At 44.0% G+C, this 118,444-nt stretch overlaps 2 protein-coding genes across 2 annotated transcripts; both read left to right on the top strand.

Annotated features, from left to right (window-relative positions):
• The first annotated feature begins 4,932 nt into the window (after window positions 1–4,932).
• On the top strand, window positions 4,933–81,327 carry LOC142652819 (solute carrier family 2, facilitated glucose transporter member 11-like). The gene is made up of 13 exons (XM_075828528.1): window positions 4,933–5,047; window positions 5,487–5,674; window positions 23,708–23,806; window positions 29,036–29,196; window positions 30,396–30,520; window positions 30,602–30,731; window positions 30,960–31,108; window positions 39,093–39,280; window positions 66,650–66,760; window positions 68,202–68,303; window positions 71,828–71,903; window positions 73,813–73,940; window positions 81,057–81,327. The coding sequence occupies exons 1-13, from the start codon at window positions 4,933–4,935 to the stop codon at window positions 81,252–81,254; spliced, it is 1,770 nt and encodes a 589-aa protein (XP_075684643.1). The 3' UTR covers window positions 81,255–81,327.
• Window positions 81,328–102,624: 21,297 nt separating this feature from the next.
• LOC142657061 (macrophage migration inhibitory factor-like) lies at window positions 102,625–114,438 on the top strand. The gene is made up of 3 exons (XM_075832113.1): window positions 102,625–102,859; window positions 107,810–107,982; window positions 114,258–114,438. The coding sequence occupies exons 1-3, from the start codon at window positions 102,752–102,754 to the stop codon at window positions 114,322–114,324; spliced, it is 348 nt and encodes a 115-aa protein (XP_075688228.1). The 5' UTR covers window positions 102,625–102,751; the 3' UTR covers window positions 114,325–114,438.
• The last annotated feature ends 4,006 nt before the right edge of the window (window positions 114,439–118,444 follow it).

The following is a 118,444-nucleotide window of genomic DNA, read 5'->3' as shown; positions in this document are numbered from 1 at the left end:
GGCAGTGATCTCCTGTCTTGGTTAGTGGTATCCCAAGCGGCATCCAGGATGATGTTAAAGTCTCTGCACATAATAATTTTACATTTAGCAATCTTATGGATCCTACGCATGGTTTTATTCAAAAAACTAATTTGTGAGGTATTCAGAGCATATAAATTAGCTATAGTAACAGGACAGTTATTGAGGAGTTCCATCAAGACATGAAATCTCCCTATTACATCAGATACACAATCCTGTAGTTGAAAAGAAACAGAATCTCTCAGCGCTATCAAGACTCTGGCTCTCTTTTTAACAGCGTTAGCCATATGGATAATATGGAATTTACGGATGGTAACTTTTGGGCAATTGGAATGAGAGAAATGGGTCTCCTGTAAGCAAGTATTAGAGAACATTGCATCTCTCCACACAGAAGCTCTTTTGAATGGGGAATTGAAGCCCTTTACATTCAAGGAGGTTATTTTGAGCGCCATAACATAGAGAACATAAAAGCTTTGTCACACCTAAGAACCTGTGGAAAATACAAATTACATAAGTATATAGGAGGAGAAAGGAAAGAATTGGGGGGGGGGATAAATAACACTAAACACATGGCAAGAAATACAATGCAGCAACTAGAGCAAGCAAAGTGACTCCACCAAACAGTATGGTGAACAAAATGGGGGAAATGGGATTGAAGTAAGCGAGGTCGGGGGATCCATCGAGAGTCCCCATTGGGTAAGCAAAGCAGTTCCTTCCTCCAGGTTCCCTATTGCATGCGTAACTCCATTTTTATGAATGAGTATCTTCGCAGGAAATTCCCATTTATAAGCGATGTTACTTTTCCTCAATATGAGAGTGAGAGGTGTATATTTCTTCCTCACCTGTATTGTCGCTTGAGATAGGTCAGCATATAAATGGCTCTTTTTATATGGCGGAGGGAGGGTTTGCAAACCCCATGACCTAGACATGAGAGTGTCCTCTATTTGAAAAAAATGCATTCTTGCAATCACATCTCTAGGGACCTCAGGAGATAGGAACTTCGGTTTGGGGAGCCTATGTGCTCTATCAATAATGAGATCAGTAGGTAGAGACGATGGTATCAGTTCCTTAATCAGGCCTTGCAAGAAAGCAATAAGTTCAGACGTTTGAACAGATTCAGGGATGCCTCAAAATTTGACGTTATTTTGCCTATTGCGATCCTCCAAATCAGCCAACTTAGATCTGAGAAAATGCATCTCCTCATCCATCACATTCACCACATCATTGTGAGCTCGTTAATTCGCCCATTTTGTTTTCAACATGATCAACCCTCTCACCTAGGTCATCTATGGCAGCCTACATTTTACCAGAATAGCATGACAAGTCATGTTGGAAAGAGCTTCTAAGTGCCAGGATCATAGTTTTAATTAAGAGTTCTGAAGCATTCTGTTCTGTAGACAGAATATCTGCAATAGGGTCTTTTTGAGAGGATAACGGCAAGATTTCCTCTACCTGGCTATGGGACTCCTACGCAAGCCGGGGTTGTTCTTATGCAGGGCTCGCTGCAGGGGAAGCCGCACATGGCAGTGCGGGAGCTGACTCCGCCATGTTGGTGTCAATAGGAAAAAGTTCTGTCGCGGATCCCCACCGCGCCCTCGATGGGCTATGTACAGTAGATTCTGTATCAGGACTCACCCATTCCAGATGAGCAAGGCACTGTAACGCCGGCATCACTTCCGGAGGAGGAGGCGAGAGAGGAGTCGTCAAAAGATGATGCATCTGCACCAGATTGAAAGCCTCTTGAAGAGAAGAAGTCCGTAAGTCGCGAGGGGCCCGACTTCAAACACTTCTTGCGGGTCATCATGCTTATCTCCTTAGAAGAGAAAGTGAGTAGGTAAGATCGTGTAAATCATTGCTAACGTAGTCGCTGAGAGGTCTCAAAGCGGAGCTCTAGCAAATGCGACCGCGCCACCCGGCATTCAGGCCACGCCCCCCCACTCTTAATTATATATTAAAATATGTATAGTAAAACAAAGACAAATATTACCACCATACAGTGACAGATACCAGTTCTAAACAGGCGCTCTGCAGACCATATAGATTATTAAAATACAGTTACATCAAGTTATTCACGGGTGACGTCTTCTCAGATTGGAGTGATTCGCTTTCCCTTTTCTTCTTTATCCGACCCAGAACGCCACGACAACTTCTTCCAGCCACGACCTGTCTCTGCAGAATTTGCAACCATTCGCCTTTCCAGCACCCTTCCCACCTTTTCCCCACCTTCTACAAAAACTTGCCATTTATAGTGCCACAGATGGAAATAATGCCCCCTCTTGGTGCTCCCCATTGTAGTATCTGCCTTTTGTGCTCCATACAGTAATAGTGCCCACAGCACAGTAGTAGTGCCCTCTTTAGTCCCCACACAGTAATAGTGCTCCTATTATTGACCACACAGTAATAGTGTTCCCCAAACAGTAATAGAGCCCACTATAGGCGCCGCACAGTAATGTTTAGTGCCTCACACAGTAATAGTGCCCCATTAAACTCCCTACATAGGAATGCCTTCCCATGTGTTCCCACACAGTAACAATGTCCTCCTTTTTGCCCCATACAGAAGTTAGGTCCCCTTTGTGCCCCCTATAGTAGTTAGGTCCCCATTTGCATTCCCATATAGTAATTAGGTTCCTTTTGTGCCCCAATAAAGAAATTAGGTCCCCTTTCTGTCCCTATATAGAAGTTAGCCCCCCTTTGTGCCCCTTTGGCCCCCTGTATAATAGGTCCCTTTTTGAGCCCCCATATAGTAGTTAGGACCCTTTGGGCCCCCATAGAGTAGATAGGACCCTTTGGGTCCCCATGTTGTTTAGGTCACCTGTGTTGTCCCTATATAGTAGTTAGGTTCCCCTTTGGGCCCCCATATAATAGTTAGGATCCCTTTCTTTCTCCATGTTAATTAGGCCCCTTTGGTGCCCCATATAGTAGTTAGGTCCCCTTTGTGCCCTCCATATAGTAGTTAGCTTCCCATTTGCGCCCAAAAAAAAAAAAAACTCACCTAACCCCTATTCCCAAGACATGGGTCCATCTGTGTTGAAGTGTCTACTATGCCACGTGTCTGTCTGGACTGCTATACAGGTACTCTACTTCTAAAGACTTACATTGACTGTGTTTTGGCGAGCTGCCACTCCGCTACGGCGGAGCAGCCTTGTGGGTCCACATATCCCCAGAATCGTGACAGTACGCTCAGGCCATGGATCCCGCTGGTCAACCCAAGACGGCGGTCCAGGTGAAGCAAATGGACATGCGTGACTTCCGGGCATGCCAGGATCAGCTCCTACAGGCAGTAAATTCGATAATCACCCGTTTGGATCATCCTACTGCATCTTCTCTGGCTGCTTCCGCTGTACCACTAGCTGTTACCCTTCCTGCCTGCCCTGGGTCTACAATTTCGCTGCCTCTACCGCCTCGCTACAACGGGGATCCTAGGGCCTGTAGAGGCTTCATCAATCAATGTACGATCCATTTTAGGTTATGTGCCCCTCTTTTCCCCTCTGATGAGGCCAGGGTAGCATTTATTATTTCTCTACTCGCTGACAAAGCCCTGGCATGGGCAAACACCATTTTGGAAAGAGAAGGCCCAGAAATCTCTGATCTACCACTGTTTCTAGAGACTTTCCGTACAGTATTCGAGGAACCGGGTCGAACATCCTCTGCAGATGCCTCACAGCTGACCCTCAAACAAGGGGGATCAACTGTAGGGGAGTACGCCATCTCCTTCTGTACACTGATGGCGGAGCTGGCTTGGAATATTGAGGCCTTAGTGGCGACTTTTTGGCAGGGTCTTGCTTCTCATATTAAGGATGATCTGGCAGCTTGAGAACTTCCTGCTACCTTGGATGCCTTAATACTTCTGGCAACCCGGATCGATATGCAGATCCAAGAGCGCACTCTGGAAGTCCATCGGGAGAGGAGATTTTGTCGACTGGCACCAAAATTTCAAAGGCTGCTACTACCCTGTCCTACTGCACCTCCGGAGGAGCCTATGCAGGTGGATAGACTCTGATTGTCCGACCAGGAACGGCAACGCAGATGATCTAATGGATTGTGTCTGTACTGTGGCCACAAGGGACATTTCGTGCGCTAATGCCCTCAAAAGCCGGGAAACTCAAGCACCTAGGTTTGACTGGAGAGACAATCATAGGTGAATCTCCCTCTACCACTAAATTCTCTCCCAAACGGTCTATTCTGGTGTCAATTATCATCAGTGAAGGATCGCACAGTGTGTCTGCTTACTTGGATTCCAGAGCGGCTGCAAAGTTTATCCAGCAGGACCTAGTAGACCGTCTTTGTCTTCACTTGGCCACTGTCCCTATGGAGAAGCCTCTGGCAGTCGCTTCAGTTGATGGACAGCCCCTGCCAGACCCTATTCTGTCCATTACTAAGCCACTGAGACTACAGATAGGAGGTCTTAATTCGGAGCCAATTGCCTTCTACATCTTAACTAAAGCTGTTAACCTTGTCCTGCTAGAATTTCCATGGCTCCGCCAGCATGCCCCAGTCCTTGATTGGAATTTCGGAGTGCTCCTCCAGTGGGGATCCCGATGTCTGCACCACTGCCAGCCTCAGGTTCGTCCCGTCCTTTCTCCACTACCTCAGTCACTCTCAGTATTGCCTCCACCGTATGATGTATTCAGCATGAAGGAGGCAGAAGTTCCTTCTCCTCATCATCCATATGACTGCCCTATAGTATTGCTCCCTGGAGCCTCACTTCCTCGTGGAGAGGTCTACCTGCTATCCTTGCCTGAAACCCAGGCCATGTCGGAGTATGTCAAGGAGAACCTGTTGAGAGGTTTCATGAGGAAGTCTTCTTCCCCAGCCGGAGCCGGATTCTTCTTCGTGGAGAAAAACGATGGGTCACTACGACCGTGCATTGATTACCGTGGGTTAAACCAAGTCACGGTAAAAAACAAGTACCCCATGGCGCTTATCTCCGAGCTCTTCCACAGGATTCCTGGAGCCAAGGTTCTTACAAAGCTGGATCTACGCAGGGCCTATAACCTGATTTGTATACGCAAGGGTGAATATGCAAATGGTAAACCGCATTCAATACCCGAGACGGTCACTACGAGTAACTTGTCATGCCCTTTGGACTGTGTAACACTCCAGTAGTATTCCAAGAATTCGTAAACGACATCTTCCGTGATCTTCTGTATGTCTGTGTGGTGGTGTATCTGGACGACATCTTAATTTATTCACCCGATCTGACGACGAATCGGAAGCATGTACGTCAAGTCTTGTTGCGGCTAAGGGGGAATAAATTATACGCGAAACTGGAAAAATGCGTATTTGAAAAGATATCATTGCCCTTCCTGGGCCATATTGTCTCCAATCGTGGACATCAAATGGATCCGGAAGAGGTGAAGTCCATCTCGGAGTGGCCACGTCCTCAGGGTCTCCGAGCTATACAAAGATTTCTTGGATTTGCTTATTTTTACCGTCAGTTCATCTCAAATTTCTCGCTCCCATCTCAGCTCTTACCAAAAAGAGAGTGAACACTGAGGCAGGACCCCTGAGGCAGAGTCAGCATTCTCCAACTTCAAGAGCGCATTCACGTCTGCCTCTGTTCTTCATCATCCTGATGTTATGCCACAGTTTTCGGTGGAGGTTGACGCCTCTTCCATTGGTGCTGGAGCACTCCTGTTCAAAAAGATTTCTAAGGGTAAGGCAGTATCTTGAGGACTCTTCTCCAAACTCTTCTCTCCTGCTGAGCGCAACTACTCCATTGGGGATCAAGAATTGCTCGCTGTCAAGATGCTCACCCCATCATTATCTACACCGATCACAAAAATCGTACATATCTGCAGTCTGCACAGAAACTGAACCCTCGTCAGGCTAGATGGTCACTGTTCTTCGCCAGATTTTGATTTCTTCTCCACTTTCATCCGGCAGGAAAAAAACATGAATGCTGATGCGCTGTCTCTGTCATTTGAAACTGATGACTCAGAAAAGTAATCTCAACATATTATTGATCCTTCTAGGATTATTGCTGTAAATCCTCTGCAGATCAAGCACATTCCTCCTGGAAAGATTTTTGTCCATCCTGCTGACAGAAAAATAATTATCCGCTCTCCCGTCATTATTGCTGGCCCTCCCTACCTATGACTTTGTTTCCTCCTGTGTTAATTGTGCCCTAAACAAGTTTGGTCTGCTCCAACCTCTACCAGTGCCTGTTGCTCCCTGGCAACACATTGCCATGGACTTTATAACTGACCTTCCCCGTTCTGCTGTATGTACTACGATCTGGGTAGTAGTGGATCGTTTCTCTAAAATTGCACATTTTATTCCTTTAACCCCTTAAGGACACGGCCAATTTTGGCCTTGAGGACAGAGCAATTTTTTTTACATTTCCCTCTTTGCATCCCGACGCTCATAACTCTTTTATTTTTTGTACGACGTAGTTGTATGAGACTTTGTTTTTTGCGGGACGAGTTGTACTTTATGTACGTACCATTTTTTGGTACAAATACATTATCGTTTAATTTCTATACATTTTTAATTAGATTAAAATGCAGAAAAAAAGCAGTTGTGCAGCAGTTTTAATATTTATTTTTTTACACCATACACCGATCATCATAAATAATGTTCTACATTTGTTGTACAGGTTGTTACGGTCGTGGCGATACCAAATATGTCTATATTATTTCATGTTTTGGGACTTATATTTTAAAAAGTTTATTTATTATAAAAAATTTGTGTTTCTGTGTATTTTATTTACTTTTTATTTATTTATTTACCATTATTTTTTTTTACATTCATTTAACTTTTTTTTTTAATCCCATAAAGGGATTTATCATTTTGATTTTGTAACTGCAATGTACTGGCATAGATCTATATGCCAGTACGTTAGCCTGTTACTGATTGTACACAGGCAGTTGTTAGGGCATACCTCAGTATGCCCTAACAACAGAAAATATGTTCAGACAGCCCTGGGGTCCTTCACTGGACCCTGGGCTGTCTGGCCATATGAGTTATGGGCTTTGATCGCGTCAGTTATTTTCTGTGCCGCGATCAATGTGCAGGGGGGCTCTTTGAACGCCGCGATCAGCTTTCATCGCGGCGTTCAAAGGGTTAACAGCGGAGAGAAGCTGTTTCTCTCCTCTCCGCTGTCAGAGCGGGGCCGTGGCTGTGTATTACAGTCGTTGCCCCGCTCTCGATCGCACACACAGAGACGGCAGAGACTGCTGTCACACAGGACGAGTATGCTCGTCCTAATGTGCGAAGTGCTCGCCGCTCAGGACGAGCATACTCGTCCTGTGTCGACAACCAGTTAATGGGCCGTCCCTCAGCTCCTCGTCTGGCAGATTTGTTCATCCAACACATCATTTGTCTACATGGACTACCTCTTCATATTGTTTCCATCCAGGGTGTACAGTTCACGTCTAAATTCTGGAAAGCCCTGTGTAATCTTTTGGATGTGAAGCTGGACTTATCGTCTGCCTATCACCCGTAGTCTAAAAGTCAAGTGGAAAGGATCAACCAAATACTAGAGAATTATCTCCATCATTATATCTCTGTCCAACATGACAATTGGGTACAGCTTCTGCCTTGGGCGGAATTCTCTTACAATACCAATACTAGTGAGTCTACTGCTGTCTCTCCGTTCTATATTGTCTACAGTCAGCACCCACGAGTTCCTCTCCCAGTAACAACTATGCCTCAAGTGCCTGCAGCCAATTCTTCATTTGGGATTTTTTTTCACATCTGGCAGAAATCCAAGTCTGTGATTCTTCAGGCAGTGTATCGCATGAAAACATATGTGGATAAGAAGAGAAGGGTTCCTCCTCGGTTTCTCCCCGGAGTCAATGTCTGGAGCTCTTCTAGGAACATTCGTCTGAAGATCACTTCCCACAAATTCGCTCCTAGTTTCCTCGGCTCCTTCGAGGTGTTACAACAAATAAACCCTGTGTCCTATAAACTTAGACTGCTTCCTACTCTCAAAATCCCCAACTCTTTCCATGTGTCCCTCTTAAGGCCTGTGGTCCTGAACCGCTACAGCAAATCTCCTGGTTCTACAATTGCTCCTGGCGGTTCTTCTGACGTTTTCGAGGTGAAGGAAATACTGGACTGCAAAAGGGTAGGAGGAAAGATGTTTTATCTGGTAGACTGGAAAGGGTTTGGTCCTGAGGAGAGGTCTTGGGAGCCAGAAGAAAACATCAATGCCCCAGCATTCATCAAGAAGTTGCTTCTACGCTCTGGACCTAAGAAGAGGAGGCGTAAGGGGGGTACTGTTGTGGCCACGGTCGCTGACCGCCGGCAAGTTCTACTCACTGGCAGGCACGACCACAGATCACTGAGAGCTGTACTGTTCCTCTGTCTCCACTAGGGTGAGCGCACATGTGAAATGGCACTAGGCCAGCATGCGCACATGTGAAATGTTCCCTACCCAATCTCTTTTCACCCTGGACTATAAAAGGGGCTCTGCCCTTCCTCTCTTTGCCTGAGCGTTGTTGTGTTTACACATGTCAGTTAGCAAATGGATCCTCAATTGTATCCTGTTCCCAGTGTTTCCGTATCATGTTTCCTGCATCCCGTATCCAGTAATTGTGTTTGTTCCTGATTGAAGTCTAGTGTTGAAGTCGAGTTCATCCTCTGTGCCAAGTATCATCTGCCACGCCAAGCATCTTCTGTCATGCCAAGTGTCATCTGCTACGCCAAGCGTCTTCTGTCACGCGAAGTGTCATCTGCCACGCCAAGTGTCATCTGTGTCGAAGTGTCTATTGCGCCATGTGTTAGTCTGGACTGCAATACAGGTACTCTACTTCTAAAGACTTACATTGACTGTGTTTCGGCCAGCTGCTACTGAGCGGCCTAGTGGGTCCACATACCCCCAGAGTCGTGACACTTGCGATACTCTGGCCAGGGACTCCGGCAATGTAGCTCCTGTCAAGAGCTTCCCCAGGCACAGCGCTTCAAGTAGGGTTATTCCTGGAAAATGTGGGCGAGGTATCCCTATACAGTGTATACGTTGCTACCTGCTGTCTGAGGCGGAATGGAAAAAAACACAACGTGAATCAGACCTTACTAGGAAGCTGTTGCAGCATCTGTGCCTCTCTCTGCCTCTCTTTTAAGGCCCTTTTACACCGGCCGATAATTACACGGATATATGGATGGGGACGAGCAGTCGTAACTCTGATCGCTCGTCCCCATATATTATTATCATGTCGGCAGCGCCTCTCCCTGTTTACACAGGAAGATGTGCTGCCGACAACGATAATATTTTACTTTTTTAAAACGATACGGCCAGCAGATGATCGAGCGTTTGCTATGCATGCTCGTCTGCCTGATAATCGCCCAGTGTAAGGCCTCATGCACACGACCGTAGTGTTTTTCTGTTCCGCAAATTCCAGGACCGTGTTCCGTGAAATGTCATCCGTAGTTCATCCGTATGTAATCCGCAGTTCATCCGTATGTAATCCGCAAAATGCGGATGAAAAAAAAAAAGCCTAGGTAAAACAGGATGACGACAGAACTCATTCCCGGTCATCGCCTAGCAACATTTCCGCAAATCCGCAAACTGCGGATGACACACGGAGGTGTATCCGCAATTTCCATGGGCCCATTGACTTTTATTGGCATGTCCGCATCGAATTTGCGGCCCGTAATAAGGCATGTCCTGAGTTTCTGCGGCACGGATTTGCGGACATGCGGAGACCCGTGAAAACACGGATAGTGTGTATGGGCCCATAGAAATGAATGGGTCCGCAATTCTCCCGTGGATTTGCGGGGGAATTACGGACGCAAAAACACGGTCGTGTGCATGGGGCCTAAAATGCCCTTTACTTTACTCCTGCTCGCACCTCCCCGTTCATAGACTTTTATGGGAAGTCTTAACCTGATTTTTAAGTGAGTGAGGAGACAGAAAAAGCAGTCAATTCTAAGTGAGTGAACAGTTAGGAGAAAAGGGGGTGAGGGGGAAAAGATCCTGATAAGTAGAGAAAGACACATTTTTTCTCTAATAATTTATATTAGAAAGTTTCTTATATTCACTTGTACTATTGATTTAGGCAAAGTTTGTTGAAAAGGTAGTGACCATTTAAGTTGCCCTCCCACTTTATTTTATAAAAAATTGGCACAATGACTCAGATCTTTTTCTATCATGGATATTAAAACAGTAGCTTTCATGTAAACGAAATATGAAGATTTCTGACAGTGCTTCTTTAAAGGGAACCTGTCACGTTGAAAATGCATCTGTCTGATCTGCATTTTGTGATCTAGATTTTGTGGGAAAAAATTCAGTAGAACTTGTAACTTATTGATCTAAACCTCTAATCATTCTTGGCTTTGGAGTCCAATGGTCAGTCCTAAATAGTGAATGGCAGCCTTTCCTGTATAAGTGTGAATACAGAGATAGCTGAAAATAATCAAGTAGCCAGGGGCGTAACTAGGAAAGACTGGGCCCCATAGCAAACCTGGGTGTCACACAAACCCCCCTTGTAGATAGTGCCTTTTTTACAGCCCCCCCCTGTAGATAACTCCATACAGCCCCCCCCTGTAGAGGTACGCCAAACAGCCCCCTTTGTAGATATCTACAGAGGGGGCTGTATGGCGTTATCTACAGGGGGGGCTGTATGGCGTTATCTACAAAGGGGTCTGTATGGCGTTTTATCTACAGGGGGGGGCTGGATGGCGTTCTCTACAGGGGGAGGGGTCTATATGGCGTTATCTACAGGGGGGTCTGTATGGCGTTATCTACAGGGGGACCGTTATCTACAGGGGGACTCTGTATGGCATTATCTACAGGGGGGTCTGTATGCCGTTATCTACAAGGGGGGCTGTATGGCGTTCTCTACAGAGGGGGCTGTATGGCGTTCTCTACAGAGGGGGCTGTATGGCGTTCCCTACAGGGGGTGCTGTATGGCGTTCCCTACAGGGGGGGCTGTATGGCGTTCTCTACAGAGGGGGCTGTATGGCGTTCTCTACAGAGGGGGCTGTATGGCGTTATCTACAGGGGGGGCTGTATGGCATTATCTACAGGGGGGTCTGTATGGCGTTACCTACAGGGGGGCTGTATGACGTTACCTACAGGGGGGCTGCATAGCGTTCTCTACAGGGGGGGGCTGTATGCAGCCCCCCTGTAGGTAACGCCATACAGACCCCCCTGTAGATAACGCCATACAGCCCCCTCTGTAGAGAACGCCATACAGCCCCCCCTGTAGGGAACGCCATACAGCCCTCCCTGTAGGGAACGCCATACAGACCCCCCCTGTAGATAATGCCATACAGCCCCCCTGTAGATAACGCCATACAGCCCCCTCTGTAGAGAACTCCATACAGCCCCCTCTGTAGAGAATGCCATACAGCACCCCCTGTAGGGAACTCCATACAGCCCCCTCTGTAGAGAACGCCATACAGCCCCCTCTGTAGAGAACGCCATACAGCCCCCTCTGTAGAGAACGCCATACAGCCCCCTCTGTAGAGAACGCCATACAGCCCCCCTTGTAGATAACAGCATACAGACCCCCCTGTAGATAATGCCATACAGAGTCCCCCTGTAGATAACGCCATACAGACATGGCGTTCTCTACAGAGGGGGCTGTATGGCGTTCTCTACAGATGAGGCTGTATGGCGTTCTCTACAGAGGGGGCTGTATGGCGTTCTCTACAGAGGGGGCTGTATGGCGTTCCCTACAGGGGGTGCTGTATGGCGTTCCCTACAGGGGGGGCTGTATGGCGTTCTCTACAGAGGGGGCTGTATGGCGTTATCTACAGGGGGGGCTGTATGGCATTATCTACAGGGGGGTCTGTATGGCGTTCCCTACAGGGAGGGCTGTATTGCGTTCCCTACAGGGGGGGCTGTATGGCGTTCTCTACAGAGGGGGCTGTATGGTGTTATCTACAGGGGTGTCTGTATGGCGTTCTCTACAGAGGGGCCTCTATGGCGTTATCTACAGGGGGGGGTCTGTATGGCGTTACCTACAAGGGGGCTGCATACAGCCCCCCCCTGTAGAGAACGCCATGCAGGCCCCCCTGTAGGTAACGTCATACAGCCCCCCCCCTGTAGGTAACGCCATACAGCCCCCCCTGTAAGGAACGCCATACAGCCCCCCCTGTAAGGAACGCTATACAGCCCCCCCTGTAGGGAACGCCATACAGCGTCCCCCCTCCCAAAAAAATGTGACCTACAGTGTGTCCTACTAAAAGACATGTATCCCCTCTCCACAGGACAGGGGATACATGTGTGATCGCTGGCAGCGATAGGGAGAACGGGGGACCGAAAGTCCCCCGCAGTTCTCCATGACTAACCTCTGACTTCCGGCGTCTGCAAAATGAAAAGGAGCTCAATAAAAATGAAAGGAGCGCTGGACACGCATGCGCACAAGTGCGACCGGCGCTCCATTCATTTCTAAGAAGCTGCCGACACAAACCCCGGAAGTCCGAGGTTTGTGATGGAGAACTTCAGGGGACTTTCAGTCCCCCGTTCTCCCTATCGCTGCCAGCGATCACACGTGTATCCCCTATCCTGTGGATTTCCTGTGGAGAGGAGATACATGTCTTATGTTTAATGGCAGAGCGGGGAGATACCTCCCTGCTCTGCCGTAGTGTTCAGTGGCGTCGCGCTGTAGTAGCCATAGCGGTTGCTAGCGGAGCCTCCGGCCATGGTGGGGGCCCGTGCCGGCGGGCGACACGGGCCCCCTCATGCCGCGGGCCCCGTAGCAGCCGCTACGGCGGTAGTTACACCACTGCAAGTAGCCCAGGAGCCCAGAATGAGCAGAGATTTAGATAAATAAATGGCAAGAATGATTATTGGTTTAGATCAATAAGTTACAAGTTCTACAGAATCTTTTCAGACAAAATGTATATTAATCTACTGAGCTTCCCCTACTCTATAACCTACTGCAGGCAGATCAGATAGCATTTTGAACATGATAGGTTCCCCTTAAAGAGGCTCTGTCACCAGATTCTCAAACCCCTATCTCCTATTGCATGTGATCGGCGCTGCAATGTAGATAACAGTAAAGTTTTTGGTTTTTTTTAAACTTTCATTTTTGGCCACGTTATGAGCTATTTTATATATATGCAAATGAGGTTTGAAATGGACAACTGGGCGTTTTTATTTCGTTATGTCCAACTGGGCGTGTATTGTGTTTTTAACTGGGCGTGTTTATGTGTATGATGCTGACCAATCAGTGACCAGTCAGCATCATACTCTCCTCAACATTCATTTACAAGCAGCACAGCGTTCTTACTAGAACGATGTGCAGCCACATACACAAGTGTCCTGATAATGAATACACATGAAATCCAGCCTGGACGTCATGTGTACTCAGAATCCTGACACTTCTGAATCTTTTCTGTGAGATTTCCAGCAAGCCACTCGTAATCTCTTGCTGGAAATCTCAGAGAAAAGAGTCAGAAGTGTCAGGATTCTCAATACACATGACGTCCAGGCTGGATGGTCATGTGTATTCCAGGGGCGGACATACCGCATGTGCAGCCGGTGCAGCTGCACAAGGGCCCCGCGTGGGAAGGGGGCCCGTTCCTCTGCTGGCCGACTCAGTTCTCAGCTGCGCGATGCTGAGGACTGAGACAGAGGCCCGTGGACCACTGGCGTAGCTATAGGGGTCGCAGCGGTCGCAATTGCGACCGGGCCCCGAAGCCAGGGGGGCCCACGGCCCCCCGCACCACATCAATAAAAAGTTACTATAGTAACTCGGGCCGCGGGCCCCTGTTACTATAGTAACATACTTTACTTACCTTCCTGGTTCCGGATCGCAGCGGAGGTCCTGACGTCAGGCGCTGTGCGCAGCACATGACGTCACAGCGCTATGCGCCGCGCACAGCATCGAGACGACAGAACTCCCGCCGCGGCCGAAGAGGAAGGTAAGATAGCCCTGACTGGCGGGGTCCGACTCCTGGGACCCGCCAATCAGCTGTTTTGAAGGGGCCGCAGCACTCGTACGAGAGCTGCTCCCCTTCATTCCTGTCACTTCATTCCGGTCACACTGTGAATCGGTTTCGGCGATTCACAGTGTGAGCGAGTAGTGAAATGAAGGGGAAGCAGCTCTCGTACGAGTGCTGCGGCCCCTTCAAAACAGCTGATTTGCGGGTCCCGGGCGACACATCAGCTATTGATGGCCTATCCTGAGGATAGGCCATCAATGTTTAGGGACTGCACAACCCCTAAGCCTACGATGTAGCAGGCTTAGGGGGCCCATGAGACAGGATCACAGATTGTGTGATGCTGTCTGCTGGGCCCTGTATCTAAGCCAATCACATGGTAGGCTTAGATACATGGCCCATGCGTGATCCTGTCTGCTGGGCCCTGTATCTAAGCCTACCACACTGTAGGTTTAGATACAGGGCCCCAGCACACAGTAATCTTATACTGTATAAGATTACTGTCTGCTGGACCCTGTATCTAAGCCTACCTTGTGGTAGGCTTAGATACAGGGTCCCACAGACAGTATCACACATGGGCCCTGTATCTAAGCCTTAGGGTATGTGCACAGACACTAATTACGTCCGTAAGTGACGGATGTATTTCGGCCGCAAGTACCGGACCGAACACACTGCAGGGAGCCGGGCTCCTAGCGTCGTACTTATGTACGACGCTAGGAGTCCCTGCCTCGCTGTGGGACAACTGTCCTGTACTGTAATCATGTTTTCAGTACCGGACAGTTGTCCGGCAGCGAGGCAGGGACTCCTAGCGTCGTACATAACTATGATGCTAGGAGCCCGGCTCCCTGCAGTGTGTTCGGTCCGGTACTTGCGGCCGAAATACGTCCGTCAATTCCGGACGTAATTAGTGTGTGTGCACATACCCTAACACATGTGTTACTAATCATTTTTTGTGTGTTTTCTTACAGGTTCGGTCGTTGGACTACGGCGGATTCCAGGACTACTTCGATGACAGCTTTTTTTTTTATTAATAAAATGGTTAATGAGGGTTGTGTTTTTTTTTTTTATTTCAATAAAATATTTTTTCTATGTCTTTGTGGTTTTTTTTAAACTATATTACTACCGCCTTAGTAATGGCCGCCGGCTGATTGACAGCATCCATTGCTAAGGCAGGGCTTAGTGTTAGCCGGTGCAGAGGCTAACACTAACCCCCTTTATTACCCCGGTACCCACCGCCACCAGGGGTGCTGGGAAGAGCCGGGTACGATCCAGTACCTGACCATCTGTAGTGATGGTCGGCCACTGGGGTGGCCGCAGGCTGGTATTATCAGGAGGGGAAAGGCCAGATACAGTGGCCCTTCCTACCCTGGTGATGCTAGGCTGCTGCTGCTTTATTGTATCTGGCTGGTTATGAAAATGGGGGGGACGCCACGTCATTTAAAAAATAATTGGAAAGAACGATGTCGGGTCCCCCCCAATTTTCATAACCAGCCAGATACAACACAGCAGCAGCAGGCAGCATTAAAGGGTGGGAAGGGCCACTGTTTTTGGCCTTCCCCAGCCTAATACTACCAGCCTGCGGCCACCCCGGTGCCTGCCCGTCACTACAGCTGGTCGGGTACTGGTTTGTACCCGGCTCTTCCCAGTACCCCTGGTGGCGGTGGGTACCGGGGTAATAATGGGGGTTAGTGTAGACTCTGCACCGGCTAACATTAAGCCTCGCCTTAGTAATGGAGGTTGTCAATCAGCCAGCGGCCATTACTAAGGCGGTGATAATAAAGTTTAAAAAGATACAAGCACATAGAAATTTTTTTTATTGAAATAAAAACACAACCCTCATTAACCATTTTATTGAGAATAAAAAAAACGCCGTCATTGAAGTCCTCGTATCCGAAGTCCAACAACCGAACCTGTAAAAAAAACACAAACACACAAAAATAATCAGTAACACATAAAGAAGCAAAATTATTATTCTTACCTTTCCTGGGTCCAGCGCTGGAGCCGCAATGTCAGCGAGCTGGGCCCTGTATCTAATCCTATCATGTGTGATACAGTCTGCTGAGCTGTGTATCTAATCCAATCATGTATGATACTGTGCTGGGCCCTATATCTAATCCGATCATGTGTGATACTGTCTGCTGAGCCACTGTATCTAATCCTATCATGTGTGATACTGTCTGCTGAGCCACTGTATCTAATCCTATAATGTGTGGTACTGTCTGCTGAGCCACTGTATCTAATCCTATCATGTGTGATACTGTCTGCTGAGCCACTGTATCTAATCCTATCATGTGTGGTACTGTCTGCTGAGCCACTGTATCTAATCCTATCATGTGTGGTACTGTCTGCTGAGCCACTGTATCTAATCCTATCATGTGTGATACTGTCTGCTGGGCCACTGTATCTAATCCTATCATGTGTGATACTGTCTGCTGAGCTGTGTATCTAATCCTATCATGTGTGATACTGCCTTCTGAGCCACTGTATCTAATCCTATCATGTGTGATACTGTCTGCTCAGCCACTGTATCTAATCCTATCCATAGTTTATAGGGTCGTAGTGCTATAGATATGCTATGCTGTCTCCTATACACACACTTTTTTTTGGGGCGGACACATATGTATTGGGGCTATTTCCCGGACATTTTAAGCCCTGAGGGTATGTTCACACGGCAGCGTCTGTTACGGCTGAAATTACTGTGCTGTTTTCAGGAGAAAACAGCACCGTAATTTCAGCCGTAATGGCATGTGCAGGCGTCTTTTGCTGCGTCCACTACGGAAGTAATTGAAGCTGGTTTTCCATGGAGTCCATGGAAAACGGCTCCATTTACATCTGAAGAAGTGACAGGCAGTTTTTTACGCGCCGCCTTTCGACAGCGGCGCGTAAAAAAAAATGACCATCGGCACAGAACATCGTAAGACCCATTCAAATGAATGGGCAGATGTTTTCCGACGCTTTTGAGCCGCATTTTCGGATGTAATTCAATGCTAAAACGCCCAAATTACGTCCGTAAATAGTGTGTGTGTGAACCCAGCCTTAGTGACGCCCCGGCTGCTAGTGCTGCATTGTTGGGTCACTTAGGAGACCCAGCGATGCAGCTGAAAGCGGACCGTCGGCCATGAGAAGTTTGCGGGGTGGGGGGGGGGGGGGCCCTGGCACATTATCTGCACAGGGGCCTTTTGCAGTCTGTGTCCGCCACTGGTGTATTCATTATCAGGACACTTGATTAACGTTAATCTAGTGTCCTGATAATGAATACACATGATCATCCAGCCTGGGCGTCATGTGTATTGAGAATCCTGACACTTCTGACTCGCAAGAGAAACAAAATCTCGTTTAGCTCCGTAATCTCGCGAGATTTCGTTTCTCTTGCTGCAATCTCAGAGAAAAGATTCAGAAGTGTCAGGATTCTGAATACACATGTCGTCCAGTCTGGATTTCATGTGTATTCATTATCAGGATACTTGTGTATGTGGCTGCACATCGTTCTAGTAAGAACGCTGTGCTGCTTCTAAATGAATGGAGATGAGTGTATGATGCTGACTGGTCACTGATTGGTCAGCATCATACACATAAACACGCCAAGTTAAAAACACAATACACGCCCAGTTAAAAACACAATACACAGCCAGTTGGACATACGAAATAAAAACGCCCAGTTGTCCATTTCAAAGCTCATTTGCATATATATAAAATAGCTCATAACTTGGTCAAAAATGAACGTTTAAAAAATAAAAAAAACGTTACTGTTATCTACATTGCAGCGCCAATCACATGCAATAGGAGATAGGGGTTTGAGAATCTGGTGACAGAGCCTCTTTAAGTTTACATAAATTAAAAATTGCAGCACATGCAAGTCATGTCACACAAACTGAAAAATGACAAATCACGTCTGTCTCTGAAATATCTAATCCAACGTTCACTATAACCCTGTATATGTAAACATTTAACTTTATTCCTGTTCTGGAGCTGTATCTTATATTAAAACCATCAGTGCTCAGAGACAAGACAGAGAGTTCCTGCAATCCTTCCAAAATGTCATCTTCGCTGAATGAACTGGCAAGTATTGATCTCTAATAGTGGGCAGCAAAGCAGACACAAAATGTGACTTAAGGGGAATTCGTCACATTGAATATGCAGTCGGATGTGTAGGAAGCATGTTATAGAGCAGGATAATCTGAGGAGATTGATATATAGTTTTGTGCCAAAAGATTTAGGATAACATACATACAAATGCAGGGAAGACTGTCAATCAATAGTTGAGACCGCCCACTGGAGTCATTAGCCCACAGTGAGCAGAGATTTAAATCAATAAAATAAAAGGTTTTTCTAATCTTTTGGAACAAAAATTTATATTAAAGGGGTTTTAAAGTAAAAAAAATTTGATGGTTCATCCTCAGTATCGGCCATCAATATCTGATCGGTGGGTTCCAACTCTCGGCACCATTGATCAGCTGTTTCGCAGGGGCTGCAGCACTCTTGTGAGTGCTGCTTCCCCTCATTCCTGTCACTGCTCCTTACTGTGAGACACTGACATGGTAGAAGGCTGTAATACCTCTTGCACACGACCGAATTCGGGCCGGGAAAAACGGTCTGCGTGTCGGCCGCATTTCCCAGCCCGACCACGGTAAAGGTGAATGGGACTCCTGCCAAGAGTCAGACCAGCACCGATCACATATTGATGGCATATCCTGAGGATAGGTCATTCATTTTCTCTCACTGTAAAACCCCTTTAATCTGCTCCACTGTTCCTGCTCTATAACGCGCTGCTAATCGATCAGACAGCAAGTTCAATGTGACAGGTTCCCTTTAATAATGTAGAGACTTGAATTATACTATAGATATTGTCTTTTTTTAGTTACATGATTTACTCATCCTAATTTACAAGGGATCTATGATGTTTTTAAGATGGTCAGCACTAAAATTTACATTAAATAAACATTTGGTCACTGATACCAGATCACGTTAAACACTCTAAGGCTATGTTCACACGGGGTATTTTGCCGAGTTTTTTGACGCGGAAACCGCGTCGCAAAACTCGGCAGAAACGGCCCGAGAACGCCTCCCATTGATTTCAATGGGAGGCGTCTGCGTCTTTTTCCCGCGAGCAGTAAAACTGCCTCGCGGGAAAAAGAAGCGACATGCCCTATCTTCGGGCGCTTCCGCCTCCGACCTCCCATTGACTTCAATGGGAGGCAGGAGAAAGCGTATTTCTCGCTGTTTTATGCCCGCGGCGCTCAATGGCCGCGGGCGAAAAACGGCGCGATAATTGCCGCGAAAATCGGCGTGCAGGGAGAGGAATATCTGCCTCAAAGTTCCAAACGGAATTTTGAGGCAGATATTCCTCCCCCAAAATACTCCGTGTGAACATAGCCTTAAGGCAAAGATTGAATCAAGCTTATCTTTGCACATTGATTGACTGCCAGGAGGAGCTAAGAGTGAGAGGGGGGGAAGAACCCTCTGGGTAACATACAGATCAGCGCCATGTGTGATGTCATGGCTGATAATGGAAACTATCAAATAACTTTTTCATGTAAAAGAAATTTAAAGCAAGAAAATTCTGGAGCACAGTCAGATAGGTTTTGGTTGGAGGTGCGCTGTAATTTTTAAAGGGATTGCCGGTTTCAGCAAAATATTTTTTGTATAATTAAGAGTTGAAACATTTTCCAATATACTTTCTGTATTAATTCTTCACGGTTTTCAAGATCTCTGCTTGTTGTTATTCAGTAGGAACATTTATTGTTTATTGTATTATATTGCATGTCACTTCTTGGGACGTTGAAAACAGCTCCAAAAACGGCCGTAAAATACGCGGCGAAAATCGCGAGTGGCTTAAAAAAAGTCTGAAAATCAGGAGCTGTTTTCCCTTGAAAACAGCTAAGTATTTTCAGAAGTTTTTGCGTTTTTGTGTGCACAAACCCTTACAGTTATAGTATGTGTATCAAAGCTGTATCCTCTAAGGGTATGTTCACACGGCAGCGTCCGATACGGCTGAAATTACAGAGCTGTTTTCAGGAGAAAACAGCTCCTGAATTTCAGACGTAATTGCTCGTACTCGCGTTTTTCGCGGCGGCAATTACGGACGTAATTGGAGCTGTTTTTCAATGGTGCCAATGAAAAACGGCTCCATTTACGTCTCATGACCGTCGGCACAGTACATCGTAAAACCCATTCAAATGAATGGGCAGATGTTTGCCGACTCTTTGGAGCCGTATTTTCGGACGTAATACGAGGCTAAAATGCCCGAATTACGTCCGTAAATAGGGCGTGTGAACCCAGACTAATGCTCTCAGCACTTGTGTGTCCATCACATGACCATGGACAGAACTTTATCCACTGGAAGTAAACAATAAATGTTCCTACTAAATAACAAAAAAAAGGGACTCTACCTGTTTAAATCCAAATGACTGCACCTTTTTTGGGTGTATATTATGTAGTTATGTTATACTTACACTGCATTCCAAATTATTATGCAATGTTATTTTTCGCTGATTTTCCTAAATAGTCGATGCAAATGACAGTCAGTATAATCTTCAAGCCATCAACCGTTGGAGTATAATGCAAATTTTATTGAACAAATCTCCTAATGATAACAGATTTTTTTTTAGAAGTAAAAAACTCAAAATGCACTGTTTCAAATTATTATGCACAACAGGGATCAAAACATTTTAAAGGTTGTAAAGAGAACTAAAATGGTAATTTGTTGAATTTGCAGTATCAGGAGGTCATATTTACAGAAATCCAAAGCTCTTTCAATCAAAAAAAACTTAACAAGCGAAGTTACCTTTTAAGATAGGACCCCTTCTTTGATATCACCTTCACAATTCTTTCAGCCATTGAATTTGTGAGTATTTGGACAGTTTCTTCTTGAATATCTTTGCTGGATGTCAGAATAGCCTCCGAGAGCTTCTGTTTTGATGTGAACTGCCTCCCACCCTCATAGATATTTTGCTTGAGGATGCTCCAAAGGTTCTCAATAGGGTTGAGGTCAGGGGAACATGGGGGCCACACCATGTGTTTCTCTCCTTTTATGCCCATAGCAGCCAATTACACAGAGGTATTCTTTGCAGCATGAGATGGTGCATTGTCATGCATGAAGATAATTTTGCTACGGAAGGCACGGTTCTTCTTTTTGTACCACGGAAGAAAGTGGTCAGTCATAAACTCTACGTACTTTGCAGAGGTCATTTTCACACCGTCAGGGACCCTAAAGGAGCCTACCAGCTCTCTCCCCATGATTCCAGCCCAAAACATAACTCCGCCACCTCCTTGCTGACGTCGCAGCCTTGTTGGGACATGGTGGCCATTCACCAACCATCCACTACTGCATCCATCAGGACAATCCAGGGTTGCACGGCACTCATCAGTAAACAACACAGTTTGAAAATTAGTCTTCATGTATTTCTGAGCCCACTGCAACCATTTCTGCTTGTGAGCATTGTTTAGGGGTGTCCGAATAATAGCTTTATGCACACTTGCAAACCTCTGGAGGATCCTACAGCTTGAGGTTCGCGGGACTCCAGAGGCACCAGCGGCTTCAAATACCTGTTTGCTGCTTTGCAATGGCATTTTAGCAGCTGTTCTCCTAATCCTATTAATTTGTCTGGCAGAAACCTTCCTCATTATGCCTTTATCTGAACGAACCCGTCTGTGCTCTGAATCAGCCACAAATCTTTTCACAGTACCATGATCACGCTTACGTTTTCTTGAAATATCCAATGTTTTCATACCTTGTCCAAGGTATTGCCCTATTTCACGCTTTTCGGCAGCAGAGAGATCCTTTTTCTTTCCCATATTGCTTGAAACCTGTGGCCTGCTTAATAATGTGGAACGTCCTTCTTAAGTAGTTTTCCTTTGATTGGGCACACCTGGCAAACTAATTATCACAGGTGTCTGAGATTGATTACAATGATCCAAAGAGCCCTAAGGCTGGGTTCACACAACCTATTTTCAGACGTAAACGAGGCGTATTATGCCTCGTTTTATGTCTGAAAATACGGCTACAATACGTCGGCAAACATCTGCCCATTCATTTGAATGGGTTTGCCGACGTACTGTGCCGACGACCAGTAATTTACACGTCGTCGTTTGACAGCTGTCGAACGACGACGCGTAAATTGACTGCCTCGGCAAAGAAGTGCAGGACATTTCTTTGCAACGTAATTTGAGCCGTTCTTCATTGAAGTCAATGAAGAGCAGCTCAAGATTACGGGCGTCAAAGACTCCTCGCATAATACGAGGAGGAGCTTTTACGTCTGAAACGACGCAGCTGTTTTCTCCTGAAAACAGTCTGTCTTTTCAGACATAAAAGGAAGCTAGCCTGTGCACATACCCTTAGACACAATACCATCCATGAGTTTAATTGAAAAACTAATAATTAAATGTTTATGACACTTAAATCCAATGTGCATACACGGTGTATGTACATATATGATATTGTATAAGTAAATGGGTATTTAACCCTTTCATGCCGCAGCCCTTTTTCAGATTTTCATTTTCGTTTTTCCCTCCCCACCTTCCAAAGGCCATAACGCCTTTATTTTTCCGTCGATATAGTACTATGAGGGCTTTATTTTTGCGGGACAAGTTGTAGTTTTTCGTAGCACCATTTATTTTGCCGTATAATGTTCTAGGAAACGGGAAAAAAATTATTTGTGGGGTAGAAAATGAAAAAAACAGAGATTCCGCCATGGTTTTTTGCGCGCCATTTTTACGGAATTCACTGTACAATTAAAACAACATATTTATTTTATTCTATGGGTCAATACGATTACGCCGATACCAAATATGTGTAGGTTTTTCTATATTTTACTACTTTTACAAGTAAAAACCTAAGTGTAAAAAAGAAAATGTATTTTGTTTCGCCAAATTCCGAGAGCCGTAACGTCTTTATTTTTCCATCGATTAAGTGGTATAAGGGCTTATTTTTTGCGGGATAAGCTGTAGTTTCTAATAATAATATCATTTTGGTTTAAATGTGACGGTTTGATCACTTTTTATTTCATTTTTTGTGGGAGATTAGGTGAACAAAAAATAGAGATTCTGGCGTTTACAATTTATTTTTTTACGGCGTTCACCGTGTGGGTTAAATAATGATATATTGTGATAGTTCAGACTTTTACGGACGCGGCGATACCAATTATGTTTATTTATTTAATTTTTTACTATGCTCTAGTGGGAAAATGGGAAAAGGGGGTTTTTTGAACTTTTAATACTTTTTTTTTTTTTACACAAAAAAAACAACTTTATTTAACTCATTTTTACATTTTTTATTAGTCCCCCTAGGGGACTTCAACCAGCGATCGTTAGATTTCTTGCACGATATACTGCAATACTAATGTATTGCAGTATATCGTGATTCTGACAGTCTCCTATGAAGCCCTGCCGGAGGCAGAGCTTCATAGGAGTACCAAGATGGCGGACCTGGGGGACTTCGTCAGACCCCCAGGCAGCCGTGTGAAACAACGGCTCCCCCCGATCTCACCACGGGGGGGCCATTGAGACGTTACAGGGGGTCGCCCCCCTGTTTTTAGTAATTTAAATGCCGCGATCTCTATTGAACGCGGCATTTAACGGGTTAAACAAGCGGGATCGTGCTAAAGCGCGATCCCGCTCGTAACCCGGAAGTGTCGGCTGTAACACACAGCCGACATACTCGCTCTATGGAGCGGACTCAGCCCATGAGCCCGCTCCATATTCCCCCACCCGGCGTGCGCCGTATATATACGGCGGATGTCGGGAAGGGGTTAATTATGTATGTTTGGGCCTTATTCCTTTTCTCCACATTAACACTGTTTGTTAAATATATCATATAGCACTAAATCATAATATGGTGTTAAATTGTGTTTTTCAGGTACAATATCGCGGACTATTCATGCTAATATTTGTACTGGGAATTGGAGGAACATTTCAATATGGATTTCAAATATCAATCATGAACTCGCCTTCTCAGGTCAGAACATAACTGTGCTTTATCACTGATCAGAACTTTTTGAATCGCAGGGGTGATTCTAGCCATTCTGCTGCCTGAGGTGAACAGTGAAATAGCGACCCAACTCCTGACCCCACTCCAACCATAGGGGAGAATCCAAGGGCCGACAAAGAAAAGACATATATAAACTTTAAGCTCTGTTCAAAATTTTTGTGATGGCATTCCATTTAAAGAGGCTCTGTCACCACATTATAAGTGCCCTATATTGTACATGATGTGATCGGCGCTGTAATGCAGATTACAGCAGTGTTTTTTATTTAGAAAAACTATCATTTTTGACGGAGTTATGACCTATATTAGCTTTATGCTAATGAGTTTCTCAATGGACAACTGGGCGTGTTTTACTATATGGCCAAGTGGGCGTTGTACAGAGGAATGTATGACGCTGACCAATCAGTGACCAATCAGCGTCATACACTTCTCTCCATTCATTTACACAGCACATAGCGATATAGCTATATCGCTATGTGCTGCCACATAAACACACTATAACGTTACTGCAGTGTCCTGACAATGAATATACATTACCTCCAGCCAGGACCGGATGTGTATTCAGACTCCTGTCACTTCTCTGCACTTCTCTGTGATTTACAGCACAGCAGGCGTAGTCTCGCGGGATTACGCTTTAAGCTGTCATTTACAGCGAGATCTCGCTGTGCTGTGCTGTAAATCACAGAGAAGTGCAGAGAAGTGGTCAGGATTCTGAATACACATTCCGTCCTGGCTGGAGGTAATGTATATTCATTGTCAGGACACTGCAGTAATGTTAGTGTTTGTGTATGTGGCTGCACATAGCGATATAGCTGTGCAGTATAAATGAATTGAGCGAAGTGTATGACGCTGATTGGTCACTGATTGGTCAGCGTCATACACTTCTCTCCACAACGCCCACTTGGTCAAAAAGTAAAACACGCCCAGTTGTCCATTGAGAAACTCATTAGCATAAAGCTAATATAGGTCACAACTCCGTCAAAAATGATTGTTTTTCTAAATAAAAAAGTACAGTAAATATTTTTCAAATGTCACAAAAATCTTGCAGCGGATCTGGTCTCAGATTTTACCCATTGCAATGGAAAAGATGAACTCCACTGCCAAGTGTTTGCCAATAACAAAGGGGCAGATGTTCTTTTGCTCACACATATATAGACAATCTGAGACAGGTATACATGAACTCATCTACATTCAGGCTCAAAAATTTTCTCATACCATGCACACAAATTTCCAACATATATATGTAAAGGATTTGCCTGACACAGCTTCTGTGTCAACGCCCGTGTTTAATCAGCCTGCATCTGTGCCTAGGTCTGCTAGAGTGACTTGTTCTGCTACCACTCAGGCTGGTAGGCTGAGGAGTGGGAGAACCTATCACAGCCTGGCCATACGGTCCTAGCTCCCACCCTTGGTCTACTTATACCTTCATTTGCTGCTTGTCCTTTGCCTGTGATTCTCTGAGTGGCGGGTCTCTTGCTTCCTGGCTCTGCTGTTCCTGCTTTTCCTGTTTACCTCTGCTTCATATTGACCCTGGCTTTACTGACTACTCTCCTGCTCTGCGTTTGGCACCACGTACACTCCTGGTTTGACTCGGCTCGTTCACTACTCTTGTTGCTCACGGTGTTGCCGTGGACAAGTGCCCAATTTCCCTTAGCTTCTGTGTACCCTTGTCTGTTTGTCTGTCATGCAATTATTGAGCGTAGGGACCATCGCCCAGTTGTACGCCGTCGCCTAGGACGGGCCGTGCAAGTAGTCAGGGACTGGGTGGCGGGTAGATTAGGGCTCACCTGTCTGTCTCCCTTCCCCGTCATTACAATATACATGTATAAACAGGCAAACACAGTGTGAAACATCATTCTAATCCTCCACAGCAGACAAAAAAAAGATCACTTGGGTGCAGGACTTTCCTCAGTCTTGCCCTGTGACTGCAATGTCACTCAAGCCCTTGTACAGAATGGAAAGTAACCATCCTCTAGAAGATTTTAAAGCAATTCTGCCATCATAAACAGCAGAAAAATTGCTAGTTTGCACTCTTACCTCAGTGATGACAACATCTCTAACAGTATGACGTCCTCCTGCCTCCAGTGACTGCACACGTAAATTTTTTATATATATATATATATATATATATATACACAGTATATATAGAGAGAGAGAGAGAGAGAGTTTTCTATACCCAGCGTGACATGCTCCCCTCTATCTATACCTTTGGCCTATAACAGCTCATAAAATCCTGTGTCATTTTTAATACCACTTTTACACTGATCAAATTTACCACTCTATTCCTGATTTTACCTCTCTGCTATTCAGAGTTCCAGAGTGTATATCAGATATCTCCTTGCTCTTCTCCTCTCGCTTCCTAGAACTCGACATAGACAAAACCGAGTTCATCATTTTTCTCCCATCTCACTCAACCCCCTTACCAGAATTATCAAACACAATTAATGGCTCCACATTTTTCCCAGTCTGACAAGTCCGCTGCCTTGGGATAACCTATGATTCCGACCTGTTTTTCGGACCACATATTCAAACCCTTATCACCTCCTGCTGTCTCCACCTCCAAAACATTTCTCAACGCTCTTTCCTCAAACTCAAGTCAACAAAAATGTTTTTACACACCCTCATCATATCCCACCTAGACTACTGCAACATACTCCTCTGCAGTCTCCCCTCTAACACTCTTCCAATCCTTCCTCAATTCTAGCCATTGCCTAGTGAATTCATTTTTAAAAAACTGACAATTACATACAAGGCAGTCCGCAACCTGTCCCCTCCATATGTCTCTGCTCTAATCTTCTGCCCTGACCTTCTGTCGCCTCTCCCTTGTAGATTGCAAGTTCTCATGGGCAGAACCCTCTCCTGTATCAGTCTGACACTCTGTAAGCTCATGCATATTTTCTTGTAAATGTTATTGTTTATTCATGTTATGTATGTAAACCCCTCTGTATCCCACATACATCACTCTGCAAGTTACAGGCGCTTTAATATAAATAATAATAATACAGCCACAAAACATTTTTAATAGGGTATACAATCTGTGGTGTATAGCAATGTTTAAATGGTCACTCACTAACTATTCAGCAAACTTTGCATAAATCCATAGTACAAGCGACCATAATAAACTTTGTAATATGTCTTATTAGAGGAAAAACACCTCTGTGTCCACTTATCAGGCTCCTTTGCTTCCCCCTCCCTTACTCAAAGATCAAGTTACAGCTGCCCATAGAAGTTTTTGGAGAGGTTAGGGAGGGATCAGGTGCAGAGTGAGGGAGAGGCAGAGAGACACACAGAGACACGCTGCAACTTCTTATAATTGTTATATCTCACCCCAGTGTAGGATTATCAGCTACACTGCTAAGTACTTCTGTATGATGTCCTCCATGCTGCTACTGCTTCTAAAGGTGTGCTACAAAGAGATGTTGGACAGCGATCAGCTTTAGGAAGAGCCAGGAGTTCATGCAGTGGCGTTCTGACTGGGGTCTGTGACGGCCAGGGAGTGGACCAGTCCAGTCACCTGACCTGTCACCTGACCTCACGTCAGTGACATGAGGTCAGATGACTCAGGTCAGGTGACTGGACTGGTCCACTACCGGGCTGTCACCGACCCTACTCAGAAGGAACTCTGCCGCTGCCTGCGCCGCATGACCTCCTCGGCTCCTCCGGTAAGTCACGTCAGGCAGAGAGGAGTATGGTAGCGTTAGGCTATCGCTCGCCGCTCTGTTTACAGTGTGGCGCTAAGTACAAGGGGGGAGTGTGGTGATATTTAAAAGGGGAGGAATGTGGCGCTATTTACAAGGGGGGTGTGTGGCGCTATTTACAAGGGGCAGTGGGTTGTGTGTGGCACTATCTACAAGGGGAGAAGTGTGCCGCTATTTACAAGGCGTGGAGTGTGCTGCTATCTACAAGGGGAGAAGCAGGCTGTGTGTGGCACTATCTACAAGAGGGGCTGTGTGGCGCTATTTACAAGGGGGGCTGTGTGTGGCGCTATCTACAAGGGGGGCTGTGTAATACTATTTACAAGGGGGGACTGTGTGGCGCTGTTTACAAGGGGCGACATGTGGCGCTGTTTACAAAGGGGGGCAGTGTGACGCTATTTACAGGGGGAAGTGGGGCGCTATTTACAAAGGCAAGCAGTGTGGCGCTATTTACAAGGGGGGCTGTGTGGCACTGTATACAAGGGGGACTGTGTGGCACTATCTACAAGGGGAGCTGTGTGGAGATATCTACAAGGGTGCTGTGTGTTGTGGTATCTACAACAGGGGGCTGTGTGTGGCGCTATCTACAACAGGGGGATGTGTGGCGCTATCTACAATAGAGAGGCTGTGTGTGGCACTATCTACAAAGGGGGATATGTGTGGCACTATCTACAAGAGAGGGGATGTGTGTGGCATTATCTGCAAGAGAGGGGCTGTGTGTGGCACTATCTACAAGGGGGGGGGTGTAGCGCTATCTACAACCGTTGGCTGTGTGGCGTTAACTACAAGGGGGGCTCTGTGTGCCGCTATCTACATGGGGCTGTGTGTGGCCTCTAAATAGACTTTCTTTTAATTTATTTTTATGTTAATTACATTATAGAACTATATCGCTTGTAAAATGTAGAAATGCTTTTATGCTCAAGTTACATTAAAAAAATTGTGAAATTACACCTCATTGATTGGTAGAGAAAGCAAACATGGCGAGGGGGAAGGAGATGCCGGGAAATAAGGTGGGGGGTGCCAATCTGAATCTTTGCCCCGGGTGCAGGAGAACCTAACTATGCCTCTGCCATACGTCCGAATCCTGTGCCCACTTCTAGGGTGTGCCACATGTGTGAGACAAACTTTTATTTTGCTGGACATAAAACATTGCTTGCAGCATTTTCTGGAGCATTTTTTGGAGCACGGACAATCTAGTGAACGACAGCGGCAGTCGATGTGTGAAAACTGCCTGAAGCTAGGCACTCAATAATGTTTTCAGAACATTTCACTGGCTGTCCTACCTTGACATATGCTTGGTCGCAAAGTCAGTCACTCTGGGTCCTGAGTGGGTTTTCTGGGGCAGTTACATGTCACAGAAAGTGATAAAGGGCATTTTTTGGACACCAGTAAAATGACCAGTGTCTGGGATTACTATCCACAAAGAACATGTATATAAGCAAACTGTAAGTAAGCAAACTGAAGGCATGTAAATTGTTAAGACTATCCAGTAATTCTCTTCTAGTTTGTAAAGAGGTTTATCAATGACACATGGATACATCGCTACTATCTACCCATTGCTGACAACAACCTAAGATTACTTTGGTCTTTTATTGTATCAAGTTACTGCATTGGAGGGCTGCTGGGTTCTCTGGGATCTGGATATTTATCTTCTAAATATGGGAAGTAAGTATTCAGCTCTTAATATATTTACAGTAATAACATATTGAAAAGTTTTTAAATTTTCTAATATATTTCATGTTTCAATTCTGCACTGTTGTAAAGACCTGTTCTTTCAGTGAATAGGAAAATTCTTGTTCACATTCAGTGGCTAAAAACCTGTGCAGACTTAAAGGGAATGTGTCGCTAGAAATATATACATATATTTTTTTCAGTTGGACAATTAGTATTTAAGTGATTACACATTGTTTTAATTTTTACAATTTTTTCACAAATCAGGAAATATTATAAATTAGATTCTAATTTATACAATTTCCATGTGCTGGCCACTGGAGGGAGCAGTTCACAAAATTGCAGCATGGTCACTGTGGTAAAGCAACCTCATTGATTTATGCTGCAAATTTGGGGTGGACACACTCTCCTCTAGTGTCCTCACACTATCCCCCCTCCCTTCTTCTGGCTAGTGCCAGGAGAAGGAGGGGTTTGAAGGTCTACAAACCTCCTACACTGTGTGCCGCCATTTTCTGAGCGACTGCACAGTGCTAGGAGGATTAGATACATGGCTCAGCAGACAGTATCACACGAACATACACGAACATAATGCACATATCATACACGAACATAAATTACCTGCTCCTGCCGCCACCTCCGCTGGTCTACGCTCCTCTTCCTTGCGCCTTCGCTTCGTTGAACATATGGCCGGAAACCGCGGCCGGAAGTCGTCATCTTACTATCTGGCAGCAGCTTCCGGTCCACATGAAAATGGCGCCGGATTTCGCTCCACGAACGAGCTTCGTTTTGATCTGTGCGGGAGCGGCGCATGCGCCGTTTCCACACAGAGGGCGCACGCTTCTGAGAAAGAAACGACTCCCGTTCGCATTCTCTATGGTGTTGTATGTGTCGTATAGCATCTCTGTATGTGTCGTTAATCGACACATACAGAGATGAACAAAAAAATGGCAGCCACCATAGAGAAGTAAAAGTAAGAACAAAGTAAAAAGTAGAACATGAGAACAAAAATAAATAAAATTTATGTTAATATCATATTAAAAGCAATATAATAATAAAAAAGAAAAATCATGACACCTTCCCCTTAATTCTTCTCATAGCTGATGGTTTAATGATCTGTATATAGACAAACTGGGCTTAAACATCAAAAAGACGCTTTACTAAGACAAATTTATCCATACAATCACTTATTACAGGAAAAGATGCCAGCTGTGCAGTGATTTAATCCCCATAGCCGCAGCGTTATTGATGGGTCTCAGTGCCACTGCCAAGTCTTTTGAGATGATTCTGATCGCCCGCATTCTGTATGGCATTAATGCAGGTATGACCTTTTCACTGGTCACTCTGATGTGTAAAAATATACCTAGATAGGTCTGCATTATGACTGCTGTGTTTCCGTCAGGATTTGGACTCAACATCCACTCTCAGTATGCAGGAGAGATTGCAGACAAGAAACTGCGTGGATTTACCAACACCAGTGTCGCCATATTTGTGACAATTGGCAAATTAACTGGGCAAATTTTAGGACTCCGGTGAGTATTCAACTGACCATTTTTAAACTTATTGATAGTTTACAAATTAATGTGCAGTTTACAAATCAATGTACAATATTATTATACCATATTACATATAACATATTAATGTATATTGTTGCTACAAACTTAGATGATTATTGCTAATATCAGTTTTTTTTGCACCCTTAATTAAAAAATGTCTACATAATACATGGTCTGCCCTGTTTATGTTTTGTCCTTATTCAGGGAGATTCTAGGGATTGAATCTCAGTGGCCTCTTCTCTTAGCTTTTAGTGGGTTCTGGGCACTAGCTCAGCTGGTCACTTTGCCATTCTTTCCAGAGTCCCCACCGTACCTACTCATGGAAAAAGAAGACACAAATGGCTGTATACAAGGTAAGCATAAAGCTGCTGTCATTTCAGATGATAAGATTTTCACGTGATTTGAGTTATGCAACTATTTGTTTATCCCCAAAAAGTTGTGCTGTGTGACAGTGATTGATTGCACAGAAGCTGTAGTGAAGTACAATTGTTGTGTAACTCCATGCTGTTACATTTCTCACCAGAGAAATAAATCCTCTAAGTCGCAATCGGTTTAGCGCTGGCTAGACTGGGGTACGGAGTCTTGAGGTCCTCTTACACAGCCCGTCCTGGGCTGTGTAAATGAGCTCCGATCAACGAGACAGCTCGTTGATTGGTGCTTGTTTGCTCGTTTCACAAGGAGCTAGTATAGGGACGAGCGCTCGTTACTCCAATCGCTCGTCCCCATACATTATTATCATGTCGGCAGCACGTCTAACTGTTTGCACAGGGAGATGTGCTGCCGACAATGATAATAGTTTACTTTTTTAACACGATACGATCAGCAGATGAATCGTTGATTACACCGCTGATCGTTGTTTACTTTACACACGCCAATTATCGTCAGTGAGCAATCTATGAACGATCATTGCCCGATAATTGGCCCCTGTAAAAGGGCCTATAGGAAGTCTTTATCCTTAACCTCCGCCAGGAGGTATGGACTTTCCCAGTTGGATTCCCAGGTCATGGTTCCAAGAATAATCACTGTTTGGCGGTTGTTGTGCTGTAGCAAAGAACTTGTCAGGAAGGTAAAACCAGTATCGTCAACGTAATAGAAAGAGTTAATACAATATACAAGAACAAGTAGCAAATCAAGGATGTACCTTAATCTGCAAGCAAGGCATAGCAGATTGATTTCCCTTTAAATAAGCTGCTATGCCTGACATAATCAGCGGCTGCCGGTTGCCTCAGGAACCCGACACTGCCATAAAGTAGAGTCGTGGCCAGATTCAGCATAGTTTAAAGAGGCTCTGTCACCAGTTTAATACTTCCCTATCTCCTACCTAATCTAATAAACGCTTTGATATAGATAACCACTGTTTTTTTTTTAAATGTTTATTAGTGACAAAGTTCTGATAAGTTTTACATTTATGCAAAATTTTTGTAAAAGCCCAACTGGGCGCTATATTTAGTCTCACCAAGTGGGCATTGTAAAGAAACGTGTATGACGCTGACCAATCAGCGTCATACAATTCTCTTCATTTATGCCCAGCTTTATTCACAGCACAGCGTGATCTCGTGAGATCACGTTGTGTTGTCACTTACTCCCACAGTTCCTTCACCTGAGCGACGGGAGAATGACCAGACATCGCCTCCAGGAACTGCGGGAGTAAGTGACGTCACAGCATGATCTCACAAGATCACGCTGTGCAGTGAGTAAAGCTGGGCATGAATGAAGAGAAGTGTATGACGCTGATTGGTCAGCGTCATACACTTTTCTTTACAACGCCCACTTGGTAAAAATAAAAAAAAACGCCTAGTTGGGCTTTTACTAAATTTTTGCATAAATGTAAAAATTATCAGAACTTTGTCACTAATAAACGTTTTTTTTAAAAACAAACAGTAGTTATCTACATCAAAGCATTTATTAGATTACGTAGGAGATAGGGAAGTATTGAACTGGTTACAGAGCCTCTTTAAGAATGGATCAGAGGAGGAGGCGTCCGGTTGCCTAGCCGGGACTCGTTGCTCGAGCTAGGTGAGTTGAGCAACACATACTAGCCTATGAGTCACAGCAGTCATTATCCTCTAAGCATAATTTTACTCCAAAAATTGTTTTCAAACATCATAGTTGTTATAGACTTGACTCACACAGCATTGTGTCAAGGACATAGCATAAAAGTGGAAAACTCACTGATCACTTTCTAATAAGAAATAAAGCTTAATTTAAATTTCATAATAAATTAGTGCATCATATCATTGGAAAGAATCCATTATTCTGCAATATTAAGTTATACAGTATGTAATAACTACTGACACTTTTAATTCTATGGAATAATCTGTACCTATTGTACTCTAAGGGTATGTTCACACGGCCTATTTACGGACGTAATTCGGGCGTTTTTGCCCCGAATTACGTCTGAAAATAGCGCCTCAATAGCGCTGACAAACATCTGCCCATTGAAAGCAATGGGCAGACGTTTGTCTGTTCACACGAGGCGTATATTTACGCGCCGCTGTCAAATGACGGCGCGTAAATAGACGCCCGCGTAGAAGAAGTGACCTGTCACTTCTTTGGCCGTAATTGGAGCCGCTTTTCATTGACTCCAATGAATAGCAGCGCTAATTACGGCCGTAATTGACGCGGCGTTCAAGCGCCTGCACATGCCGGTACGGCTGAAATTACGGGGATGTTTTCAGGCTGAAACATCCCCGTAATTTCAGCCGTTACGGACCCCCGCCGTGTGAACATACCCTTACTTTCCTTATCATCCTTGACAGCACAACACAAATGGGTTTTAGTCCCCTAGGCACAATTAAGCAGAGACAGGTTAATTAGCAATAAATAATTAAACAATGAAGGACTTCCCCTATGGGTATGTATTGGTAACCGGGCCCCAGCGTATTTTTTCTTTCTCTCTAGGTCGGTTCGGAGACAGTTCCCTATCCTACCCAAGGAAAAATATTTAATCCGGGCTGTATACAGAGTTGGGTCTCTGTCTCTCAGCCTTGCAGGTGTACCAAGATGGAGGACGTTCCTTGGTACACGGCGACGGGACACCTTACCTCACCCGAGATAACGGCAGCAGGAAAAGCATGGTTTCCTGCTTGAGCATCCACGTCGCCGAGGTCCGAGATGAGTTTCCAGACCGGTCGCCTGCGCTCTTCCGTTATCCGGAAGTGCTGCTCGGCGTTACAGAGGCATGGATGGGGGCGAAGTGATGTAATCCCTGACCGGATATGACGCGCGGACGCAGCGGGCAAAAGATGTCGGCGTCTTTCGAAATTTTGGCACGCTCTGCCTCTGGTCAGCTTGCTAAGGTTAGTATGGCTGTCTATTTGATGGGTCCTCATGTGTCTCTATGCTGTCAGCTATGCACATTTTCTACCATATGTTTGTCTCTCTCTGTTCCTATCTAGATGTCTGCCTCTAGTAGAGAAGGTAGGAAAAGGGACCCATAAATCAAGGCACAGACTGTGCAGGAAATGCCATCAGCCCCTTCCTGTTGACGTTGAGTCAGATCTGTGTGTATTGTGCTCCACCCCAGTTAATTCCTCTCCTAGGGAGGATTCTAGGGGATTTATGCAGTGGTTCAAGCAACAGTTATCTGTTGCTTTTGAGGAAGCCAAATCATCACACCATGCTAAAAAGGCCAGGCACTCTTCCTCTCAACCTCCTCAATACCAAGAGGATTCTTCCTCAGCAGGGGGTTCAGATTCAGAGGTGGTCTCTGATGCTCCAGATTCTGACGAACCTGAGGAATATTATATGCTAAATAGGGATAAGCTGCATGATCTTCTAAGAGCAGTGAAGGATACATTGGAGATGGAGAAAGAGGTTGAACACAAACCTAAAAAGGACAGACTTTTTTATTTTCCTATTTCCAAGGGGAAAAGTTTTCCCAGTCACCCTGTCCTAACGGAATGGATGAAACGAGATTGGGATAAGCTGGAAAGGAAGGCAGAACTGGGCTCATGGTTCAGAAACCCTTAAAGGCTGGATGAATCCGGCTCAAAGTAGTGGGATAATGTACCGAAGGTAGATATACCAGTAGTGAAATCGGCAAAGAAAGCTGTCCTTCCATCTGATGAATCAGCATTACTGAAAGACCCCATAGCTCGTGCAAAGCCTCCTTGTCTTCATTGTCAGTGACTAGAGAACGCCGGGTCTGGTTGAGCCATTTATCGAGGGATCTAGAGGAAGGAGTCCCAAGGGCGGAAATTCTCCAGTCCCTCCCAGTAATGAAGGCAGCCTCGGAGTTCCTGTGTGACTCCCAATTGGATAACATAAAGTATGCATCTAGAGCCCTGTCCCTTTGGAATGAAGTCAGAAGAGCTCATTGGCTTAAATTCTGGTCGGGAGATAATCTCTCCAAAAATAATTTTTGTAGTCTCCCCTTCTAGCCCGAGTCCTTATTCGGTCCCCAACTTACGGATATCTTGGAATCCTTAGGGGAAGGCAAAGGGGCCAGGTTTCCTGAACCTAAGATAAAGGATACCCGGCGGTACTTTCGGGATCAGAAAAGAAGATCCCCAAATTTCAAAAGAAGGTTTCCAGACCGTCAGCGCACGTTTGTAACAAAACGGGAAAACCCTTCCTCCTTTCGGAAGAAAAACCCAAATCAAAAACTCAATGATTTATGATGCCAAGCCAATCTTACAAGTAGGGGCAAGGTTTCAGATGTTCTCCTCTCGGTGGTCGGTGACATCATCCGACGAGTGGGTGACGACAACCATCAAGAGAGGATACTCGTTGGAGTTCAAAAAGTTCCCCCCAGACCACTTTATCCTCAATGTGCATTACAATCCGATAGTCCATTAGCTTCTACAGGTTTTTCTGCAGAAGATGTTCCAGTCTTAGAGAGGGGGCAAGGAGTCTACTCCAGAGTGTTCCTGGTGCCCAAATCAGACGGCAGTTGGAGACTGGCTATAGACCTGACGTCCCTCAATCAATATCTGTGGAGGAGAACTTTCAAGATGGAGATCATCCGGTCGGTGATGAACCTTCTGGAGAAGAATGATGTTCTTGCAACGATCGACCTTACGAACGCATACTTGCATGTCCCTATTCTGTTCGCTCACAAAAAATTCCTTCGACTAGCAGTCCAGACACAGGGTGGAATAAAGCACTTCAAATTCACCTGCCTGCCCTTCGGGATTTTGTCAGCACCCTGTGTGTTCACAAAAATTGTAGTGGTCCTAACTGCAGCACTGAGGCTGAGAGGAATGTGTGGAGCCTTACTTGGACGACTGGCTAATAAAAACGGTATCAAAATCTCTACTCCAAGAACATCTCCACACTACACTGGAATTTCTTCACTTTCATGGGTTCCTGGTGAACTTCAGAAAGTCACAGCTCTCGCCATCACAGAATCTGAAATTTTTAGGGTTCATGATGAATTCTCGATCAATGACAGTCAAGTTGTCTCCAGATAGGATTACTACATTACGGGGTTCAATAGAACACCTTATTCACCATCCAAAGATATCCGTTCGAGGGGCTATGAAACAATGAAAGTCCTTGGTCTTATGACCTCATCCATAGATGCGGTCCCCTCGGCCAAAGCCCATATGAGATCATTGCAGCTTGACATCCTCAGATCCTGGGACATGACTTTCAGAAATCTGGCCGCTCTCTTCAAAGTCTCCAACTTTACTCTTCAAGGCCTCAGCTGGTGGTTATTCCCAACCACTCTCCAGTCCGGCAAGTCTCTCGTACCCCCACCGCAGAAAATCCTCACAACGGATGCCTCCTAATGGGGTTGGGGTGCCCATGTATATCATCTATGGGTTCAGAACAGATGGAGTCAGAAGGAAGTGTTACTATCCTCCAACATGAGGGAACTCAGAGCAGTGAGATTGTCGCTAATATTTTTTCAAACTCATATAAAAAATCTCCAGATCCTGGACCTGTCGGACAACCTAGCAACTGTTTTTCATATAAACAAGCAAGGAGGATCGAGGAGTGTCTCAATGTCGGCCGAATGCAGACTACTTATGAGTTGGGCGGAACAACATTCTTTGGGAATTTCAGCAGTTCACATCAAGGGCTCGATGAACCACACTGCAGATTTCCTCAACCGCAACACCCTCCATCTGGGAGAGTGGAGTCTCAACCCTCAGGTCTTCAGCAATTTGACTGCCACATGGGGAATGCCAGACTTGGATGCGATGGCATCGGAGAACAACAAAGTCCTCAGCTTCTGTTCTCTGTACCACACGCGCCATGCGGTAGCATTGGATGGCCTGTCTGTCAGCTGGAGAGAAAAATTAGTTTATGTTTTTCCTCCCCTTCCCTTAATACTCAGAGTATTGAGAGAAGTTGGGGACAAAGGAGCAGAGGCCATTGCAATTTTGCCATTTTGGTCCTGCAGGGCCTGGTTCTCCCTAGCGTGGTCTCTCTTGCAAGGCAGGTTCCTGGAACTACCAGTGTCACCGGACCTCCTGTCCTAGAAAGGGGTGTATCACCCGAACCCTCGCAGTCTACATCTCATGGCCCGGAGACCGACCGGGAGAATCTGACGGAATTGGGGCTCTCGTCTGAAGTTATTGACACCCTACTGTCTGCCAGACGCCCCTCAACTCTCAAAGTATATATATATATATATATATATATATATATATGTGCATGTATATATAATAGGGTTTGGGACCTTTTCATCTCCTGGTGCTCGAGGAATTCAGCAAACCCGGTCTCTTTGAACACGATCCTTCAATTTCTTCAGGAGGGCTTCAATAAAAGGTTGAAGTTGAATACCCTTAAGGTACAGTTTACGGCAATCAATGCACAACTGAAAAACCGTTTCTCTAACCAACAGTTGGTGAAGACCTTCTTCAAGGCTTTAAGAAACCTTAGCCCAGTCTCTCAAGTAACCTTTCCTTCCTGGGATCTTTCAGTGGTTGTGTTGGCTCTGACAAAGCCGCCGTTTGAACCAATACAAGAATCGTCCATCAGATTTCTCTCCTTCAAGGCCTTCTTCCTGGTGGCAATCACGTCTGCCAGGCGCATAAGCGAACTTCAGGCCCTCTCCTTCAAAGAACCCTATTTGAGAGATCTTGGAGATTGTCTTCTACTACGTACCATGCCTGGGTTCTTGCCTAAAGTTCCCCCTTTCAATAATATCAATCAATAAATATTGTTGCCAGTCCTTTTCCCTCATCCCCAAGGTGAAGACCAGGAGAATTGGCATACACTGGATGTGAGAAGAGCCATTCTCATCTATATTCACAGGACAAAAGCTTTTAGTCAAGCAGAAAATCTGTTCCTTCAGCATGCCGGTTCTAATAAGGGTCAAAGAGCAAGTAAGGACACCCTGCCTCCCTCGCAGAACTTATCTATTGCTTCATCAAAATACGCTGGGGCCCGGTTACCGGTACAAACTTATAGGGTAAGTCCTTAATTGTTTAATTATTTAATGCTTATTGTTACTTAAAGAGGCTCTGTCACCAGATTTTGCAACCCCTATCTGCTATTGCAGCAGATAGGCGCTGCAATGTAGATTACAGTAACGTTTTTATTTTTTTAAAACGAGCATTTTTGGCCAAGTTATGACCATTTTTGTAGTTATGCAAATGAGGCTTGCAAAAGTCCAAGTGGGTGTGTTTAAAAGTAAAAGTCCAAGTGGGCGTGTATTATGTGCGTACATCGGGGCGTTTTTAATACTTTCACTAGCTGGGCGCTCTGAAGAGAAGTAACATCCTCTTCTCTTCAGAACGCCCAGCTTCTGACAGTGCAGATCTGTGACGTCACTCACAGGTCCTGCATCGTGACGGCCACATCGGCACCAGAGGCTACAGTTGATTCTGCAGCAGCATCAGCGTTTGCAGGTAAGATCGACTTACCTGCAAACGCTGATGCTGCTGCAGAATCAACTGTAGCCTCTGGTGCCGATGTGGCCGTCACGATGCAGGACCTGAGAGTGACGTCACAGATCTGCACTGTCAGAAGCTGGGCGTTCTGAAGAGAAGAGGATGTTACTTCTCTTCAGAGCGCCCAGCTAGTGAAAGTATTAAAAACGCCCCGATGTACGCACATAATACACGCCCACTTGGACTTTTACTTTTAAACACACCCACTTGGACTTTTGCAAGCCTCATTTGCATAACTACAAAAATGGTCATAACTTGGCCAAAAATGCTCGTTTTTTAAAAATAAAAACGTTACTGTAATCTACATTGCAGCGCCTATCTGCTGCAATAGCAGATAGGGGTTGCAAAATCTGGTGACAGAGCCTCTTTAAGCTGTCTCTGCTTAATTGTACCTAAGGGACTAAAACCCATTTGTGTTGTGCTGCCTACGGACTCCAAGAAATAAAAATTTCGGTGAGTAAATTTTCGTTATTATGTTTCTTCTACCCAGCACTCAAACAGCTATGGGGAGATCGAGACCACCAGAAAGAAATTGATGAAATGCTACAGGAACAAGCCTCTCGGAAAAGTGGTCGCAGTCTGACCGTCCTGGAATTACTGAGAGAACCTTCACTACGCTGGCAACTGTATACACTTGTTGTCTTGACCATAGCTCTACAACTTTGTGGGATAAATGCGGTAAGAGCCTGCTCCTTTCCCACATTATAAGGTCATCCATGGTATATTTGAGTATACGTTTATAAATACATAAATGTGCTCTTGAATTCTGTGACAGAATTCCTGTAAAACCTATGTAAATAGCTTAAGAGGACCTTCCCTCTAGAAGACCATTTTTCTTACTGAAATTTTAAGTGGTCGAAGAGATTTCACTGTGATTTTAAAGAATTCCAAAGGGATTTCAGTGCTCTATAGAAGCTTTCATTCTTGATATCAAAGGCAATCTGAGATAACAGACTTCATCAGTACAAGCATCTGGTTGCATACAATGAAACAGAGGAAGTAGTCGAAATGTATCTAGCATGAGCTTTGTGAATTAAAGGAACACAGTGCAGAGCCTGAGGGGGTGTTCATTGAATCCTTATGTCATGCACCACCCCTTCAGGCCCAGCACTAGGTATAACATACTGTTTTGCCTGGAGTATTCCTTTAATAAAGTTTAGTTTAGTACTTCTTCATTTCTTTATTTTCTTTCCAATAAAAACACATGGACTGCAAGACCAAAACACAAACTTCGGCATGACAGCCATTTCACGTCATATCATGCTTCATCCTGCTGCTTCACGGGATGTGTATCATATGTGTACTTATAGCAATCACATGACCGCAGCAAAGTTTCACATATGATGCTAACTAAAATAACGCGCATAACATTATTGCAGAATAGCAACATTATAAGCAGAACATTTAAAAACATAAAATAAATAAATACTGGTATGATTAAGGCTTTAGTCAGATGAATGTGTGTGAAATCCAGGTGCCTATCTAGGGGGGGCTGGCGGGGCATGCGCCACAGGCGCAACTGAGAGAGATGGTATGGGGGGCGCAGGGCCGGGCGCAGGTACAATTAATTACTCCTCCTGGAGCGGAATCCCCCTTGACGTCACTATCCATATATGGACAGTAACATTAGGGGCTCCACCTCCAGGAGAGGAATCACACCTCTCATCCATCCCGGGCAGCCGGTGGTGTATCCAGCAGTCAACTGTATCTGCGTCCTGAGGACGCAACATAGTAGACATAGTAGTCAACTTAGTGCTGAAGCAAGGAACAGCAAGCTCCCTGTTTCAGTATTAGTTCAGAACGGAGGAGCAGAGGGAGCTCCTCCGCTCGCCGAGGATTCCTCGGGCACAGCGCTACTGCGCTGTGCCCAGGGAATTCCTTAACGTCACTGTCCATATACGGACAGTGGCGTCAGTGGCTCCTCTGAAGCGGAATCCCAGTTGCCGACGCTATGGCAGGGGATTCCACTCCAGGACAGTAACGTCAGGGGCTACTCCTGGAGCGGAATCCCCTGCCATAGCATCGGGAATGGGCATTCCGCTTCAGAGGAGCCACTGACGTTACTGTCCATATATGGACAGTGACGTCACTGTCCTTATATGAACAGTAGCATCTAGGAGCGGTTTCCCTGGCCTATACTCTGGCTGGGGATTCCGCTCCTAGAGGGAGTCCCAATGGCGCTATCTACAGGGGGGAGGGGGTAGCGCTATCTACAGGGACGGTGGTGCTATCTTCAAGGGGGTGTGGCACTATCTATATGGGACACTGGCGCTATCTACATGGGTACTGTGGGCACTATCTACATGGGCAATGAGGAACTATCTTTGTGGGCACTGGCACTAGTGGCATCTAAGGAGGCATTATACTGTAAGGGGCAGTTATGGTGGCATTTTACTGTATGGGGGCATCTAAGGCGGCATCATACTGTATGGAGGCAGCTATGGGGGCATTATACTGTATGGGGTAGCTATAGGGGCATTCCACTGTATGGGGCAGCTATAGGGCACTATATTTTATGGGGCGGCTATGGGGGCGTTAAGCTGTATGGGGAAGCTTTGGGGGCATTATACTGTATGGGGCAGCTATGGGGGCATTATACAGTATGGGGAAGCTATAGGGGCATTATGCTGTATGGGGCAGCTATAGAGGCATTATGCTGTATGGGAGAAGCTATAGGGGCATTATGCTGTATGGGGAATTTGATTGGGTATTATACTGCATGGGGGCATCTGTGTGAGCATTATACTGCTTGGGGGCATCTGTGTGGGCATTTTACTGTATGGGGGCATCTATGTGGACATTATACTGTATGGGGGCATCTGTGTGGGCTTTATACTGTATGGGTGCATCTATGGGGGCATTATACTCTATGGTGGCAGCTATGGGGTCATTATACTCTATGGTGGCAGCTATGGGGTCATTATACTGTATGGTGGCAGCTAGAGGGCATTATACTGTATAAGGGCAGCTAGAGGGCATTATACTGTGTTGCTATGCGTGCCACATCGGTTGTCCCTGTTTGGGATACTTGTAAGTTGGGAGGTATGGATGTATCCCTGGCCAAAGCGTTGCCGATGCTCTTCCCGGGGATTCCGCTCCTGGAGAAGCCCCCGACGTCACTATCTGTATATGGACAGTGACATCAGATGCTCCTCTAGGGAGACCCAATGGCGCTATGTACAGGGAGGAAGGGTGTAGTGTTATCTACAGGAGGGTGTGTGTGGCACTATCTACAGGGGGCTGTGTGGCACTATCTACAAAAGGAGGTGTGTGGCACTAACTACAGGGGGGCAGTGTGGCACTATCTACATGGGGAGTGGCACTATCTACAAGAGGAGGCTGTTCATTATGTCACCATATAGTCTCATTATAGAGTCTGTTTTAGTCAGATTTCTTTTCATTTATTGTTATGTTAACTCCCTTATATAACTATATTGCTTGTAAAATGTACAAATGGTTTATGCTCGAGTTACATAAAAGAAAAGGTGAAAAAAAATTACATCTCATTGATTGGTAGAGAAAGCAAACATGGTCGAGGGGGAAGGAGATGTCTGGAAAGAGGTTGGGGGGGGCGACAAACTGAATCTTTTCCTCGGGTAATGGAGAACCTAGCTACACCTCTGGTGAAATCGGCTGTGAAAAACGTCAGTTTTTCATAGACAAATTTGCACCCGTCAGGACCCGTTTAAAGGATCCCTCATAGACTTGAGTCTATTGAGGGATCCGTGAAAACGGCCAAAAATAGGACATGTCCTATTTTTTCACAGGCCCTTCACACGGTCCGTTAAAACAACGGCAGTGTGAACAGCCCCAGAGAAATACATGCAGCCGTCACAAAAACAGCCGTCACACAGATGATTTAAACGTTCATCTGAATAAGCCCTTAAAAGTCAAGTATACATATTGTTATGTTAAAATAGTGCTCCAATCATAACGATCATATAACCCCATCGGGCCCAAAAAATCGAGCCGGGCAATCAACATAGTTTCTTTTTTCAGCAATGATTCGTGTCTATTGTGACTTACTTTTACCATTAATAATCCAGCAAAACTCATACAAGTAGCATCACCTCCGTGACATTCTCTTATATGTTTGGTTAATCGTGGGGAACCATTGCCTGTAGTTATCGATCTACAATGTTCACTAAATCAACCTAATTGTCTTACCAATATAAAAAAAAGTGACAAGGATACTTAATACAATAAACTACATCATGTGATGAAAGTTCTAACTTCAAAAATGACCCACCCCAATCTAATACATTTATCGCTTACAATAAATTTACAAAAGGAACAGTTACCACCTTTCTGATTACCAAGGGAAGGAGAATAGTCAAACCAAGTACCTTGAGTGGAGACAAATTTACAGTACTTACCACTAATTGAACTCTTAAGGCCCTTTTACACTGGCTGATAATCGGCCAGTGCAGTGAGCGCCGATCAACGAGACATCGTTGTTCAGCGCTCATTTGCTCCTGTCAAACGGAGCTATGGATGTGGACGAGCGATCGTTACTCCAATCGCTCGTCCCCATACGTTATTATCATGTCGACAGCACGCCCCCCATGTTTCCCCATGGAGATGTGCTGCCGATGACGATAATATTTAACTTTTTTAAACGATACGACCAGAAGATGATCTAGAATTTGCTTGTTCATCTGCTGATTGCTGCGCAGTTTACACAGGGCAATTATCGGCAACGAGCGTTCTATGAACACTCATCTGCCCGATAATCGCCCAGTGTAAAATGCCCTTTAGATTGTGTGATCTTTTGAATGAAACAATGGGTGGATTTTTTTGCTTTTTCATGTAGGTCACTATTGCTTTCTATGATATGCCAGTAACGATGGATAGTACATCTGATAGTCCAATGTCTGATACTATGTCTAAATTACAACGCAAATTTCCTAGTCTGTCTAGGTTTACTTCTTGTTAGGAAACGTCCGTCTCTTTAAGATTGTCATGACTATTAGCCTAGCTTCTGGGTGGCTCTGGTTTGAGTTGCAGAGCCAATCTCATTTCTCTGTCTTCTTCCTTTCAGATTCTAGGGTGGAGTATTTATGTCTGGTCAGTTCTTTCATTGTTGCTTGTGAATTTCTTTGTGTATGCAAGTTTCTGATCAAGCTCCTGGCTACACCCTGTATCAACTGACTATTTTGAATATTGGAACTGGACCTCGACTTTGTCTTTAGATTAACCCTTTTGCTCACTGATTAAGACATTCTTCTCTCGGCTGGTTTTGACCTCTGCAACTCCTGGTATTCTTCTGCTTTGGACTTAAAGTCTCTCCTAGTTGTGTACTCTGTTTGCTGTTTACCCTCTGTCTGTCTGGTTTCCGTTCTGGTATTGCCTGAATTGCATTTCATGTCCAAGACTGTATTCTGTTAATGCAACCTGGGTTCTATGCAGCCAAATCCAACCTGCCTTGCGGTGGGCTCTGGTGAAGACCATACAGTAGCCTTAGACTCTGCTGATAAGAGTAGTGACAGACTTGAGGCAACGGATTACCTGCATGCTTTATCCAGACAGTCTCCAGCTGCATTTAGTGAATTGCTTACAGAGCAATTCCATAAATTGCACTCTGGGGAATTGCTCAACTAGTGATTCCGTTACATATTCACAAGCCCTTTAAAAAAATTAACTTTCCACTATGGAACCCATGAATGGCCTAGTGGAACAGAGGCACAGTCTGACTCAGCTGGCACAAGATCTGGCCAAATGGATTCAACACCATGAGACTGCGCAGCTCCAAGCAGTCGTTCCAGCTGCTACTCCGGTTGAACTAAAAATGAACTTACCGGATTGTTTTTCTGGTGATCGTAAGTCTTTTATTAATTTTCGGGAGAGATGAAATTTGTATTTTTGGCTAAGACATTTTTCCTTTGGAACTGAGCAGAAGCGAGTTGGTTTCATCATTTCCCTTTTGCAGGGAGATCCTCAAACCTGGGCCTTTTCGTTAAGACCTGATGCCCCATAACTTTATTCTGTTGAGACCTTCTTTGCTGCGCTAGGTTTAATATATGGTGAACCAGATATCACTGCAGTAGTTGAGGCCAATCTATTATATTTCCAGCAGGGATGGCGTCCTGTCGAAGATTACTGTTCGGAATTTAGACAGTGGTCCGTCTCTTCACAGTGCAATGATGCAGCGCTCAGATGTCAATTCCGCCGAGGCCTTTCTGAAACCTTGAAAGATCTCTTAATAAATTACACTCCGTCCTCGACTTTAGAGGATACCATGACTCTTGTTGTGCGTCTTGACCAACTTCTACGAGAGCGCAAATAAGAAATCTCAGCAATGGTCTCTCCCCTTCCCTGCGCTGAAATCCCTTCATCTGATGCACAGAAGCCCACGTAGTTGGGCTCCACGATATCTTCTCAAGAATGGAGACTTTTCCGGAAACAAAGAGGGCTTGTAGCGTCCATAGCCGCGGGCCGTAGGGTTCACTCACCTCCCGACGCCCGCAGCCATGGATCCGTGAGCGCTGGTCCCCGTCTCCCTCCTAGTAGACGCCAGCGCTCACTTCCGCTCCGTTCGGCTGTGTCCCGTAGGGTGCGCGCGCACGCTCGCGCTTGGCCTTAAAGGGCCAGCGCACGCAAATAGAAAATCATCATCATCATCAACTGCCACGATTTCCTGGTCTATAAGAAGGCCCCTGGCCTTCTAATCCTTGCCTGAGCGTTGTTAGTTTTCTCAGTCTGTCTTGCAAATGGTCCCTTAGTGTTTCCCGTTCCAATTGTTACCCGTGCCTTGTTACCCGTTCCTGTTTCCCATGCTGTGCCTTAGTATCGAGTCGTGCCACGTCCTGTGTCATCTGCCACGTACGGAGGAATCCGCCACGTCCTGTGTCATCTGCCACGTCCGGAGGAATCCGCCACGTCCTGTGTCTTCTGCCACGTCCGGAGGAATCCGCCACATCCTGTTTCTTCTGCCACGCCCGGAGGAGTCCGCCACGTCTGGCGCAACTTGCGGCTCCTGTGTCATCCGCCACGTTTGGCGCCATCTGCTGCACCCATCTCATCTGTGCCAGAGCTGCAGCCACCATCTGGTCTATTCAGGTACCCTTGTGCGGGACATTGTATTTCTGGGGTGTCCTGTTGTTTGGCCAGCTGCCTCCCCGCTGCGGCGGTACGGCCTAGTGGGTGCACTAACCCGCCTCGTGACAGGGCTGTTCTTCTTTTGCGGGGATGCCATCTGGGCCGTAAGGTTTTTCCAACATTTTCTCAAAAAATCCTTTTGCCTGTTAATGTATTGTTTAATAATGTTTGTATTTCTGGTCAGGCTTTTGTAGATTGTGGTTTTACGGCTAATTTTTGGCATTTTCAGGTAGCTAAAAGATTGGCTAGTCCCCTCGTTCAACTGCGTAGCCCTGTCAAAGTGTCTGCTATACATAATACCCCTCTCTCTTAGGGGTCGGTCAAGTTCTCTACTCTGCCTGTTACTTTGGAAGTGGGTACCTTACATACTGAACTAATCTCGTTCTTTATCCTAGAAAATTTGCCTTCTGAGGTAATATTGGGTATTCCATGGTTGCAGACATATAATCCCGTTATTCATTGGGTAAAAGCAGATTTGATTAAGTGGAATCCTAAATGTTATGAAACTTGCATGTCTCTGTCTACTATTAATGTATCTTGTAACGCAACACCGTTGCCTGAGTGCATTCAAGATTTTGAGGATCTTTTTTTCTGAAATTGGTTGTGAATCTCTCCCTTCTCATGGACCGTATGACTGTCCCATTGTACTTCTCCCTAATGCTAAGCTTCCTAAGGGACAGATTTTCTAATCTTTCTGCTCCGGAAAGACAAGCCATGAAAGATTATTTTAAAGACAGTCTCCGTAAGGGTCATATTCATCTATCTACTTCTCCGGTGGGTGCAGGGTTTTTCTTTGTTGAAAAGAAAGATGGCAGTTTAAGACCCTGTATCAACTACTGTGAATTAAATAAGATTACCGTTAAGAATCAATATCCTCTTCCACTCATCCCAGACCTGTTTAATCAGATCTCAGTGGCCAGGTGGTTCTCTAAACTAGATTTATGTGGGGCCTACAATTTGGTTCATATCTGCAAAGGGGATGAGTGGAAGACAGCATTTAATACTCCAGATGGTCATTATGAGTATTTGGACATGCGTTTTTGTTGTTGTGTATCTGGACGATATTTTTGTGTTTTCTTCCGATTGGCCCTTTCATGTTCAACATTTAAGATCCGTCCTTCAAGTACTGAGGGAAAATTACGTGAAATTTGAAAAGTGTCTTTTTGGAGTTCAGGAAGTTAATTTCTTGGGGTATGTTCTGTCTCCTCATGATTTTCTTATGGACTCCGCTAAGGTTCAGGCAAGTATTGATTGGGTTCAACCCACTTTACTAAAAGCTCTGCAGAGGTTCTTGGGTTTTGCTAATTATTACCGAAAATGTATTAAGTATTTTTACTCCATTGCCAAACCTTTGACGGAATTTACGAAAAAAGGTTCTGACCTTGTAAATTGGAAACCTAGTGCGGTTTCCGCCTTTGAAAGACGGACAGTGTTTTATGGAAGCACCTGTACTTATTCAACCTGACCTTTCTAGCCCCTTTTTTGTTGAGGTTGATGCCTCAGAAACAGGTGTGGGGATGTGTTGTCTCAAAGATCTTCTGCATTAACAAATTTTTTGTCCCTGTGCTTTTTTTTTCTCGCAAATTTTCTGCCTCTGAGAAGAATTATGATATAGGTAATCATGAGCTTCTTGCTATTAAGTGGGCGTTTGAAGAGTGGCGCCACTTTCTAGAGGGAGCTAGACATCAAATTACTGTACTGACTGACCATAAAAACCTGACTTTCTTAGAATCAGCCAAAAGACTCAAACCCAGACAGGCTAGGTGTAACGTCTATGGACGCGGACTGTCGTCCTGACTCACCCTCTGACGGCCGCGGTCATGGACGAGTGAGTGCCCTGTGGCATCTCCCTCCTGGGAGATGCCGGCACTCACTTCCTGGTCCGGACACTGTCTCCCGCAGGGCGCACGCGCCCTTGCGTGCCACGGCCTTAAAGGGCCAGTACGCGCACAGTTGCAGAATACTGCAATTAGCCCAGAATGCTTTTGGATTATAAAAGGGGCTCTGCCCTCTCGATCCTTGCTTGAGCATTGTTGTGTTACCTTAAGTTTGTCCTTGCAAATGGTCTCCTAGTGTTTTCAAGTTCCCAGTGATACCCGTTCCTGCTGCCTGTACCCTGTATCCCGTGCTACCGTGCCTTCAAGAGTTGGAGTCATGTTGTGCCCTCCACTGCATCTATTGTGTCACACCCTGCCGGGTGTCTGTCTACTGTCGGAGCTTCATCTTAGCCTGAATCCACCGCTACTGTCTACATTGACTCAGGTACCCTTTCTGAACTATAGACATTGCATTATACCTGTTTGGCCTGCTGCTATCCCGCAAAGCTGTACGGCTTAGTTTCTGTTCCTCACAGGTCCTCCACATTCATCCTGATCCTAATTTATCTATGGGGATAGTGGTTTCTGCAATATCGTCTGATCTTTTGACCTCTGCAACTCATGGTATTCTTCTGCTTTGGACTTACAGTCTCTCCTGGTTGTGTACTCTGTTTGCCCTCTGTCTGTGTGGTTTCCGTTCTGGTATTGCCTGCATTGCACCTCCTGTCCAACATTGTATTCTGTTATTGCAACATGGGTTGCATGCAGCCAAATCCAACCTGCCTTACGGTGGGCCCTGGTGAAGACCATAGAGTAGCCTTAGACTCTGCTGATCAGAGTAGTAACAGACTTTAGGTAGCGGGTTACCTGCACGCTTTAGCCAGACAGTCTCCAGCTGCCTTTGGTGAATCGCTTAAAGAGCAATTCTATAATTTGCACTCTGGGGTATTGCTCAACTAGTGATTCCTTTACAGCCCCCTTTAGCTGCCACCATACAGTATAATATCTCCCTTAGTGCCACCATACAGTATAATACCCCCTTAGCTGCATCCATACAATATAATTCCCCTTAGCTGCCCCATACAGTATACTGCCGCCTTAGATGTCCCCATATAGTACAATGCCTCGTTATGCTGCCCCTTGTGCTAGTGCCCACATAGATAGTGCCACAGTACCCATGTAGATGGTGTCAGACCCCCTTAAAGATAGCACCACCTCCCTGTAAATAGCGCCATTGGGACAGTGACGTCAGGAGCTCCCTCCAGGAGTGGAATCCCCAGCCAAAGCGTTGGCAGCGCTCTGGCTGGGGATTCCGCTTTAGGAGTAGTTCATGACGTCACTGTCCATATCTGGATAGTGATGCCAGGGTCTTCTCCAGAAGCAAAATTCCTGGCCAGAGTGTCGGCAATGCTCTTTTGCCGGGGATTCAGGAGGAGACCCTGACGTCACTGTCCATATATAGATAGTGTAATGGCAGGGGGTAGGGAGACGGACAAGTGAGCCCTAATCTACCCGCCACTCTGTCCCTGCCTACTTGCAACGACCCGCCCTAGGCGACGGGGTACAACTGGGCGGCGGTCCCTGCGCTCAGTAAGTGCACGACAAACACGACAAACATACAAAGGAACACAAGCAAGGAAAAGGGGCCGTTGCCCACGGCAACACCGTGAGCAACCAGAGTGGTGAACGAGCCGAGTCAAGCCAGGAGTGTGCGAGGTACAAAACGAAAAGCAGAAGAGTAGTCGGTAAGCCAGGGTCTGTATGGAGCAGGATCAAAAATAGCAGGAGCTGTAGCTGGGCCAGGAAACCACAAGGAAAGAATCACAAGCACCGAGGGACAGGAAGTGCAGGCTTAAATAGACCGAGGGCGGGAGCTAGCTGAGTCTGGCCAGGTTACGATAGGCTCTCCCACTCCTAAGCCTGCCAGCCTGAATGGTGGAAGCAGGAGTCAGTCTCAGGGATGTATTCTCAGGTGCTGACTGATTAGTTCTGGGAGTTAACCCCGAAGCTGTGCCTGGCAGATCCTTTTGCAGATAGTGATGACATTGGCTTCTCCAGGAGCGGAATCGCCGGCCAGAGAATCGGCTACACTGTGCCCAGGGATTCCGCTACTGTTGGAGACCGTGATGTCACTGTCCATATATGCCCACATCTCCTGGACAGGGGCTCCCTCTAGGAGCGGAATCCCCTGCCAGAGCATTGGCAATGCTTTGTCTAGGAAATCCGCTCCTGAAGGAGCCACAGATGTCAGTGTCCATACATGGACAGTGACGATAAGCGCTTTGCAGGACTCAGCTCTTATAGTAGCGCTGTGCTCGGGGAGTCCTCAACGACTGGAGGAGATCCCTCTGATCTGCATTAGGAGTGGCTCGGCGCAGACAGGCGCGAATACGTCACTGAGTCGCGCCTGTCTGTGTGCTTTACACAATGAATGCTGAAGCAGGGAGCTGATGGTTCCTGAGGATGCAGATACAGTTCACACCGGGACATTCCACTGGGTGCCCGGGACAGCAGGACACCGCCTGGAATCTGGGACTGTCACGCTGAACACGGGACAATTGGGAGGTATGTCCACCAGAATATGCTGGCGCAGAGCTACTGTTGAGCTATTATTGTTTCCAAGCATTGCATTGCACATATTACTAGATCAGCTCACCGATAAGCACCTGACAGAATAAAATATAGTTTTTGGTATAACTGATGTACATCAGTTTTTTGTATACCATGATCCCCCCGTGTCTATGAACTGGGCTAAGTACTCTATGCATGTCTGTATCAGAAAAGTGGACGAGCTAACGAAGCACTATACACATCATACATGTCCTTTAGAAGCAAATGCTCAAAGTAGGACTAACTTCATGTAATTATATGCAATGATATGCAACGCATCCAATATGTATAATTCACTGAGGTAGATGAGTGGGACAGGTTAATGATGAACTTTCAACTAAAGGCCATTTTGTAAAGAATATGCAAAGAATATGCTGGTGCTGGACTACCATTGTCTCAAAGTATTGCAGTATATACACTGCCGTTCAAAAGTTTGGGGTCACCCAGACAATTTTGTGTTTTCCATGAAAACTCACACTTATATTTATCAAATGAGTTGCAAAATTACTAGAAAATATAGTCAAGACATTGACAAGGTTAGAAATAATGATTTTTATTTCAAATAATAATTTTCTCCTTCAAACTTTGCTTTCGTCAAAGAATGCTCCATTTGCAGCAATTACAGCATTGCAGACCTTTGGCATTCTAGTTGTTAATTTGCTGAGGTAATCGGGAGAAATTTCACCCCATGCTTCCAGAAGCCCCTCCCACAAGTTGGATTGGCTTGATGGGCACTTCTTGCGTACCATACAGTCAAGCTGCTCCAACAACAGCTCTATGGGGTTGAGATCTGGTGACTGCGCTGGCCACTCCATTACAGATAGATTACCAGCTGCCTGCTTCTTCCCTAAATAGTTCTTGCATAATTTGGAGGTGTGCTTTGGGTCATTGTCCTGTTGTAGGATGAAATTGGCTCCAATCAAGCGCCGTCCACAGGGTATGGCATGGCGTTGCAAAATGGAGTGATAGCCTTCCTTATTCAAAATCCCTTTTACCTTGTACAAATCTCCCACTTTACCAGCACCAAAGCAACCCCAGACTATCACATTACCTCCACCATGCTTGACAGATGGCGTCAGGCACTCTTCCAGCATCTTTTCAGTTGTTCTGCGTCTCACAAATGTTCTTCTGTGTGATCCAAACACCTCAAACTTCGATTCGTTTGTCCATAACACTTTTTTCCAATCTTCCTCTGTCCAATGTCTGTGTGCTTTTGCCCATATTAATCTTTTCCTTTTATTAGCCAGTCTCAGATATGGCTTTTTCTTTGCCACTCTGCCCTGAAGGCCAGCATCCCGGAGTCGCCTCTTCACTGTAGACATTGACACTGGCGTTTTGCGGGTACTATTTAATGAAGCTGCCAGTTGAGGACGTGTGAGGCGTCTATTTCTCAAACTAGAGACTCTAATGTACTTCTCTTTCTACTGTGGTTAGAGCCTGTTTGTGCTGTCCTCTGAAGGGAGTAGTACACACCGTTGTAGGAAATCTTCAGTTTCTTGGCAATTTCTCGCATGGAATAGCCTTCATTTCTAAGAACAAGAATAGACTGTCGAGTTTCACATGAAAGCTCTCTTTTTCTAGCCATTTTGAGAGTTTAATTGAAGCCACAAATGTAATGCTCCAGATTCACAACTAGCTCAAAGGAAGGTCAGTTTTATAGCTCCTCTAAACAGCAAAACTGTTTACAGCGGTGCTAACATAATTGCACAATGGTTTTCAAGTGTTTTCTAATCAATTATTAGCCTTCTAACACAGTTAGCAAACACAATGTACCATTAGAACACTGGAGTGATGGTTGCTGGAAATGGGCCTCTATACACCTATGTAGATATTGCATTAAAAACCAGACGTTTGCAGCTGGAATTGTCATTTAGCACATTAACAATGTATAGCGTGTATTTCTGATTAATTTAATGTTATCTTCATTGAAAAAAACTGTGCTTTTCTTTCAAAAATAAGGACATTTCTAAGTGACCCTAAACTTTTGAACGGTAGTGTACTACTAGGCCAGCTCATCGACAAGCATTTGACAGAGTGACAGAGTGAAATATAGCCTGTGGAGTAATCGAGGCACACCAGTTCCTGGCACACTATGATCTCCTGTGCTTATGAATTGGGCTAAGTATTCTATGCACATATGTGGTAAAAACAATGGACAGACTAATGAAGCATTATATCATGTATATATTTGGCAAGAACGTGGTGCCTAAGGCACAGTTAGCTCCGCCCACAGCCCGACCTGCAAGAAGCCTGTGAGGAAGGAGATGTGAGTGCTCAGTCCGTCTGTTGTTTGTGCCTCTATTTGTCTGTGTGTCTCTGTGTTTGTGTGTGTATAAGTTACAGTATGTGTGTCTTGTTTGTGTGTATTTGTGTGTCTAAGTGCCTATATATTTATCAGTACAGTGGTGTAGCTATAGGGGTCGCAGCGGTCACAGTTGCACCTGTGCCCCCGTTGCCACACAGCGCTGACCGCGCTTCCAAATATATTTGCGTCCTTAGAGCCTTGCTCCAGCATTTACTGTGCCGCTAGCGGCTCGGCGCAGGCAAGCATTATGTAGTGACGTCATCGCGCCTGTCTGTGCCGAGTCACTCACAGCACAGACCAGAGGAGAAGGATTCTCCACCAATCGTGGGAACGGGGATAGGTAAGTAATTATATTATTATTTTTCTATTAGGTACATACATATGGGGGCATTATACTGGGTATGGGAGGGGGGCTCATATGGTAGCTGCTGAGGGGGCATTATACTATATGGGGGGGCATTATACTGTATAGGACAGCTATGTGGGCATTATACTGTATGGGGCAGCTATAGGGGGCATTATACTGTATGGGGGCATTATACTGTATGTGGCAGCTATGGAGGGCATTATACTGTGTGGGGGCATTATACTGTATGGGACAGCTATGGGGGCTTAATACTGTATGGGGGCATTATACTGTATGTGGCAGCTATGGAGGGCATTATACTGTATGGGGGGCATTATACCGTATGGGACAGCTATGGGGCATTATACTGTATGGGACAGCTATGGGGGCATTATACTGTATGGGGGCATTATACTGTATGGGACAGCTGTGGGGGGCTTTATACTGTATGGGGGCATTATACGGTATGTGGCAGCTATGGGGGTAATTATACTTTGTAGGGCATTATACTGTATAGGACAGCTATGGGGGCATTATACTGTATGTGGGTGTTATACTGTATGTGGCAGCTATGTGGGACATTGTACTGTATGGGACATTATAGTGTATGGGGCAGCTATTGGGGGCATTATACTGTATTGGCAGCTATAGGGGGTATTATAATGTATGGGGGCATTATACTGTATGTGGCAGCTATGAAAGGCATTATACTGTATGGGGGCATTATACTGTAAGGGACAGCTATGGTGGCATTATACTGTATGGGACATCTATGGGGGCCATTATACTGTATGGGACAGCTATGGGGCATTATAAGGTATGGGACAGATATGGGACAGATATGGGGGCATTATACTGTATGGGACAGCTATGGGGGGCTTTATACTGTATGGGGACATTATACTGTATGTGACAGCTATTGGGGGAATTATACTGTATGGGGCATTATAATATATGGGACAGCTATGGAGGGCATTATACTGTGTGGGGCATTATACTGTATGGGACAGCTATGGTGGGCATTATACTGTGTGGGGCATTATACTGTATGGGACAGCTATGGGGGCATTATACTGTATGGGGGTGTTATACTGTATGTGGCAGCTATGGTGGCATTATACTGTATGGGACACTATTGTGTATGGGGCAGCTATGGGGGGTATTATACTGTATGGGGCATTATATTGTATGTGGCAGCTACGGGGGGCATTATACTGTATGGGGCATTATATTGTATGGAGTGCATTATACTGTATGGGGGCATTATACTGTATGGGGCAGCTATGGGTGGGAATATACTGTGGGGGCAGGGGTTTAGTTCTGTTGGGAAGGGGTAGGGGGCCCAAGCTGATTTCTTGCATCCGAGCCCATGAGCCTTTCGCTACACCCCTGTATCTGTATGTGTATATATTTCTGTGTGTGCATCTACTACATTATACTGTATGGGGCAGCTATAGGGGGCATTATACTGTATGGGGGCATTATACTGTATGTGGCAGCTATGGAGGGCATTATACTGTATGGGACAGCTATGGGGGCATTATACTGTATGGGACAGCTATAGGGGGCATTATACTGTATGGGGGGCATTATACTGTATGGGACAGCTACAGGGAGCTTTATACTGTATGGGGGCATTATACTGTATGTGGCAGCTATGGAGGGCATTATACTGTATGGGGGGCATTATACAGTATGGGACAGCTATGGGGCGTTATACTGTATGGGACAGCTATGGGGGCATTATACTGTATGGGGGGCATTATAATGTATGGGACAGCTATGGGGGGCTTTATACTGTATGGGGGCATTATACGGTATGTGGCAGCTATGGGGGGAATTATACTGTGTGGGGAATTATACTGTATGGGACAGCTATGGGGGCATTATACTGTATGGGACAGCTATGGGGGGCATTATACTGTATGGGGGGCATTATACTGTATGGCACAGCTACGGAGGGCATTATACTGTATGGGGGGCATTATACTGTATGGGACAGCTATGGGGCGTTATACTGTATGGGACAGCTATGGGGGGCATTATACTGAATGAGGGCATTATAATGAATGGGACAGCTATGGGGGGCTTTATACTGTATGGGGGCATTATACGGTATGTGGCAGCTATGGGGGGAATTATACTGTGTGGGGAATTATACTGTATGGGACAGCTATGGGGGCATTATACGGTATGGCGGTGTTATACTGTATGTGGCAGCTATGGGGGGCATTGTACTGTATGGGAAATTATAGTGTATGGGGCAGCTATTGGGGGCATTATACTGTATTGGGCAGCCATAAGGGGTATTATACTGTATGGGGGCATTATACTGTATGTGGCAGCTATGGAAGGCATTATACTGTATGGGGGCATTATACTGTATGGGACAGCTATGGGGGCATTATACTGTATGGGACAGCTATGGGGTCTTTATACTGTATGGGACATTATACTGTATGTGGCAGCTATGGAGGGCATTATATCGTATGGGGGCATTATACTGTATGGGACAGCTATGGGGCATTATACTGTATGGGACAGCTATGGGGGGCATTATACTATATGGGACAGCTATGGGGGGCTTTATACTGTATGGGGACATTATACTGTATGTGGCAGCTATTGGGGGAATTATACTGTGTGGGGCATTATACTATATGGGACAGCTATGGTGAGCATTATACTGTGTGGGGCATTATACTGTATGGGACAGCTATGGTGTGCATTATACTGTGTGTGGGGCATTATACTGTATGGGACAGCTATGGGGGGCATTATACTGTATGGGGGTGTTATACCGTACGTGGCAGCTATGGGGGGCATTATACTGTATGGGACACTATTGTGTATGGGTCAGCTATGGTGGGGTATTATACTGTATGGGGGCATTATACTGTATGGGGCAGCTATGGGGGCATTATACTGTATGGTACATTATAGTGTATGGCGCAGCAATTGGGCATTATATTGTATGTGGCAGCTACGGGGGGTATTATACTGTATGGGGGCATTATATTGTATGGAGTGCATTATACTGTATGGGGGCATTATACTGTATGGGGCAGCCATGGGTGGCAATATACTATGTGGGCAGGGGTCTAGTTCTGTTGGGAAGGGGTAGAGGGCCCAAGCTGATTTCTTGCATCAGGGCCCATGAGCATTTCGCTACACCCCTGTATCTGTATGTGTATATATTTCTGTGTGTGCATCTACTACATTATCTGTACTCAGAGTTATCACTGTGTGCTATCTGTGGTGTTACATAGGACTGCAGGTAACATCTACATTATTTGTACTCAGAGAGTTATCACGGTGTTATCTGTGGTGTTACATAGGACTGCAGGTAACAGCTACTACATTATCTGTACTCAGAGAGTTATCACTGTGTTATCTGTGGTGTTACATAGAACTGCAGGTAACATAACTACATTATCTGTACTCAGTGTTATGTGGTGTTACATAGGACTGCATGTAACATCTACTACATTATCTGTACTCAGAGAGTTATCACTGTGTGTGTTATCTGTGGTGTTACATAGGACTGCAGGGGACATCTACTACATTATCTGTGCATGCAATTCCATTATCTCCAAAAAATAACAAGACACAATACTTTTACATAAGAGAATTGCAGGTATAATTATCCAATAATATACATTGATTATCAGAATTGTCCCTTAGCTGCTACGTGTGATCACGCTCACTTATAAAAGGAACAATGATGGTAATCATCATATATATATATATATATATATATATGTATATATGTATATATATATATATATGTATATATATATATATATATATATATATATGTATTTGGCTCAGAGAATAAAAAGAGCAAATATGAGTGCAGAGGAACGCCAGGAACAACGAGAAACCAATTCTCAAAACAAGGCGTTAAGAAGGCAAAACCCTGAAGTAAGACAAGCCTGTAATGAACAACGTCGTTCTCAAAGAGCACAATTATAAATACTTATCATTCCTTTTGCTAGCAAACCCGTGTAACGAGTTTTCTATACTAGTTTTATTATATTTGCCTTCTATATGTAAATGCTCGAAGTTGGACTTACTCTATGCAATGATATGCAATAAACCCAATGTGTATAACTCATTGGGGGAGATCAGTGGAGCAGGTTATTGATGAGCTTTCAACTAACTGCTACTCTGCAAAGAATATGCTGGCATTGAGCTACCGTGGAGTTTTTACTGTCTCCAAGTATTGTAATATACTAGTCCTTCTCAATGAATTAGAATATCATCAAAAAGTTAATTTATTTCAGTAATTCAATTCAAAAAGTGAAACTCATATATTATATAGATTCATTACACACAGAGTGATCTATTTCCAGCATTTTTTTCTTTTAATGTTGATAATTATGGCTAACACTTAATGAAAACCCGAAATTTAGGGTCTTCGAAAATTAGAATATTATATAAGCCCAATTTCAAAAATGATGTTTAATACCAAAATGATGGCCTACTGAAAAGTATGTACAGTATATGCACTCAATACTTGGTCGAGGCTCCTTTTGCATGAATTACTGCATCAATGCGGCGTGGCATGGAGGCGATCAGCCTGTGGCACTGCTGAGGTGTTATGGAAGCCCAGGTTGCTTTGATAGCAACCTTCAGCTCGTCTGCATTGTTGGGTCTGGTGTCTCTCATCTTCCTCTTGACAATACCCCATAGATTCTCTATGGGGTTTAGGTCAGGCGAGTTTGCTGGCCAATCAAGTGCAGTGATACTGTGGTTATTAAACCAGGTATTGGTACTTTTGGCAGTGTGGGCAGGTGCCAGGTCCTACTGGAAAATGAATTCAGCATCTCCATAAAGCTTGTCAGCAGAGGGAAGCATAAAGTGCTCTAAAATTTCCTGCCAGACGGCTGCGCTGACTCTGGACTTGATATAACACAGTGGACCAACACCAGCAGATGACATGGCTCCCCAAACCATCACTCACTGTGGAAACTTCACACTGGACCAAAGCAACTTGGATTGACGCCTCTCCACTCTTCCTCCAGACTCTGGGACTTGGTTTCCCAAAGAAATGCTAAATTTACTTTCATCTGAAAACAGGACTTTGGACCATTGAGCAGCAGACCAGTCCTTTTAAAGGCTTAGGAAACCTTTGCAGGTGTTTTGTGTTTATTCGCTGATCAGAGTGTGACACCATGAGACTACAATCTTGAACTTTTACCCAATATTCAGTTTTCCTGGGAGACAAAATTTTGGGTTTTCATTAACTGTTAGCCATAATCACCAACATTAAAAGAAAAAAAATGCTGGAAATAGATCACTCTGTGTGTAATGAATCTATATAATATATGAGTTTCACTTTTTTAATTGAATTACCGAAATAAATTAACTTTTTGATGACATTCTAATTAAATGAGAAGGACTAGTATATTACTAGCCCAGTTCAATAATGAGCTTCTGATAGAGTAAAAAAAGATGTACAGAGTTCATACATAACACTTATGCCTATGTCTAAATGCACATATCTTCATAAAATGACCAAAATTGTAATGAAAAAAAAAAATCTGGTTTTAAGCAGCAAGTTTAAAAAAACATAAAAAACTACAGGGACTGCACACCTTAAAAAGCAAATCTGCGATAATCGTGGAAAAAAACACTAATCGACCACAAACATGTGAACACAGCCTAACCCTAAACAATCATCACAATTACCTAAACTTTATCGAATGCGTTAGCTAATACTGTTTGTTTTTCTTTATAGTGGAACTGGTTGGAAAAGATCGTTTATGGCGACTGTCAGTGGAAGAAAATTTATTTTCTGACTGATGGAGATATTTTCAAAAACAGCCAGTAAAACGATTGGATTTCAGAGGCTGTGTTATTTTGAGATCAGCCTCGTATTTTTCAGCCTGAACTTATGCCGGGTGAACATAGCCTAAAGCTGTCCATACTCTTTAGATAACTTTCGGCTGATAGCTATTCCTCCCGAGTCCTCCATTGTTTTCAATAGGGAGAAGGAAGAAAACAGCTGACAGACTCCTCTGACAGCGACATATTTACTAACGAAAAAAGCATCGGACATGTTGAAATTCAACGTGCTCGATCCTTCTCTTCCCTGACATCTGCTGTTAGGGTGGAGTGGGGACGCCACCATACATATTCGATGGTGGCCGATCCCATCGAAATTGGCAGGTTTGGCTGACATACATCTAATGTGTATGGCCTGCCTAAGGGGTTAATCAGAAAGTGTTGATAGCAGTTTTCTTTACCTGCGTCTACAGTCATACAGTACTATTTCAACAACCATTCAGTTCAACAACCGCCAATCTTCCAGATAACTCCTCATAGTTTGCTACAACCTAAATTAATTAGGAAAAAACAATTGCTTTTAAAATATGCTTCAATATGGTGGCAAATCTGCAATTTTTTTAAACTAGAATAACTACCAACTGCATATTACAATAACAGTTTTATACAGTCCTTATATATACTGATATATATCTATATATTTATAGTTAAAGAGGCTCTGTCACCACATTATAAGTGCCCTATCTCCTACATAATGTGATACAGTAGTGATCAAGGTAACAGACATTTTTCTGGACTTCTGTTCAGTAATGCTATTGTGAAAAACTATAGACCGTGTCAGCCCAACTTAAAGAGGCTCTGTCACCACATTATAAGTGGCCTATCTTGTACATAATGCGATCTGCGCTGTAATGTAGAGTACAGCAGTGTTTTTTATTTAGAAAAACGATCATTTTTGACGGAGTTATGGCCTATTTTAGCTTTATGCTAATGAGTTTCTTAATTACCAACTGGGCGTGTTTTACTTTTTGACCAAGTGGGAGATGTGGAGAGAAGTGTATGAGGCTGACCAATCAGTGACCAATCAGCGTCATACACTTCTCTCCATTCATTTACACGGCACATAGTGATCTTATTAGATCCATATGTGCAGCCACATACACACACACTAACGTTACTGCAGTGTCCTGACAGTGAATATACATTCCCTCCAGCCAGGACGTCATGTCTATTGACAATCCTGACACTTCGCTAACATTTGTGTGTCATTTACAACCGTCCACATCGAGATCACGCTGGGCTGTCATTTACAGCGTAATCTCGCGAGACTACGCCTGCTGTGCTGTAAAACAACCACAGACGTTAGCGACGTGTCAGGATTCTGAATAGACGTCCTGGCTGGAGGTAATGTATATTCACTGTCAGGACACTTGAATAACGTTAGTGTATGTGTGTATGTGGCTGCACATAGTGATCGAATAAGATCACTATATGCCGTGTAAATGAATGGAGAGAAGTTTATGACACTGATTGGTCACTGATTGGTCAGCGTCATACACTTCTCCCCACAACGTCCAGTTGGTAAAAATTAAAACACGCCCAGTTGGTCATTAAGAAACTCATTAGCATAAATCGAAAATAGGTCGTAACTCCGTCAAACATGATCGTTTTTCTAAATAAAAACCACTGCTGTTATCTAAATTACAGCACCGATCACATTATCTAGAAGATAGGCCACATATAATCTGGTGACAGAGCCTCTTTAACAGGTTCCCGACCGCTGGCCGTAAATATACGGCCAGCGGTCAGGGTCTCTAAAGTCCGGCGTATAGTATATATACGGCCGCACTTCAGAGACTGTGCACGCGCGATCGCGTGCACACAGCTCTATGCCCTGGCTGTTGCTAACAGCCATGGGCACTGGGCAGAATGTCAGGGGTCAATCTTTTGGCCCCTGAACATGTGATCGCTGTGACAACCAATCACAGCGATCACATGCATTTCTGCATAGAAAACAGTGTGCACGCGATCGCGTGCACACAGCCCTGTGCCCTCGCTGTTACCAACAGCTCTGGGCACTGGGCAGAGTATCAGGGACCAATCTGATGGTCCCTGAACATGTGGTCGCTGTGACAACCAATCACAGCGATCACATGCATTCCTGCTTATAAAACAGTGTGCACGCGATCGCGTGCACACAGCCCTGTGCCCACGCTGTTACCAACAGCTCTGGGCACTGGGCAGAGTATCAGGGACCAATCTGATGGTCCCTGAACATGTGGTCGCTGTGAAAACCTATCACAGCGACCACATTTGTTTTATTTTGACTTTTCTGGCAGTAAATCTCCTGCCTCTTTTCTTCTCCTCAAACATTGTTTCAGTTTGAGGAGAAGAAGAGACTCGGGAGAATTGCTGCCAGAAGAATACAGTTACAGTTACAAAAAAATACAGTTACACTCTAAAACATTCTCTGTATAGATAGATTTCTATCTATCTATACAATCTATCTATCCATCTATCTTTTTTTCTATCTATCTACCTTTCTTTCTTTTATTCTATTAGAATAGGCAGGTAGGGAGTATATAATTATATATATATCCACATATATATAATATATATAGCAATAGCGGTTTATTTTTTTGTTAGCGGTAGTGTAGATATATATAGCAGTTAGTTTGTGTGTTTTATAAAAAAAAAAAAAAAATTGGTTTAGTTAGTGTTAGTGTTAGTTACGTTATGGCGAGGAAGTTGTTTAGCGCCGAGGAGGCATACGCCATGCTGTGGTCTGAGTCGGAGACCGCATCAGAGATGGCGTCCGAGATGGAACCTGTTTTAGGTAGTGACGATGACAGCGTCACTTCAGGTTCATCTTCAGGGGACGTTGTCCCTGATGCAGTCGAAACTGCAGAACATGAAAGCGCAGGGCCAAGTAGCGCTGTAGCACGGGACAGCCTGGTCCCTCCAGTCCAGACTCTTGTATGGGCACCTGCCCCATCTTTTGGGCCTAGAATCCACGGATTTACGGCCACTCCTGGCATAACCGTGGACAATACAAATTTTGTCCAAATGGATTACTTCCATTTATTTATAACGGACGACATCCTAAATCAGATTGTCCACGAAACAAATTTATATGCCACGCAATATATAAGGCAGAAACCTTCATCCACCCATGCCAGAGATTGGACGCCCACCAATTTGCAGGAATTAAAAAAAATTTTGGGGCTCACCCTAAATATGGGTATTGTCAAAAAGCCCTCCATTAGGTCTTACTGGTCAACAAGACCCGCCCAAGCCACCCCAGTATATTCTGCAGTAATGCCCAGGTCTCGTTATGAGACAATGAGGTTCCTCCACTTCAATGACAACGCACAGGCCCCCCCAAGTACCGATGCAAACCGGGATCGGTTGTTCAAAATAAGACCGCTAATAAATTCCCTGAATAATTTATTTCTGCAACTCTACACCCCTGAGCAGAATGTAAGTGTGGACGAATCCCTCCTCAACTTTCATGGCAGACTTAGCTTTCGCCAATATCTACCTTCCAAAAGGGCAAGATATGGCGTTAAGCTCTACAAATTGTGTGAAAGCGGGTCAGGATATACCACCGCCTTCAGAATTTATGAAGGGCGGGACCGCACAATAAATGTTCCTGGATGCCCCCCTGATCTTTCCACCAGCAGTAAGATTGTGTGGGAGATAATGCAGCCTCTGCTTCACAAAGGGTACCACCTGTACTGTGATAATTTTTATTCCAGTGTGCCCCTGTTTAGGCATTTGCATGCTGCAAGGACTGGGGCATGTGGTACCATGCGCAAAAACAGAATTGGTTTTCCACAGCAATTAGTGGGGAAGCGCATGGTAAAGGGGGACTCCTGTGCTTATGCATCTGAAGAATTGCTGGCGGTCAAGTTCAGGGATCGCAAAGATGTGTATGTGCTAAGCACGATTCATACCACAGGAACAGTGGCAGTGAGGGAAAGGGGGGCAACATCAGACAAGCACAAACCAGTGAGCGTGTCCGAATATAACAAGTACATGGGGGGGGTGGATTTAAGCGACCAGGTTTTACAGCCCTATTTAGTAAAACGCAAAACTAAAACCTGGTACAAAAAGGTGGCCATTTATTTGTTACAGGTGGCCATCCACAATTCATTTGTGCTGTATAAAAAAAAACAGAGGCAGAGACACATACCTGGATTTCCAGGAAAAAATTATTGAAGGCCTCATTTTTGATGTTCAGGACACCCGAGAATGCCCCCAGTCTGAGGATGTCACGCGACTGACTGAAAGACACTTCATCAGTCGGATTCCCCCAACAGCAACCAGAAGCAACCCCCAGAAAAAGTGCCGCGTCTGCAGAAAAGACGGGCACCGCAAAGATTCCCGATATTTCTGTCCCTCATGTCCCTCACAACCAGGCCTGTGCATTGAGCCATGTTTTAAAAAATACCACACTGTTCTGCATTATTAGATTTTAGTTAATTTGTTGAAAATATATTTGCCCTACATTACGTTTTTATTTTTCCCATGATTTTACTCCAAGGGTGAGGGAGGGAATGGGTGGGTGGGGGGTGGATGTCATGTTTGCATATTCTCTAAAGTTCATCTGCTAGAGAGCTCCATTTGCATAAACCTGCAATTTCTTATTTTAGAAAACCCCAAAAAATAAATTCCCATTATACCCCTAGATGAATATTTTGGGATTTCTGCTTCAAGAGCAGATATTTTGGAAGTGTTATAGAAACTCTGCTAAGTTTTGTAAAATCAGCTTTGAAAAAAAGCGATATGTGAAATAATCTTCTTCTATCCTCCGCCCTCCTACATCTCTATGTGATAAATAAGGCCACATATTTAGTATCCCCGTGCACGGGAGAAGTGGCAGAATGTGAACGGAGATTAATTTTGACCGTGGTCTATGCTGTGTGTGAAAAATGCTGGTATAAACTGACGCATTTGCTAAAAAATTGCTAATTTTATTTTGATCCATCTTATTCAAGAAACTTTCAGAAGAAAACTGGACTGTCTAAAAATATGATAAACCCCTTGAAGAAAACCTTGTGGGGTCTACTTGTGTGAATGAAGTCATTTATGGGGTGTTTCTAATCTTTCAGCAGCATTACACCCCCCAGAAAACAGTATGCGGCTATAAAATCAAGTGCAGAATTCCTGGACCGAAAAGGCCAAAAAGCCTCTTTTTATGCCAAGCCCTGGCACATGCCCATGAATAAAGCACACATATTTGGTATCCCCATGCACGGGCGAAGAGGAAGAATGTGAAATGCGATGAATTTTGTCCGTGGTCCATTTTGTGTGTGAAAAAGCTAGCATAAACTGACGCATTTGTTAAAAAAAAAAGGTAATTTTATTTTGTTCCATCTTATTCAAGAAACTTTGAGAAGAAAACTGGACTGTCTAAAAAATGATAAACCCCTTGAAGGAAACCTTGTGGGGTCTACTTGTGTGAATGAAGTAATTTATGGGGTGTTTCTAATGTTTCAGCAGCATTAGGCCCCCCAGAAAACAGTACGCTGCTATAAAATCAAATGCAGAATTCCTGGACCAAAAAGCCTCCTTTTATGCCAAGCCCTGGCACATGCCCGCACAGTGAATAAGGCACACATATTTGGTATCCCCATGCACGGGAGAAGTGGAAGAACGTGAAAGGAGATGAATTTTGGCCGTGGTCTATACCGTGTGTGAAAAATACTAGCCTAAACTGACGCATTTGCTAAAAAAGTGCTGATTTTATTTTGGTCCATCTTATTCAAGAAACTTTCAGAAGAAAACTGGACTTGCTAAAAATATGATAAACCCCTTGAAGGAAACCTTGTGGGGTCTACTTGTGTGAATGAAGTCATTTATGGGGTGTTTCTAATGTTTCAGCAGCATTAGGCCCCCCAGAAAACAGTATGTGGCTCTAAAATCAAATGCAAAATTCCTGGACCGAAAAGGCCAAAAAGCCTCCTTTTATGCCAAGCCCTGGCACATGCCCGCACAGCGAATAAGGCACACATATTTGGTATCCCCATGCACGGGAGAAGTGGAAGAACGTGAAAGGAGATGAATTTTGGCCGTGGTCTATACCGTGTGTGAAAAATACTAGCCTAAACTGACGCATTTGCTAAAAAAGTGCTGATTTTATTTTGGTCCATCTTATTCAAGAAACTTTCAGAAGAAAACTGGACTTGCTAAAAATATGATAAACCCCTTGAAGGAAACCTTGTGGGGTCTACTTGTGTGAATGAAGTCATTTATGGGGTGTTTCTAATGTTTCAGCAGCATTAGGACCCCCAGAAAACAGTATGCGGCTCTAAAATCAAATGCAAAATTCCTGGACCGAAAAGGCCAAAAAGCCTCCTTTTATGCCAAGCCCTGGCACATGCCCGCACAGTGAATAAGGCACACATATTTGGTATCCCCATGCACGGGAGAAGTGGAAGAATGTGAAAGGAGATTAATTTTGGCCGTGGTCCATACCGTGTGTGAAAAATGCTAGCATAAACTGGCGCAATTGCTAAATTCTTGCATTTTTTTCAAATTTTGCCCACTTTAGAGAAAAAAATAAAAATGATATATACTGACAAATGCCACTAAAACAAAGCCCTATCTGTCCTTTAAAAAGAGTGTAAAATTCAAAGATGAACTTTATTCACCTGCTGAGTTATAGTCATCTAAAGAAGCGCATAGCAAAATTGTGAAATTTGCTCTGGTCATTTAGCTGTAAAACAGCCTAGTCCTTAACCGGTTAACTTTACTGTTAGGCTTCCTTCACACTGTTTTTTTTCTGGCGTGTTTAACTGCATGAAAAAACTTATGTAAAAACGCTGTTTGTTTACATGTAACATGCTTTTTTTTAATGACGTTTTTACATGCCTTTTTCTGGCTTTTTCATTTAGTGTAATTTTATAAATGTGTTTTTTTCTGGCGTTTTTGAAGTATAGAGTAAACTATGGGTAAAATGCAAGAAAAAACGCCACTAACCATCACAAAACAAAAATCAAAAAATGCCCTGTGTGAATCCAGACGTAAACACTTATACAGACGTTGCCAAGTTTATCTTGACTCTAATAACTTGCTGCAGCGCGATATCACACAACAAAAGCCATTGAAAAGTCACTGAAAGACTCAAGTTAAAATTTATGGACACTGTGTATTTTATCCGTTAAGAGTCAAGATAAAATGGCTACGTCTGTACATAAATTTAAGTATAAAAATATGACCTCTTCCACAATAAGGGTATGTGCACACGTAGTGTTTTCAGCCGTTTTTCGGGCCGTAAACGTCCCGAAAAACGGCTGAAAAATCGGAAGCAGAACAGCTACAAACATCTGCCCATTGATTTCAATGGGAAATACGGTGTTCTGTTCCGACGGAGCGTTTTTTTACGCCTCGTTTTCCAAAAACGGAATGTAAAAAGACGACTGCAAAAAAGAAGTGCATGTCTTCTTGGGACGTTTTTGGAGCCCTTTTTCATTGACTCTAGAAAAACAGCTCCAAAAACGGGCGTAAGAAACGCTGCGAAAAAACGTCTGAAAAACAGCTCCGTATTTTCAGATGTTTTTGTTTTTGTGTGTTCACATACCCTAATTCTTATCTCATTACCTGAGTTTTTATTTCTCTTCCTCTGATTCAGAAACATCAGTACTCAACTTTCCTTCTGAAAAATATATTTTTTTCTACTTTCCCCCTTATTATTATTGTTATAATAAAATAAATAAAAAGTCCATATTTTTCTATAGATAGACCACTCTTTTTTTAGGGGTTTTTGTTTTTTTGGCCTCAATTAAAATTTGATCTAAAACTCTTCAAATAAAGAGGTCATGTTTGCTGGCACAGTTATTTAGTATGCCTGTGGCTCCTGTTGGTCACCCTACATCGTGTCTCCTCACTATACTTCAAAAACTCAGCCAATACCAATGTGGACGCAATTTTGGTGCATCATGGCACATTTACAGATGGGTTAAATTTATAATGTTCCATGCGCCACATTAATTCATGTTATTTCCTATGACAATTTTTCCAATATCTGGAGCAAATTACAAGAAGAATAATAAACCTGCTCCAATTATTTTTTTTAGGTTTATTTCTATTCTGCTGAAGTTTTTAAAGCTGCCGGGTTTCCAGACAAACAAATCCCGTACTTAACAGTTGGTATTGGAGTTTCTGAGTCCACCTCAGTGATCCTGTGTGTAAGTCACCACAAGTCTCTTTCCTGCATTTCTGTAGCAGATAAGTAGAACTTCTAGGAAAATTGCTGATACTGTCTTGACACATAAAGGTATGTCACTGTGTGTAACAAGACTATAGTAGCCATAATACTTTACTAAGCTTAGTTACTTTTTTCTTTTCAGTTGTATGTTAAATACTTCTGTCCTATAAATATTAACTTAATAAAGCCCCAAGCCAAGGAAGACAGTGAACTGTACATGTCGTTTATGAAGATCATTCTACTGCGACATTACAGCACATAAATGATGCTGTGGATTCTGCAGGGAGGGCAGGCACACAGAATTTGATTGCCTTCACCTACTACCTGAATATTGCCTGCATGTAAATGGAGTTATTCAGTGACAAAGGCAGAACTTGAATATGCTGGGCCCTGTGGTGCAGTTTTTTGCCCGGAATGTCTGCTGCGGAAAACTGCGCCATTGCCAGCCTCCTAGGATGACGTTTCCCAGGAGTCCGGCCCTCTGAAATCATCTAGGCCGGCCTCTTGGGATGACTTTTCATCCCATGTGACCGCCGCTACAGTCTGTGATTGGCTGCAGAGGTCACATGGGATGAAACGTCATCCCAGGAGGCCGGCCTGAAGGAAGAAACACAGACTTCTGCGTAAGTATAAGATTAATTTTTTTCTGAGTTGCGTTTTTTGTGTGCAGAATCACTGCGATTCCGCTGCAATAAACACAACGGCTATTTCTTGTGGGTTTTACCTCCCCATTGAATTCAACGGGGAAAACCCCCAACAAATAAACGGCGTTTACGCAAATATAATTGACATGCTGCAGAGTAAAACTCTGCACCGCATGTCAAATACAAAGTGTTTTTTCAGCTCACTATATACGCAGCATGTGGATGAGATTTGTTCTATTGTGTCCACTTTACTTCTACTATTTTCTGCTACGGATTTTCCGCAATTAATTCCATTGCGGAAAATCCACAGCATTTACGCAACGTGTTAACTGACCCTAAAGACGTTTTCAATTTTATTTTATTTCCATTTAATTGCAGTCTGCAGGGTGTTTTGTAATGCGCGTGATAGACACCCCCCCCCCCCCCCCTCCGCCGGTCCTTAGAAAAACTGTCTTGCATGAAAGTGTTTCTTGGTGCAAAAAAGTTGGGGACCGCTGATCTAGCAGAAAGGTCTTTAGGCCCCCTCAGGCACTGGGTGCAACTGCAACCACTGCATAACCTACAATTATATGTACCATGTTAGTAATATATGTATAATCAGGAATTGATATATGAATGCAGCACAAAAGCTTAACAAAAAAAGTTGAGGATCGCAAATCTAAACCATAGTTTGGGTATTACTCCTTGGGAACTCATCTGTTCATCTATGCAATTAAAATACTGTTTTTATTTCTCATTAGTGCAATTGATAATTTTTTTGCATACATTCTTTCTTAGAGTCTAGTCATTGATCTTTTTGGCAGAAGACTTATTTTGCTGGCCGGGTATGCATTCATGATTCTATCCTTGGGGCTTCTGACTCTGACAATTTCACTTCAGGTAACTGTCATTACTGCTCCCACAAAATCACTCAAATCTTTCAAAATAATATCCCTAGGGTGCACTCATACGTGGAGTATGTGCCTTGTATTTCCGCAATGTATGCCTATAGGAAAAATATACCGCAACTCAGATTTCTCTTGTTCTTGTGTTGCAGAATATTTTTCCCATAGGCATGTGTGAATGCACTCTAAGGGCTTGTCCACACGTAACGGAATTGCTGCGTATTTTCCGCCTGGAATTGCAGGCAGAAAGTGCAGTGGAATACACCAGCAGTGAAGTGACTGTGATTTAACATATGTCATCAACACGCTGCAGAAAATTCAGTGCAGAAATTCACCTGTGGTACGTATTTTTAGTTCCGCAGCATGTCGATTAGGCCCTATTCACACAACAGGGATTCTTGGCCGTATGGCGGACGTTTTTGAACGCAGTAGGAACAATGGATCCCAAATGGGGTAATTCACACGGCCGATTTTCTGAGGGCTGGTAAACTAGGTTGTCAAATAATGGGGCATGCCCTATTTTGTGCTGTTCTCCCTGCTCCCATAGCAGTCTATGGGGCCGTGTAAAGCACGGCTGCCACTTGGATGTGATCTGAGGGACGCCCGTGCTTTCTAAGGCTGGGTTCACACGAAGATGTTACGTCCGTAATGTACGGAACGTATTTCGGCCGGAAGACCCGGACCGAACACGGTGCAGGGAGCCGGGCTCCTAGCATCATAGTGATGTACGACGCTAGGAGTCCCTGCCTCGCTGCAGGACAACTGTCCCGTACTGTAATCATGATTACAGTACGGGACAGTAGTTCCACGCAGAGGCAGGGACTCCTAGCGTCGTACATCACTATGATGCTAGGAGCCCGGCTCCCTGCACTGTGTTCGGTCCGGGTCTTCCGGCCGAAATACGTTCCGTACATTACGGACGTAACATGGTCGTGTGAACCCAGCTTAAGGCTGGGTTCACACGTGGCGGAATTTCACTTGAATTCCGCTGCGGACACTCCGCAGCGTTAATCCGCAGCGGAGCCGTTTCTGCATTGACTTCCACTTCTATTTAGAAGTGTTCGTTTAGACGTTGAGTAAAATTCCGCTGCGGAGCATAGGCTGCGGAGCGGAATTTGGTGTCCGCAGCATGCTCTGTCTGTTGCGGAGCAGTGGCGGACTGGTTGCGGACTCATGGCGGAATTTCTCCATTGACTTCAATGGAGATTCTAAATTCCGCAATGAAGTCCGCAGCTGTCATGCACATGTTATGTGTGCTGCGGATGCGTCTTGCTTTTTTAACATGACATTTCTTCATTCTGGCTGGACCTATGTATTTCTAGGTCTACAGCCAGACTGAGGAAGTCAATGGGGCTCCCGGAATTACGGGAGCGTTGCTAGGAGACATCAGTAAATAGTCACTGTCCAGGGTGCTGAAAGAGTTAAGCGATCGGCAGTAACTGTTTCTGGACCCTGGACAGTGACTACCGATCCCAATATACAGCAACCTGTAAAAAAATAGAAGTTCCTACTTACCGAGAACTCCCTGCTTCTGTCTCCAGTCCGGCTTCCCAGGATGACGTTTCAGTCTAAGTGACGGCTGCAGCCAATCACAGGCTGCAGCGGTCACATGGACTGCCGCGTCATCCAGGGAGGTAGGGCTGGATGCCGAAAGAGGGACGCGTCACCAAGACAACGGCCGGTAAGTATGAAATGCGTTTACTTTCACTAGGGAAAGTGCTGTCCCTTCTCTCTATCCTGCACTGATAGAGAGAAGGGAAGCACTTTTTCCGCAGTCCGCAGCAGCTAGTCCGCATCAATTTACTGCACATTTTGGGCAGATCCGCAGCCGTAATCCGCAACCCGGATTAGGTGTGGCATTGATGCGGACAGCTGCGGAGGAAATCCGCCACGTCTGGCCGTGCCCTAACGCTCGCTCACTTCTCCTCCTCGGTCTTGTGCATGAGGCGTTACTGCTGCAGAAAGTGGAGTGATTTCCTGCATTTTTCAGATGTACTGCGTATATTGCTGGGGAAACGGGGAATTTGTTACAAGGGTGGAAATTACATTACAGGAAGAAGAAATATATCACCATATCATAACCCTTGAAAAAAACGCAACAAAAAAACATAGCAAAAATCCACACTATTTTCCGCAGTAAAAAACGCATGAAATGGTGTGCATTTTCCACAGCGGATTATCTGCTAGTTGATGCATAAATGCATCGGAAAAAAAATTCTGCGGCAAATCCGTTACGTGTGGACAAGCCTTAAGGGTCAGTTCACACATTGCGTAAATACTGCGGACTTCCACAACGGAATTCATTACGGAAAATCCGCAGCAAATACAGTAGCAGCAATATGGATCAGATAAAACAAATCTCATCCACACGCTGCGTAAAACGCTCAGAAATTGACTTGCGGTGTGGAAATGTATTCTGCATTATGTAAATTGTATTTGCGTAAACGCTGCTTATTTGTTGCAGGTTTCCCCCATTGAATTCAAAAGGGAGGTAAATCCCGCAACAAATAGCAGTTGTTGCGGGATTTATAACGCAACTGCTAAAAAAAACTAAATCTTATACTTACCCATGAGTCTTCCTCCAAGCCGGCCTCCTTGGATGACGTTTCATCCCATGTGACCGCTGCAGCAAATCACAGTCAGTAGCGGCGGTCAAATGGGATGAAACATCATCCCAGGAGGCCGGCCTGGATGACTTAATAGGGCTATTGACTATTGACCGTGGCATTTAAGGGGTTAAATGGCCGAAAACCGAGTTATCTGCTATCTCGGCCATTGCAGCGGGAGCCCAGCTGTCAGTTACAGATGGCATTTCAGAATGATGTACATGTACGGCAATCTGTAGCAACTAGCCTCCGCAGACTACGTACATTTACGTCATTCTGTGTAAGGCCGGATTCAGACGAACGTGAGCATTTTGCGCCCGCACAAAACGCATGCGTTTTGCGCGCGTGGCAGCAGCGTGACAGCTCCGTGTGTCCTGTCCATATGGATGCGCAGCTGCGTGCTTTTCGCGCAGCCGCCATCTTTATGACACTCCGTTTGGATGTTTGTAAACAGAAAAGCATGTGGTGCTTTTCTGTTTACATTCATTCTAATGGGGTTCCGTGGGGTGCGCGTGATTTCAATGGGTGCGTGATGCGCGAAAAACGCCTAAATATAGAACATGTCGTGAGTTTTACGCAGCGGACTCACGCTGCGCAAAACTCACGGACTGTCTGCACTGCCCCATAGACTTGTATAGGTCCGTGCGAGCCGCGTGAAAACCACGTGGGCTGCACGGACGCAAATCATGTTCGTCTGAATCCGGCCTAAAGGGGATAAAATAGCTGGGAAAAGGACCACATAATAAAAATTACAAGTGATTTAAATAGTCACATCGAGTACTACAAACATTTGCATGTTTATATTATGACAGTATAGATTTTAGCATAAACTTGTAGTAGTCAAATTAGAGATTATGAGGTATGTAATAAAATAATTGTCACATGTTAATACACCATTTTTTTTAATGCTCAGGACTCTTTCTCCTGGATGCCGTACTGCAGTGTAGTCATTCTCTTTATTTATACGCTATCGTTTGGTACAGGAGCAGGTGAGTGATCACTTATTGTCTTTTATAGGCTTCATTCAGACGACCAGGTTGAGTTTGCCAAGTGAATGCCGTATATTTTATACCAAAAATTTTATTGAATCCCATCATAGGAAAGGAAAGTTTTTGCATGGACTGTTCATACATCCATGTAACTAAATGCCTTACTCTTAAATAGGGACTGCACTTTGATTATATTATTCATTTATGCAAAATTTGTTCAAGTATAAGAAACTTTGTAATATATTTTATTAGTGAAAAATGCCTTTTCCCCCACTTATCAACCGTGCTGCTGCACCTTCTATATATGTGATAGACAGAAACAGGTGAGTAGGATTCTGCTCTTCTATGTGTGCAGTGTATAGAAGACAACATGATAGCTGTAAGGCTGGGTTCACACGACCTATTTTCAGACGTAAACGAAGCGTATTATGCCTCGTTTTACGTCTGAAAATAGGGCTACAATACGTCGGCAAACATCTGCCCATTCATTTGAATGGGTTTGCCAACGTACTGTGCAGACGACCTGTCATTTACGCGTCGTCGTTTGACAGCTGTCAAACGACGACGCGTAAAATGACTGCCTCGGCAAAGAAGTGCAGGACACTTCTTTGCAACGTAATTTGAGCCGTTCTTAATTGAAGTCAATGAAGAGCAGCTCAAGATTTACGAGCGTCAAAGACGCCTCGCATAATGCGAGGAGGAGCTTTTAAGTCTGAAACGAGGCAGCTGTTTTCTCCTGAAAACAGTCTGTCTTTTCAGACGTAAAAGGTAGCTAGCCTGTGCACATACCCTTATGGTAATGCTAGGCTGCTGCTGCTGTGTTGTATCTGGCTGGTTATGAAAAATGGGGGGGACCCCACGTCATTTAAAAAAAAAAAAATTATTGGAAAGAACTATGTGGGGTTCCCCCATTTTTATAACCAGCCAGATACAACATAGCAGCAGCAGGCTAGCATTACCAGGGTGGGAAGGGCCACATTTTTTGGCCTTTCCCAGCCTAATAATACCAGCCTGCGGCCGTGCCAGTGCCCAACCATCATTACAGATGGTCGGGTACTGGATCGTACCCGGCTCTTCCCGGTACCCCTGGTGGCGGTGGGTACCTGGGTAATACTAGGGGTTAGTGTTAGCCTCTTCATGTCTAACATTAAGTCTCGCCTTACTAATGGATGATATTGAAATAAAAACCCCACACACAATCCTCCTTAACCATTTTATTGAGAATACAAAAAAAGACGTTATCGAAGTAGTCCTCGAATTCGACATAGTCTAACAACCGAATCTGTAAAAAAACACAAACACACAAAATGTCAGCGAGCTGAGCCCTATATCTAATTCTATCATGTGTGATACTCTTCTTCTGAGCCACTGTATCTAATCCTATAATGTGTGATACTGTCTTCTGAGCCTTATATCTAATCCTATCATGGCTGATACTGTCTGCTGAGCCACTGTATCTAATCCTATCCATAGCTATAGGGTCATAGTGCTATAGATATGCTGTCTCCTATATACACATATACATACACGAGCACACATTTTTTGGGGGGGGGATATATGTATTGGGGCTATTTCCCCTGATGTTTTAAGACCTTAGTGACGCCCCTGGCTGCTAGTGCTGCATCGTTGGGTCACTTAGGAGACCCAGCGAGGCAGCTGAAAGCTGCGGGCCGTCGGCCATGAGAAGTTTAGGGAGGGGAGCTCAAGAAGAATATTTGCATCAGGGCCCATGATCCTTTAGCTACGCACCTCATACCAGTGTGTGGTGTGTGGTGTGGTGTGTCGGAAGCTACTTTTCTATACTTAATTTGGACAGCCGGTCTATTTCTATTGATATTCAACTCCGTAAGCATGTTATGTATTCAGCATGTGGGTCTCCTTGTGCTCATTATATATTTTCTTCACTCAGGCGGGCCCACCATGACTATTATTTTGGAAATATTTTCTCAGGAAGCTCGGGCAGCTGCAATGGTGATCGTAGGAGTAATAAATTGGCTGGGTCTGACTATCATTGGTATGATCTTCCCCTTTATCGTGGTAAGCGAACATTGTGAAATTTTTTTTCAGCCCAATATGTTCTTAAAGGTCAGGTAATTTACAAAAGTATATGAATAATGTAGCAATAGACAAAAGGAGACAGAAGGAGTACTAACAATCAATGCAGACACATAAGGTTAAAGTATATACATAAAGGAAGGGGTTGGGATAAAATGATATTTCAGGATTCTGGTAGAATTCTGGTGGGGACCATACACTTCCTAAAGATAAATAGTGTGTCTATGCCCATAAACTAATGTAGTCATTATTCTAAGCTCAGCTGTTTGAGTCAAGGGTCCATCTAGCTTTTGGTGGCTGAGGGGAAAAGTCAAATGAAGGCGTTGTCCCTCATATCACCAAATTACAGATGGGTAAGTGAAGGATTTAACTATATATAGTTCAGTCCATGGAAGATGTTCGTGAATTGCAAGCAGATTTAAACAAACTAAGTGTTTGGGCGTCCAGGTGGCAAATGAAGTTTAATGTAGATAAATGTAAAGTTATGCATCTGTGTACCAACAACCTGCATGCATCATATGTCCTAGGGGGAGCTACACTGGCGGATTCACTTGTTGAGAAGGATCTGGGTGTACTTGTAAATCATAAACTAAATAACAGCATGCAGTGTCAATCAGCTGCTTCAAAGGCCAGCAGGATATTGTCGTGTATTAAAAGAGGAATGGACTCGCGGGACAGGGATGTAATATTGTCACTTTACAAAGCATTAGTGAGGCCTCATCTAGAATATGCAGTTCAGTTCTGGGCTCCAGTTCATAGAAAGGATGCCCTGGAGTTGGAAAAAATACAAAGAAGAGCAACGAAGCTAATTAGGGGCATGGAGAATCTAAGTTATGAGGAAAGATTAAAATAATTAAACCTATTTAGCCTTGAAAAAAGACGACTAAGGGGGGACATGATTAATTTATATAAATATATGAATGGCACATACAAAAAATATGGTGAAATTCTGTTCCATGTAAAACCCCCTCAAAAAACAAGGGGGCACTCCCTCCGTCTGGAGAAAAAAGGTTCAACCTGCAGAGGCGACAAGCCTTCTTTACTGTAAGAACTGTGAATCTATGGAATAGCCTACCGCAGGAGCTGGTCACAGCAGGGACAGTAGATGGCTTTAAAAAAGGGTTAGATAATTTCCTAGAACCAAAAAATAATTGGCTCCTATGTGTAGAAATTTTTTCCTTCCCTTTTCCCGTCCCTTGGTTGAACATGATGAACATGTGTCTTTTTTCAGCCGTACTAACTATGTAACTATGTGTATATATATATATATATATATATATATATATATATATATATATATATCTCAATCACAATACTGCTCTCCAGCAGTCAAAGTGCTCAGCTTGCCTGATGAATGCTGCAATAATTTGCTACTTTGATGCAACGCTCACTTAGCTTGTGGTAAAAGAAATACTGTCAGCAGGTTCATGCTACCCTAACCATGAGCAGCATGACATAGAAACATTACACTGAACTATGTTTTATTCTGAAGCGCGAAGTGCGGTAGCCATACTTAAGAATAAGAGTGTTCGCTGGGCGGCTCCACTCCGGCTTCTGCCCATCTTGCTCAACTTGATTGACAGGTCTCTCCATATACACAAAAAAAATTAAACTCTTGGGCACAAATTCATTACAATATTGTTTTTTTCCTTCTGGAGGATAGCTATTTTGCATACCTTTCCCAGGGAGCATTGCACGTTAAGGGTAACTAAACTTTTAAAAAACTTTTTGACATGTCATAATAACATGTCAGAAGTTTTGATCGGTGGGGTTTCGAGTACTGAGACCCCTAACGATCACTAAAACCAAGTGGCAGAAGCGCTCGGTTGATCACTGTGATGCTTAGTTTCTGATCGGCTTTCCTGGGAAAGCCGAGCGAGCGGTGTACAGGCTCAATAGCATGGGTTCTGTTGACATAATCCTGGCCAAAATACATTAGACTGAAGGTTTGTGTTGGTTTGTCAATGGACACTGAGTCAGTTACTTATCCAGATCCAAATCCATAAGTTATTTTGATATAACGGAGAGAAGTAAGAGACACACAGACAATACTTTGTATACCCAAATAATCCTTGTCTGATTTATTGATAGAAATGCAATTACAATAATATCTTTCAAAAGGGGAGTAGGCTTAAGCTCAGCCAATCACTTACAGTGGGACGTTGGCTCTGGCTCAGCCAATGTACGTACAATGGGGAGTTGGTCGGGCTGAACCAATTACGAACGAGAAAGGCTCCTAACATGTAAGACCAAATATTCCCATAACATGCAACGTCACCACAAAGTCATCAGGACTGATGGTCATAACTCCACAGCTGCAATATCACCAGTCTATTCCTCATAACAAAAATGGTAAATAAAATTAGATCCCAGATGATATGAGGCGTCAGACTCATTTCTCATAATAAAAAACTGGTAAATATTTAGGTATATTCTCTAGAACAAGGAATACTAAAACATTAGCTAAGAAACAAAAGCACATAATTGTTCAGACAATCCCAGCATGAAAATACTTTTAGGGCTTGTCCACACGTAACGGAATTGCTGCGTATTTTCCATCCAGAATTGCAGAATTTTCCAACCGGAAATTCACCTGCAGTGCGTATTTTTCGTACTGCAGCATGTCAATTCCTGCTGCGGAAAGTGGACTGAATTGCTGCGTTTTTCGGAGCACATATCACTATCTCTCTGCATTGAAAAAAAGGCAGCAAAATCCGCACCATTTTCTGCAGTAAAAAAAACGCAGGAAATGGTGCGGTTTTTCTGCAGCAGAATGTCTGCTAGTTTTAACGGAAATACTGCAGAAATTAATTCCGTTACGTGTGGACAAGCCCTTAGAAAGATACAGATGATTCTTCAAAACACAAAATGGATTCTTTAAGATATAATATGGATACTCCATACAAGATGGAGTCACACAACCATACTTTCAAAATAGAAACACATTTTACTGACTATCACAGGCCATACACCTTCCGTGAAAACCAAGCAGAAACGAAGCAGCACAACACTCCCCCGAGCACTTCTGCCTCTTTGTTTTAGAGATCGGTGGGGTCTCAGTGCTCGGACCCCCATGATCAAAACTTATGACATGTCACTATGGCATGCAGGGGCGTAGCTAAAGGCTCATGGGCCCCGATGCAATAATTCTTACTGGGCCCCCCCCCCCCCCCGCAAACTTCTCATGGCCGACGGTTCGCAGCTTTCAGCTGCATCACTGGGTCTCCTAAGTGACCCAACAATGCAGCACTAGCAGCCGGGGTCGTCACTAAGGCTGGGTTCACACACCCTATTTACGGACGTAATTCGGGCGTTTTAGCATTGAATTACGTCCGAAAATGCGGCTCAAAAGCGTTGGCAAACATCTGCCCATTCATTTGAATGGGTCTTACGATGTTCTGTGCCGACGGTCATTTTTTTTTACGCGCCGCTGTCAAAAGGCGGCGCGTAAAAAAGACGCCCCCGTCAAAGAAGTGCCTGTCACTTCTTCAGACGTAAATGGAGCCGTTTTCCATGGACTCCATAGAAAAACAGCTCCAATTACGTCCGTAATGGACGCAGCGAAAGACGCCTGCACATGCCATTACGGCTGAAATTACGGTGCTGTTTTCTCCTGAAAATAGCACCGTAATTTCAGCCGTAACGGACGCTGGCGTGTGAACATACCCTCAGGGCTTAAAATGTCAGGGGAAATAGCCCCAATACATATGTGTCCACCCCAAAAAAAATGTGTGTATAGGAGACAGCATAGCATATCTATAGCACTACGACCCTATAAACTATGGATAGGATTAGATACAGTGGCTCAGCAGACAGTATCACACATGATAGGATTAGATACAGTGGCTCAGAAGGCAGTATCACACATGATAGGATTAGATACAGTGGCCCAGCAGACAGTATCACACATGATAGGATTAGATACAGTGGCCCAGCAGACAGTACCACACATGATAGGATTAGATACAGTGGCTCAGCAGACAGTACCACACATGATAGGATTAGATACAGTGGCTCAGCAGACAGTACCACACATGATAGGATTAGATACAGTGGCTCAGAAAGCAGTATCACACATGATAGGATTAGATACAGTGGCTCAGCAGACAGTATCACATATGATCGGATTAGATATATGGCCCAGCAGACAGTATCACACAAGATACGATTAGATACAGGGCCCAGCAGACAGTATCACACATGATTGGATTAGATACAGGGCCCAGCTCGCTGACATTGCGTCTCCAGCGCTGGACCCAGGATAGGTAAGAATAATAATTTTGCTTCTTTATGTGTTACTGATTATTTTTGTGTGTTTGTGTTTTTTTACAGGTTCGGTTGTTGGACTTCGGATACGAGGACTTCAATGACGGCGTTTTTTTTTATTCTCAATAAAATGGTTAATGAGGGTTGTGTTTTTTTATTTCAATAAAATATTTTTTCTATGTGCTTGTATCTTTTTAAACTTTATTATCACCGCCTTAGTAATGGCCGCTGGCTGATTGACAACCTCCATTACTAAGGCGAGGCTTAATGTTAGCCGGTGCAGAGGCTACACTAACCCCTATTATTACCCCGGTACCCACCGCCACCAGGAGTACTGGGAAGAGCCGGGTACGAACCAGTACCCGACCATCTGTAGTGACGGGCAGGCACCGGGGTGGCCGCAGGCTGGTAGTATTAGGCTGGGGAAGGTCAAAAACAGTGGCCCTTCCCACCCTTGTAATGCTGCCTGCTTTTCCTTTGTGTTGTATCTGGCTGGTTATGAAAATTGGGGGGGACCCCCCATTTTTCATAACCAGCCAGATACAATAAAGCAGCAGCAGCCTAGCATCACCAGGGTAGGAAGGGCCACTGTTTTTGGCCTTTCCCCTCCTGATAATACCAGCCTGCGGCCACCCCAGTGGCCGACCATCACTACAGATGGTCAGGTACTGGATCGTACCTGGCTCTTCCCAGCACCCCTGGTGGCGGTGGGTACCGGGGTAATAAAGGGGGTTAGTGTTAGCCTCTGCATCGGCTAACACTAAGCCCTGCCTTAGTAATGGACGCTGTCAATCAGCCGGCGGCCATTACTAAGGCGGTAGTAATATAGTTTAAAAAAAACCACAAAAACATAGAAAAAATATTTTATTGAAATAAAAAAAAAAAACACACAACCCTCATTAACCATTTTATTGATAATAAAAAAAAAGCGGTCATCGAAGTAGTCCTGGAATCCGCCATAGTCCAACGACCGAACCTGTAAGAAATCACACACAAAATTATTAGTAACACGTGTTAGGCTTAGATACAGGCCCCATATGTGATACTGTCTGTGGGAACCTGTATCTAAGCCTACCACAACGTAGGCTTAGATACAGGGTCCAGCAGACAGTAATCTTATACAGTATAAGATTACTGTGTGCTGGGGCCCTGTATCTAAACCTACAGTGTGGTAGGCTTATATACAGGGCCCATCAAACAGGATCACACATGGGCCATGTATCTAAGCCTACCATGTGATTGGCTTAGATACAGGGCCCAGCAGACAGGATCACGCTTGGGCCATGTATCTAAGCCTACCATGTGATTGGCTTAGATACAGGGCCCAGCAGACAGGATCACGCATGGGCCATGTATCTAAGCCTACCATGTGATTGGCTTAGATACAGGGCACAAGCAGACAGGATCACACAATCTGTGATCCTGTCTCATGGGCCCCCTAAGCCTGCTACATCGTAGGCTTAGGGGTTGTACAGTACCTAAACATTGATGGCCTATCCTCAGGATAGGCCATCAATAGCTGATGTGTCTCTCGGGACCCGCAAATCAGCTGTTTTGAAGGGGCCGCAGCACTCGTATGAGAGCTGCTTCCCCTTCATTTCACTACTCGCTCACACTGTGAATCGCCGACACGGATTCACAGTGTGACCGGAATGAAGTGACAGGAATGAAGGGGAGCAGCTCTCGTATGAGTGCTGCGGCCCCTTCAAAACAGCTGATTGGCGGGTCCCGGGAGTCGGACCCCGCCAGTCAGGGCTAACCTTACCTTCCTCTTCGGCCGCGGCGGGAGTTCTATCGTCTCGATGCTGTGCGCGGCGCATAGCGCTGTGACGTCATGCGCTGCGCACAGCGCTTGACGTCAGGACCTCCGCTGCGATCCGGAACCAGGAAGGTAAGTAAAGTATGTTACTATAGTAACAGGGGCCCGCGGCCCGAGTTACTATAGTAACTTTTTATTGATGTGGTGCGGGGGGCCGTGGGCCCCCCTGGCTTCGGGGCACGGTCGCAATTGCGACCGCTGCGACCCCTATAGCTACGCCAGTGATGGCATGTGAAAAGTTTTTAAAAAGTTTAGTTACGCTTTAAGACTTCAAAGATGGATCTTCGCAAGGAGAATCAGTACCTTTCAATAGCATAATAATGTAGTTTCTGAAACGGTCCCATATTATCTGAATGTATGGAACAGATTTTCAGTCACATACATTTCTGCATCAATCGGCTGTGTGTGAATATAACCTAAATCTGCCAATGGACATTAGCCATTTTTCAGTGGATCTCAAAAATCTATGAGGATAACCAGGTGTTTGATGCCTAATATTGAGGACAAAATAGATCCCAACCAAGTAATGTCTATAATGATTGCAGATAGTTGATCTTTTTTACCCCCAATATTAGGCATCAGAGAGACATATTAGTTTATACCTTTCCAACTCTCTTGTCTCACCTCTAAATCATTATGAGATAAGTGGCAATATATAGGTCTGGGAAACAAGAATGTGCATGGTAATGGAAGAATCTGCCCTTCGAATATAGTGATTATATAGTCAGTTTGAAGGATGGAGATTTTTTTTTTTCTTTACACAAAACCAATAACCTAGTTTATTCAGTGGTCAGTCAGCCATCTACAAATGGTGGTACAATGCTATAGGCAGACTGCACTACAGGTCTGTAGTATGGACTCGTATTGTACCCTGTGTGCCACTTTATGGTGCCTCTGTGAGACACAGATCCCAAATAAGTATGTGGGCTGAAGCTACAATGTGAAAAAGTCAACCTGTTTCTCTTCTGGCAGTTTTCCTTATAAGTCAAATATTCTTCTGTTTTTCCTTCCAGGCCACTATGGGGCAGTTTTGTTTCCTTATCTTCCTCTTCATCACGGCCATCTGTGGGGCATTTCTCTACTTCTATCTACCTGAAACAAAGGGAAAAACTTGGCTGCAGATAAGAGAGGATTTTAATAAACACAACTTCACAAATCACCATCGTATAAAAGGCCAACCAGAAGTCTGTGTTATATCTACCAGATTGTAACGTCAGGGAAGTTCATCCTGGTCACAAGACAATTGGATTTGGAAGGAAACAGCCATGAATCTGATGTGAAGGAAGCACACTTAGTTTACTAAATAATGTATTCTTCATGGAAGCATCTGACGATGAGTGTGAATCCTTTAATTTCTGAGCGCACACATGATTTCATGTGATAGCGACCGCACTCATGGATAAACTCCTTTCAAGGGAAAAAGCTTGCTTTTAGGCTGGAGTTATGTTATATTTATGGTGACATTGTGAATGATGTATTATGTACTAATAACTAATATTATATGCTGATGCCTAATATTATACGTTTGTATACTGAATGGTTAATTTTCTTTATCACAATTTTTTAAACTATAAGATTAGGGCACATGCACACAGCCGTATTATGGCTCAGGTTTATTTCCAATTTTGTCATCTAAAGTTTGCCTCCTTTTCCATTGGCACATTAGACAGCCCCTCGCCTCAATAGAATACTCCTGCAGATCAGATACCTGACTCATTTCCAGTCCAGTAAACGGTTATTAGTTCTGGCTTAACCCCTTAGGACACCGCCTGTTTTCGCCTAATGGACCAGGCCATTTTTTTTTTAATCTGATATGTGTCACTTCATGTGATAATAACTTTGAAATGCTTTTATTTTTTCAAGGGATTCTGAGATAATTTTCTCGTGACACATTGTACTTTAAGTTACTATAAAATTTGTTTGATACATTCAGTGTTTATTTGGGAAAAACACCAAAATTTAGAGAAAATGTGCAAAAATTTACATTTTTCTAAATTTAAATGTATCTGCTTGTAAAAGAAATAGTAATACCACACAAAATAGTTACTAGTTAACATTTCCCATATGTCTACTTTATGTTTGCATCGTTTTTTGAACATTCTTTTATTTTTCCAGGACGTTACAAGGCTTAGAAGTTAAGATATCACTGCCTATATGAACGATTAAGATTTACATTTTATTGTAGAAATCAAAAACTAAAAATGAACTAAATAGCCAAGGAACTATTAATGGCGTAAGCACGGCGACCAGTAAGGGGGTGCAAATGGGTACTATATTTGTCTGTGTACACCTCAAGATGCCTGAAAAAAATCTCCCCCTCTTGATTATGATATAAACAACTGGTCATCCATGCCACTAGAACTGTGTCCCTACGCGTTTCCGCACCCCTTGTTGGCAGGGTGCATCATCAGGAGTCACAATATTTATTGATTAAGAACACCTAATGGCTGGTAAGCAGTTATTGCGTGCTTAAACATTCACCCGGCTCGTGCACGACACTAGTCACCTGGTCGAACACGAGCAGAGTGAATGCCGGACATAAATAGTAGTAGTTCCTCCCACCCAGCGAAGATATGGCGCCCGGCCAGCCAATCCCATACAGGCATACGCCGATGACATCACCTGGACAGGGCGAGCCCACGGACACAGTACAATCGCGGACGAGAGCAACCAAAGCGTCCCTAGTAACCAGGGATCATTAGGCGGCCAGATTCCGAACTACAAGACGAATGCTGGCCTTAGATTGAATGAGGATAACGGTTGGCAACACTTGTCAACAAGAAGACCTCAATCACCATCATAATATTAAATAGGGGACGAGGGAGCACTTTAATAAGACATAACTTACGGCTGCCCGCACTACCTAATTGAAAAATGATAGGTGGAATAGCATAACAGACGACTGGAAATGAATACAGGGTCAGGGAAAAATTGGTAGAAGTATAGGAAGAGCACGAAGGGACATACAATGAAAACACCAGGCGGATAGATATAAATGGATTATGGATTATAGGAAACAGTTATATGATATTTGGTCATTGAGGCCCGCAGGTTTCATGGTATGCATGCGGAAGAACCATTGGGCCTCTTTCTGTAAAATCCTCTTGTCCAAATCCCCCCCCCCCTAGGAGATGGTCGTATTTGTTCAATCCCCTGGAATTTAATCACGTTTGTATTGCCACCATGGCATTCCCAGACATGCCGTGCTACCGGAGTATCCTCACTTCTACAAATGTCCCCTATGTGGTCCATGATCCTTCTCCGAAACTCTCTGATGGTCTTGCCAACATATTGTAGTCCACACGCACAGTAAATTAGGTAGACAATTCCTCTTGTTTTACAATTAATGAAAGACCTATTGTCAAATGTCCTACCTGTGGTGTAACTACAGAAATATTTGCGGCACCGTATGGAATCACAGGCCTTACATGATCCACACCTAAAGGTTCCCTTAATGTCATGTGTAAGCCAAGAAGTAGGTAGGGTTGGCTGCAGGTGGCTATGCACTAAACGGTCCCTGATGTTTCTCCCCCTCCTGTAGGTCACCAGTGGTCTATCACCCACCAGACTTCCAACATCAGGGTCTGTTTTGAGGATCCCCCAGTAGGCCTGTAGGACGCTCAACACCTCCTTGTTTGATGAATCATACGTCCCTATAATGCGTATCTGATCATCAATCAAATGCTTCCTTGGATTAAGGAGATCACTCCTGTTACAGCTCAGAGCGTTTTTGTATGCTGATCTAAGGTCTTCTCGAGGTTAGCCACTCTGAAGAAATCCATTCTGTACGTCGGATGCAGCTATTCCAAAGTCTGTGATGGTAGAGCAATTCCTTCGCACCCCCAAATACTGTTCCTTGGGTATCCCCCTTTTCAGTGGTGCGGGGTGCCAGCTCTCCCATCTAAGAAGACTATTGGTCGCTGTGTCCTTCCTAAAGATACTCGTTTGAATACATCCTTGTTCAGTCTTGAAGATATTGATATCGAGGAACGTCATTTTGCTGTCATGAATTTCGGAGGTAAAAAAGAGCCCCATCTTATTGACATTAAGGATGGCCACAAATTCATTGATCTCCTCCTTGGTTCCCATCCAGAGAATCAGGACGTCATCAATGAATCTTAGCCAGAGAAGAATCAAGGATGTCCATTTGTCCATGTCCTCATTAAAAACAACCTTCTTCTCCCACCAGCCCAGGTATAAGTTAGCATAGGAGGGGGCACAGGGACTTCCCATCGCCACCCACCCGAGCTGGTGAAAGTATTTACCATCAAACAGAAATAAGTTATGTTCGAGGACAAATCTGAGTAGGCTGACCACAAACTCGTTGTGAGCCTGAAACTGTAGTACCCTTTCACTCAAAAAGTCCTCTACAGCTCTGCACCCAGAGATGTGGGGTATAGAGCTGTAGAGGGCCTCGACATCCAGGGAAGCTAAATGGACGCCGGTGTCACACCTAATGCCCTCTAGCCTTCTAAGTACATCCATCGTATCTCTGATATAGGATTGGAGGGCCGATACGAAAGGACGAAGGATTCAATCGATATATAGACTAGCATTTTGGGTCAAATTGTCGACCCCCGACACAATGGGGCAACCTTTAAGGGGAGACATGCTCTAATGCACCTTCGGCAGACCATAAAAGGTGGCATATTGTGGATGATCGAAAAAGGATGAATCGTTGTTCATCAGCGCTCAACAAATTAAGGGATTTGCCTCGATTTATTAATTCCTTTAGTGTATTCCCAAAGATCTTCATTGGGTCACTCGGTAAAATCCTATAATAGGCTGTATCCCCCAAAATGCGATGGCACATGATCTTATATTGACTCCGATTCATCACTACAATGTTCCCACCTTTATCTGAAGGCTTGATGACAATTGTCTCATCCTGTTCAAGTGCTTGTAGACCTGCCATCTCCTCCCTAGATGTATTAAATTTAATCGCATTCAGAGTATCCACTTTCCTGAGTTGATCCACCACTACCTCAAGACATAAATCGATCGGTGTGTTAGGGTATGTGCACACGAGAACTGGCTTTTACGTCTGAAAAAACAGACTGTTTTCAGAAGAAAACAGCTGCATCGTTTCAGACGTAAAAGCTCCTCCTCGCATTATGCGAGGCGTCTTTGACGCCCGTAATCTTGAGCTGCTCTTCATTGACTACAATGAAGAACGGCTCAAATTACGTTGCAAAGAAGTGCCCTGCACTTCTTTGCCGAGGCAATCATTTTTACGCGTCGTCGTTTGACAGCTGTCAAACGACGACGCGTAAATTACAGGTCGTTGGCACAGTACGTCGGTAAACCCATTCAAATGAATGGGCAGATGTTTGCCGACGTATTGGAGCCGTATTTTCAGGCGTAAATCGAGGCATAATACGCCTCGTTTATGCCTGAAAATAGGTCGTGTTAACCCAGCCTTATCGTTGATGGGTGCATTTCTTGTCGATGGGTCCCTTAGATTAGTGAAGGGTCCATCACCAATGTTCCTTTGACCCTCTTCCTATAATTGATCAAGCTTTCTGAGGTGTGACAGATCCTCCTCTGAAATCCCCAATTCTAAGCCTGTCATGGGTTTTGAAAAATTTCTTCCATTTAATTTTGCGCACAAAAAGATTTCGATCCTTAACCCATGTGAACAGATCAAATCTATTTGTGGGCACAAATGACAAACACTGTTTCAAAATGCTAGTCTCTTCTGCGGTCAAGATTCGTGATGAGAGAATCATTATCTGCAGATCATCCTCGTGATGACTGAAGATTAAACTTCTCTCCTGTCTCGTAGGAGGTACTCTGAGATCGGATGGTTCCTGGCTAAAAAACCGTCCCTATTGGATCATTTTCCTCTGCCTCTACCCCCCGTAATTTTCATACTATAATCGAAAATTTTGCCCTCCTTAACCCCTTCCCGACATTTGACGTATCCATACTCCAAAGTCGGGTAGGGGAAGTATGGAGCGGGCTCCATACGATGACGGTGTCGGCTGTATGTTACAGCCGACCCTTCAGAGTAACTAGCGGCATCGCGTTTGAGCACGATCCCGCTAGTTTAACTCGTTAAATGACGCGGTCAATACTGATCTATGGCTGCTCCGATTCATCACTACAATGTTCCCACCTTTATCTGAAGGCTTGATGACAATTGTCTCATCCTGTTCAAGTGCTTGTAGACCTGCCATCTCCTCCCTAGATGTATTAAATTTAATCGCATTCAGAGTATCCACTTTCCTGAGTTGATCCACCACTACCTGCTATGGCTGCCTGCGGGCTTAATGAACGCCCCCAGGTCCGCCATCTTTGTACACCTATTAAGCCTTGCCTCCGGCAGGGCTTAATAGGTGCCTGTCAGAATCACGATATATTGCAATACATTAGTATTGCAGTATATCGTACAAGCGATCTAACGATCGCTGGTTGAAGTCCCCTAGGGGGAGTAATAAAAAAAGTAAAAATTAGTTAACGTTTTTTTTGGTGTAAAAAAAAAGAAACCCCCCCCCCCCCCAAAAAAAACCCCTTTTCCCATTTTACCCCTAGAGCATAGTAAAATAATAAATAAATAAACATAATTGGTATCGCCGCGTCCGCAAAAGTCTGAACTATTACAATATATCATTATTTAACCCGCACTGTGAAAGCATTAAAAAAAATAATTTGTAAACGCCAGAATGTCTATTTTTTGGTCACCTCATCTCCCACAAAAAATGAAATAAAAAGTGATCAAACCGTCACATGTACACCAAAATGATATTATTAAAAACTACAGCTTATGCCGCCAAAAATAAGCCCTCATACCGCTTAATCGACGAAAAAAAAAAAAAGTTGTGGCTCTCGGAATTTGGACACGCAGAATAAATTTTCTTTTTTACACTTAGGTTTTTACATATAAAAGTAGTAAAACATAGAAAAAACTATATATATTTGGTATCGCCGTAATTGTATTGACCCACAGAATAAAGTTAACATGTTGTTTTAATTTCACAGTGAATTCCGTAAAAACGGCGTGCAAAAAACTATGGAGGAATCTCTGTTTTTTTCATTTTCTACCCCACAAATAATTTTTTTCCCATTTCTTAGTACATTATACGGCAAAATAAATGGTGCTACGAAAAACTACAACTCGTCCCGCAAAAATCAAGCCCTCATAGTACTAGATCGACGGAAAAATAAAGACGTTATGGCTTCTGGAATGTGGGGAGGAAAAAACGAAAATCTGAAAGTTGTTTACGATGGGAAGGGGTTAAAGTCAGCAGTATCACGTACATATTGGAAATGCTTCCTTTCTTTTATATGTCCAGTGAATTTCTCTATACCCTGCTGGAGTACTAATTCTTTTCTTTCATAATCTGGATTATTGGAGAATTTTCTAACTGATTCAATCCCCTCTTTGAGTTCAGCAGAGCTGCGGGCCAGCAACATTTTTTCTTCCTCAAGCAAAATCCCCATAAATCTGAGAGACGAGTCACTGGATTCCTTCTCCCATTTTTTAAGAAGATCAGGGGGCCTAACCCTTGCAGCTGGAATAAGGGTAATGCGTAACACTCGAGGTACGATTTATTTCTCAGATAAGTATCTATGGTTTGAATCTCCCACCAAGACCTGATGTGATCCTTATAGATTTTTGTAAATTGGCTAAAAGAGGTACTGATGCTCAGATGTTGTGCCTGAGAGGCCAGTTTGTTTTCAGAGAATACTTTTGCATCACTCATCCATTTGGCCACTTTAATCTCACCAGTAAGGAAGCCTGCCATCCCCACTGTGAATTATTAGAATAAATGGAATTAACACTACACAACTAATGTTGTGTTGCTAATTGTAGATATACGTTCACTTGTAATCAAAATAGATATCACTGCCTATATGAGTACCTCCTACGAGACAGGAGAGAAGTTTAATCTTCAGTCATCGCGAGGATGATCTGCAGATAATGAATCTCTCATAACGAATCTTGGCCACAGAAGAGACTAGCATTTTGAAAAAGGGTTTGTCATTTGTGCCCACAAATAGATTTGATCTGTTCACATGGGTTAAGGATCTAAACCTTTTTGTGCGCAAACTTAAATGGAAGAAATTTTTCAAAACCCATGACAGGCGACAGTCAGTGGCGGATTATCATTAGGGCGTTTCGGGCGGTCGCCCGGGGCCCAAGGCTGCCAGGGGGCCCAAGGCTCCCAGGGGGCCTATGACCGCCCGAACCCCCTCATGCCCAGTGGCGTCGCTAGCACCGGAGGGAGCCCCGGTGCCAGGACTGCACCTGTCAGGCGAGGGGAGCTTCGCTTCTACTTAGCAGCCGTGGTCTGTGCTGCTTTAGAAGCTCCCCCTCCAGCCCCCCTTCCCTGCTCTAAACATCTCTCCTCTGCTGCTAGCTGTCGGGACATGGGGGAGGGGAGACTGTCGGTGGGCTCTGTGTCGTGCTGTGAGCAGGAGAAGAGCTGTGGTGAAGACATAAAAGGTAAGTGCATTTGTGTTTAATGTCCATATTCATGTATGTTTAATGTCCATATTCATGTGTTTACAAGGTGTACTTTGTGTATAATGTGCATACTCGTGTATAATGTGCCTACTTTGTGTATAATGTGCATACGCGTGTGTACTTTGTGTACTATGCATACTTTGTGTATAATGTGCCTACTTTGTGTACTTTGTGCATAATGTGTGTACTTTGTGTACTGTGCGTACTTTGTGCATAATGTGCGTACTTTGTACTGTGCGTACTTTGTGCATAATGTGTGTACTGTGCGTACTTTGTGCATAATGTGCGTACTTTGTGCGTACTTTGTGCATAATGTGCGTACTTTGTGCATAATGTGCGTACTTTGTGCATAATGTGGTACTTTGTGTACTGTGCATACTTTGTGCATAATGTGGTACTTTGTGTACTGTGCATACTTTGTGCATAATGTGCCTACTTTGTGCATAATGTGCGTACTTTGTGCATAATGTCCTTACTTTGTGCATAATGTGGTACTTTGTGCATAATGTGCCTACTTTATGCATAATGTGGTACTTTGTGTACTGTGCGTACTTTGTGCATAATGTGTGTACTGTGCGTACTTTGTGCATAATGTGGTACTTTGTGCATAATGTGGTACTTTGTGTACTGTGCGTACTTTGTGCATAATGTGCCTACTTTGTGTACTTTGTGCATAATGTGCGTACTTTGTGCATAATGTGCCTACTTTGTGTACTAGTGTTTAGGTAGTGTTAGCAATAGTTACGGCGTGGCAGGGTGGTGGTGGAGAAGGGGGCCCAAGTTTGGGTAACAGCCCAGGGCCCATGGTCTTCTTAATCCGCCACTGGCGACAGTGCTTAGAATTGGGGATTTTAGACGAGGATCTGACACACCTCAGAACACTTGATCGATTATGGGAAGAGGGTCAAAGGAAAATTGGTGATGGACCCTTCACTAATCTAAGGGACCCATCGACAAGAAATGCACCTGTCAACCATTAACACACCGATCGATGTATTTCTTGAGGTAGTGGTGGATCAACTCAGGAAAGTGGATACTCTGAATGCGATTAAATTTAATACATCTAGGGAGGAGATGGCAGGTCTACAAGCACTTGAACAGGATGAGTCAATTGTCATCAAGCCTTCAGATAAAGGTGGGAACATTGTAGTGATGAATCGGAGTCAATATAAGATCATGTGCCATCGCATTTTGGGGGATACAGCCTATTATAGGATTTTACCGAGTGACCCAATGAAGATCTTTGGGAATACACTAAAGGAATTAATAAATCGAGGCAAATCCCTTAATTTGTTGAGCGCTGATGAACAACGATTCATCCTTTTTCGATCATCCACAATATGCCACCTTTTATGGTCTGCCGAAGGTGCATAAGGGCACGTCTCCACTTAAAGGTCGCCTCATTGTGTCGGGGGTCGACAATTTGACCCAAAATGCTAGTCTATATATCGATTGAATCCTTAGTCCTTTCGTATCGGCCCTCCCATCCTACGTCAGGGATACGATGGATGTACTTAGAAGGCTTGAGGGCATTAGGTGTGATACCGGCGTCCATTTGGCTTCCCTGGATGTCGAGGCCCTCTACAGCTCTATACCCCACACCACTGGGTGCAGAGCTGTAGAGGACTTTTTGAGTGAAAGGGTACTACAGTTTCAGGCTCGCAATGAGTTTGTGGTCAGCCTACTCAGATTTGTCCTCGAACACAACTTCTTTCTTTTTGATGGTAAATACTTTCACCAGCTCAGGTGGGTGGCGATGGGAAGTCCCTGCGCCCCCTCCTATGCTAACTTATACCTGGGCTGGTGGGAGAAGAAGGTTGTTTTTAATGAGGACATGGACAAATGGACATCCTTGATTCTTCTCTGGCTAAGATTCATGGATGACGTCCTGATTCTCTGGACGGGAACCAAGGAGGAGTTCAATGAATTTGTGGCCATCCTTAATGTCAATGAGATGGGGCTCTTTTTTACCTCCGAAATTCATGACAGCAAAATGACGTTCCTCGATATCAATATCTTCAAGACTGAACAAGGATGTTTTCAAACGAGTATCTTTAGGAAGGACACAGTGACCAATAGTCTTCTTAGATGGGAGAGCTGGCACCCCGCACCACTGAAAAGGGGGATACCCAAGGAACAGTATTTGGGGGTGCAGAGGAATTGCTCTACCATCACAGACTTTGGAACAACTGCATCCGACTTACAGAATAGATTTCTTCGGAGAGGCTATCCTCGAGAAGTTCTAAGGTCAGCATATAAAAACGCTTTGAGCTGTAACAGGAGTGATCTCCTTAATCCAAGGAAGCATTTGATTGATGATCAGATACGCATTATAGGGACGTATGATTCATCAAACAAGGAGGTGTTGAGGGGCCTACAGGCCTACTGGGGGATCCTCAAAACAGACCCTGATGTTGGAAGTCTGGTGGGTGATAGACCACTGGTGACCTACAGGAGGGGGAGAAACATCAGGGATCGTTTAGTACATAGCCACCTGCAGCCAACCCTACCTACTTCTTGGCTTACACATGACATTAAGGGAACCTTTAGGTGTGGATCATGTAAGGCCTGTGATTCCATACTGTGCCGCAAAAATTTCTGTAGTCGCACCACAGGTAGGACGTTTGACAATGGGTCTTTCATTAATTGTAAAACAAGAGGAATTGTCTACCTAATTTCCTGTGCGTGTGGACTACAATATGTCGGCAAGACCATCAGAGAGTTTCGGAGAAGGATCAGGGACCACATAGGGGATATTCGTAGAAGTGAGGATACTCCGGTGTCACAGCATGTCTGGGAATGCCATGGGGGCAATACGAATGTGAATAAATTCCAGGGGATTGAATAAATGTGACCATCTGCAAGGGGGGGGGGGGGGCATTTTGGACAAGAAGATTTTACAGAAAGAGGCCCAATGGATCTTCCGCATGCATACCATGAAACCTGCGGGCCTCAATTAACAAATATCATATAACTGTTTCCTATAATCCACAATCCATTTATATCTATCCGCCTGGTGTTTTCAGTGTATGTCCCTTCGTGCTCTGCCTATATTTCTACAAATTTTTCCCTGACCCTGTATTCATTTCCAGTCGTCTGTTATGCTATTCCACCTATCATTTTTCAATTAGGTAGTGCGGGCAGCCGTTAGTTATGTCTTATTAAAGTGCTCCCTCGTCCCCTATTTAATATTATGATGGTGATTGAGGTCTTCTTGTTGACAAGTGTTGCCAACCGTTATCCTCATTCAATCTAAGGCCAGCATTCGTCTTGTAGTTCGGAATATGGCCGCCTAATGATCCCTGGTTACTAGGGACGCTTTGGTTGCTCTCGTTCGCAATTGTACTGTGTGTCCAGGTGAAGTCATCGGCGTATGCCTGTATGGGATTGGCCGGCCGGGCGCCGTGTCTTCGCTGGGTGGGAGGGACTACTACTATTTATGTCCGGCATTCACTCTGCTCGTATTCGATCAGCTGACTAGTGTCGTGCACGAGCCGGGTGAATGTTTAAGCACGCAATAGGTGCTTACCGGTTATTAGGTGTTCTTAATCAATAAATATTGTGACTCCTGATGATGCACTCTGCCAATAAGGGATGAGGAAACGCGTAGGGACACAGTTTTAGTGGCATGGATGACCAGGTGTTTATATCATAATCAAGAGGGGGAGATTTTTTCAGGCATCTTGAGGTGTACACAGACAAATATAGTACCCATTTGCACCTCCCTACTGGTCGCCGTGCTTATGCCTTTAATAGTTCCTTAGCTATTTAGCCCATTTTTAGTTTTTGATTTCTACAATAAAATTTAAATCTTCATATAGGCAGTGATATCTATTTTGATTACAAGTGAACGTACATCTACAATTATCAACACAACGTTAGTTGTGTAGTGTTAATTCGGCTTAGAACTTTAGCAGCAATTTCTCACAGAAAATGTCAAAAGGCTATTTTTTCGAAGACCAGTTCAGTTCTGAAGTGGCTTTGAGGATCTTATATATTAGAAACCCCCCAGAAAACACCCCATTTTAAAAACTGCACCCCTCAAAGAATTCGGGACAGCATTTAGAACGTTTCTCAACCCTTTTGGTGTTTGACAGGAATTAAAGCAAAGTGGAGGTGAAATTTACAAATTAAATTTTTTAAAAGTAAAAATAATTTTTAATGAAAACTATTTATAAAGTTGCACCAATCACACTGACTAACCTTTTTATTGAAAAAAAATGCCATTCAAAAGGTTTACATAGTCTTTAAAGCGGTTTTCGCATAAACACATGTATCCCGTATCCACAGGATAGGGGATACATGTGTGATTGCTGGGGTCCAACCAATGAGGAGAATAGGGGACCGAAAGTCCCCCGAAGTGCTCCATGAGAATGGTGTGCTTGCTTGACCAATGCTCCATTAATTTCTAAGTAACCGCCGGAGACAGTGGTCCCGGAAGTCCCATAGAAATTAACCCCTTCCACCTGCTTGCATTCTGGGCCCTAATGACCAAGCAATTTTTACAGTTTTTCCATCGTCACATTCGAAGAGCTATAACTTTTTTATTTTTGCGTCTACATAGCTGTATAAGGTCTTGTTTTTTGTGGGACAAGTTGTATTTTTTAATAGCACCATTTTGGGGTACATATTATTTATTGATTAACTATAATTAACTTTTTTGTGTGGGGGGGGGGGGTAATAGAAAAAAACCTGAAATTTCACCACTCTTTTTCGCGTCCTAAATCTACGCCGTTTACCGTGTGGTATAAATAACACAATAACTTTATTCAACGGGTTGTTACGATACCAAATTTGTATAGATTTGTATGTTTTACTACTTTTACACAGCAAATACACTTTTTTTTTAAATTATTTGTTTTTGTGTCTCCATATTTGAAGAGCCATAATTTTTTTTTGCGGGACGACTTGTAGTTTTTATTGGTACCATTTTGGAGTAGATGCGACTTTTTGATCACTTTTTATCACATTTTTTTTAAGTCAGGATTCACAGAAAACAGCAATTTTTCCATTGTTTTTTATTTTATTTTTACGGCGTTCACCGTGCGGGTTAAATAATGTAATAGCTTTATAGTCGGGGTCGTTACGGACGCGGCAATACCAAATATGTGTAACTTTTTTGCTTTATTATGGTTTTTTTAATAGTAAAGCATTTTGTAAGGGAAAAGAGTGTTTTTCATTTTTTTCACATTTTTTTAATTAACTTTATTTTAAAAAAAACATTTTTTACTAGTCCTACTAGGGGACTTTAATATGCGATCATCCGATCGCTTTTATAATACACTGCAATACTTCTGTATTGCAGTGTATTACTGCCTGTCCGTTTAAAACGGACAGGCATCTGCTAGGCCATGCATCTGTCATGACCTAGCAGGCATTTACTACAGGCAGAGAGCTGAGAGCAGGGACATTTAACGGCTCCCTGCTCTGTTTATTTATTCTGTTGCAGCGCCGTGAAAGGGCTATTGCATCAGAATAAAGCCCACTAATGATCTCCGTAAAAAGGCGTATCGGCGTTCATAAAGGGGTTAATGGAGCTCTGGCCGAGCATACGAACCAGCGCTTCATTCTCATGGAGCACTTCGGGAGGACTTTCGGTCCCCCAGTCTCCTCATTGCTGAGGGTCCTAGCGGTCGGACCCCCAGCGATCACAAGTGTATCCCCTATCCAGTGGATAGGGGATACATATGTTTTGGAGAAAAACCCCTTTTAAGACACAAATAATTTAGCAGCACCCAGCTTTAAATATTTGATATCAGGTGTGTAAAACTATGCATCCCGTCTGAGCTAAGACGTTTGAGCAAAGATTACATAGCATATTCGATAAATTGGAGCCCGATTTCCAAACTGGTACACACCTTTGTATAACTCCATGGACATACCCTACATCCAACCAAGGCCGGCGTTAGTGGGGTGATTTGGTGGGACAGGATTCGACACCCCCCCCCCCCCTTCGGACTACAGTGGCAACTTTTTAATTGGCCGCTCTCTATTGGATTTAAGCAATACATAACGGCCGATAATAACTATCCTCGCCGCACTGGGTCCTGACACACAGTCCTGATGTGTGCAGTGGCACCTGAAGCTGAGGAGGAGCCCGGGAGAAAGGAGGATAAGTATATAGAGGGGTCTGGTCTTGGGTATGAATTTAGGGGACTGGTCCGAGGTTTGAATTACTTTTGGTATTTAGTCTGGGGTCTGAATTAACTCAGGGGTGTGGAGTCTGAATTTATTTAGCGGTCTTATTTGGGGTCCGAATTATTTTGGGATCTGATTTGACCAAATATATGAAGAAGTATACATTTGAATGTCAGTGCTAATGTCCATCTAACTAGTTACCCTGTATACACTAAGTCGCTCTACACTCATAGGCCCCACGCACACGTATTTTCATCTATTCCGGAATACTGTCTGTAAATAGGGTCCGTATTGCATCCGTATTCCATCCGTATATACAGATCTGTAAAAAAAAAAAAAGAGGGAGGATGCAAATGATGTCTTCCACATGTTGCATATCAACGCTTTCGTAAATACGGACGGTATACGGCTGTACGGTAGCCGTCCGTATTTACAGAAGCTCCCATAGTAAAAATACTGAAAGGAGTCCGTGGACAATAGAAATTAATGGGTCCGTAATTACGGATGAAAAATACGGACGTGTGCATGGGGCCTGAGCAAAACCCATGCACACAAACTTATTTTTGCGGCCGCAATTCATTTCAATGGGCCCATGCACACTACCGTGTGTTTCCACGGTCCGTGCATGGCCCAGGAGCCTGGACCGCAAAAAAGAACGAACATTATTACAGTCGTGTTTTGCGGTCCAGGCTCATAGAAATTAATGCACGCGGCCATGTGCACGGCCCGCGATTTGCGGGCGGCCCGCGGGTGACACCGTCCAACCTAAAAATCACGGCCGTGCACATGGCTACAGTCGTGTGCATGAGGTCTAAGAAAAGATGAGTGCTGAATAGACAAAAGTAGTCCATTAAAATGTAGTTCTTTATTCAATATGTATTAAAATATAAAATAAAAATTAGTTACACAATGACAGAAAACAAGGCCATCATACAGTAATTAATGTACAATTCAAGCTAAAACGTTGAATACATGACACCCCCAATAAAGATTAAGCATAAAATTTCCATACTGTAAAAGGCAAAATGTTTAGTCTAAAAGAATTCATCCCCAGATTTGGTCTTGGGTCTGAATTTATAAAGGTGTCTGGTCTTAAATCTAAATTAATGTAGGGGTCTGGTCTAGGGTCTGAATTTATTTTGGGATCTGGTCTGAAGTCTGAATTAATTTTGGGATCTGGTCTGGGGTCTGATTTAACTTTGCTAGAGGCTGGTGAAGGCTTCATAAGCGAGAGGCCAAATATGTCTTGGCAGTAAACAGCAGTGGTCAGGATAAGTCGTCATAACGGTCTGGGCTGGATGGAGAAAAGCAAAATCGTCTATAATTAGTTAAGACGTCACCTATGAGTCACTGGATTTAACCCCTTTGTGCAAATGGACATACCAGTATGTTCTAATTGCGGTCATTTGACTGCAATAGGATATAATGGCATGCCCAGTGGATAGTCATATACATGTAATATACAACCGACATCCCGCTACTCCATCTGTTAACCCATCAACGGGCTGCGGATGGATTGCCATGGTAGCTGGAGGGCCTACCAAAGGCCCACAGGCCTGCAATGTTTATAAGCCTATATATGCAAAGGCATGGGCTAATGGATTGCCTGTCAATTTAGTACTAACAGGGAATAATGCTTTGGTTTACTGATTATATGGCTGTCAGAATGCAGAGAGGAAAAATTGGAAAAGGTCAAAGAATTGGATGACTTAGATACTGCATTATCTGCTCCCAATTTTGCAGCATTAAAGGGCAATTCCACATGTAATAGCTCTTTAAGGGTCAATGCACATGATGCGTATTATGTGCGTGCGGCAAAACCGCAGCGTAATACAGTACCGGCCAGGGGCGTACCTAAAGGCTCATGGGGCGTAGCTAAAGGCTCATGGCCGAGTGCAAGAATTCAGCTTGGGCCCCCTACCCCTCCTCAACACCACCATCACCAGACCCCTGCGCGCGCCTATGCCCAACAGCCTCCATAGTATAATGCCCCCACACAGTATAATGTTCCCATAGCTGCCCCCACACAGTATAATGCCCCATAACTGCCCCATACAGTATAATGCCCCACATAGCTGCCCCCATACAGTATAGTGCGCCCCATATCAGCTCCCCATACAGTATAACACCCCTCCATATCAGCCCCCATACAGTATAATGCCCCCATATCAGCTCCCCATACAATATAATGCCCCCCATATGAGCTCCCCATACAGTATAATGTCCCCATACAGTATAATGCCGCCCATATGAGCTCCCCATACAGTATAATGCCCCCATATCAGCCCCCCATACAGTATAATGCCCCCATATCAGCTCCCCGTTCTGTATAATGCCCTCCATAGCTGCCCCACAGTATAAGACCCCCCCAAAACTGCCCAATACACCGTATAATGCCCCCCATATAAGCTCCCCATACAGTATAATGCCCCTCAATATCAGCTCCCCATACAGTATAATGCCCCCATATCAGCTCCCCATACATTATAATGTCCCTCCATATCAGCTCCCCATGCAGTATAATGCCCCCCCCACCGATCTTATCAGCCCCCAATTCAGTATAATGCCCCTCACCATATAAGCCCCCCATTCAGTATAATGCCCCCCCCCCCCGCCATATCAGCCCCCCATACAGTATAATGCCCCATATGTGTATAATAGAAAAATAACATAATTACTTACCTATCCCCGTTCCCACGCCGGGTGAAGGATCCTTCGCCTCCTCCGGTGTGTGATGTGAGTGACTCGGCGCAGACAGGCGCGATGATGCCGCTACATCCCGCCAGCCTGCGTCGAGCCGCTCAGGGCACAGTAAATGCTGCAGCAAGGAGTCAGCCGTCAGCTCCTTGCTCCAGCATTGAATGGAACCAAGACCTCGGTGAGTGACTCGCGACCCCCCGGAGGTCTTCACACGACCCCCCCGGGGGACGCAACTCACAGTTTGTAATGTATTGTGTTGTATTATACAGTTTCCGGGGGAGAGAGGAGGGGGGGGCTGTAATTTAACAGCTCCACCGCAAACACAGACAGCACACTACAACACAATACATTACAAGACAACACAATACATTACAACAACACATTACATTACAATACAGACTCTGCAGCTCACCTGGAGTCCTCCGCACCGGCTCTTCCACTGCACTGGCTGGAAAACGTGTCACGTGACGTCACGGTCACATGGAAATACTAAGTGTACCATGTGACCGGAACTAGGAAGTGCCGGCTTCACGGCGCATAAAATTTATTTAACCAGCATTCTGTATGGCAACGGGGGCCCCCCAGGCTTAGGGGCCCGGTCGCAGCTGCTACCGCTGCGACCCCTATAGCTACGCCACTGGTACCGGCATAGGCAATGAGATTCCAGGGAATCTCATGTACACGCTGCAGTATTTACCCACACGTACATTGACCCGCAGTGCGTATTTTTGGAAACGCAGCATGTCAATTTATCTCGAGATTCCGCTTTCAAATTCTATCTCCCTAGTTCTGGAGAAATACGCAGTAAAACCTGAAGCATGAAAACGCTGCGATTTCTGAAGCAAAACCGCACCGAAAAACGCATAAAAAAACGCATCTTCGGTTGCAATTTCTCCTGCGAATTTCTTGCAGTTTCCTGCGATTTTTGTTGCGTATTTTCCGCAGCAAAATTTGCAACGTGTGCATGTAGCCTTAAGATGTTATCGTACGAAGACTCGTACCCCTAAAACACAAGACGTTCACACTGTACCCCTACCTAAGGTCAATAGTGGCTAAAACGCCATTGAAATATAGATTTATTTGGAAATCTTTTTTCCTTTTCCTTTTTAGGTCACCTATACCTCTTCTCCGTTGGTGGCTAGTGGGCAGGCAGCAATAAGATATCACGTCATGCTACGTCCGTGCTCTCTCCCAGTACTTCCTAGCAGCGCAAAGACAGAGAAGAGAGAAACATAAGAACAGCCCATGTGTGTCTACCGCTTAATGGCGGAGAAGGAGGTCATAGATAGCGTCATGAAAAGGTATCAGATGTCCATTACAGCTAACACCTCATTGGCGCATTTAAAGATGACTTTGATTACGCCCGTTTAACCGCTTATATGCCACTGTCAATAGCGACTGCAGCATTTAATTTGTTAGAAAGTGGGGGCGCCCCCTCCGGCAGCCCATCGCCCACCCGTGACCTGATCACAGGTTGCTGATGGTTGTCATGGCAGCCTAGGGATCTAATGAAGGCTCCCAGGTCTGCCATCGTTGTGCTCCTATTAAGCTCTACCAGAGACAGGGGTTAATAGGAGCCTGTCAAAATCACGATATTCTGCAATACATTAGTATTTCAGTTTATAGTGCAAGCGTTGGTTTAACCCCCTGACCAGCCTATTTTAAACCTTGATGACCAAGCTATTTTTTACGTTTTTCCATCGTCGCATTCCAAGAGCTACAACTTTTTTATTTTTGAATCGACATAGCTGTATAAGGTCTTGTTTTTTGCGGGACAAGGTGTATTTTTTAATAGCATAACATATAATTTATTGATTAACTTTTATTAACTTTTTTGGGGGCGTAATAGAAAAAACCCAGCAATTTCTGCACTTTTTTTTTTTGCATCTTTAATTTACGCTGTTTACCATATGGTGTAAATAACATACTAACTTTATTCAGCGGGTCGTTACGATTGCAAATTTATATAGTTTTCTTATGTTTTACAACTTTTACACTTTAACTTCTTATGTTTTTTGTGTCTCCATATTTGAAGAGCCATAACTTTTTTATTTTTCCGCCGATGCAACTGTATGAGGGATCTTTTTTGCGGGACGACTTGAAGTTTAGACCAATTTGGAGTACATGCGACTTTTTGATCACATTTTATCACATTTTTTTTTAAGGCAGGATGAACAGAAAAGAGCAATTCTGGCATTGTTTTTAATTTTATTTTTTACACCGCTCGCCGAGCGGGAAAAATAATATAATAGCTTTATAGTTGGGGTCGTAGCGGACGCGTAACTTTTTTTCATTATAAAGCATTTTGTAAGGGGAAAAAGTGTGTTTTTATATTTTTTCACTTATTTATTTATTAATAACTTTATTACACTTTTTTTTTTACTTTTTTACTAGTCCCATTAGGGGATTTCACTATGCGATCGCTTTTATAATACACTGCAATACTTCTGTATTGCAGTGTATTACTGCCCGTCCGTTTACATCTGCTAGGTCATGCTTGAGTAGTCATGCCCCTACAGCGATGCTACCTCCGAATAGCTGAGAACAGGGAGTTTTAACTGCTCCCGGCCCCGCAGATTTATTCTGATGCAGCGCCGTGAAAAGGCGTATGCATCAGAATAAAGCCCGTTAGTGCCCGCCGTGAAAAGGCATAGTGGCGGTCAGGGGCGGCTCCAGGTTTATGTGGGCCCTTGGGCGACACAGACTTAGTAGGCCCCTTTGCGTTGGAACTCACGGTGGCGGTAAAATGGCAGAAAACGTCACTTTGTGCCCCCATATAGATGTCAGGCCCTGTTTATGCCCCCATATAGAAGTTAGGCCCCCAGTTTGTAACCCCAAAAATTTAGTGCCCTCTATGCCACACAGTCCCCACCTCCCAGGTAGTGCCACACAGCCCCCACCTCCCAGGTAGTGCCACACAGCCCCCACCTCCCAGGTAGTGCCACACAGTCCCCACCTCCCAGGTAGTGTCACACAGCCCCACCTCCCAGGTATAGTAACACAGCCCCCCACCTCCCAGGTAGCACCACACAGCCCCCTCCCAGGTAGCGCCGCACAGCCCTCCTCCCAGGTAACGCCGCACAGCCCCCTCCTCCCAGGTAACGCCACACAGCTTCCCTCCTCCCAGGTAGTGTCACACAGCCACCCTCCCTGGTAGTGCCACACAGCCACCCTCCCTGGTAGTGCCACACAGCCACCCTCCCTGATAATACCACACAGCCACCCTCCCTGTAGGTAGCGCCTTTGGGGTTCCCTCTAGTAGTGGAATCCCCTGCCAGAGCATTGCCGATGCTCTGGCTGGGTATTCCCCTTCAGGAGAAATCCCTGACATCACTGTCCATATATGGACAGTGTTGTCAGAGACAACCGCATAGCCATAGTCCCGGGCAGAGCACTGGGACTCCTGCTCTGTGCCTGACATAACTGTCTATATATGGATAGTGATGTCTGAAGCAGAGCTGAAGTCCCAGGCAGAGTGCTAATAAAGGCTCTGCTCCGGTACTCCAGCTCTGAGTAAAGCCCCTGACATCACTGTCCATATACGGCTAGTGATGACAGGGGAAACCCCGGAGCCAAAGTCCCGGTCAGAGCGCTACTAGCACTCTGCCTGGGACACTGCTCTGCGCCTGACAACACTGTCAATATATGGACAGTGATGTCAGGGGCTTCCCCAGAGACAGCGTCTCGGAGCAGAGCCGCTTCTAGCGCTCTGCCTGGGACTCCTTATCTCCTCCTGACATCACTGTCCATATATGTACAGTGATGTCAGGGGCTTCCCCAGAGACGAAGTCCCGATGTAGAGCCGCTTGTAGCGCTCTGCCTGTGACTCCTTCTCTCCCTCTGACATCACTGTCCATATTTAGTCAGTGATGTCAGGGGCTTCCCCAGACACGGAGTCCCGGAACAGAGCCAATAGCTTCTCTCCTCCTGACATCACTGTCCATATATGGACAGTGATATCAGGGGCTTCCCCAGAGACGGAGTCCCACTGCAGAGCCACTTGTAGCGCTCTGCCTGGGACTCCTTCTCTCCCTCTGACATCACTGTCCATATATGGACAGTGATGCCGTGACGACGGCAGCGACAGCACCCTGCAGCCGAGTGAGCCCCCCCAAGGGCAGTGGGCCACCGGCACTTGCCTGGGTTTGCCGGGTGCTGACGCCGGCCCTGGTAGCGGTCACTATCGGGTTAAGTCCCCTAAAGTAATGTTAAAAAAATAAATTAATAAACATAACTGATAAAAGTCCGAACTATTCTAATAAAATATTATTTAACCTGCACGGTGAACGCTGTCAAAATAAACAAAACCGCTAGAATTACTGATTTTTGGTCACCTTAGCTCCCAAAAACATTAATTAAAAAGTGATGACAAAGTCACATGTACCCAAAAATGGTGCTAATAAAAACTACAGCTTTCCCCGCAAAAAAATAAGCCCTCATACCGCTCAATCAACTAAAATATCAAAAAAGTTATGAGTTTGGGAATATGGCGACACAAAACTATTTATTTTTTTTTCAACAAATACATTGTGAAACTGGTAAAACATTAAAAAAAAACTATATAAATGTGATATCTGCTTTATTACATCGACCCGTAGAATAAAGTTAACTATCATTTTTACAACACGATGAAGGTCGTAAAAACGAAATCCAAAAAACAACAATGGCGAAATCTATTTTTTTTTTTGCCCATTTCACGCCACAAAGATTTTATTTCAGTTTCCCAGTACATTATATGGTATATTAAATGGTGTCGTAAAAAAAAATACAACTCTTTCCGTGAAAAAACAAGCCCTCATACGGCCATATAGGCGGAAAAATAAAAAGTTATGGCTTTTGGAAGGTGGGGAAGAAAAAACGAATATGAAAAAACTAAAATTGGCTGCGGCGGGAAGGGGTTAAGCAATTCCCTTTATACCTAGTTCTTTCATTCATCGACCCCGTATAACCTGGTTTATAACGTTGATATTTTAGAGCATTCTCCTACATTATTTTTATGCTTCCTATATATTGTACGTGCTTTGCGTCCTCTTCCTGGAGAGTCCTGAGGTGATGATAACAGGATGCTGAATGGGGGAGGGGCTGTCGCATGTGCCAGTGTAACGCTAGCTGTAGACACTGATATACAGTGATTCAGTAACGCATGACTACCGTACATAACCAGACGATACAGCGGTTTTTCAAAAATGTATTCACATAGGGCTTTAATACCGTGAAGGAAAAACTCGGGCCTACTATATAGGAACAACCGGAGCTGCAATACCAGCTTTGTTCAGCAGGGGGAGGAGCAGCGTTGGATTGGTTGACTCCTCTGTAGGGCAGCGTTTACGAGCACGCGTGTTCTGTATCGGCCTGCCATAGCTTCATCATACACGCCGCTGTTGTCTACACGGAGAAGTCATGCCCACCTTTGAGCTATTTACCAACGTGGCCCGGGATGCCATTCCTGATAACCTCCTGTGCAGCCTGACTGAGCAACTCTCCAAGGCGACTGGCAAGCCGGCTGAGGTGCGCGGCAAATCCTGGTGGGGGAAGTATGGGGAGGGTGGTGGTACCCTATGGAGGAAAGGCAGGTGCTTATCAGAAGTGGCAGGCCGCCCCTGCATTTAGAGGGACAGAGCAGACCGTACCAGCGGCTGGCATTCCTGCCATGTTGCTTGTAGTAAACCTCTTTCCCCTGTAAAGGAAATCCATGTGGATATTTCATTTAGTTTATTAGTTATTCCTGGAATGTAAATGGTTAACCTCAAGGCTGTGTTCACACGTTGTGGCTAAAACCATGCCAACGTGCAAGTCCGCGCAGCCAAATGCAATGTCGCGCAGTTTGGCAGCTAATACACATATCATCGCATGGCCATTAACCCTTCCAGGACCAGACTCATTTTTGTATTTATCCTATTGTCCTTTTCCTCCCGTCTTCAAACAGTCATTTTATTATTTTTTGTTGTTGACACTGAGCCATTTGAGGACTTCATTTTTACGGTACATATTGTATGTTCTAATGGCACTATTTATTTAATATTATGTGAGATGTATTTGGAAGCTGGAAAAAAAATTCAGAATGGGGTGAAATTGGAAAAAAAAAACAGCAGTTCTGCCATTTTTTTCTTCGGGGTTTCATTTTTACAGTGTTCACTATACGGTGAAAGTGAAACATTACCTTTTATTCTGAGGGTCCGTACGGTCACGGCGATACCAAATTGATACAGTTTTTTTGTTATGTTTAGTACCTTAAAAAAAAAGTAAAAGTTTGGAAAAAAAACGAAAAATGTTTGCGTCGCCATATTGTGACCACTGTGTTTTGTTTTGTATTTTTAATCCCATTAAGGGATAACTTTTACTATAACTTTATATTTTACTTGTGATGTATTCGTATACTCCCGTATGCTAATATATTATACTGTGTCACTATGACACGGGCTGCTGTTAGGGCAGCACATAGTGTGCCCTAACAGCAGGCAAACTGAACAGACAGCCCTGGGGTCCTTTGTAGATCACCGCAGAGGGATTCCCCGGTGTTTGATCACGTCACCTGGTTTCCGATGATGATCAAAGCGGGGAGTTCCCTTTGATCTGGTCACAGACCATGGCGATCAAAGGGTTAAACAGCTGGGTTTCGAATATTTTCCGACCCCCCCAGCTGTATTCAGCAGGCTGCTCTAAGATCAGGAGCTGTGAGTTACATCAGCCTCTTCTACAGCAACGCCAAAAGACTTAAGGACATGCACCGCAAAAGACGGTGGTCGTTAAGGTGTTAAACACCAAACTGCTTTTAACTGCGCTCGATTTGAAAACCGCAAAGACTTGCACGTTGGCATGGTTTTGGCCGTAACGTGTAGGCTGGAGGCGGTGTCTATTCACTCTCAAGACACTTCGGTAAAGTTAATGTGTGAGTAAGTGACAGCACAGCATGATCTAGCGAGACCACACTGTGCTGTGAGTACAGCTGATCATGACTGGAGAGAAGTGTATGACACTGATTGGTCAGCGTCATACACTCCTCTGTACAACGCCCAGTTGGTAAAAAGTAAAAACACGCCCAGTTGTCTATTAAGAAACGAATTAGCATAAATCTAAAATTGTTCATAACTTGCTCAAAAATGATCGTTTTTCAAAATAAAAACCACTGCTGTTATCTACATTACAGCGCCGATCAGATTATGTAGGAGATAGGGCATTTATACTCTGGTGACAGAGCCTCTTTAAACTAAAAAATCTGGACTGCAGATTGATACATTTAGGCCGGATTCACACGAGCTTTTTGCGCACACAAAAAATTCGGCGTTTTGCCTGCGCAAAAGGCACTTAACAGCTCCATGTGGCCTCAGCATATGGTGCGCGGCTGTGTGATTTTCGCGCAGCCGCCATCATTATGACACTCCGTTTGGATGTTTGTAAACAGAAAAGCACGTGCAAGTTTTCATTCATCCTTTTCACAGCTGTTGCGCAAATCACGCTGGTCGCATGGAAGTGCTTCCGTGTGGCATGCGTTGTTTTCACGCACCCATTGACTTCAATGGGTGCGTGATGCGCGAAAAACGCTCAAAGTACGGACATGTCGTGACTTTTACGCAGCGGACCAACGCTGCGTAAAAATCACGCACATGGCTGCACGGCCCCATAGACTAATATAGGTCCGTGCGAAAATCACGCGCTTTGCACGGACGTATATCCCGTTCGTCTGAGTAAGCCCTTAGGATACAAATTACGGTTGTGTGTATGAGGCCTTAGGCTATATTCACACGATAGTGAAAAAAAATGTCCATTAAAAACTGATCAACTGTCAGTTTTTCATGGCCATTTTGCATCAGTGTGTCTCCAGTCCGTTTGTCTGTTTCTAATGGCCGTTTGACATCCATTTTGCATCAGTTTCTCATTGCCTCCCCTGTATGTGCCGCCACGCAGCCCCCCCTGTATGTGCCGCCACGCAACCCCCCCCTGTATGTGCCGCCACGCAACCCCCCCCTGTATGTGCCGCCACGCAGCCCCCCCTGTATGTGCCGCCACGCAGCCCCGATGTATATGATGCCACACAAGCCATGAATGCCCTACATACTCACCGATGCAGCACTGTCTTCTTCAGGTAAGGTCCCTCGTCTTCACGGGATCTGCGGCGATGCGATGACACATACTCACCGATGCAACGCTGTCTTCTGGTCTGGTCTCTAGTTTCACGGGATCTGTCGAGCTTCCGTGATGGTGTCTGTCGTATTACCGGCTGAACTAGTGCAGCATGCTGTGCTATTTGTTCCGCCATTTTTCACCTAAACTGCTTTGGAGGCCCCTAACGGAGCCTCTGATGCAGATGTGAGCAGAGCCTTAGATTATTGGCAGATGCTGTTGATGTCCTCCGGATCTGCTGACAATGTGTATGAGGGTGGCTGTTTGCTGGTGGGCGAAATAAGGTTAGGTGTGTTGGATTTTCACATGCCTTAAGGTCCTATCAGGGTATGTTCACATGCAGAGTCAAAAGCGTCTCAAAATACGGAGCTGTTTTCAAGGGAAAATAGCTCCTGATTTTCAGCCATTTTTTGAGCAACTCGCGTATTTTGTGGCGTTTTCGCTGCGTTTTTTACGGCCGTGTTTATAGCTGTTATCAATAGTCTATGAGAAAACGGCTCCAAAAATGTCCCAAGAAGTGTCCTGCACTTTTGACGAGCCGTCATTTTACACGCTGTATTTTGACAGCGACGCGTAAAATGACATCTCGTCTGCACAGAACATCGTAAGACCCATTGCAGGTAATGGGCAGATGTTTGCCGACGTATTGGAGCCGTCTTTTCAGGCCTAATTCGAGGCGTAAAACGCCTTCATTATGCCTGAAAATTGGTCGTGTGCACATACCCTTACACCGGCCGATTTTGGCCGGTGCAGCGAGCGTCGATCGAGACAGCTCGTTGATCGGCACTCGTTTGCTCCTGTCGCAAGGATCTATACATGGGGACGAGCGGTCATTACTTCGATTGCTCGTCCCCATACATTATTATTATTTGATGTGGAGATGGAAGATGTGCTGCCGACAATGATAATATTTTACTTTTTTAGAATGATACGATCAGCAGATGATTGTTTGCTTGTTCATCTGCTGATCGCTGCCCTGTTATGGGTAAGGCCACACGGTCCGTTGTTGACGCGGTTTTGTTGCCTTTGAAAACCGCATGCGGTCAACTGCGTGCGTTTTTTTTTGTCTGTAATTCTGCAGTTCTGTTGCGTTTTTAAAGCAAATAATTGATTTTCACCCGTGTTGAAGTTTGTCAGGTGCTTCCTGTATATAGTTCATTAGAATACATTGCAGAACTGTTAGCAAAAACGCAAGCAGTTCAGCAACAACATTGGCAGCGCGGTCATTAACTGCATGCAGTTGGACATTATGAAGATGCGGTCAACCGCACAAAAAACATTGTAATATAATAGCAGCCGTCTGTCCATAACAAAAATGTCGTCACCATTGACTTCTATTGAAAAATGACTTGCTGCGGTTTAAAAACGTAACATAAGCGCACCGTGACCACACCGTGTGGCCTTACCCTTACACTGGGCAATTATCGGCAATGAGCATTCTGTGAGCGCTTGTTTGCCCGATAATTGGCCAGTGTAAAACCCCCTTTATCCTTTTGTTTTATTAGTTTAAAAGTAATACGAGAGATACAAAACAAGTAGGGCTTGTTCATACGTAGATTAATTGCTGCATATTTTCCGGACAGAAAATCTGCAGCAGAATACAGTAGCAGCAAAGTGGGTGAGATTTTTTCGGACCGCAATGTGTCCATTCCTGCAGAATTTCTGCGTTTTTCAGAGGAGATGTCACCGTCTCCCAGCATTGTGAAAACGCAGAAAAATCCGCACAATTTTCTGCAGGAAATAATGCGGTTTTTCCGCAGCGGAAATCCTGCTAGTTTCTGCGGAATTGCTGCAGAAATTTTCTGCAGCAACTCCGTTACGTGTGGACAAACCTTGACTTCATCAAATGGGCAACTTCAAAACCCAAATGTCACGCATACAAAATTTGCCACATTTGTGTTTTTGTTTTGTTTTTTTCTATACGAATTTTTGAATCCGTTTTTTCCCAAAAATATAGAAATCTAATCCAATGTATTATTACAGTGTTGTGCAGGAACAGACGAAATAACTAGAACATAAATTTTTTGCTTAAAAAAAAAAAAAGTTTCCCGAAAGTGTAGATATAAAACTGAGGTGTGAATGGGGCCTTGCAGATGCTGTATAAAATAACACTGTATAATCGTTTAGCCAGGCCAAATGATCATGTGAATGGAGAGACAAGCCCTTCTTGCCTCCCCAACGATCAGCTGTGGTTCCGGCTTCTCAGCTTAAATTGTGTATTCGATGGCGAGTGACCATGTCGGAGCCGAGCTTTACTGTTCACGGTCCGTCCGTGCCTTTTGATTTGTAACCTATTCATTTTCTTTCCACTAAATTGCTGTTCTTTGTTTTTAACAGTACATCGCTGTGCACATCATGCCGGATCAGATGATGAGCTTTGGGGGCACAACAGAACCCTGTGCTCTTTGCAGCCTGAAGAGTATTGGCAAAATTGGGGGTCCACAGAACAGAAATTACACTAATTTGCTGAGTGATACTTTGAGCAAGGAGCTGCATATCTCCCCCAACAGGTATAATTGAAGTCAATAGGAGCTGTATAAATTGATGTAGCGACTATCGTCACACATCTGCAACAACTGAGGCATGAAATATGGGTCGGACCCTGTTAAGTTAGGCTTAAGGAATGTGTTGCTCTGCAAGACCATCAGCAAAAAATGTTTACAGCGGCTTGTATTCTGTCCTAGAAGCTGCAGGCACAAGCTGTCATAATACAGACAGATTTTACACATTAAGCAACTGGGAAATAAAGTGGAGAAACGTCTGGAAATTCAAATATTTGATCTCCAGCTTAAAGGGGTATTCCAGCTTGCAGCATTTTCCACGGAGGCTAGGAGGAGTTTGAATAGAGCGGAGGCTGGGGATGCGCTTTGCTGCACCATTCAAAGTCTATGGGGTTGACGGAAACAGCCAGGCACAGTGGTCGGACCCCACTGATCTTGCATTTATCACCTATCTGGTGGAAGAATGATTCTAATCATATAGGAGTGCATATACACCTGTGGGGACTACGGAGCCAGTGTCACTTGCTCTAGTGTGGCTTCTTCATATATGTCATACTTTTATTGTTTGCCAAATGCCACCTATTTTTTTTCTTTGCTTTTTTTTTGCTTGTTTTTATAGCCTTGTCTCTTAACCCCTTCCCGACATCAGCCGGCACCATCACCGCGGGGTGACAGCTGTATTATACAGCTGGCACCCTTCTGTAACTGCCAGGACCGGAGCTATTCTCCGATCCGGCAGATTAACCCCTCAGATGCTGCGCTCAATAGAGCCCAGCATCTGATAGGTTTTCACCCGACCGGCAACCCAGTGACGCAATCGCTGGGTTGCTGTGGCAATCGGACGCCAGAAAATGGCGTCCGAGTCTGCCTTGTACGGGAGCCGATGAGGACCCGCCTGCGGCGAGTCCTCATAGGCTTGCTGTCAGTGAATAACTGACAGCGCTAATACACTGCACTATGTATGTAGTGCAGTGTATTAGAGTAGCGATCGGGGCATCAGGCCCTCATGTCCCCTAGTGGGACAAGTAAAAAAAAGTTAATAAAAATGTGGTAAAACAATAAAAACACACCCATTTCAAATAAAAATAAAGCTAAACTGACTTTTTTCCCATAGTAAGTCTTTTATTATGGGAAAAACCGTAAAAATAAAAAAAACTATACATAATTGGTATCGCCGCGTCCGTAACGGCCCAAACTACAAAACTATTATGTAATTTATCCCGCACGGTGAACGCGGTAAAAAAAAAACATGAAAAACTGCGCCAGAATCTTTGTTTTTAGGTCACATCTCCTTCCAAAAAATGCTATAAAAACTGATCAAAAAGTCACATTTACTCCAAAATAGTACTAATAAAAACGACAATCCGTCCCGCAAAAAATAATCCCTTACACCGTTTCGTACACGCAAAAATAAAAAAGTTATGGGTCTTAGAATATGGCGACAATAAAAACAAATGATTTTATAAAAAAAGTGATTTTATTGTGCAAAAGCCGCAATACATAAAAAAAAAACTATACATAATTGGTATCGCCGCGTACGTAACGACCCAAACTACAAAACAATTATGTCATTTATCCCGCACGGTGAACGCCGTAAAAAAAAAACATGAAAAACAACGCCAGAATCTTTGTTTTTAGGTCCCATCTCCTTCCAAAAAATGCTATGAAAAGTGATCAAAAAGTCACATTTACTCCAAAATAGTACTAATAAAAACGACAATCCGTTCCGCAAAAAATAATCCCTGACACCGCTTTGTGCACGCAAAAATAATAAAGTTATGGGTCTTAGAATGTCGACACAGAAAACAAATGATTTTATAAAAAAAGTGATTTTATTGTGCAAAAGCTGCAATACATAAAAAAAAACTATCAATTTGGTGTCGCCGTAATCGTATCGACCCGCAGAATAAAGCTAACATGTAATTTAGGGCACACTGGATGCCGATAAAAAAACCAATAAAAAACTATTCCAGAATTGCTTGTTTTTGGTAATTTCCTTTACCAAAAAATGAAATAAAAAGTGATCAAAAAGTCGTATGTGTTCTAAAATGGTACCAATAAAATATACAGCCCGTCTCGCAAAAAACAAGCCCGCACTCCGCTCAATCAACTGAAAAACAAAAAAGTTACGGCCCTAGTAATGCGGTGATGAAGAAACATCTCAATGCGCAGGCCGGAGGGGAACATTCCTTCAGTTTCAGGGCCCTAGTATTTAGGAACTAGGAAAGGGAAATCGCACATCCGCTGGAAGCGAGGGCGCCCGTATTATACCAGCGCAAAACTTTCCCGGTAATATTTCCCAAACTACGAAGGAGAAAAAGTCCCCAAAAGGTGCAGAGCGTTACAAAAGGGGGATAAGAAAGAAAACCGTTTATCAGTGTGACACCGGCCAGTGCATAACGGATCGCTTCACAGCGTAACACACATCTATGGAGAATTGTATTATTTACCCCATTATTATACCCTCTTATTATGCCCTGATGTACTCCGCACAGATTACATATACCCCTGATATACTCCGCACAGATTACATATGCCACCACATTATAAACGGAAATACCAGCAAAACCCCAAACAGAACTATTACCAAGCAAAATCCATGCTCAAAATGGCGGTCTTTCCCTTCTTAGCCCTACAGTGAGCCCAAACAGCAATTTATGGCCACAAGGCATTACCATACCCGGGAGAACCCGCTTAACAATTTATGGGGTAAGATCCTCTAGGGGCACAACATCTTGTGCGGTGAATGGGCAGATCAGTGGAGAAATTGCAATTTTCACTTTGCACAATCCACTGCGTATTCATTTCTGAAAAACACCTGTGGAGTCTAAATTCTCACTACATCCCTTGATAAATGCCTTTACGGGTGTAGTTTCTAAAACAGGGTTACTTTTGTTTGGTACATCAGGGGTTTTGCAAATGCAACATGGTGTCCGCAAACCATTCTAGCAAAATCTACGATAAAGATAAATACTGCTCCTTTTCTTCTGAATGCTCCCATATATGTAAACAGCTGATTATAACCACATATGGGGTGTTACCGTACTCGGAAGAAATTACTTTACAAATGTTGGGGGGCTTTTTCTTCTTTATTCCTTGTAAAAATGAAAAATGTTGCTCTAAAACTACATCTTGTTGGGAAAAAATTATTTTTCATTTTCATGGCTTAATTCTAATTAATTCAGCAAAAACCCTTTGGGATCAAAATTTTCACTATACCCCTAGATGATTCCTCAGGGGGTGCAGTTTCCCAAATGGAGTCACTTTTGGGGTGCTTCCACTGTACTAGTACTACAGGGGCTCAGCAAATATGACATGACACCCAGAAACCATTCCAAAATCCAAATGGTGCTCCTTCCATTCTGAGCCCTACCGTGTGTCCAAACAGATGTTTGTCACAACATGTGGGGTATTGTTTTACTCGGGAGAAGTTGCTTTACAAATGTTGCACTGCTTTTTCTCCTTCAGTCCTTGTGGAAATGAAAAAAAAATACCTAAACCTACATTTTCTTTGAAAAAAATGTAGATTTTCATTTTTACGGCCTACTTCCAATAAGTTCTGTAAAACACCTGTGGGGTCAAACTGCTCACTGTACCCCTAGATAATTTCCTCATGGGGTGTAGTTTCCAAAATGGGGTCACTTGTTGGGGGTTTCCACTGTTTTGTCCCCTCAGGAGCTTTGCAAATGTGACATGGCCTCCGCAAACCATTCCTGCTAAATTTGAGTTCCAAAAGCCAAATGGCGCTCTTTCCCTTCTCAGCCTCACCGTGTGTCCAAACAGCCGTTTATTACCACATGTGGGGTATTGTTTTACTCGGGAGAAATTTCTTTACAAATGTTGCGGTGCTTTTTCTCCTTCAGTCCTTGTGGAAATGAAAAAAAAGTAGCTAAAGCTACATTTTATTTGAAAAAATGTAGATTTTCATTTTCATGACCTAGTTCCAAAAATTTTTGCAAAAAAACTGGCCGGTCAAAATGCTTGCTACACCCCTAGATGCTTGCTACACCCCTAGATAAATTCCTCGAGGGGTGTAGTTTCCCAAATGGGGTCACTTTTGAGGGGTTTCCACTGTTTTAGTTCCACTAGACCTGTTCAAACCTGACATGGTGCCTAAAATATATTCTAATAAAAAGGAGGCCCAAAATCCACCAGGTGCTCCTTTGCTTCTGAGGCCGGTGCTTCAGTCCAGTAGCACACTAGGGCCACATGTGGGATATTTCCTAAAACTGCAGAACCTGGGCAATAAATATTGAGTTGCATTTCTTGGGTAAAACCTTCTGTGGTACAAAAAAAATGGATTAAAAATGAATTTCTGGAAAAAAATAATGAACTTTGTAAATGTCACCTCTACTTTGCCTTAATTCCTGCGCAATGTCTAAAGGGTTAAGAAACTTTCTAAATGCTGTTTTGAATACTTTGAGGGGTGCAGTTTTTAAAATGAGGTGACTTATTGGGGGTTTCTAATATCTAAGGACCTCAAAGCCACTTCACAACTGAGCAGGCCCCTGTAAAAATAGCATTTTGAAATTTTCTTGAAAATGTGAGAAATTGCTGCTAAAGTTCAAAGCCTTGTAACGTCCTAGAAAAATAAAATGATGATCAAAAAACGATACCAATCTAAAGTAGACATATGGGGGATGTTAGTTAGCAACATTTTTGTGTGGTATAACTGCCTGTCTTACAAGCAGATACATTTAAATTGAGAAAAATGCAAATTTTTGCAATTTTTCGCTAAAATTTGGTGTTTTTCACAATTAAATACTGAATGTATCGGGCAAATTTTGCCAGTAACATAAAGTCCAATGTGTCACGAGAAAACAATCTCAGAATCGCTTGGATAGGTAAAAGCATTCCGGAGTTATTACCACATAAAGTGAAACATGTCAGATTTGAAAAATGAGGCTCTGTCAGGAAGGTCAAAAGCGGCCAAAGAGGGAAGGGGTTAATATTCTTAAGCCACTGATCTCCTTGACTTGGAAATGGCTGTTAAGTCACCCATGTATATTAGATCGAAGTTGGTGGATCATGTTTTCTTTGTTTGAATCTGTCAAATGTATAAGGGTGGCAGAGGTTTCTGGGCAACCATCCTAGAGGATTGAGCTGTAGAGGAAGTTTCAATTCTTATCACAGAAAAAGTGTGTTTAGCAACCGGTAAGATTAAATAAAGCACTATCTTTACTGGATCCCACAACAGAGCCATTTAAAATAAATCGCTGACCTGTTTCAAGCTGCAGAAGGAATGACTAGGAGCCCTTCTGTGGCTTGAGAAACGTCCGCGATTCACTTTATATGCTCGTTTGTTGCGGGATCCAGTAAAGTTGCTGATTTATTTCTACGGAGTGGACACACTTTTGCTGTGGGTTGAGTAGCACTGGATTTATCTAGTAGCCTCTCACCATTCCTCCTCCATTGGAATGAATTCACCCATATCCATAGAGCAGCAGACCTCTGCATCAACTGATGGCTTGACAAGGACACCAAGAGGAATTTGTATGCAGTAGAATTTCTAGATTTAGAATTTTTGTCTGTGCAGAGCAAGCGTACTACAAATTCTTCTGTCTGCAAGAATCCTGTATTGCAGAAATACAACTGGAGGAAGTTTATCTGCATTCATGGCCTATGTAGAAAAAAATATATATATTACACTGGGTCTTATTAATAATGACTAGTGCAACTAACCAGCTCCAAGCTTTCATTATTCTAGCAGAGACTGAAAGTACGCACCTTCTGATGTATAATGGCATACAGTAGCATCTGTCACTCATTCACTATAATGGTATCCGTTTAATGTACGTGTCATGGACGCTCCTGACACTGTTCACGACGTATGCCTTAAACAGATACCATTGTAGACTAAGTGACGGACGCATCTGTTCCTTTAACGGATACATCAGGAAACTTTAGTGACGTAACTGTTATATATATATATATATATATATATATATATATATATATATATATAACAGTTACGTCATAACCGTTATCACTTGAGCTTCCTTCGACTACGCTATTCTATCCAGCCAAAACACTGTATACCCGACGTAAACTGCCTGACGGACACTCTTTGGCCTCCATCGGTAAGTTTAGCTTATTGACATATATGCACTGGGAGCTTTCCCGATGCATACGTCCAACATACAGGGAGAACACAGTGTGAACATAGCCTTATTTATAGTATTAAATGGTTTAGCCAAATCTCCATAGTTAGTCTATGGATGGACATAGTGGTGGCTGTTTTTCATTCTGCGTATCTGGAGCTAACAGTCTCTTTTTATTTACAGGGTTTATTTCAATTTTGTGGACTTAAATCCAAGCAATGTGGGTTGGAACAAATCTACCTTCGCTTAAACATGCCTCAGTCCTCAATGGCCAGCAGATGAAATGACAACCACAGCAGTATAATAAGTATTTTGCCTGCATTATAAATTTCATGGTAAATAAAAAAAGATGTAAGTTACAACATTTTTGTGTCAGTCTTTATTACCTGCTGTTTCATGTGTGATTGGGCGTTTGTTATTGTGTTCTGGTTATCCTGCGGCCGAAATCCTCAGTGCAAAACCATGGCAATTTGAGGTAGAATGTGCACTATTTTGTGAAGCTGTAATTATCCACACGGCCGACTACGCTATTGCTTCCGGGAAAACGACGGGTTCGGTGCACAACAGAGACAAACGGAAACCATGGGCACCGGATCCGTCAACATTGAAAGCAATGCTGATTGAAACGGAAACCTCTGGTGTCTGTTTAGGGCCCCGTTCTGACAGAAAAGCTCAGATGGAACGTCCGTACGGGACCCCAACGCAGATGTGAACAAAGCCTAACTTACACAAAATAGTGATGTGTGAGAAAAATTTCAAGTACTTGCAATGGGTGTCCGACTCTGGGACTTATAGGACTTGAAGTCTCAGACTTATTATATAACCACTGTGCTTGCATTCATTCCAGCGACATCCTGGTCGGTGTAGGTGGGGAAGACGTACAAACGTATAATATAGGTATTGTATAGTCTTCAGAGAGAGAGATATATATATATATATATATATATATATATATATATATATACACTAGTCCTCAATGAATTAGAATATAATCAAAAAGTAAATTTATTGATCATCAACATTAAAAGAAAAAAAATGCTCTCTGTGTAATGAATCTCTAATGAGTTTCACTTTTTGAATTGAATTACTGAAATTAACTTTTTGATATTTTAATTCATTGAGAAGTGTGTGTGTGTGTGTGTGTGTGTATGTGTATATATATATATATATATATATATATATATATATATATATATTTATATTATTTTTTTACAAATAAGCTTTAGATTACATTTTGGTGCATTGTTTTCCCCACCAAGTACTTGTGCCCATTGGTCAGCTTTATCTGGCTAGAAACCGGATGGGGGAGATCAAACTAAGATTTGGAAAGATATACAGTCTGACTGCGTTAGCAAGTAGAAGGAACACTAACCCCTTCCCGCTCCTTGACGTACTAATAGGTCATAAGTGCATAATTCGCGCTCTATGACCTAATAGTACGTCACATACAGGAGCTTTGACAACTGCTGCCTCGTACAGCAGTTGCCGCAGCTCCTACAGCAGTTGCCGCAGCTCCTACAGCGGCGACCGATCGCGGTGTCCCCACTGATTAACCCCTTAGAAGCCGCGTTCAATAGACATTGCCGCTTCTTAGGGGTTAAACCACCATCGATGTCCCGCTACATGATAGCGGGCGCCGATGATAGCTATGGCAATCGGAGGCATAACAATGGCCTCCGCCTATGCCATCTACTGAAGCCTAGTGGGTCCTGACCAAGTTGGGACCCACTATGCTTGCTGTCAGCGAGTAGCTGACCGCTCTAATGCACTGCACTTTGCATGTAGTGTAGTGCATTAGAATTGCTATCAGGGCCTCCTGCCTTCAGGTCCCCTAGTGGGACAAAGTAATAAAAGGTTGTGTAAAGATAAAAGTTTTAAAGTGATAAAAGTACAAATCCCTTTTTCCCTTATCAGTCCTTTATTATTAAAAAAATAAAATAAACTACACATATTTGGTATCGCCGTAACGGCCTGATCTACAAAAGCATTTCGTTATTTCTCTCGCGCGGTGAGTGCCATGAAAGAAAATAATAAACCATATCAGTATCACAACTTTTTGATCTCTTCACCTCCCAAAAAAATGGAATAAAAAGAGATCAAAAAGTCACATATACCTAAAAATGGTCCTCATCGAAACTACAGTTTGTTACGCAAAAAAACAAGTTCTCACACGGCTTTCTTGATGGAAAAATAAAAAAAGTTATGGCTCTTAGAATAAGGCAACACAAAAAAGCAAACTATTTTTATAAAAAGTATTTTATTGTGCAAACGCCATAAGACATAAAACTATAAACATATGGTATCGCCGTAATCATATCGCCCCGCAGAATAAAGTGAATATGTCATTTATAGCGCACAGTGAACGCTGTTAAAAAAGAAAAAGGAATAAAAAAACAATAGTAGAATTGCTGTTTTTTAAGCACCACACCTCTTAAAAAATAGAGTAAAAACTAATCAAAAAGTCGCATGCACCCCATGAAAACTACAATGAATTCCTCAAGGGATCTAGTTTCCAAAATGGGGTCACTTTTAAGGTGTTTCCCCAATCCAGCAAAATCTACATGCCAAGTAGTACTGCCATTCTGAACTCTGCCGTTTGTCCAACCAGCAGTTTATGACCACATATGGGGTATTGCTGTAATCGGGTGAAATTGCTTTACAAATATTGGGGTGCTTTTTCTCCTTTATTCCTTGTAAAAATTACAAATTTGTACCTTTTATCGGAAAAGTGTGATTTTCAATTGCACAGCCTAATTCCACAAATGTGCAGCAAAAAACCTGTGGGGTCTAAATGGTCGCTTTAGCCCTCAATATGTTCCTTGAGTAGTGTAGTTTGCCAAGTAGGCTCACTTTTGGGGGGTTTCTACAGTTTTGGCACCACAAGACATCTTCAAACCGGACGTCGTGCCTAATTAATAGGAGGCACCAAAAGCCACTAGGTGCTTCTTTGCTTCGGAGGCCGGTGCTTCCGTCCATTACCACACTAGGGCCACGTGGGATAAAAAACTGCAGAATCTGGGCAATAAATATTGAGTTGCGTTTCTCTGGTAAAACCTTTTTGTTTTATAGGAAAAAGTTAATAAGGATTTTCTGACCAAAAAAGAAATTTGTAAATTTGACCTCTACTTTGCTTTAAATTCCTGTGAAACGCCTAAAGGGTTAAGAAACTTTCTAAATGCTGTTTTGAACACTTTGAGGGGTCTAGTTTGTAAAATGGGGGGTTTTATGGGGGTTTCTAATATAGAGGGCGCTCCCAGCCACTTCAGAACTGAACTGGTACCTAAAAAAAAAACTTGAAATTTTCTTTCAAATATGAGAAATTGCTGCTTACGTTCTAACGTAACATCCTAAAAAAATCAAAACTTTCAAAAAATGATGCCAACATATAGTAGACATATGTGAACTAGTAACTATTTTGTGCGGTCTTACAAGCAGACACATTTAAATTCAGAAAAAAACTATTTTTTTTCCAAATTTTCTTAAATTTTTGCTATTTTTCACAAATAAACACTGAATAGATCGACAAAATTTTACCACTAACATAAAGCACAATGTGTCACGAGAAAACAATCTTAGAATCGCTTGGATCGGTATAAGCGTTCCAGAGTTATTACAACATAAAATGACACGTCAGATTTGAAAAATGGGCTCTGAGCTAGGCTGCATCCTTAAGGGGTTAACAACCTAATTTAAAAAGGAAACCTGTGTCATGTGCAACAGTTGTTTCATTGCCATATCGGCAGGCAATAACCTAGCAAGAAATAGCATATCATGGCTGTTTAACACATGACCTACTCTTTATCTAGTTGTCTGCTCCAAGAGCTTATTGAATGGATTATATAAAACAGGTCAACAACACGTCAATCACAGAAGAGTGTCTAATAGATCGTGGGGTTCAGTCAGTACTGCAGAATAAAAATTAATTTGCAGTACGAAGTACCCGGCTTCCCAGTTGCCATGGAGCCGCAGCCATTCTCTTCACGTAGTGTGAACGTACTGACGCTCGTGCAGAGGAGCTTGGGAAGGGGGTGGACTCCACCGCTGGTGCTCATCACCCCCGGGTTTATCAATAAAATAGCTGGGTGATGCGCACTGACCGCTTAAAGAGGGTCTGTCACCACATTATAAGTGCCCGATCATAAGGAGATCGGCGCTATAATGTAGGTGACAGTAATGCTTTTTATTTTAAAAAAACTATCTATTTTTACCACTTTATTAGTAATTTTGGTTTATGCTAATGAGTTTCTTAATGCCCAAGTGGGCGTGTTTTTACTTTCGACCAAGTGGGCGTTGTACAGAGGAGTGTATGACGCTGACCAATCAGAGTCATGCACTCCTCTACATTCATTTACACAGCAGCATCGCGTTCT

This window comes from Rhinoderma darwinii, chromosome 1 (genome assembly GCF_050947455.1).
Source record: "Rhinoderma darwinii isolate aRhiDar2 chromosome 1, aRhiDar2.hap1, whole genome shotgun sequence".
Taxonomy (NCBI): domain Eukaryota; kingdom Metazoa; phylum Chordata; class Amphibia; order Anura; family Rhinodermatidae; genus Rhinoderma; species Rhinoderma darwinii.
Note: the sequence above shows the minus strand (reverse complement) of the source record. Positions and strands in the feature narration are given on the sequence as shown.

Bases quoted from the DNA above. Each gene is read 5' to 3' on its own strand.
- LOC142652819 (XM_075828528.1), top strand. From the start codon at position 4,933: ATGGCGCTTATCTCCGAGCTCTTCCACAGGATTCCTGGAGCCAAGGTT. The intron at 23,807-29,035 runs GTCAGAACATAA...ATTCTCTTCTAG, and splicing joins TCATGAACTCGCCTTCTCAG to TTTGTAAAGAGGTTTATCAA. The intron at 31,109-39,092 runs GTAAGCATAAAG...TCTTCTACCCAG, and splicing joins CACAAATGGCTGTATACAAG to CACTCAAACAGCTATGGGGA.
- LOC142657061 (XM_075832113.1), top strand. From the start codon at position 102,752: ATGCCCACCTTTGAGCTATTTACCAACGTGGCCCGGGATGCCATTCCT. The intron at 102,860-107,809 runs GTGCGCGGCAAA...TGTTTTTAACAG, and splicing joins CGACTGGCAAGCCGGCTGAG to TACATCGCTGTGCACATCAT. The intron at 107,983-114,257 runs GTATAATTGAAG...TTTTATTTACAG, and splicing joins CTGCATATCTCCCCCAACAG to GGTTTATTTCAATTTTGTGG.